This window comes from Talpa occidentalis, unplaced genomic scaffold (genome assembly GCF_014898055.3).
Source record: "Talpa occidentalis isolate TD23 unplaced genomic scaffold, MPIMG_talOcc4v2.1 talOcc4.10, whole genome shotgun sequence".
Classification (NCBI taxonomy): Eukaryota; Metazoa; Chordata; class Mammalia; order Eulipotyphla; family Talpidae; genus Talpa; species Talpa occidentalis.
Window position 1 is genome coordinate 106,050,546 of NW_023600993.1, and position 131,363 is coordinate 106,181,908.

At 70.1% G+C, this 131,363-nt stretch overlaps 7 protein-coding genes across 8 annotated transcripts; 3 read left to right on the forward strand and 4 right to left on the reverse strand.

Moving 5' to 3' along the window:
* The first annotated feature begins 5,323 nt into the window (after positions 1-5,323).
* On the forward strand, positions 5,324-26,136 carry OSBPL2 (oxysterol binding protein like 2). 2 transcript variants are annotated; one of them, XM_037501086.2, is made up of 14 exons: positions 5,325-5,343; positions 14,529-14,624; positions 14,854-14,998; positions 16,167-16,242; positions 17,341-17,475; positions 18,020-18,117; positions 19,917-20,099; positions 20,564-20,671; positions 20,850-20,939; positions 21,551-21,674; positions 22,353-22,481; positions 23,142-23,265; positions 23,600-23,690; positions 24,964-25,101. In XM_037501086.2, the coding sequence occupies exons 2-14, from the start codon at positions 14,588-14,590 to the stop codon at positions 25,064-25,066; spliced, it is 1,443 nt and encodes a 480-aa protein (XP_037356983.1). In that variant the 5' UTR covers positions 5,325-5,343; positions 14,529-14,587; the 3' UTR covers positions 25,067-25,101. The 2 variants fall into 2 exon arrangements, with proteins under 2 accessions (XP_054554557.1, XP_037356983.1); XM_054698582.1 differs by lacking the exon at positions 23,142-23,265 and having other exon boundaries at positions 5,324-5,343; positions 24,964-26,136.
* A 5,200-nt stretch (positions 26,137-31,336) lies between these two features.
* Positions 31,337-35,652, forward strand: ADRM1 (ADRM1 26S proteasome ubiquitin receptor). The gene is made up of 10 exons (XM_037501114.2): positions 31,337-31,398; positions 31,725-31,938; positions 32,357-32,473; positions 33,493-33,616; positions 33,818-33,904; positions 34,242-34,323; positions 34,506-34,738; positions 34,866-35,023; positions 35,101-35,203; positions 35,293-35,652. The coding sequence occupies exons 2-10, from the start codon at positions 31,726-31,728 to the stop codon at positions 35,394-35,396; spliced, it is 1,221 nt and encodes a 406-aa protein (XP_037357011.1). The 5' UTR covers positions 31,337-31,398; position 31,725; the 3' UTR covers positions 35,397-35,652.
* LAMA5 (laminin subunit alpha 5) lies at positions 35,513-71,393 on the reverse strand. Its single transcript, XM_037501658.1, is given in 81 exon segments — positions 35,513-35,842; positions 35,970-36,089; positions 36,196-36,289; positions 36,364-36,497; positions 36,580-36,739; positions 36,831-36,989; positions 37,059-37,251; positions 37,330-37,460; positions 37,544-37,679; positions 37,756-37,935; positions 38,009-38,139; positions 38,212-38,355; positions 38,455-38,587; positions 38,652-38,803; positions 38,886-39,008; positions 39,288-39,450; positions 39,524-39,657; positions 39,880-40,033; positions 40,109-40,245; positions 40,331-40,501; positions 40,576-40,724; positions 40,812-40,991; positions 41,613-41,723; positions 42,134-42,236; positions 42,314-42,455; positions 42,656-42,810; positions 42,925-43,041; positions 43,120-43,316; positions 43,466-43,636; positions 43,733-43,844; positions 43,987-44,097; positions 44,167-44,318; positions 44,636-44,785; positions 44,868-45,048; positions 45,152-45,252; positions 45,552-45,766; positions 45,849-45,929; positions 46,087-46,214; positions 46,374-46,487; positions 46,771-47,001; positions 47,507-47,590; positions 47,674-47,775; positions 47,876-48,037; positions 48,108-48,248; positions 48,339-48,483; positions 48,607-48,811; positions 49,067-49,278; positions 49,353-49,468; positions 49,993-50,132; positions 50,207-50,333; positions 50,475-50,676; positions 50,744-50,841; positions 51,663-51,771; positions 51,851-52,011; positions 52,358-52,511; positions 52,603-52,709; positions 52,782-52,924; positions 53,028-53,166; positions 53,275-53,431; positions 53,571-53,670; positions 53,943-54,048; positions 54,127-54,179; positions 54,261-54,366; positions 54,506-54,558; positions 54,695-54,832; positions 54,908-55,042; positions 55,113-55,247; positions 55,327-55,464; positions 55,536-55,676; positions 57,882-57,944; positions 58,054-58,188; positions 58,374-58,397; positions 58,400-58,463; positions 58,543-58,661; positions 58,940-59,055; positions 60,842-60,939; positions 61,012-61,182; positions 61,267-61,385; positions 61,821-61,938; positions 67,906-68,058; positions 71,127-71,393. Coding segments are annotated over 81 exon segments (10,968 nt in total). The 3' UTR covers positions 35,513-35,780.
* Positions 71,394-83,178: 11,785 nt separating this feature from the next.
* On the forward strand, positions 83,179-84,137 carry RPS21 (ribosomal protein S21). Its single transcript, XM_037501165.2, has 5 exons — positions 83,179-83,239; positions 83,367-83,427; positions 83,704-83,839; positions 83,919-83,974; positions 84,055-84,137. Exons 2-5 carry the CDS (start codon positions 83,378-83,380, stop codon positions 84,062-84,064), a joined length of 252 nt encoding a protein of 83 aa, XP_037357062.1. The 5' UTR covers positions 83,179-83,239; positions 83,367-83,377; the 3' UTR covers positions 84,065-84,137.
* A 16-nt stretch (positions 84,138-84,153) lies between these two features.
* Positions 84,154-92,009, reverse strand: CABLES2 (Cdk5 and Abl enzyme substrate 2). The gene is made up of 10 exons (XM_037501153.2): positions 91,624-92,009; positions 88,314-88,385; positions 88,154-88,246; positions 87,813-87,890; positions 87,309-87,417; positions 86,980-87,145; positions 86,475-86,575; positions 86,208-86,314; positions 85,736-85,940; positions 84,154-85,666 (listed from the first exon to the last, which is right to left on the reverse strand). The coding sequence occupies exons 1-10, from the start codon at positions 92,007-92,009 to the stop codon at positions 85,526-85,528; spliced, it is 1,458 nt and encodes a 485-aa protein (XP_037357050.1). The 3' UTR covers positions 84,154-85,525.
* A 1,620-nt stretch (positions 92,010-93,629) lies between these two features.
* On the reverse strand, positions 93,630-99,447 carry RBBP8NL (RBBP8 N-terminal like). Its single transcript, XM_037501659.1, is given in 13 exon segments — positions 93,630-93,760; positions 95,134-95,251; positions 95,336-95,388; positions 95,686-95,746; positions 95,967-96,618; positions 96,935-97,101; positions 97,199-97,281; positions 97,393-97,527; positions 97,717-97,809; positions 98,028-98,140; positions 98,342-98,437; positions 98,823-98,865; positions 99,387-99,447. Coding segments are annotated over 13 exon segments (1,806 nt in total).
* Positions 99,448-122,845: 23,398 nt separating this feature from the next.
* Positions 122,846-130,474, reverse strand: GATA5 (GATA binding protein 5). Its single transcript, XM_037521817.1, has 6 exons — positions 130,027-130,474; positions 128,521-128,696; positions 124,382-124,507; positions 123,734-123,821; positions 123,404-123,531; positions 122,846-123,136 (listed from the first exon to the last, which is right to left on the reverse strand). Exons 1-6 carry the CDS (start codon positions 130,472-130,474, stop codon positions 122,981-122,983), a joined length of 1,122 nt encoding a protein of 373 aa, XP_037377714.1. The 3' UTR covers positions 122,846-122,980.
* Between the last annotated feature and the right edge of the window lie 889 nt (positions 130,475-131,363).

Here is a 131,363-nt window from a genome sequence, read left to right on the forward strand (position 1 = left end):
GGGCGTGCGTCCGAGCGTGCGGAAGGCAGGTCTCCTTCGGCAGGGCAGCCTCTCCCCGGCGTGGCACCTCCTGTTGCCCGCATGGCTCACAGCCGGAGAGCCATGGGCCTCGTGCCCGGCCCCACCTGTCTGCCCCTTGGCGACGCCTCTGCTCCCAGGCCCGGGCGCGAGCTGCCAGGTGGGCCAGACACAGTGGGAGGCGCCGAGGTGGACGCAGGCCCAGCTGTGCCCCCGGCCCACCCCTCCCAGAGCCCGTCTTCGGTGCAGCTAAGGGAGCCCTGGGGGAGCAGAGGGCTGAAGGCCCCTCTGCCAAGTAACTGCGGGCCTGGACCCACAGGACCTGCTGCCGATCGGGGCGCTCACCAAGCCCCCTGGGCAGCTGGGGAGGTCAGGCCGGCTTTGCCTCCGGGGGGCCCTCGGGATGGCGTCCGGCACAAACCAGCCCGCGCCCCTGCTGCCTCCCGCGGCCGCCCCGTGGCCGCAGCCCCGGCCTGCCTGGCGGGCCCTGTGCTCTGCGCCCGGACAGCGCGGCTCCAGGCGGCCGCCCCACTTCCAGGTGCACTGCGGGGAGCGAGGCCTGGGGCCCGGGCTGGGCGCTCCAGGACAGCCCCCCGTGGCCGGGCGCCTGCAGACCCTCCGGGCCCAGCCCGGTGAACTTGTGAACCGTGCCCCCTCGCCCCCGCCTGGCGGCTCCCTGGCACCACAGGCCCCCAGGGCCTCGGCCGCCGCAGTCAGCTCCAGAAAGTTAAATTTATCCCAGCCTAAGCTGTCTTCCTCCCGCTCCTGCCTGGCCCACGCCGAGGCAGCACACGCCTCCCGCCCCCACGCGCCCCGCGGGGCTGAGGAGGGAGGGCCAAGCCCGCCTGCCCGGCCCCTGTGGCCCAGCGGCGCGAGGCTGCCCCTGCCCAGGCCAGGCCGACAACCTGGCGGGTCTGAGGGAAGAGGCGGCCTGGGCCGCGGGGCGTGGGGGGGACCGGAAGCTCCTCAGCATGGGGCGCCGGGACACGGGTGGGGCTGAGCCGGAGGCCCCCGCCGAGGACGCTGCCCCTCTGGCCTGGCCACTCCGGAGCCCACGCCTCGCGAGAGGCCTGTGTGTCTGGGCCTCCCCGGAGAGAGCTGGGGCCAGAGGCAGCCCTGGGCACGGGCTTTGGGGGGCCCGGGGGGTCTCCTCCGAGGCCAGCAGGCAGGTCCTAGGACCAGCGACCACACACGCCCCCCACCCACGCCTGTTCCGCTGTGCACGTGGCCTGCTGTGGCCCCCGGAGCGGGGCCTCTGGCCCAGGAGGCGTGCTGGAGCCCCTGGGGCGTCTTCAGGGGCGGCCTCAGAGGGGCCGACCGCCCCGGGCAGCTCCCTGCCCTCCCGCTCCCCTCTCCGCCCTCCTGATCCGAGACGCGCGTGACGGCTGGAGCCGCAGCAGCCGCCTTGAGCCCCCAAGTGCGGAGGCTGAGGCCCGAGCTGGCACCGGAGGGGGCCGCGTCCCCTGCTGCTGGGCCCACAGGGACCGCCTGGACTGCCGGCGCCCGGGGGAGCGCACGTGTCTCCTTGGCTGGAGCCTCTGTTATTTTGGGCTTCCTCGCAGACGCCGTGCTAGCGGGGCCTGAGGGCCAGACGGCCAGACGGCCAGACGGCCCACGTGTCCCCCGGCGCGCAGGTGGCGCTCCAGGCCCCCGCAGGTGCTCCAAGGACGGGGCAGCAGAAGTCCCAGGCTCTCGGTCTCCAGAGCCCCCCACCCCGGCACCCCCGGGGGCAGGGCTGTGAGCCGGCGCTGGAGAGGTGCCCGTCCCTGGCTCACACAGCTTTCCCAACCCCCCGGCCGGGACGCTTTCCTCCAGAGACGCCCAAGGGCAGCCTGAAAGGCCTGGGGGCTCCGTGGCACCTGGTTTGGGGACCCCTCGCGGAGCCACTTCTCTGGACTCGGGTCGGCTGGGGCCGGCACCCTAGGGCTGCCGCCGAAGCCAGGGGCCCCTGGGAGTGGGGAAGTGGGGGCCCCACCTCCAGGGCCCCTCATCGGTGCCTGCTCTGGGGCAGGGCCTCCGGCCCTCTCTGCCCTGTGCCCAGCACCCCCGCCCCCGCCCGCCCGGGCAGGGGCCGGAGGGTGGGGGCGGCTGGAGCACCCGGGAGGGGCGAGGCGGAGCTGCGGAGGGCGGCGCGGGTGAGCGTCCACGAGGAACCTGCTTTCTCGGGCGCCGAGCACTGCAGGCGGCTCAGGTCCCAGAGCCACCGGGGAAAAAAAGCAAAAGCCCTTTGCGCTGCTATTGATAACTTGTCTCTCTTCACGTGGTGGGTTCAAAACTAAAAATACTCTCCTCCGGGACGGGAAGGCGCTGTCACGTTGCACAGGAGACTCGAGAGTTGCATGGGGAGCTGGGCGTGGGCCACGTGAGGGCCGGCCTCTGTGGTCAGCCACCCTCCGGCGGCCAGACAGCGGGCGCCCGGCGCTGAGCAGGGGCGTGGGGGGCGCCCTCCCCGGGACCTGGGAGGGCGGGGGCCGGGCCCCGGGGCAGGGCTGGTCAGCCAGGCCGGGCGTCGCCTTCTCGCCAGCTGATGGGGCCGCGGCGCCGGTGCGGCCCAGATGAGGGACCAGTCCCAGCCAGAGCCCGTCAGGGCAGTGACCGTGAGGTCCGGGCAGGGGCAGCGCCCTGCACTCCGGGGGCTGGAGGCGAGCAGCCCTGTGCCTGAGCCTCGGTTTCCCCATCTGGAGGGGAGCAACAGCGTTCATTCTGCCCTCTCCAGATGAGGTGGAAGGAGGAGGACCAAGCAGGGAGTGTGCCAGCTGGGGACGAGGACGTGTGTCCCACAGGCCGGGGCCCCCAGCCCCCACGCGCCAGCCCAGGCACCCCCAGGCCAGCGGGCAGCCCAGGAGCGGCACGGCTGTCAGCGGGGCTCAGGCCGCCAGACCCACCGACTCTCCCGGGAGGGGCTGGGAGGGGGAGGCTGCAGTCATCCTGGTGGGGGTGGGCATGACCGTGGGGTTGGCGCGGCCTCAGAGCAGTTCAGGGGTCACACGTGCCCCCAAACTTACCCCTAGACAACACTTCTCACACTCGAGCGTGCACACGGGGATGGAGCGGGCGGGCCGCGTGCTCAGGGTGGGGGTGGCTGCTCCCTGACCCAGTCCAGGATCCCGCGCGCCCCCCCCAGCCAGGGGACACCAGGACAGCCCCACGGGCAGGTCATCGGTCAGCCCGAAAGCCCTACCCAGGGCCCAGGACCCCATTCAGGCACAGCCCAGCCGGGGAGCAGTCTCCTTCCTCACGAGCCCCAAGCCGGCCAGGCTGCAGTGTGGCTGGTCCCCAGCAGCCGCGGAGGCTCGGCCTGCCCCTCTGTGAAGTGGGGTGATGGCAGGACACCCACTGCACACGGGCGTCACTGTTCACTCCGTCGCATGTGACCCCCGGGCCTGGTCTTCGGTTCCTGCCTTCCGGCCTTTGCCCGGCCGCTCCACCGGGGAAGACCATGGAAGCTGCCCCCGAGTGGCCCGAGGCTCTGCCCGCCTGACCACCAGTCCGGCCCAGCGGCTCAGGAGGAGGAAGCAGCAGCGCCTGGAGCCCAGTGTACGGCACCTGCTGAGGAAGGTGGGCCCGCATACCGGGCCGTGCACCCGAGACCGGGGGGGAGGCCAAGCTCAGTCCTGGAGGGTCCGCTGGACACCGGCCTCTCCTAAGGCTCGAGCCCCTGATGCTGTAGGAGCCCGAGCCCGTGATGGGGGTGAGGTGCCCAGGGTCAGAGTCTCAGGGTCGTCAGTGTGGGGGGAGGGGGTGGTTTCCAGGACGGGCGCTGGACTCGGGTCAGACCCACGAGAAGCTTCAGAGCATCTCCATGGCAACCAGCCTTGTCCTTGTCCAGGCTTGGGGCCTGCACACCGCACCCTTCCCTCTCTCCAGCTGGAGTCTGTTTCTTGGGGGTAACCATGGCAACGCCTTTGTTTCTGAGCCCGGCCCGCCTCCCTCCGGTTTCCCTCTTCAGCAGAGGCTGGGAGAGCTCCTTCTCAGTCTCTGCACGTCTGGGCGCCAGCTGACAGCGGGCCCACCGCAAGCCGTGCCAGCCCGACTTGGGGGACGGCTGGTTTTCTGGGCCCCACACCTGCCACTGAAGGCTCATCCACTCCCCCCACTGGCATTCAAGGGGCACAGGCTTCGCAGGAGCCACAGTGGCCACCAAGGCCTGCCCCTTCCCCTGAGGCGGTCCCCTAGGATGACCTGTGTGCCAGTGTCCACTTAGCTGAAGGGTGGGCAGAGGCCCACCTGGGACAGGCGGCCAGAGATCCCTGGTGGTGCCAGTGCCTCTGGGGGTGCTGGAGGCCCCCCACTCCCTTGGTCCCACCTCAGTGGGGCCTGAGCAGAGGAGGCGATGCAGTGGTGTGTATCCTAGCGGGGCTCAGGGCCTGGCTGACTTGGGGGTCTGCTCCTGCTTTCCGGGGGCATTGTTCCCAGTCCCGCCCCCACCCCCCAGGCCCAAGATGCCCACCGGGAGGCCAGACTTTCACCTTTCATCACCTAGCACAGTTCTGGGGGCGTTTGTGGCAGAAGGGGCAGTGGTTGACCGTAGTCTCCCCTCTGGTCTGAGTTCTCAGACCCCAAAGTTCCAGGGAGGACCCTCAGTGACCAGGTCACCCGCCTGTCCTGGGGCAGCCCCGAGGCAGCTGAGTTGTCTCCCACTGCTCGCAGGGGAGGCGCGGGGAAGCCGGGGCTCGGAGGCGGACACCTGCCCCGGCACACGGCCCGCGGGACGCGAGGCGGCCCCTGGCGCCGGCTCCGGCTCCCCGAGCCCAGCGCTCGGCGGGGCCCGCGGCGGAGGCGAAGGGCGCCGGGCGCGGGGGATCAGCGAGCGCGGGCGAGGAGGGGCGACGGCGGGGAGCTGAGGCGGGTCTTGGGGGCACGCCCAGGCCGTCCCCGGGCGGGGGGGCGGTCACCTGGTCCGCGCGCCCCGCCCAGGCCACCTGACGCCTGTTTGTAAACGCGTCCCGGCAGCCACGCCCCTTCCTCCCGCCCGCCCGCCCCTTTCGGGTCTATATCTGCATAACCCCGCCCCTCGCCGCTGTGGTAGGCTGCCCGCGTCGTCACTCCTCCGTGTGGGCGGGGCTCCTGCGGGGCCGCGGGTGTAGTCGCTCCGGCGACGTTATTAGCATAGTCCCGCCTCCCGGTGCGCCCCTCGGGCCGGGCGCTGATTGGCCAGGCGGCGGGCGACGCGACGGCGCCGGGCGCAGCGAGTGGCGAACGCGGCCGTCAATCGGCAGAGCGGCCGGCTGCACTTCCGCCTCGGTGTCAGTGGGTCGCTGGCCTGCGGGGCGGGGGCGGAGCGGGCGGCGGGCGCGGCCGGTGCGGGAGGGACTCGCGGTCCAGGTGAGCGCGCGGCGCGGGGCGCGGGGAGCGGCGCCCGGCCTCGGGCTGGCGGGCGGGCCTGGCGGCGGGCGGCCGGGCCGGGCCGGGCCGGGCCGGCGGGAAGCGGAGCCCCGCGCCCCGTCCCCGCCGCGCGGCCGGGCCGGGGACACCTGGGGGCGCGGGGGCGCGCGAAGGGCCGGGCCGGGCCGGGCGCCGCGGGCCCGCGTCCCGGAGGCTGCGCCCGGGTCGGCGAGCCGCTGCCCGGCGGGCCCGGGTGGGCAGCCGCAGGGCCGGCGCGGGGGCTCGAGGGCTCGGCCGGCGCCCGCGGGGCTCAGGGCGCGGCTCCGCCTCCGAGGCGGCCCGGCCCAGGGGACGCGCTGCGCCCCGAAGCCCCGCCCGGGCCCCTGTGCGCGCCCGGCGGGGTCCGAGCGCTCGCCCGCCTGGCGCGGGGTGCCGGGCGCCGGGTGGCCTGGCGCGGGGTGCCGGGCGCCGGGTGTCCTGGCGCAGGGTGCCGGGAGCGGGGTGCTGGGTGGCCTGGCGCGGGGTGCCGGGCATGGGGTGCCGGGCGCGGAGTGGCCTGGCACAGGGTGCCGGATGCCAGGTGGCCTGGCGCTGGGTGGCCTGGCGCCGGGTGCCAGGCATGGGGTGCCGGGCGCGGAGTGGCCTGGCACTGGGTACCAGGCGCGGGGTGCTGGGTGCGGGGTGATAGCCCGGGTGGGAGGCGGCCCTGCCTCCCCTCAGCGTCCTTCCTGCGGCTGGAGTGAGACTGCAGAGTTTCCTGGGACCGGGGCGGCGTCTCCCAAGCGGCCCTGCCAGCACGAGGCCATGCCCGCCCGGGACTGCGGCTCTGGGACCAGCTCTGGAGCTAGCCCCACTCTCGCGTCCCGCGCTCCGTCCACCTGCGGTCCCAGCGGTGGTCAGTTGGGCTCCACAGCCCTTCTCAGGGCCTCCGTGCCAGACAGTGGGCCTCCCGCCCCGCCAGCCCTGGAGAGCCTCCGCCCGGGCCCAGGGAGCAGCAGGTGGAAGGAGAGGCTCCCCGGGGCTCCCCTGCCCTTGCTGCCGGCAGCCTCCTCGGTGGCGCTTCCACCCAAGCCAGCCCGGCTGGCGGTGTCAGCGCTGGAAGCTGACCCTGGCCAGGGCTTGCTTCTCCCTGTTCATAACCGCTCCTGCCCCAGGTGGCCGACTGGCACTGAGGCCGCGGGCCCCGGGAGCACCCTGCTCTCCCCGACCGTGCTGTCCTCCCAGCCGCCACACACAGTCCCAGCAAGTGGGGCGCCAGAGAAGCCCTGGACCTTGGTCTCGGGCACTTGGTGACATCATGGAGCTGGGGGTTAAGTCGCCACAGCATTGCAATGTCCGTGGCGTGTTTCTTTTAAAAAATATTTATTTTATTTATTTATGCAGTAACTGGGGTGTAGGCCAAGGTGCGGGGGTGAGAGGATTCCCCAGAGACAGAGTGGGGTGCAGTGGCAGATCCACTGGAATCCACTGCTGCGGGGGCAGCGGGAGGCAGGAGAGGACGGCCGCGCCCGCAGGGTCATTCCCTGGCCGGGGATGGCCGCAGGCCGCAGGGGCTGCAGATAGCCTCATAGTGCTGAGACTGACCCCCACGCCCCAGGGAGGCCCCCCTAAGCATGTTTCTTGAGAACACCCCAGTGTGCTGGCGGCTCCCCGGAGCGTGGGGAGCTGCAGGTTTTCCTTCTGAGTCCGAGTGTTTGTCTCTTCTCGTGCGCGTCGTCCCCAGGCGGCACCCAGGCCCCTGTGGTCCCGGCTGGCTCGGGCTTGGTCTCAGCAGGTGGCTGGGGCTGGCGGGGCGGGCACGGTCTGGAGGGCAGCTGCCGAGTCCGGGACTAGAAGTCAGCCCTTCAGAGCTGCCCCGGGCAGGCCGGCCCTGCCCGTCTCGAGGGGCAGCCTCCCGCGGGGCACTTTGCCCGAGTGGGGCTGCCGCAGCATCTGGTTTGTGCCCAGTTCTCTAACCCTGGGCACCCCTGGGAAATGCCCTGAGTTGGGACTTGCTCCTGCCACCCTCCCCCTTATAACTGTGCCGCCCGCCTCCCTATGACGGGGCTCCTCGCGGGGGTGAGCCGGTCCTGCGCTCTTCTGTCTTGGGCAGAGGTCTGCTGTCTCTTGCCTTCGCTTCCTCGGTGTCGGGGAGCCCAGGCCTTCCCTAGGGGTCTGGCCTGGCGCGGGGTGCTGCTGTCCCCCGCTCGAGAGTGCGGTTCTGGGGCTGCATGGGGCCCAGGCTGGGGCTCTTGGGCCTGCGTGGTCTGGCTCGGTGGGAGGAAAGCGCCCTGCGCCGGCGGGACTGTGCCCTCGGAGGGTCATCGGGAGGGCGTGTGTAGTGCAGGGAGAGAGGCCAGGCTTTGGCAGGGCCCAGAGGCCTCTGTCCCCACTGAGTGTGGCCGGGCTGGGCCGCTGACGCGCTGCCCGGGCCCAGCTGCCACTGGCAAAGCCCTGAGTTGCGCTCTTGGGGAGGCTGTGCCGGGGTCCCCGAACGGTGGGCCTGAGGCACAGGGGCGCCTCGGGCCTGCTCACACGCCCCGCCTGTCACACGCCTTCTGAGTTTCGCGCTGGTTGGCAAGGACGAGGCTCAGGCCCCAGACGTGCCGCACCTGAGGGCCGATTGCCGCCTTCCGTGGAAAAGGAAGTTGCCGCTGGAACAAGACCGACCCCTCGAGGCGGCAGCCTCGGGTCCTGCTCACGGCGGGCGCCCCACAGCCCATGCTGCAGCTCCTGCCTGTCCCGAGCCTGCTGCTGCGAGCCCCGGGGTAGCTGTCTCGGCCCCACCGCAGGCCGGCAGGGCCCAGCCCGGGGTGCTGAGCAGAGGCCCCCTGCAGCCCTCCTTCTAAATGGGGTCACACGGCCCCTCGGGTGTGTCGTGAGCTTGAGGCACCCCCTTCCTTCACAGGGTCAATTGTCAGGCGCCAAGGTGCATCGCCGGGTCCCTCTGGCCCCTGGGGCTCCGGGCCACGGACCCTCGAAGGGCCGTGGGGGAGCTGCCCGCACGTGCGGGGCGCCTGGCCGAGCCTGTGTGCTCCGTGTCGGGGAGACCCCGTGCAGCCTTGGCATGAGTGAGCCCGGCCTGGGGCTGCGGACGGCCGCTGGGAGCCACGCCGTCTTTTCAGGAGCGCCGGGCACGGGCGGCAGCGGGGACGAGGGTGCTTGCCGGGGGCAGACCCGCCTGCCCTCTGGGCTCAGGCCTTTACCAGCGTCCCCCGCTGGGCTTGGCAGCTCTCAGAGGCGGCTTGTCCCAGCCGGGGTGCATGGGGGTGCGGGTGTGAGAAGGGTCTTCTCAGGACCCCCTGCACTCTGCAGCCCCCTCCTGTGCTGTCAGACCCTGAGGTCCAGAGGAGGCTCAGCGGCCCCTGAGATTACAAAGTGGCTGTCGTGCCCCCCCACCTGGGACGCACCGTGGGGTCCTGGCCCGTTCTGGCTCGGGCCCCCCTGAGGTCCTGGTGAAGAGCCCGCGCCGCCTCTCTGGGGGACCGGGAGCCGGCGTGGGTCCTGCGGCTTTCCCTTTTCTCTTTCGGGGGAAGGTTTGGATATTGGTGGGTTTCCCACACCTGGGCGTGGGCGCCCACCCCGGGTTCATGCCAGCACACGGAGTCGGGCGGGCCAGTGCCCGGAGTGCCAGGGCAGGCCGGAGGGGCGGACGCCGGCGAGGGCGGCTGCGCGGGCTCTGGTGGAGGCGGGGTGGGCACGCAGGCGGGCGGGGGCCCCGGGGCTGCAGCCCACGCTCCAGGGTCTGTGTTGGGTTGATTAAAACACACTGCGGGGGGGCAGGGTTCGGCCGCCTCCTGCGGGCTGGGCCCGTCCAGGTCTGCTTTTGGTCACTCCCTGCAGAGTGACAAGCACATGAGGGAGTGGAGCGGGCGGCCTGGGGGCGAGAGTCCTGCGGGGGGCGGCCCCAGCAGGAGGTGCGGTTGGAGCTCTGACCTGGGGCTGCAGGCGCCTGGAGGGGTGGAGGGGTCTGCACAGCCTGACTGGACCCCGCTTTCCTGCGTCGAGTCTAGGGACTTTCTCTCGCATGGACTCACTCCGGGCCCAGTGCAGGCCCGTGTGACGTGGCCCTGCTCCTGCAGAGTTGGCATCTGCGGCTGCCAGGCTGGGAGCTTCAGGGCGCAGTGGCCGAGTGCCCCGCTGCAGACCTGCGGAGCTGGGGCAGGCCCGCTGGTGCCTCTTGGTGCCTCGTGGAGCCGCAAGTCCCCCCTGCCAGGACAGGACACCGCCCACGCAGAAGGGACCCATGTCCGGAGGCCGCTCTGATTCCTTCCCCTGGCCCCTGACACTTGGGGTGCTTGGATGAGCAACCAGCAGACCAGTGCCCTGGCACCACAGGCGGGGGCTGGAGCTACAGGCACACGCGGCCTTTGGAGAGGTCCCCGTGGCCCGAGAGGGGTTGCCCTGGGCTTCTGCTACGGGTCTTCCCAGTCACAGGGGAGTGGGGCTTCATCTTCCTTCAGGCTTGAAGGGCGCCTCTGGGGGAGGCCCCTTGCAGGACTTCATGTGGCCAGACGTGTGCCGGGTTGGGTCTGGACTCTCCTCTGCGAAGATGAGCCCGCCTGTGCGCTGGCACCGCGCTGCTCTCGTCAGTCGGGTCGCAGCTGGGAAGTGTGACGCCTGCAGCTGTTCCTCTTTTTCAAGTCAGTTCAGGCTCTCTGGGCCTCTTGTGCTCCATGTGCGTTTTAGGAAGAGTCTTCCTGTTGATGAGGAATGACCTTGGGGTTTGCCCAGGGGTTGCATTGCCTGTCAGCGCGTGGGCGGCGCTCACAGCTGGAGCGTGCGCTTCAGACCCCTCTATGGGGTGCTGCCGCCCTTGTCTCGATTGCTTTCTGTCATCCTGCAGAGTTTTCACTACAGAAGTCTTTCCTTTTTTTTTTTTTAAAAGATTTATGTTTATTTATGCATGTAAGAACTGGGGTACAGGCCAGAGGTGCGGGGGTGAGAGGACTCCCCAGAGATAGAGCGGGGAACAGAACAGGCCGATTGACCAAAGCGCACTGCTGAGGGGAGCAGCGGGGAGACAGGAGAGGTCTGCCGTGCCATGTGGGTCGCTCCCTGGCCGGGGATCGAACTGTTGCAGAGGCTGAGGACAGCTGCATCGTAACCCCTTGCGCCACCAGGGAGGCCCCCACAGAAGTCTTTCTCCCCTTATTAAGTTAACCCTTAAATCCTTTACTCCTTTTAACGCTATTGTAAATGGAATTGTTGCGATTTCCTTTTAGGTTGTTCATTGTCAGTGTTTGCAGGTGCTGAGGTTTGTGTGCTCACTCTGTGCAGCTACTTCACTGGCTTTTATCAGCTCTAACAGGTTTTTTTTAAATATGGAATCTTTACAATTTTCTACATATAAGGTGATGTCGTCTGCAATCAAAGAAAATTTCATTTATTTCCTCCTGGCTTGGGTACCTGTAGTTTATTTTTCTAACCTAATGCCTCTGGCCAGGCCGTCTAGCGTCATGCTGAATAGAATCAGCAAAAGCAGGGCCCCTGCCCCGGCCTGCGAGGAAGGCCTCAGTCTTCACCCCTGACCGTGGCCCTCCCCGAGGGCTCGGCACGTGTCGCCTTTGCGGCATCCAGGTATTTCATCGCTCTCGCGGGCTTGTTGCTGGCTTTCCCCGGGGATGTGAGTGGGGAATTTTTTCCCCTTTGCACTGTCGGAGGAGAAGCTTCCTCTGAATTGGAGCGGCTTGGGACCCTGGTGGAGGATCGTGAGAAAATGGCGAGTCCCCGCTTCCGCTCCTGTCTCAGTAACTTCATCATGAGAACGTACTGGATTTTGTCAGATTTTTCTCGAGATTGTCACTTTCTCCCCCTTCACTCGGTTACTGTGGCATGAATCACACCCAGCGACACCCTGGCCACCCACCCTTGCACTCCAGGAACAGGCCACACCTGGTCACGGCACGCGGCTTCCTCCTGTGCTGCCAAGTGTGTGGGATTTGCTGGCATTTTGTTGAGAATTTTGCTTCTGGCTTCAGAAGAGAGATTAGGGTCTCCCTGGGGGCGCAAGGGGTTGGGCACCGCACTACGCAGCTGTCCGCAGCCTCTGCAGCACGAGTTCGATCCCCGGCCAGGGAGCTGCCCACAGGGCGCAGCAGACCCCTCCTGTCTCCCCGCTGCTCCCCCCAGCAGTGCGTTTCACTGGCTCTGCCTGTTCTGCTCCCCACTCTGTCCCTGGGGAGTCCTCTCACCCCCCAACCCCACACCTCTGGCCTGTGCCCCAGTTCTTGTACGCATAAATAAATAAATCTTTAAAAAAAAAAAAAAACAGAAGAGAGATTACTCTGCCTTTTTTTGTTGTTGTTGTGTCTTTGGCTTTGGTATCAGGATCCTGCTGCCCTCACAGTATGAGTTAGAAGGTGTTCTTTCTTTTTCATTTTTTTGGGACAATCTGAAGAGAATTGGTGTAGTTTTTTTCTTTTAACTGTTTGGTAGAATTCACTGGGGAAGCCATCAGGTTCAGGGATTTTTCTTTTTCTTTCCTTTTCTTTTTTTTTAAAGAGTTTATTTATGCATACAAGAGCTGGGGCACAGGCCAGAGATGTGGGGTGGGCGTGTGTGTGAGAGGATCCCCCAGAGACAGAGTGGGGAGCAGAACAGGCAGACTGACTGGAAATACCCTGCTGAGGGGAGCAGCGGGTGAGTCAGGAGAGGTCTGCTGCGCCCTGCGGGTTTCTCCCTGGCCAGCCGGGGATCGAACCCGCGCGGCAGAGACAGCCGACAGGTTCACGGCCCGCCCTCAACCTGCTGCGCCACCGGGGAGGCCTAGGTTCAGGGATTTTTCCTTGATCAAGAGTAGTTTGATGAAAAATGATGTAAGAATTATATAAAATAAATTATTAAAAAAAAAAGAGTAGTTTGACCACTGATTTGATTTCTTGTCACTGGTCTATTCGCAGTCTCTTTTCTTCATGATTTAGTCTCGGTAGGTTTTGTCTCTAGGACGGTGTCCATGTCTCCTGGGTGATCCTGTGTTAGTGCTCACCTGTCCGTCGCACTCTCTGGCACCCCTTTCTACGTTTGTAGGGTTGCTAGTCATGTCCCCGCTTCGTTTCTGATTTCCGTCCATCTAGCTGAAGGTTGTCAATTTTGTTGATCTTTTCAAAGAACCAACTTTTGGTTTCACTGATTTTTCTCTATTTCCTATTTACTTCTGCTCTACCTTTATAATTTCCTTCTTTCTTCTAGCTTTGGTATTTGTTCTTTTTCTCTTTGTCCAGTTAGAGACCGAGGTGGTTGATTTGAGGGCGTTCTGGCTTTATTGTGAGTGTGGTAGATTTCCCTCCTGCTGCCTTCGCTGTGTTCCGTATGTTCGCGTGTGCTCTGCTTTCATAGTCACTCATTCTAAATGTTTTCTAATTTCCTTGTGATGTCTTTTTTGATTCATTCATTGTTTAAGAGAATGTTATTTAATTGGCACAATTTTGTGAGAGTTCCAGCTTGTGTTTCTGAGTTCTAAGTTCATCTTCTTATATTTAGTGGAGAAGATGCTTGTATCACCTCTATTTTAATCCGTGGAGACGTCACCTGTGGTCCCACCTGTAGTCCATCTTGGACACTGTCCTCTGTGCACAGGAGCCTGTGCTGGTGGTGGGGGGTGCTCTGTGCATGTCTGTCAGAACTGCTTGGTGTCTGGTGGCGCCAAGTCCTCTGCTTCCTAACTTCTGCCCAGCTGTTGCTTGCTAATGTGGCCTTATCTTATTAAATATAATTTATACTGTTTTGAACAATGAAGTTCACAAGTGATATTTAACTGCAGAAGTAGGTCATTCCTATGGTTTTGTGCTTTTTTTACTCTGTGCAGCTGTGTTCTAGGTTGTCACACCTGTTTTTACAGAGACGAGACATACCCGCCGCCCCGGGTGTTTTGAAGAAAGCTCAGACGTCTCATGAGTCCGTCCATGTGCTGTGCGGCTCAAACCTAAATGCTGTTATGGCACCGACACCTTTTTTTTGAAAGTGACTTTTTCGAGGCACAGTTGACATTCAATAAATGGCACATTCAGTGGCAGTGAGTTTCGAGGCGCGTCCACACGCGTCACACCACAGACCCGGCCGAGATGGGGAGGCCCCGCCTCTGCTTCTTTTCTGCACGTTATTTGAAGAAGCCGGGTCTGACCTGCGGGGCTCTGCCTCCCCGGGCTCTAGTCTGAGGCCCGTTAGGAAGCCCGCAAGCGCCATGACATGCGAGGCTCGCCCTTCCTGGTGCTGTCTTGCTGTCTGTCTCGGTGTCTGTCTGTCTCTGTCTTTCTGTCTCTCTGTGATGACTGGTGGCAGAGCTGGCTTTTGTCCTGCAGACCAGAGCCTGGCCGTGTCGCCCGTGTCCCTGGGCTGGTGTCGTGTGTCCTCTGTCTTCTGCTTTTGTGCCCCTGAGGTTGGCAGTTAAAGGCAGGGACTCTTAGTCGCAAGTCCTTGCGGCTGCTTCAGAGGCGGCCGTGTCCCTCCCCGAGGCACATGCTGGTTCGGGTGGCGGCAGGTCGTGGGCAGGGCTGGGCCGTGGCCAAGAGGCAGAGTCTCGTAGGACAGACGGTGCCCTGCTGGGCCTGTGGCTCTGTGGCTGCGGTGGGAGCCTCCGGGGCCCACCCCAGGGCCTTGCTGTGGCCGGCGGTGCTGTCTGCGGCCGTCCTGGACGCGCCTCTCTCCTCGGGCCGGGTCCTCGCAGCGCCGCGAGGGCACATGGCAGGCTGCGGGGGCCTGTGTCCAAGGGCGTTGGTGTGACCGTGGTGTCTCTGCTTGTCAGGCAGGCAGACCTCGCAGCTGTGTGTGAGGCTCATATGGATGTTTCCAGAAGCTTTACAGCGTCCAGTGTCCCTGGGCTGATGGGAGAATGGGGAAGACCAGGGGGAGGGAGCCTCAGACTGCCCCCCCGCTTTGTTCGTAGCTACCGGCTCTCCTCCAGGGACCACCCCCCAGGCAGAGGGCGTGCTGGCAGGGGCTCCGGACCCTCACGGGGGCGGGCCTTGGGGGCCAGCAGTTGTCTTCCTCTCACCCAGGTTGTGCCCGCGTGGCAGTGTGAGCTGAGGCCAAGCGGTTTGTGCCGCTCGGGGCACTGGGGCATGGGGCGTGCAGGGGCGGGGGGCCACGGGACGCTGCTCTCAAGGCTCCCCGCCCCCCTCGCGGGTCGCCCAGACGTTGTGGTTGGCGGGGTCCGTGCAGCCCCATCGCGGCTGCCGCCCCCTCAGGCGCCCTCTCCCCGGCTCCAGGCCAGGATCCAGCCCCCGCCCATGTGACGGCCGGGCCGGCGGCCGCGTGGGGCTGCAGCATGGACGGTGACGGCGAGTTCTTCGACGCCCTGACGGGTGAGTGCGGCCTGCGGGCTGGCGGATCACATGGGCGGGGGCTGGATCCTGGCCTGGAGCCGGGGAGAGGGCGCCTGAGGCCTGGGGGGACGCGCAGCCGCCACCACACGCGCAGCCCCACACACCTGCCCCGCCCCTGCCGGGGTGTCCCGCTGCCGGCCGTCGGGGGAGTCCGCGCACCCACCCCTGCAGGCCACCGCGGCTGCGGGAACACCCTCGTCTCCTGCAGGCCTTGCCTCCAGCCACTCTCCTGAGGGATTTTCAGAGGCGACGCCTAGAGTCCCCGGGGTGATCCACGTGGACCCCGGCAGAAGCAATGGGGTTGGAAAGGTTGGGGAGCGGACCCCTCAAGAGAACGGACTCCAGAAGCACAGGTATGTGGCCCCGGCTTGAGGGCCTCCCGGCGGTCTGCTGGCTGCGTGGTCAGTGGAGGCCCGGCCGCCCCACCTCTGCTCGTGAGCGCCCTCCTGGGCCCTCTGCTCTGCCCGAGCCCGGCTGGCCTCAGCAGGGAGCCTGCCCGGCACAGTGGTGGGCGGCGGTGTGAGATGCGCCGTGGGGTTCACCCCCCCGCCCGCCGCCCCAGAGGCACCCCAGCCTGCCTGCGCCTGGGGCCCTGTAGTCAGGGCTGGGAAGTGTGGGGCGCCCGCGTCCCTCTGGCCCGGGCAGGAGTGATCAGGTTGCCTCCTGAGTGGGCCTCTGCGGCCCCAGCGCCCCGCGGCACCCCCTGCTTCTCCGCAGTGCCCCCTGGGCACAGCCTCTGTCCCAGCCCGCGTGGTGGCTCACACATCCCTTTCCTGGGGGCGCGGTGGTGGGCCCTCCTCCTGGGGTGCGGCCAGCACCGGGCCACTTGCCCCGACCCCTCTGCCTGTTGTCCCTGGGCCAGCCGCGGGTCCCAAGGGGCTCCCGGCCTCTCCACGTCGGGCGTGTCTGCCGGGCCCCTCTCCCCCTGCGCCCTTCGGCTCCCACCCTCTGCCCTGTGGCCATGCGGGGTGCCGTGCCTTGGTCTGGACCTCCCAGAGCCCTGCTCCGGTCCTGGGGTGCCCTCGCAGTCTGGCCTGCTGGGGTGCCCTGGGGTGTTGGCCGCCAGGAGCCTGACACGCGGCACTCGGGATATCAGGCCTCTTGCTGCCCCCCCCCCCCCCCCCCCCCCCCAGGGCAGGGTCTGCTGGAGCGAGCCGCCGCCACTCTATGGGCTGGAGCCCGCGGGGCCGCGAACTCAGAACTGGCTACGCGGATGCCCCTGCCTGAGAGGCCCCCTGGCACTGCTGGCTGAAGAAGGGAGGTGCCCGGGATAGTCTCTGGAGAGGGCTTGGCCTCTGGCCTGGTCTTGTTGCCCTGGGCCGTGGCCGTGGCTGTCCCAGCGCTGTGCCATGTGGCTGGCTGTGGCGCACTATCCCCAGTGGGGCCCCCAAAATGTCCCTAGAAACCTCTTGGGTTTGGTGGCGCCTGGCTGCTGCGCCCTGAGCTGGGGGGTGCAGCTGCTCGTGTGCAGAGCAGCCGGCAGGCCTGGCCTGGCTCACCCCACCCGCCCACCTCCCGCAGGACGGCGCTGCCCGCCCCCATGTTCACCAGGAGCGACTTCAGCATGTGGAGCATCCTGAAGAAGTGCATCGGCCTGGTGCGTGCGCGGAGGGCCGCTGGCGCTCACCCCCTTCCTGCTGGGGAGTGCGGCGGCCCAGCGTGCTGAGGGGTGCCCCAGCTGCCCTCCAGGCCTTCCCGGGAGCCACAGCAGCTGTGCTGACCAATATCAAGCCTCCCCTCTCCTGAGTCTGCCTCCCCCACCCGCCAGCCCAGCCCCCACCCCAACACTGCCCAGCCCCCAACAGCCCAGCCCCCCCCCCCCACACAGCCCAGCAGCAGGGGTGGCTTGGGGGAGATCCACGGGACTGGCCGCTGGCTCTGTCCCTCCCACACTGCCCACTGAGGCCCAGTGCCTCTGCCGCCCTGTCCTCTGGGCTCGCGGCTCCTCTTGGGGGGGGCTGTGCCCCAGGAGCTGCTTTGTCCTCTTGATCCTTGATGTTTAGAGGTTGCTCTGAAAGTTCCTTTTGTCTTAAAAGTGCAAGTCCGAAGTCCTCTCGCTCCTCGGAGATCAGTTTGAGGACTCAGGTGCCTGCCCTGCCCCTGCCGCCCCGGTCCAGGCGGGGCTGAGGGCGCAGCGAGCGCTCTTCTTCCTCCTGCCGATCGCCCGCTGGCCCCTCACCCTACCTGCGGGCCTGGGGCACCCGGTTTCCTTGGGACAGTCGCTAAGCCTGTGCACCCAGGGGCCCCTGGGTGCTGTGTCTGCCGGGGTGCCTGGGGCCGGCTCCTGGCACCCATTGCCCCTCCCCCTGGGCCTCTGATCCCCACCCCAGGGTGCTCGTCCTGGGTCTCCCCGGCTGCTCTGCCGGCCTAGCTGAGGCAGGCACCTGGAGGGCCTGTGGGCAGAGCCGCATGGGGCCTGCTGTGGGGGTCTCCCAGCCATCTGGAGTGATGGGGCACTCATGATGGTGCTTCGGGATTTGGGGGACTCTGCCGTGGGACCCCAGCCCCGAGCAGCCTGAAGCACATGTGGGCGTGGGGGCTGCTGCAGGGGCTGTCTGGTGTGGACGTCCCACTGGGCTGCCCCGTGGGGGGCCTCCCCTCCATGCAAAGGCTCGCCGTGGGGTGCCCCCAGGAAGCTGCAGCCTGAGGGGTGGCTGGGGCTTGTTCCGGGCGTGACCTGGGCATCTGGCCGCAGGAGCTGTCCAAGATCACCATGCCTGTCGCCTTCAACGAGCCCTTGAGCTTCCTGCAGCGCATCACCGAGTACATGGAGCACGTGCACCTGCTGCACAGGGCCTCCCGCCAGGCGCAGCCCCTGGAGCGTATGCAGGTGGGCCCCCGTCCCCCTCCTGACCTCCCGGGCTGCACCCACCTGGGTTGGCGGGGCTGTGGGAGGAGCCTGCACCTGGGGCAGCCTCTGGCTTGGAGTCTTCTTGTGCACGCACCTGCCTGTGTGCTGCGAGCGTGCAGGGGCACACGCGTGTGCATGAGTGTGTGCATGTGAGCCGGACAGACCGAGGCTGCCAGAGGGCTGCAGGAGGGCCCAGACTGGTGCAGGTGTGGAGTGTGGGTGCAGGTGTGGAGTGCAGGTGCAGGTGTGGGGTGTGGGTGCAGGTGTGGGGTGTGGGTGCAGATATGGGGTACAGTTGGGGTGCGGGTACAGGTGTGGGGTGCGGGTGCAGGACGTGGGTGCGGGGGGGTGTGCAGAACAGCGGGTTCCTGCTCTGTGGCCTTGAGGAAGTGGCGGTGAGCGTGTTTTCCGGAAGCTCTGTAACCTCGATGTGTTACGAGGATGGTGGGAAGTCACCGGAGGGAGCAGCGGGCAGGAACTGACCCGCCCCGCCCGGCCCGCCGGCCCTGGCCTCTGCTTGCAGTCTGTGGCCGCCTTCGCCGTGTCGGCCGTGGCTTCCCAGTGGGAGAGGACCGGCAAGCCCTTCAATCCGCTGCTGGGAGAGACGTACGAGCTGATCAGGTACGGGCCGGGCCGCTGGCCATCCCGGGGTGGGAAGCTACTTGGTGCTGAGCCCGAGCGGGCACGAGCGCGTCCGGCCCTCCACCCCGTGCTGCCCCAGCGCCCCAGGCCCGGCTCCTGCGGCCCTGCTCACAGCACCCCAGCTGTCCACCAGCGGTCAGGTCGTGGCGTCCCCGCCTGGCCAGCGGGAGGGCACGGGGAGCCTCAAGGGCAAGAGCGCCTCCGCCTGTGGGTCCCGACCCTCAGGACATTTTCTTTAAGTCATGAGAGTGCGGTCATTGTAGACAATACGTGAGCACAGCAGAAGAAGGGGGGGGCTGCAGTGGGAGGCTCCCCCTGGCCGGCTTTCCAGTGTGGGGCAGGTGTGCAGCCCCCCCCCAGCCACCTGGTGGCCCCCCATGTGCAGTGTACCTGAGGGAAGCATCTCGTGGCCGTGGACACGCTGCAATGTGGGGCATCAGCTGCCAGGAGTCAGCTTGCAGCGCAAATAAGACAGTGGGGGGGGTGGCACCCCGGGACTCAGGGAGAGGGTCCCCAGCATTGTAGATCCCGGCTGCGGGGTGCGTTCTGGAGGATGGAGGGCTTTCCAGGGTGGACGATGGTATGGTGGGGCTTGGTGTGGTCAGCCCCCCAGGGGTGAGGGGCTTTGAGGGGGTCAGCGCTGGGTTCAGACCCCTTAGGACGGATGGTCCTCACTGGGAACTCAGGGTCTGGCCAGAAGCAGCATCCTCACCTGACCCCATCCCGAGAGGCCACCTCAGCCTGACCCCATCCCGGGCCCACCTCAGCCCTGTGTGGGGGCGAGTCCTGACGGGGCCCGTGCCCGTGCCCGGCAGCTGCTCCCGGGCGCGTGGCCTCTGAGGAAGAGAGCGGGGTGGCGCCCGCCACAGCCCGGAGCCGTGGAGGGAGGGCCCGGGGGCCATGGGCCTGAGCGCGAGGGGCGGCCCGTGCGTGTCAGCGCCAGGCTTTAGGTGGCCAAAGCGCTGGGAAGGCTCAGGGGGCTTTGTGGGCACCCAGACGCCGCAGGCCGGGGGAACTTAGTTCGGGGCTTGCCCTGAGGCCACACAGCCGGGGGTGGCGGGCGCCCCTCCCAGACCCTGGCCCGGCCCCCATGCCGCTCGCCCACAGACCCCGAGCAGCCAGGAATAACACGCCCCTCCCGAGACAAGTGATCATTTTGTAAATTACATGCCTCGGCAGGCAACCTTTTAAAATCTGATTTTTTTACTTGCTTCCTCTGGAACGATGGAAAATTCTGATTCCAGTTAAGTTAGTAATTATGTGGTTTAGCTTTTATAATTTTTAATGACTACAACTGGAGGTGTAGTCACAGTTCCGGAACAATTAAAAACTGACATTTTTATTGCAAAGGAGAGCGCGCTGCAGTCCCTGCTTCCTGGCGAGCAGCGCCTCGGGCACGCGCCGCGAAGCCGGGGCCTGGGGGCCGAGGGCCGGCGTGCTGTGGGCCTCCAGCCCCCTCGGAGGAGCTGCTGGGCTGCGGCCTGTGGGGCCTGGAGCAGGAGCGAGGCTGAGCCTGGCCGGGGGCTTGAGGGGCACGGGGGTGGGGTCTCCCCCAGCCCGCGTGCGGCCTGAGCCGCGCCCCAGAGGTGGCCCGTGGTGGGGTGGGCCGGCCTGCCCAGCGACACAGCCTCGTGGCGGTTTCGGCCTCATGCGGCAGCAGGGGGTCCCTCCCCGGCGAGGGGGACAGGCCACGTCTGGGGCCACCACATCCTCGAAAGGGAAGTTGAGCTCCCGCGTGGGGCTTTGCCGCAAAAGTGACTCTTTCTCCCGGCCCCCAGGGAGGACCTGGGGTTCAGGTTCATCTCGGAGCAGGTCAGCCACCACCCGCCCGTCAGCGCCTTCTACTCGGAGGGCCTCAACCAGGACTTCCTGCTGCATGGCTCCATCTACCCCAAGCTCAAGTTTTGGGGCAAGAGCGTGGAGGCCGAGCCCCGCGGCACCATCACGCTGGAGCTGCTCGAGTGAGTGCCGCCCCGCTCAGGCCGCAGAGGCCCGCCCAGGGTCAGGCGGGCGGGCCTGGGCCAGGACTGGCTGTGGCTGTCGAGCCCTCCCCGTGTGCTGTGGTCACTGCCGTGTCCTCCTGCCGCGGTGCCACGGCCCGCAGCAGCAGCTTGGGGCAGGGCCCGGCCCACTCCGGCTCCACTTCAGCCGGGCAGGGTGGGGCATGCTGTGGTGCCCGCGCCCCCCCTGCTGCCCCCGCGTTCCCTGCAGCCCAGCCTCCCGCCCGCTGGCTGGCCCTGGTGTCTCCGTGGAAAGCTCTGTCGCGCTACAGAGGGAGGGAATGGGGTTCAGGCACGCTGAGGAGATGCTCCGGGGCGCTCCCAGGCTGCCTACCCCCCTCCGGGAAGGTGCCCTGGGCATCCTGCCCGGGTCTGCGCACTCCCCCGCTGCCTTGTGTGGGCCTCAGACTGTTGTGTCCCCCCAGGCACGGGGAGGCCTACACCTGGAGTAACCCCACCTGCTGTGTCCACAACGTGCTGGTCGGGAAGCTGTGGATCGAGCAGTACGGCACGGTGGAGGTCGTGAACCACAGGTAGCGCCGCGGCGCGCTGTGCCCTGCCCTGCACAGTGCGTGGGGTTGCGGACCCCTCGCAGGCCCCCGCCCTCCCGGCCCCCGGGCCTGGGCTTGGACCCAGCAGGGTGGTTGCCCTCACCAGAGCTGAGCCGTGTGGCTCCGTTCTCAGCCGCCGTGACCTGCTGCTCTCCCGCAGGACGGGGGACAAGTGTGTGCTGCACTTCAGGCCGTGCGGCCTGTTCGGGAAGGAGCTGCACAAGGTGGACGGCCACATCCAGGACCGGAAGTGAGTCCTGCGGGCCGGGCCTCGGGACACTGTCCTCGGTCTGGGAGGGGCAGGGGCCGGTGCCTAGGAGTTTCTCCAGGGTGGCCCCGAGGGCGGAGGCGGGCCTGTCCCGGGAGGATAGGCGACTGCCCGCTGAGCGGCGGCTGCTCCGGGGCGGCTCCAGGGGGTGCTCAGCGGGAAGGCAGCGGTGTGGGAGGAGGGCGCTTCATGCACGTCTGGGAAAAGACTGATGGGCGCAGCCCACACGTGTGCAGCGTCGGGCGCAGCTCAGCCCTGGGTTTCCGAGTCACATGCACGTGTGCATGCACCCTCGGCCTCCCCCGACACCCCTGCACCCCCCTCGGCCCTGCCTACGCCCCTGTGCGGTACCCCCTGCCGTGGTGCTCCCCTGTGGCGGGCTCCCCCCGCCGTGGTGCTCCCCCACTGACAGTCCTACTGGCCATGAGCAGAGGCCTTGGGGTGCAAGTCTTCGGCTTGGTGTCCAGAGATGCCCTGAGGTGTGGACGGCGCCTGCTGCATATCTGTCCCCAGGGCTGAGGCGCTTCTGGTTTGGATTTTGGTGGTCTGGGATGTGGCTGTGCTGACTTGCTGTTGAACCCCGGTGACCCCAGCAGGAAGAAGCTCTTCGTGATCTATGGCAAGTGGACAGAGTGCCTGTGGGGCATTGACGCCGCTGCCTACGAGTCTTTCAGGCGGCAGGAGCGGCGGGGTGACCCCCCAAAGAAGGCGAAGCCGGTGAGGGCTGGGACGGCGCCTGGGGCCTGCGCTGGCCTAGGGCTCGGGCCGTGGAGGGCCGGGTTGTACCCACACTGGCGGCGGGAGGAACCTGGGGCTGCTCTCTTGGCCTCCAGCACCCGATGTGCCGCATTCTGGAAACTTCCGAGGCCAAATCCTCTCTCCCCGCCCTTTGTCTGCTTAGAGTCAGAGGCCGAGCGAGCACCCGCCACTCAGTTGTGAGCACTGTCACAGCCGCGGGCGCCACCTTGGGGTGCCCCTAGGGGTTCTCGCGCCACCAGCAGCAGCCGCCTCTGGGCGCTCGTCCACGCAGCTGACTTTGAAGGGGCCTTGTGCCCGGGTCCTCCTGTGCTCTGTGCGGGCCGCTGGCCCGTCTCACCGGCGGCTGTGAGCACCCCCATGTCCTGCATTCAGATGGGGCCCGCCGTGTTGGGCTGCAGATGCGGAGGCAGCACGCGGCCCCTGGCATGGCCCCGACCGCAAGCCCAGCACAGCGCACAGGGGGCCTGCTGCTGGCCAGCTGCCTGCTCTCGGGGCCACGCCGGAGAGCCCTCCACAGAGACTGCAGGGCCTGGAGGCAGGCGGCAGGCCCACCCGAGGGTGGAGCGGACTCCGGACGTGTGAGGCGCCGTTTTGGGCTGCCTGGTGGTGCCTGGTCTGAGGGCTCCTGCGTTTCAGGATGGCGGCTCCCACAAGACTGAGGGCGACGTGGTGGATGCCATGCCTGAGGCTCAGGAGACCGTGCAAGTCATTCCAGGCAGCAAGCTACTCTGGAGGGTCAACACCCGGCCCCCCAACTCTGCCCAGGTCTGTGCCCCCCACCCTGACACCCACCCCTCCCCAAGTCTGGGCCTATCCTGGAGCCAGGCCTCAGCTGACCAGCCCCACACTCCCTCCCACGTCAGGAAGTGCTCCCTGCCTGTTAGACCTGAGCCCTGTTGCCAGGAGCAGAGCTGGAGACCTGAGGGGGGGCCTTGGTGCCAGGGGTGGGAGGCCCTGGGGGTCTGAAGGGAGGGCAGGGGTCAGGCTGCAGGGCCACAGTGGCCTGTGTTGGAGAAGCCCTCAGCAGACTGGTGCAAGGGCCGCATGGCCCGGGGTGAGGGAAGGAGGGTGTAGGGCACGGAGGGGCGGGCTCCAAGGGCACTTCTGCACGGTGCACCTGGGCACCGTGGCTGGCAAGCAGTGGGGTGCCGGGGGGGCATCTGGGGGCAGGATCAGGTTGCGGGCGCTTCCTGCCCTGGGTTGCGGCCTCCAGAGGCTTGGTCGGGAGGCAGGCGCCCTGGGGACCCTGGGCCCAGGCTAGAGGCCCCAGCTCGAGTGGGGCAGCAGGCGCTCCCCGCCCTGGGTGACCGCGATAGGAAGCCTCTGTGGGCGACCCGGCTGCTGCCACCTGCGGGCTTGGGGGCGTCTATGGCTGTGCTGGGTGGCGGGCAGGACGCCCTGTGGACCCCTCCTGCCCGTCCCCAGATGTACAACTTCACCAGTTTCGCTGTCAGCCTCAATGAGCTGGAGACCAGCATGGAGAAGACCCTGGCCCCCACGGACTGCCGCCTGCGCCCCGACATCCGGGGCATGGAGAATGGCGACATGGGTAGGCACCCCCTGCTGGTGCCGTGGCATAGAGCGGCCGCCTGAGGGGACATGCGCCTGGCCTGCCGCTGCCTTGCAGCACCGGTGACGCGCTCCCCCCGGGCGGCGGCCTCGCCCGGCACAGGGAGGTCTCCCGGCCCCGCTCTGGCTCGGGTCCCGCTGCAGGCGCGGGCTGGGGCAGGCCGGAGCGTAGGGCCGACGCGCCCCCGCCCCGGTGCAGGCCACTCGCCACGTGGGGCTCTACCTGGGGGGGTCCACCCGGCACTGCTCAGTGCTCCCCTCTGCGGCCTCGACCTGCGCTTCCGCGGCCTCGTGACCTGTGTGCTCGCCCCCAGATCTGGCCAGCCAGGAGAAGGAGCGGCTGGAAGAGAAGCAGAGGGAAGCCCGGAGGGAGCGTGCCAAAGAGGATGCTGAGTGGCAGACAAGGTAGGCCCGGCAGCGAGGAGCTCGGCTGAGGAAGTGAAGCTCTCCAGGTGCCATGCTGCCGCCCCCCCCCACTCATCAGTCACATCACCCCCAAAATGAGGGTGCCCCTGCTGGCAGCGGCCTGTGCCAGCCTGGCCCAGGGACATGGCCCTGAGTGCACTCCTCGGCAGGGGCCACTGAGAGAGGCTGAGCCCGAGCAAGCGGGTGGGGGGGCATGGTGTGGTGGGTGGGCAGGAGGCATCTGAGAAGAGTGTGTGGTGCCATTGCTGTCAGCCTGCTCTGCCCCCCAGCCCAGGGCGCCCTGGTTGGTTCAGACCAGGGCAGGAGGGTCTGTGCTGAGAGCCGGGCCTTGCACGTGGACAAGACCTGCCAGGGCCGAGGCCTGTGTTCTTGCTGAAGTGGCCACGACTGACTGTGTTTTGCTTGTTGCTCAAGTGACCGTATTCCAGGAGCCTGATGGGAACTGGAATGCTGTGGAAGTCGAGCACATTTTTTTTTTAAAGATCTATTTATACATACAAGAGCTGGGGTACAGTCCAGAGGTGTGGGGGGTGAGAGGATTCACTGGAGACAGGGTGGGGAGCAGAACAGGCGGATCCACTGAGACACACTGCCGAGGGGAGCAGCGGGGAGGCAGGCGAGGTCTGCGGCGCCCTGTGGGCAGCTCCCGGGCCGGGGATCGCACTCAGCCGCAGTGGCTGCGGAAGCTTCGTAGTGCTGAGACTTAACCCTGTGCCCCCAGGGAGGCCCAGTTGAGCACAATTTATGTCAAGCTTTTAGCTTCCAGGACCATTGGGTGCTTTGGCTGTTGGTTGGGTTTCCCCACCCAGCTGCTCCGCAGCGCCCGTCCCCGAGGCCCAGTGACGCCCTTGAGCCGACCTGGTGCGGCCCCCGCTGTAGTACTAGGCTTCTGAGAGCTTGATGCTCACATCAGTTTTGTCCAGGGAACGGACAGCCTTTCTTTGCTGCGGATTTTTTAAGTAGCAAATTTTCAAAACACACTGCAGGTGGGACAGTGCTTGGGAGGGGCCGCCCCTGTCCTGAGCCCGCAGGCCACCCTTGCCACCACACACGCCCGCGGTGGCCCGCGGGGCCGGCCGTGTCACGTGGCTGGTTCTCGCCCGGCCAGTGGCGTGTGGGGTCCCCCAGGTGCTGGAAAGGGAGCGGGTGGCGGCCGGGTACTGGTTCTTGGTGGTGCGTGTCGGAGGCCGCGTCGGCGCGTGCCTGGCTGGACCCAGGGTGGGACGGCGCCCGACCCCTCTCTGTCCTGCAGGTGGTTCCGCCCCGGCAGCAACCCCTACACCGGGGCCCCCGACTGGCTGTACGCAGGGGGCTACTTTGAGCGGGACTTCTCGGGCTGCCCCGACATCTACTGAGGCCCCGGGCGGCCTGGGACCGGACGCCGAGAGGCCGGGCCTGTGCGGAGGCCACGCTGGGAGCAGCCCCTGACGACCCTGGGGCTGCCGCCTCCTGCCGAGGGCCTCGCTGGGACCGACCTTTGCCAAACGCTCCCTCTTGTTGCAGCCTCTTCATAAAGCTTCACTTGGGACCATCACGTTTTCGTAGTGGTTTGAAAAGAAAACAGTCTGCGAGCCCCTCCGAGCGGTGGGCGGCCTAGCCGAGGGCCCGCAGGCTGTCCCGCCCGAAGGACGCGCGGGGAAGGGCCGGGCCTCCCTGCAGCGCCGCGGCGAGGCTGTGCGCGGGGCTCTGCCCCTGAAAGCAGGGGCCTTGGAAATAATCCCGCTGTTTTCTCGGCATGAGGGGTCCCTTTGTGAGCTACAGGAGACGGCGAGATTGCAGAGCATCAGGTGGAATGAAGTGAGACGTTGTCAGATTCTGTATTTTTTACCAGTCTTCAATAATGTAAAGATTGCTTTTAAGATATTTAAGGTAGAACTACTTGAATAGTATTTTGCTGAAGAGCAGGATCTACTTTGCCCCCCAGCCGTATGCTATCCACATGAAGCCAGGAGCCCTGAGCGGCTGACGGAGGCCCCCGATGGCCCCTGGGGAAGCCCACCTCAGCCGCCTGTGCCCTCTGGTCTCCAGGGCTTCCCCGGCCCGCAGGCCAAGCCCACGTCCCAGCTGAGCTGCTTCACCCGTAGCGCAGCTCTGGGGCGTTGGTCCCCGCATGCATGTGTAAAACAAGCCGCCAAGTCCTGCACACGCCAGGGAGGGGCTCGGGGCACCTGCTGCTGCGGAGGCATCGAGGTGTTTGGCCAGAGTCGGCGCCCATCTCAGCCCGCATCTTTAGCAGTGACTGTTTTCTTTCTGTAGAAGCGTCAGCACCGCAGACAACCTGCTGTGCGCACAGGCTCTGCCCACGCCCGTGCGCACAGCTCTGTGGGTGGAGCGGTGGGTCCCCTGAGAGGTGCTGGCCCTGTGTGTCTGGGCTGCAAAGTCACATTTGTAATTAAAACACTCTGAAGGCAATCCTTGTTTTGAAAGCTTGATTTTGTCACTTTGGAAACTGGTAGCTGGGGTTGGGGTCAGATCCAAGGCCTGCAGTCAGCATCGGAGCAGAGGCATCCTCCGGAGAGCGGGTGGTGCCGACCGACCGTTTGGCCAGGACCTGTGCCCCAGGAAGGTGGCAGGCGGCAGCGTCGAACAGCCATGTTGTGCCAGGGCGGTCTTAGAACCGGAACCTTGCCTCAGCAGTGAGAGCCGGCAGTGGCCTCTCACCTGCCGCACCACCACAGGCCTGCTCTGGCTGTGGCTCCTCAGAACCCAGGAGCCTCCCTTTTATACCTAGTGCCTGGATCACAGAATGGACCAATCAGGTGCGAGCTATGAGCTGATTGGTGCTAAATGGTCCAAACAGCCATAGGATTCAAAATGGCCCAATCAGCTTGTGGGCGGGGCACCCTGAAAGAGGATGTGGGGTGGAGGGAGCCGAGGAGACTCCCTTCCTGGCCTCCAAGGAGAGCAAGGGGACCAACAGCCGACCTCACAGGAAGGAAGAAAAGCTGAAGACCTTGCTGAGACCGGGACGCGGGCCCTGGGCCTGGGGTCACCCAACAACTCACACAGAGCTGGGAACACTGGGTCTCTCTGGCCCCGCCTCCTGATGACCAGTGGTGACCGTCCCTGCTGGCCAGTGCCGGCCAGCCTGTTGGCAGGTGACTGGTGCTCTCCTTACATCTAAACACTGGACGCTCTCTGGGTGAGGCAGCCACCACTGCGGCCACAGTGAGCTCTTTATCTCCCCTGCTTGTAAGCTACATCCGTGGGGGTTGTTCCCGGAGCCTGGGGTCCCCGCAGCTGTGCACGGAGGAGACCCACAGACTGCCCTGCCCTCCACGGGGCACCGTCCTCGGGTGCTGTCGCTCCCCACTGCTGAGCCTCCACTGCAGCCTTTGTCTGGCCTTTGGGCTCTCAGCAGCCAGCCCCGTTTCACCCTCACAGCTCCATCTCGGTGCCTTGGGTAACGCGCCCGCCTGCCCCAAGGCCGGGGTCAGGGCTTGTCACCAAGCAGCGGCCACGCCTGCTCCAGAAGTCCCGGCGGACGACATGTCGCCTTTGCAAAGTCACTGATTGTGACTGACAACACTGAAACTTCTGGTCCTGCAGGGCCAACACTCAGAAGCCCCTGAGGCGGGCCCTCGGCGCTGTCCCTGCTGACTGGCCCTCAAAGGGAGCTTTTCATGACTGAGAAGTGGCCCACAGGGAGAGGACCGGGTGCCCGCTCACCACTCCTTCCGGCCAGGGTGGCTTTGGTTTAAGGACGGGGTGCCTTTTGAATGCTGCTGTCCGTGGGGATGGACTTTGGGGGCACAAAGGAAAGTGCTTGTGCCCCAGGCGTTGGCATTTGATTTTGCCCTGGGCATCGAGGCCTGCGGGTGTGCTAGAGCCATCTGGCCAGACAGGCATCTCAGCCCCGGCACCAAGTGAAGCAGGGCCGCCAGGCACACCGGCACTAGCAGATGGAGCAGCCGCAGGTGTCGGGCACTGCGCTGGCTGTGGCCCCGGTCACAAGGAAGCAGTGGAGAGGCAGGCCCTGGGCCCTTGTGGGCACCCCAGCACTTTCCCCGTGCAGGCTGCCCCCTAAACAGAACCCTCCAAAATACTGCATGTCTCTGAAAGGGATAAAGGACAGGACCAAAATGGGCCTTGCTGCTTTCCAGACGTGGGCTCCCAGCAAGGACCTCGCTCTGGAGGGGCCGCAGGCTGGGCCCCAGGTGGCCGACAGCAACGGCCCGGGATTGACCGCAGGAGCCGAGGACGCATCTTCCAGGGTGGCTCGACATCTGTCGCGGCAGCGCCCACTGTGGCCAGGACGCAGAGCAGGAAGATGTCCTTCAGCAGCTGGCCGCGGGGCAGTGAGCATGTTCAGTGCGAGGCGTGCCCCCCGCGACGGGACATGAAGGGATGGTGCTCGTGGCGGGGACAGGTGGGTGGGGAGGCTGCCCACGGAGGTCTCAGAACACCAGCCCCAGAGCAGCAGGACCGTGGAGACGGCAGGGCCGGGGTGCAGAGGTCTCTGGGAAGATGGCCGAGTAGAAGCACCAGGCCCTGGCCCGGCCTGCAGCGCTGCATGCTGGAGTCTGCCTGCTCTCACGGCCCTGGAGCTCTGGGGTCCCCAGAAGGCCTGCACCCCGAGCCAAGTCTTGGACCCTGGACTGTGGTCCCTTTCGGTCCATGTCCACTCTCAGCCCCGCCCCGCCCCTCGCCCCTGCAGGCGGCCTCACGCATGTCCCTGGGCCAGATGGGACGCAGCGCGGGAGGCGCGAGGAGCGAGGGGTCCTGTGCTCCCATGGCTGGTGGCCGCTCTGGTCACCGAGAGCAGACAAAGAGGTGGGTGGTCATCGTGGCCACACCTGGCCCATGGTTGACTGCCCCTCCCGCTCAGGTGAGGTGACTGCAGGGAATTTAACGGGCCAGTGCCCTCCCCCCCACCGCCCCCCATCACTTTTCTCTTTTCCCCTGTGGGAGTCAGACATTAAAGACCGTCACTCAAAAATAATTGTAGAAGGAAGATTAGAAAGCGACCACATATGCCCCAGGAAGGGCCTGGGAGGCCTCCCGAGAGGACTGAGCTTGCACCTCGGCAGTCTGGGCACAGGGGTGGCTGCAGCAGCAGGAAGCCCAACAACAAGGAGAAACCAACCTCTAGCAGCTTCCGGGGCGGGGGAGCATCTGATTTCCAGTCACCACATTATTAAATTTAAATACCATTGTTCAGTAAAATTCCACAAAGCCTACAAAGAAACGGGAATATTAAGAAAAAATTGAGAAACTCTCCGGAAAAGCCCTAATGGCACCTCCACCGGCCAGACTGAAATAACAAAGGGGCTCAGACAGCCACGGAGGGTGTGAGGGAAGTCAGGAAAAAACATCTACCAAGGGAAGTATCCATGAAGAGACACAAAACCTAAAAGGAAGTGAAAGAAAAATGTTGCCGCTAAAACATAGAATTGACTGGAATGAACAAACCTAACCCTAACCCTAAGCAGATCTGAGCGGCGCAGGAAGCTCGGAGACCTGGAAGGCGGGGCCGCGGAAGTGGTGTCTGCGCAGCAGAAAGAGAAAAAGACTGAAAAAAGCAAATGGAGTCAGGAAACTGCAGGGCACCCCCGACAGACCAGCTGCGCACCCCAGAGCCCCAAGGCAGAGCGCGAGGAGGGAACGGAGAGGCTATTTGGAAAAACGATCTCTGAAAACTCCCCAATGTGATGAAAGACATGAACATGCACATCTTAAGTCTCAGCCAACTCCAGCCAAGGGGTGCGCAGATCCACTCGGACCCACGCTGCCGTCAGGCTTTCGAAAGACGAAGACAGTGAACCCCGAACCCCGAACCCAGCAGGCGGAGACAAGGCACAGCCACGGGGGTGGCAGGGGCTCGGGCCGTGGCGGCCAGGTGGGCAGGTGGCCGCGCCCGTGGGAGCCAGCCCGCGGCCCAGAACACGTCTACCTGGCGACTCTTCCCTCCAACGGCGAAGGCCTTCCCTGACAAACGGCCGTGGGGGGGCTTGCGCCCGGCTCCGTGCCTGACACCCCGCAGGAACGAGAAGCCGCCTGGGGAAGTGAAGGCAGGCCTGAGGGCAGCGGCCCCCGCCCACGGGAAATCGGGGCAGGTACTCTCTGCTTGCCTCGCGATTTGAGACAGACTTAAAAGATTAGTCTTACAGATGGTGTTAGTAGCCACAGCCTTGGCTCCTGCGCCTGCTTTCTGCCTGGGGGAGGCCAGGGCGTGCTCAGGCCGTGTTCTGGGGTGACGACCAAGAGGACGCGGTTTTGTGGTCACAACAGGGATAGCTGTAAGGGGAGTTTTGTTATTGTGCTTGAGCTGCTATAAACGCAAATCAGACCCTCGCATCTTCGGGGAGCCAGAGGTCACAGCCGAGAGGCACCGACCGAGCACCAGAGGACAGGAGGCAGGCGTGACCCACCGGCCAGCCTCTGCGGTCAGAGCCGCGGGGAGGAGCCCGGCGGGGCACAGGCCCTGGAGGGAGCCAGCGGTGCAAGGGCGTTCAGCGCCCGCTCCGCGCCCGGGCGCGGCATCGAGAAGCAAACAGGGCCTCCCGGGCGCGCGGTTGGGGACAGCGCCAGCAAGCCCTCCACGGTGCCAGCCCCGCCAGGGGGCGACCCACACGGCACGGCAGACCCCTCCTGCCTCCGCTGCTCCCCTCAGCAGGGGGTTTCCGGCAGCGCCTGTCCTGCTCCCCACTGTCTCTGGTGCGTCTCTCACCCCCGCACCTCTGGCCTGCACCCCAGCTCTTCTACACGCACATAAATAAATCAGTCTTAAAAAGCTTTAAAAGAACCAAAGGCAAGCAGTGGCCCGTGAACGGGCGAAGAGCCGGCGGGGCTGTGGGGTCCGGGGGCGGCCCGGCCCCATCTGACCGCGGAAGGCGCAATCCGGGCGGTTTGCGGGGTACAGGGGTGCGGTGTCCTGAAGGATCCACGCGCAGGAGACGCAGGGCGCGGGCCCCCGCGCGTGGGAGCGGAGGCGCAGCTGGGGGGCCGGGGCGCGGCGGGGGGGGGGGGCGCGGCGCGGGGTGACGGCCCTGCAGCCCCCCGCTGGCGCCGAGGCCCAGGCCCGCCGGCGCCCGACGTCCACCGCGTCGGCCTGCAGTGAGGCGCTTCGGAGCGGTCAGGACGCGCGGAGCGGGCCCCGCTCGCCGACGTGGGCGACGCCCCCCGGGAACCAGCTCCGCGCTGGGGATCACGACCCAGCCGGGGGGCGGCGAGCCCCCGCCCCGCCCGCGAGCCCCCCGGGGTGCCGCCGGCCTCCCGGCCCCCGACTGCCCCACGCTGGGGCCGGCGTCTCGCCGCGGCCGTAAACCCGACCCCCTCGGGGACGGCCCAGCGAGCCTGCGCCCCTGCCGGGCGCTCCGAGGTGACCCCGCCTGGCGCTCGGGGGCGCCCGCCCCGCGCCCCGCAGGCGCGCCGGCCGCCATTCCCGGCGCCGCCGCCAGGGGCCGCCGCCGCGCCCCTATGACACAGCAACAATAGGGGCCGCTCTGGCCCGCGCTTCCGCCGGAAGGGAGCCGAGGCGCGGGGGCGGGAGGCGAGGGCTGATGGACGGGCGCCTCTGCCAATCGCTCGCGGGCCGGGGCCAGGGTCCTGCCTGATGGGGGCCAATCGGCAGCGAGAGCGGCGCGCGGGGCGGGGCAAGAGGCGGCTTCCGGCGGGGCCCGGCAGGCGCCGAGGAGGAAGAGCGAGTCCGAGCGGCGCCTCTCGGCCGAGTCTCGGCGCGGGCCAGGTGCGGGGGCGCCGGGGGGGGGGGGGGGGGGGGGGGGGGGCCCCGGGGGCGGGGGCGGCGGGGGCCGCGCTGGGCAGGCCGGGCCGCACCGTCCCGGGAGGCTCCGGCTCTCGCGGCCGCGGCCCGGGCGGCGCGGGGAGACTCTGCTGAGAAACCTGAGACGCGGCGGCCCCGGCCGGGCCCCAGGAGCGGACTCCGGCGGGCGGGCCCGGGGGGGCGGGGGGGCGCGGGGGGTTCCTGGTGGGAGCGGGGCTCCCCGGGGGGGCGGGGCTGGGGGGCGGGGGCCGGGCCCGCGGGCTGACGCGCTGCGCTGCCCCCGCTTTCAGGATGACGACGTCGGGCGCGCTGTTCCCCAGCCTGGTGCCGGGCTCCCGCGGCGCCTCCAACAAGTACCTGGTGGAGTTCCGGGCCGGGAAGATGTCGCTGAAGGGCACCACCGTCACCCCCGATAAGCGGAAAGGGCTGGTGTACATCCAGCAGACGGACGACTCCCTCATCCACTTCTGCTGGAAGGACAGGACGTCGGGGAACGTGGAAGATGTGAGTGTTGCCTGAGCCCCGGCTTGGGCCTCCGGCCCTCACCCCGGGGCCGGCCGGGGTGCGCGGTGCCGCTGCCCGCGCCGCTTCCCTGGGCTCTTGCTGGCCTGGAGGCCACATCGCCTCTCCTGGCAGGGTCCACCTGGACCCTTGAGGACTGGGTGCCCAGGATCGGGGGAGCGTGGGAGTCCCCTGCTTTGTCATGGGGCGTCACAGAGCGTGATCGTGGGATCAGGTTTGGGAGCCCGCCCAGTTGACACCTCCCCCCTGAGCGTTGCTCCCCAAATATCAAACGTTCTTTAAGAGCCGAGAAACCCCCTTCTTTGGGGCCCTGAGCCATTTCCACTACCCCCTTTGTGGGGTGCCCCTGTGGGGTGGGCGCGCGGCTCAGGCACAGCGCAGGCCCTGTGTGTCTCTGCAGGACCTGATCATCTTCCCCGACGACTGCGAGTTCAAGCGCGTGCCCCAGTGCCCCAGCGGGAGGGTCTACGTGCTCAAGTTCAAGGCGGGGTCCAAGCGCCTCTTCTTCTGGATGCAGGTAGGCGGGAGGCGCTGCTTGTGGCTTGTTTGCTTTTGCGTTACTGGAAATTTAGGTCAGAAACTGGTTTTCCTGACAGGGGAGTTTGCTCCACATACCAGGTGGTGGGTCCCGTCTGGTGTCCGGGCCCTTGTCAGCGCCCCAGCCAGCACGCGGCTCCCAGGACCACCCGAAGGTTGCAGGGTCCCTAGAGCAGCAGCAGGGGTGACCCCACGTGTCTCCCTGCATTTTTTTATGGAAAGGACGTCCTCCCCCAGCTTTTCTGAGACTTGCTGTTGCCCAGTGCTGTGTGGGGGTCTCGGGGGACAGTGCCATTCTGGCGTCAGCTGCTGGGGGTTGTCAGGCCTGACTCTGTAGTGTGCGGCACGGTGTGAAGAACGACCACGTGCAAATGTGTGAGAGGACGTGCGCGCTGACCTCCTGGGGTTGGAGGGATGCCTGTGCCTTGGCCTTGGTCCTGGTGACCCTGCCCCCCGCAGCCCCGCCCCCCCCCCCCCCCCCCCCCCCCCGCTCAAGAGCCGAGTGGGAGAGCGTGCCCTTTGGGGGCTGGCATGGCCTCTGCGGTGTTGGTGTGTGGACCGCGGAGGGCAGCCCCAGGCTCTGTCCTGTCCCAAGAAAACTTTATTTGCAAATTCAGTTGGGGCCCTTGGTCTGCGGCCTCAGTGTCGCCTGCCACTCTTGCCCTGTGGCCTGGCTGTGCCCTGCAGGCACCCGATGCATGGCAGTGAGTCTGGGAGGACTGAGTTGGGTGCTTTGCCTCATTGTTCTGGGTCTGATGAGCCGCCCCTAATCTCACCCCCACCGTCCACCGCCCCCGCCTGCCGTGCTCGCTGCTGTCCCCAGCCCCGTGGGCAGCCTGGGGCTGGCATCGCAGGACTCGGCTTGGGACGCGGCGTGTCCTGGACCATGGGGCCTCCTGTGCATGTTGAGGGCCCCATCGCGAGGGGCGCAGCCAGTGGGTGACCAGGTCGGTGCCGTGGGCTTCTCAGCTGTGGCTGTTGCCGTGTCCTCGCCCGCAGGAGCCCAAGACTGACCAGGACGAGGAGCACTGCCGCAAGGTCAACGAGTATCTCAACAACCCCCCGATGCCTGGTGCCCTGGGGGCCAGCGGCGGCGGCGGCCACGAGCTCTCAGCACTGGGTGGTAACGTGGCCCTCCTGTGGGTGCCGGGGGGTCGGAGCAGGTGCTGTGGGGCTCGGACCCCTGACGGAGCGGGGGTTAGGTTCCCAGTCAGGACCCCCGCCACTTGGTCTCCACTCGTGAGCCTCAGGCCGCAGCTGCCAGGCACCGTGGTGGGGGTCAGCTGGGCATGGTGGGAGCCGTGCGTGCACGCCTGTCTTCCAGGGGAGGGCGGTCTCCAGAGCCTGCTGGGGAACATGAGCCACAGCCAGCTCATGCAGCTCATCGGGCCCGCCGGCCTCGGAGGCCTAGGTAACGCGCTGGCCGCGCCAGCCTGCCCCTGCACTGTCCCCGCACCGCCCCCTTCCAGGGCTGGGCTCCCCCTGGGGATGCCAGCCTAGGGCCGCCTCCCCGGAGTGGGCGGGGTGTCACGTGCACGCCGAGAACGCTGTCTCGTCCTGGGCTGGGTTGGTGTCTTGCCGCGGACCGATGACCAGGGGGAGGGGAAGGGAAGGGACCTGACGTGGAGACTAAGCCAGTGGGCGTTGCAGTCCGAGCCACCCCCCCCCCCCCCGTGCGTATCTCCACCGGAAGGAGGGTCACCCTCCAGATGGCCTTGCCAGCTGAACCGTGGTCTCCTTGTTCCTAGGCGGGCTAGGGGCCTTGACTGGGCCGGGCCTGGCCAGCTTACTGGGCAGCGGGGGTCCTCCGGCGAGCAGCTCTTCGTCCAGGTGAGCCTGGACGCGTGGTGCCCCCTCTGGCATCCTCGCCTCCCCGGAGATGCGGCAGGACAGGTGGCTCCAGGGGTCCGGGCTCTTCCCTAGTGTCCGGCGAGGCCCTTTGGGGCAGGATGGGCGTGTCCCGGGCGCCTCTCTGGATGCCTGGCCGTTCTAGCGCCCCCTCACTCTTCCAGCTCTCGGAGCCAGTCGGCAGCGGTCACCCCGTCTTCCACTGCCTCTTCCGCGCGTGCCACCCCCGCCCCTTCTGCTCCAGCAGCTGCTTCTGCGACCAGCCCCAGCCCTGCGCCCAGCTCGGGCAGCGGAGCCAGCACGGCCGCCAGCCCCACCCAGCCCATCCAGCTGAGCGACCTGCAGAGCATCCTGGCCACCATGAACGTGCCAGCCGGGCCAGGCGGCGGCCAGCAAGGTAACGCCCCACAGCGCCTGGCTGGGGGTGCTCCTGCCCTGTGCCCCCCTCCCGGCCATGCCCAGCTTCGCCACCGGGATCTGGTGCTGCCTGCCCTCGAGGCCTGAGGCCTGCGCTTGCACCCTAGTGGACCTGGCCAGCGTGCTGACCCCCGAGATCATGGCGCCCATCCTCGCCAACGCGGACGTGCAGGAGCGCCTGCTGCCCTACCTGCCCTCGGGAGAGTCGCTGCCCCAGACGGCGGAGGAGATCCAGAACACGCTGACCTCGCCCCAGTTCCAGCAGGTAGGCCCCGCGCCCGCCCCGCGCCCGCCTGCCCAGGTGGGCCTCGCGTGGACTCGGTCTCTGGCTCTGCCTTGCAGGCCTTGGGCATGTTCAGTGCAGCCTTGGCCTCGGGGCAGCTGGGCCCCCTCATGTGCCAGTTCGGCTTGCCTGCGGAGGCTGTGGAGGCCGCCAACAAGGGCGGTAAGTACCCGCCGCGGGCCGCCCAGAGCTCGGGTCTGGCTCCTGCTGGCCGGCCCCGGGGGCCACCTCACTCTGGGCGTGCCTTGCAGATGTGGAAGCGTTTGCCAAAGCCATGCAGGACAGCGCCAGGCCCGAGCAGGAGGGCGGCGGGAAGGACAAGAAGGACGAGGAGGAGGACATGAGCCTGGACTAGGTCTGCGGCCCGCTGCCCTGCGTCCCCGCCGCCGCGCACCCCTAAATAAAGTCTTACCTGCCAGCTCTGGCTTCCCGCGTGCCCCCCTGGGCCCCCCCGCCTCCCTGTTCCTTCCGTCAGAGCCCGCGCTCGGGTGGACACAGGCCGCGCTTTCAGTTTAGTTTTAATTCAGTGACGCCGAAAGCGTAGGAGGGGAAAACTGGTCACAAAAGGCGGACTCTGAGCCGGCTCCAGACACAAGGTCCGTCTTCCTCGCTGGACGCGCGGCTGGGACGCGGGCTGGGGCAGCCGCGCTATGGGCCGGGCAGCCGCCGGTCCCCACGGCCCCCTGGATGCTCGTGGCGTGAGGCCAGGAGACGGGGGACCCGTTCACCACCAAGTTCCTCACGCAGCCGCGGAAGGGGGGAGGCCGAGGTGCGTCCAGGCCGGCGCGTCATCTGTGGGCTCTGGGGCGCAGGGGAAGAGGAGGGAGGTGGGTTGGAGCCGGGCCAGTGTCCCACGGGTGCCTCAGAGCCGGGCCTCAGGCCTGGTCCCCAAGGGGTGGCTCCCCCTGCAGGCTGAAGCCACACTCACCTGGCAGGCCCCCAAGGTGCAGAGGTGCCCGCGCGGGGGTGGAGGCCACGGGCAGGAGGCCCCGCGTGCCGTTGCGCTGCACGTCCACCTCCAGATGCAGCTCGCGTCCTTCTCTGGTCACTGTGGGCACAGGCTCCCGTGGCTGCCCCGCAAGGGCCCCTCCCTCTGCGCCCCGCACAGTCCCCTGCTCCGCGGAGGGCGGGCGTGGCCAGGGGACTCTGCTCACCTGCCAGCCGGTGCCACTGCCCGTCGCACAGCGCCGCGGGGCGTGTCACCCAGGTGGAGAGCGCGCCTTCGCCGTCGTCCACCCGCAGCAGGACCTGGGGGGGGGGTGGTCAGGAGGGCCTGCCAGCCGAGGCGGGAGGCTGGCTGCCCTGGGCTGCTCCGGGCTTACCTGCTTGTCCTGCAGCTGCAGCTGCAGGTAGGGGGGTGCCTGGGTCTGGCCCAGGTGCAGGAGGAGACCAGTGGCCATCTGGGGCCGAACCTCGAGCTCCAGGCCCACGGCAGGCAGCGTGACCCCAGGGAGGGCTGCGGGGAGGGGCCGTGAGGGGAGGACACTAGGCTGGGGCGCCGCCCCGCCCCCCCACCCGGCCCCCAGCACCAGACAGACCTAGACTGAGGACACCCCCGCTGCCTGTGAAGAACAGGCCCTTCTCCAGGGGGGCTGAGAAGCACGGAGTGACCCCTGCCATCCGCCTGGGGGCCCCCAGGGGCCGCCCATCCAATCTCAGCCTCTTCACACAGCCAGTGAACCCCGGGCCATGGGCCACCTGCAGGGTCAGACGGGCGGCGTGGGGTCAGGCCCGGGCGCCGAGGAGGGAGACTCCCGACCCGGGGCAGTGCTGGGGAGACGGTCCTCACCGGGAGTGGGGGGCGGCGGGCGGGCGCCCCTCCCACAAAGAGCGAGTGCGGGTGGGCTTCCTCTGCTCTTCGGGGCTGCTGGCCGGGCGCGGCCTGGGCCAGGACTTGGACCCCGTCCACTGCCAGCTGGAGCTGATTCTTCCCCCATCGCACGGACACCTGGGGCGGGGAGGGCGGTCAGGGCGGAGGCCGCGGGCCCACCTGGGTCCCCTCCCGGCCCTCACTCACCGTGTGCCACCGGCCGGCCCGCGCGCGCTGGCGGCTCTGGACGCGAGGCTGGGGCCCAGGGCCTTCCACCTGAGCCACGAAGTGTCTGTGGCTCAGGAAGAGAACTAGGGAGGGGGTGCCGGCTTTCTGGGGGGGCGGCGGGACCAGCAGCCCTCGAGGGGATCGAGGGCGGACAAGCAAGGAGAGGTGGGCCCTGGAAGCCAGCGGGATGTCAGTCTGGGCGGCCCCTGCCCCCACCCAGCCCGCCCTGCCCTACCCTACCCAGCCCTACCAGTGCCTGGGGACTGCGAACTCCAGGTGACTGGACGGGGCGCCGCCAAACTGGTAGGCTTCTGGGATGGCCCTGAGCGGCCCAGGCGAGGTGCAGGCCGGGTCTGTGGGCTGGCGGCTCCGGCGAGAGGCCTGGGGCGGTGGAAGGGACGCATGGGTGTGTGCGGGCCCTTCCTGCCCACCTCCTGCTGTGCCCCCACACCCCCCGGACCCACCTTCCGAGCTGCTGCGGCCCGAAGTCCTTGAGGGGGCGGCTCCAAGGCCCGAGCGCTGGGGGCGCAGCCAGAGCTCACGTTGACGCCGCTGCCCATGCTCTGCTGCAGGTCGAACACGCGCTGAGGCCCGTGGAGCCTGCGGGGCGGCAGCAGTCAGCAAGGGGTGCCCCCTCCCCGCTGCCGCCCCACCCACGCACCCCATCCCAGCTCACCGCTGCACAAAAACGTTGCTGATGCAGCCGCTGAAGTTGTGGACGTGGCGGGAGGTGCCGGACTCACCGAAGCCGCCCAGGAGCAGTCGAGGGGGCTCCTCCGGCTGGGGCTGGGGCCGGGGCGGCGGCCCCTGGTGGGGCTTCATTTGCTGAAGCTGGTCATCCACGTAGAGCCAGACCCTGAGGGGAAGCAGCCTTCTCCAGCCCTGCACCCACCACTGGCGCCCGCCCGCCCGCGCCGGGACCAGCTCACCCTGTGGCGTTGCTGTAGAAGGCCACGTAGTGGGGGGCACCGTCAGCAAAGCCCCCTCGAGTTTTCACCTCGGTCCTCAGGAGCCTGAGCGTCACCCGGCCCTGCTGCAGGGACACCTCACAGGGCCCGTCCTGGGGGGCACAGCCAGGTCAGCGGGTGCCGGCGCAGCCGCCCCTCCCGCCGGGCCGGCCGCGCGCACGCACCGGGGAGGCGCGGGAGTAGAGCTGGCCGCTGGCCTGCGCGCTGCGGAAGCCGAAGCCCGAGTACACGTGCGCCGAGAGCGGCGGCGCGTCGCGGAGCGGCAGGGGCAGGAGGCCGTGGCCGTGGAACGTCGCGGCGCGCTCCACCTGCGGGAGGGCGCGGGGGGCAGGTTTGGGCCGGGCGGCGGGGGGCGCGGCGGGCGGCGGGGGCGCGCGGCGGGGGCGCGGCGGGGGCGCGGGGCTCACCAGCAGGTCGGCGGTGCAGCCGAAGCTGATGCCCGTGGTGTTCAGCCTCTTGAGGTCCACGTATTTGCCCAGCGTCTTGATGCCCTTGACGCAGCCGCGCACCGAGCCGCCCGAGGGGAAGAGCCGCCGCAGGCTGCGGGGGTCAAGCGTCAGGGCCGCCTCCCCAGACCCCCGCCCCCCCGGCGGGCGCGGCTCACCTGGCGGGCAGCTGGTCGGGCGGCGCGCCCCCCAGGTAGTAGGCGTCGGCCAGCTCCAGCGAGTTGTCCTGCTCCACGCTGAACACCGTGGCCCGCTCCACGCGCACCAGCACGCGCTTGCGGCTGCCCCCCAGCAGCAGGAACACCTGGATCTGGGGCCGCACGGGGCTTCAGGGGGCGCCGTGCCCGCCCCCGCCCGGCCCGGCCCCCAGCTCCCCCGGCCCTGCGCCTCACCGCCTTGCTGGCCGCGGTCAGGGGCGGCGGCGGCTGCAAGGGGACGGCCTCCTGCGGGCCCGCGCCGAAGTCGTAGAGCAGCTGGAGCTGGCCCGCGCGCACCGCCAGGCACAGGTACTGGCCCTGCGTCAGGGCTGCAGGTGAGGGGGCGGGGCCGCGGGGCGGGGCGAGCTGGGCGGGCGGGGCCGCGGGGCGGGGCGAGCTGGGTGGGCGGGGCCGCGGGGGCGAGTGGGGTGGGCGGGGCCGGGGCTAGTGGGCGGGCGGGGCCGGGACTAGTGGAGCGGGCGGGGCGGCGACGCATGGGGTGGGCGGGGCCGGGGCCGCGGCGAGCGGGGGCGGGGGCGGGGCGAGCGGCCGCGCGGGGGGCGGGGCCGCGCGTGGGGCCGGGCCGCGGGCACGTGCCTGGTGCTGCAGGAAGAAGAGGATCCCGCGGGAGGACACCAGCCGCAGCTCCTGCTCAAAGCGCCTGGCGTTGCTCATCTGACTCTCCACGCTGATGCGGGCGAAGCCAGAGCCATCCAGGTACGACCCGTCTGTCAGCCAGGGGTCACCGGTGGACTTGGAGCTGCAGGGCGGCGGGCGGCGGTCAGCCGCGGGCGGCGGCGGGGAGCCGGGGGCGGCCGCAGGGCTGCACCTACCGCGCACAGGGCTTGTCCGCCGCCGTGTCGAGCTGGAAGGTCTCCTCGAAGTTGTAGAGGCTAATGACCTCCTCATTGAGCGTGCCCATCTCAATGCAGCCCCGGTAGCACGGCAAATCGAGGGGCTTGGGGGGCTGTGGGCACAGCTGGTCAGGGCAGCTCCCTCCCAGGACGAGCGGGGGTGGGGGGCGGGACTGCAGCTGGACACCAAGGCTCTGCTCCCTGGCGAGGGCACGGGGCTGCCCAGTGGGCGCCAAGGGCCGGCCAGGGGTCTGGCTCTGGGGATCAGGGCAGGGCAGGGCAGGGCAGGCGTGGTCAGAGTCTGGCAGGCATGCGCACCCGCTGGACCAGCTCACCGTGAAGTTCCTGGGGTAGCCCCCCACATAGAAGACGAAGTCATCCGGCCGCAGGCTGAGCAGCCCCTCATCCCCCGGGGCCACGGTGTCACCCTTGATCTCGTGGATGGTCTGCTTCTCCACCGTGACGGACATGTGGCCGAACTGCAGGGTCCTGAGGACGGAGGGCGGGTGAGGGGCGGCCGGGCCAGGGGGGCTGGCCGGCTGGCACCATGGGCTGGCCTCCCACCTGTCCATGCTGACAGTTGCGAACTGCTCTCCGATGTCCTCGTCGATGCTGAGGGTGGCCGGGCCCGCCCCGCCCAGGCGGTACACCCAGTGCACCCTCTGGTCCCGCAGAGCCACGCCCATGTAGTCCCCGGCTGCCTGCGTGCGGGCGTCTCATGGGTCAGCTGCCCCTCCACCGCGTGTGCTGCCACCTGCCCCCACTCCCGCCCAGCCCGCCCGGTACCTGGCGGCTCCCCAAGTACAGCACAAACTGGTCGCCAGCCGCCTGGCCAGGCGCTGGCTTTGGCCTCTGCAGATAGAACTTGAGGGCAGTGTAGGCAGCGAGGTCAGCCAGGTCCCGCGGGGCACGCAGCCGCACCCCTGAGGTCCCGTTGAACTTCATGGGCACCTTGACCTGCGTGGGGGGTGCACGGCTGGTCAGCCCCGCCCGGCCTCCCAGACACCCACCTCCACGACGCCTGTGCCCACCTTGCTGGCCGCCCCGCGGGCCTGGGCAATGAGCTCCCGCACACGGCTGATGCTGGCAGACAGTGCCTGGCTGGCATTGTGCGCCCCGCGGTGCTCCAGGACACTCAGCTTGGCCAGCAGCTGCGGCAGCGTCTTTTCCAGGCTGGACACTGAGGAGGGGAGTGGACAGCCCTGAGAGCCCAGCCACCCCCCCCACCCTGCCCGCCCGCCCTGGGGGCGTCAGGCCAGAGACTGACCTGAGCGGCCAGCGTCAAGCACCACCTGGCCCAGGTCCTGGCTCCGAAGACCCCCGTACTGGCCCTGCCACTGGTCCACCTGCTGCTGCATGTCCCGCAGCTGGCCCTGCACACGCGCGGCTGTTTCCTGGGCTTCAGTGGCCACGGCCTTGGCGTGGGCGATCTTCTTGCTCGTCTCGTCTGTGGTGACGGAAGGCCAGGTCAGCAGGGGTGGGACCGCTCTGGTCTCCCCTCCCAGGGTCTCGAGGCCTACCAGGTCCCCCTGCACACCCAGCCACAGGGACCTCAAGGCCCCGCGGAGCTCATGAGACCCCCAGAGCAGCTGCTTCACACTGGTCTCGGCCCGAAGCTGGGCCGCCTGACACCTCTGGGCCCTCTCCTGGGAGCCTGGCCCTCAGGCTGGACTTGCTGGAGTGTTCCAGGCTGCAGCTGGCCATGGGGAGCCCCAAGCCTGGTCAGATGAGGTCTGCTCCCTGCCCCAGAACCGCACCCTGGCCTCGGTCCCGCTAGCCTCCTTGCTCCCATGGTGCACACCAGACACCCCAGAAGTGCTCCCGAGAGCCAGCACCCTGGCTCTGAGGGTGGAGCCACCCCTGCAGCCTGGCCCTGCCCCTGCTTTGCTATCTCCACCTTCCAGGGCCTCCTGCCCCATGGGGCTACTTTGCTTGATATCTGTCCCCCAGATGGAGGGTGCCTAGCTGCTCTGGCCCAGGCCTGGACGGAGCAGAGCAGAGCCACCCTCACCACACTGGCTACGGTGACCCCCACACATGGCGGTGGCAGGCGGGGGGCCTGGCCTACCTGTGTCCATGGCCAGCATGGCCTGCGCCTCCTGGACTCGGACCGCCAGCTGCTCCTGCTTGGCACGTGCATCACGGAGCTGGGTCCCGGCATCCTGCAGGGCTGCCCATGCTGCGGGAGAGGCGGCCTCAGCTGAGGAGTCCCAGGCCCCCCTGCGGGCCCGTCGGCCTCCTGGCTGGGGTCAACCACAGCACACAGACAGGCTGACGAGTGCCCGTGGCTCAGAGGGAGGCACTGGAGCAACCCGAGTCTGGGCAGCCTCCAGGTCCCACAACAAATGTAGTTATCCTCGGGTCAGAGCCTGGCGCAGAGGCCGCCCGGCCGCCCCCACCCCACCGTGGCTCCCGGCCCAGGACAGTAACCCGTTGCTGGCTGGTCCGTGTCAGTCCCCAGCTCCAGCCCGGGGCCACCACGGGCCACAGCGAGCAGTGACCGGTGCCGGGCCCCAGGGCCATATGCAGAGCTGGACAGCAGCCTCGGCCCACCTGTGCCAGGCCCGAGGCCTGCGAAGCTGCACTCACCACGGCCCAGCCTCTGCTGCTCCCCAAGGACGGCCGCCTCTAGGGCACTGCTGTTGGCCAGCGTCTCCTGGGCTTGGGGCGCCAGGCCCCCCTGCACCACGGTCTGCAGAGGGGACAGGGCGGTTCACACCAGCTGTCGGGAGCAGGGGCTCCCACGGGGGTGGCGGGGCTTGGCCTCACCGTCCAGGCCTGTCTGGCCTGCTGCAGTGCCTGGCGTGCGGCGCCCTCAGCAGCCTGCACGGCCCGCAGGATGCTGCTGTAGGCGTCAGCGGCCTCGATGGCCCGCTGGATGAAGCGGTCCTGGTTGACTCCGCGGATGATGCTGCGGGGAAGCCGGGGAGGCTTGAGGGGTGCAGGTGGGGCCTGGGACGCAGCCCTCCCCCCACGGTGCTGGGACCAGGCCACCTGGGCCCCGGCCTCCCCACCCTTGTCCTGAGGCCCTCGGCTGGGCCGTCCCTGCTCTCCGGCGCATCTGGGCCCTCCGGCCTGGCCGCTCCCTCGGCCCCCTCCTGGGGTCCACACCTGGACAGGTTGAGCGCCAGCTGGTCCAGCCGCCTTGCGTGGGCCTCGGCAGCCTCCACCAGGTCCACTTTGCCGCTGGCCGGGGAAAAGGCCCGCATCCTCTCCAGCAGTGGCGTCCGGGCCCCGTCCAGGCTGGCGGCTAGGCGCTCGTACTCCTGGGGGCGGGCGGGCTTTGGTGGACTGTCCTGGGCCTCCGCCCCTGGTCTGGGTCCTCGGGGCACTCCGCCCGCCACTGGGCCTGACCCCCAGCCTCCTGGGCGTCCACTTACCTCCCTGGCCTGGTCCATGCCCAGCACGAGCTCAGAGAGCTGGGCCACTGTGTCGCTGGCGGCCTGCAGCGTGGCCCTCAGGGTGGCGTTGTCCCGGGCCAGCTCTTGCCTGCGTTGCTGGTGGGCGGGGGTGGGGCGGCTTAGGAGGAGCGGGTGGGGGGGGTCCCGGGGGCCGCGGGCGGGGTGGGGTCTCACCAGGGCCTCCTCCAGGCGCTCCTGGTTGCGGCTATTGAGCTCCTCGGCCTCCCGGGTAGTGGCCACCGCCCGGTTTAGGGCCTCCCGCAGGTCCATGAGGCCTGCCTCGTGCCGCGCCAGCTGCTCTTGGGTGCGTGCGGCCAGCGCCTGGTTTCCCTCCCAGCGACTGGTCAGCTGCTCCTGCACGCGGGCCAGGGCTGGCCGGAGGCGGTTGGGGAGGGTCACTCGGGCAGCGACCCCAGTGCCCGCCGGCCCCCAGCGCCTCCCCAGGGCTAGTGGCGCCGCTCTGTGCTGACCTCAGCCGGGACTCCAGCCGCCCCGCCGCCCCGCTGGACCCGCCACTCACATCTCTGGGCCTCGCCCAGCTCGGCCTCAGAGGCCGCCCGCGCGGCCCCCATGTCACGTGCCCGCATCTCCGCCAGCAGCCGCTCCACCTCCGCCAGCACACGCCGCAGCTGCTCGCCGGACGGGGCCGAGGCGTTGGCCGGGGCCAGCCGGTCTGTCTGAGACGCGAGCTCTGTGGGGGAGGGGCGTGAGGGCCCAGCCGGCTGCTGCCCGCCCGCCGCCCGGTGGTCTGAGCACCTTTCCGCGTGCTCCGCAGGCCAGCGCCCACCTGCCAGGGTGCGGTCCACAGCCTGGATGCCCGCCAGCAGCGTCTGCACCCGCCCCAGCGTGGCCTCGGTGCTGTCCAGCAGCCGCCCGGCCTGCGCTCTGGCCCCTGTGGCCTGTGGACGCAGCGCCTCATCAGCCCAGAGTCCCCCTGTGGGGGCTGGGGCCTGCGTCCAGGCAGGGGCAGCGGGGGTCCTGGGAGGGGCGACGGGGGAGGCGGGACGGGGAGGGGCCGGGGCGCCTGGGGCGGGGTCCTGCCTGGCCATCCAGCCGCTGTGCGTCCTGCCCGAGGCTCCCGCTCTGCTGCTCCAGCTCCTCCAGCTGCTGCTGGGTATGGCGGGGGGGCCCGGGGGGGCTGCGGAGCTGGCTCTGTGGGGAGGGGGCGGTAAGCAGGGGCCCGCCTGGGGCAGCGGGCAGGGCTTGCGGGAGGGGCTGTACCTGCAGGTCCGCCACGGAGGCCTCCAGCCGCTGCAGCCGGGCCCAGGCCACGGAGCTGGCGTTGACGCCGCGCAGCTGCTCGCGGATGGCGGGGAGGAGGGCGCCGGCGCGCTGCAGCTCGTCCAGCAGCAGCACCACGCAGTGGTCGCACACTGCAGGGGGCACGGTCAGCGTGGGGCCTTCAGACTGAGGCCAGCAGGGGGCCGGGGGTCAGAGCGAGGCTGGGGAGACCCAAGGGGCAGGGCTCGGGGAGCCCAGGGATCAGGAGTGGGAAGTGAAGTCGGCACGAGCCCTGGGGTCAGCGTGCAGACAGCGTGGGGCCCCTCGGGAGCGGAGGGAAAGGGGGGTCACGGGACTCTAAGAGCTCAAGGTCACGGAGGGATCCCCAGGCCAGCGTGGCTGGGACAAGCCCGCCAGGTGGAGGGAAGACTGGGGTGATGGGTGGGGTCACTCGGGGATGGGGGTGCACCTTCGCAGTGGACGCCGTGGCCCCCGGGCGCTCCCGGCACGGGCACCTGGTGCTGCTGGCTGCAGGCGTCACAGCGCTCCCCGCTGAGCCCGGGGGGGCACGTGCAGCGGCCCGTGTGCCGGTCACAGTGGCCCCCCTGGCACTGGCAGCCTGGCGAGGAGGAGCAGGCTGAGTGGCCAGCCAAGGGCGAGGGCTGCCTGCCCCGGGGCCCCACCCACCCGCCCGCACTCACGCTGGCAGCCCTGCTCGGGGAGCCCCCAGTGGCCGGGAGCACACTCGCGGCACTGGAGCCCCCCTGTGCCTGGCCGGCAGCGGCACTGCCCACTCTGGGGGTGGCACTCGGTGCTCTCAGCGGCTGGTCCACAGGCGCATGGCCGGCAGCCCCCGCAGCTCTCGAAGCCGAAGTGTCCTTCCTGCGGGGGGAGAGGGCCGTGTTCACAGGCTGCCTGGCCTGGGCCGCCAGGCCCCTCCCCACAACCAAGGCCCGCCTGCCCACGGGCACCCAGGCTGCCCCACCTGACAGCGGTCACAGTGCTGGCCCTTCACGCCGGCCTTGCACAGGCAGCGCCCAGTGTGGGGGTCACAGCCCTCCGACCCGCACAGCGAGCAGTCGCACCCTGCAACAGGGACGGTGGCGCTGACCCCGCCGGCCTCTTCTGCCCCCGGGTCCTACGTGCAGATCTCCATCCCGCCCCATTGGGCCCCCCGCACCCCACTTCCACCACCTCCCCCTCCATCCCAGCCCCCTGCCAGCCACACTGCTGCCGGCTCCCCTGCAGCCCAGGCTCAGCGGGCACCGTCTGCCAGCGCCCGGCTGGGGCAGCCTCAGCGGAAGCCAGAGTCCCCGTGTGTGCTGGGCTTGGCCGGGGTAGCGGGGGCTGCCGATGGGGGGCTGCCCCGACCCCTCCCCGCCTACGGGTGCAGTTGCCGGGCAGCAGGGCGTTGCCATGGAAGCCGGGGGCGCAGGTCTCGCAGCGGGGCCCGGTGGTGTGGCGCAGGCAGCCCCGGCAGGCTCCCGTCAGGGGGTCGCAGTCGCTGAAGAGCATGTTGGGGTCGCCGTTGCCGCTGCAGTCGCAGGGCTGGCACGAGCTGCCCAGCACCATCGGGTTCCCGAAGAAGCCGGGCGCACACCTGCGGGGGGTGGTGTCAGCGGCTCGTCTGACCCACGCCCCCACCCCGACGCCCCCATCCCCCACGCCCCACTCCGGCTCACCGTTCGCAGGAGGCCCCCGCGTAGCCGGGTTTGCAGAGACACTGCGTGCGGCCCCCTCGCAGGACGCAGCCCACGGCGAAGCTGTAAGGACGCGGCAGTCGTGAGCCCCCTGCGCCCCCACCTGTGGCACCTGCGTGCTCACGGGGCGGGGCCAGGAGCCGCGATGCCAGCGCACGGGCACCCTGCAGAGGCGAGCACTGACCCCCCCAGACAGCAGACGCGCGGTCGGGCAGCTTACTTGTTGGACGGCACCGAGAGGGGGCAGGGACAGCTGACGCAGGGGGCTGCGGGGTCCTCGGGCCCAGCGCGCACGAAGCCGGGCCCGCAGCGCTCACAGCGGTCGCCCTCCGTGTGGTGCTGGCAGCCCTGGGGCGGAGCGCGGCAGTCCGCAGGCGGTGAGCCCGGCCCCCGCGGGCCAGGCCCCGCCCCCAGCCCTTGCCAGCGGCCACATCCCACACCCGGGCCAGAGGCCCTGGTCTCCCCTGGCATCTGGCCAGCGCGACACCTCCCTGCCCGGCCGCTTACCACGCAGATGCCTGAGCCGGGGAGGCAGCGGTCTGAGTGGCCGTGGCACTGGCAGGGGACGCAGCGGCCCAGGAAGAGGCCCTTGATGTCCCGGTAATGGCCCGGGGCGCATTCCTAGGGGAATCAGTGGTCAGAAGGGGTGGGGGCACACCCCAGGGCCCGTGCCCAGCTGGCACCCGTCACTGCCTGAGGAGCTGCGCAAGCCTGACGCAGGCAGTCCATGGGGGTCCAGCCACAGGCCGCCTCCCCAGGGCTGGCGGCGGCCGGTTCCACGGCGGGGCGGGCGCGGGTGGTTAGCCACCATGACCAGGCGGGCTGGACAGGGCAGTGGGTGGACAGAGGGCAGGCCGCGCAGCTGGGAGGAGGGCGGGGATGCGGGGGGGGCCGCCCCCCTCACCTGGCAGGAGGCGCCGCGGTAGCTGGCGGGGCACATGCACAGCTCCACGTTGCTGGCCAGAGGCCCCCCGCCCACCTCGCCGGCCACCTCGAGCGCCACCCTGCGCAGGGAGACGGCCGAGGAGATCTGCGCGAAGAGGGCCCGGATGTGCAGCTGCTCCAGGCCGGCCAGCACCATCATGAGCTCCTCGCGGGACACGGGGCTGTGGCTCTCGGTGTGCCGGAAGTTGCCCTGCGGGCACAGGGCTGGCCTCAGCGGGGCCACACGCCGGGCAGGATGGACGTCCCGCGTGGACAGGCCCGGCTGATGGGGGCCCCTCTCCCCCCCCCAGACGCCAACTCCAGGCGTGTTGGCGCTGAAAGCAAAAGGCTTCCGCTTTCAGGAACAGCCGCTCCGGGCGTCGGAGCCGAGCGTTTGCTTAACCTGGACTCGGAACGCTGACCGCCAGGGCGCGGCCGAGCGCGTGGCCCACCTGGAGGGGCTCGGGAGGGCAGCAAAGACGGGGGCCGCGAGCAGGCAGGGGAGCGGCTGCTCCCGGATCTGATGTGGGTGACAGCGGAGGAAAGCGGGGCGCCCCCCAAGTGGCAAGAAAATGACCTTGGGCCAAGGAGAAATGGGCGACGCCGCACCCGGGAGCCTGCAGCCCCAGAGCTCACATCCCCCACCCCCGCTGGGATCCCCTTTCTGTGCTGGGTCGCGCCGGGCGGGGCCGGGCAGCAGGGCCGGCTCTCATCACCTCCACCAGCTGCAGCTGCCCGTGGTGGGCCCGGCCGGGCGTGGGGTACTCGGGCTCCAGGAAGGTGATGCTCATCTGGTTGCCCTGGGGAGGCAGCAGGCGGTGAGGGGCCTGCCACACACGCACGCCCGCCCGCCCGCCAGCCCGCCCGCCGGCCCCGCTGGCACCTGCAGCACCACGTCGGGCCTGCTCTCCGTGGGGATGAAGACGTCTCCCCGCTGGGTCTCGGAGTGTAACTCGTAGCGGAGCATCCCGCCGTAGGAGGACACCTGCGGGCGGGACAGAGAGGCGACAGCCGCCCGGTCCACGCCGCCCGCCACCCCGGGCGCCCGCCACCCCGCCCCGTGGGCGTCCCGCCGCCCCACTCACCCGGTCGCCCAGGTAGGAGGGCGGGGCCTGCCAGTACAGCTCGGGGGAGGCCTCGGGCAGGCGCCGCAGGTCCGCGTACAGCAGCTCCGCCTCCACCCGCAGCTCGTGCGGCACCCGCTGCCGGTCACCGCTCAGCAGCGTCCAGCCCTCCATGTCCACGAACTGCGGGCACAGGGGGCTGCTCACACAGGGCCGCAGGAAGCGCGGGCCCCTCCTCCGGGCAGGCGCTCACCTCCCGGCGGGTGTGGTCAGCGCTGCGGCAGCGCTCTGTGGCCCCGAAGCAGAAGCAGCGGGTACAGCCTCGGGGGTTGGCGGCGTCCAGGGAGAAGGTTCCGAGGCGGCACTGGTCGCACCGCAGGCCCTGCACGTTCTCCTGGGGCAGCAGGGCGGGCGGGTCAGTCCCGGCCAGTGGCCCAGAGCTCGCGCGGGGAGCATGGGCCTCGGCCGAGGAGGCGGCCCTCACCTTGCAGCGGCACTGGCCCGTCAGGGGGTCGCACACGCCAGGCAAGGAGCCGGGCTCGTGGCAGTCACAGGGCCGGCAGGTGGGGAAGCCGTGGAAGCCAGGGGCGCAGGTGTCACAGCGGCGGCCGGCCACGTGGGGTCTGCACCTGCCAGCCAGGGTTAGGGGCCGCGGGCTACCCTCCCCTCCCTTCCCCTCGTGCTGAAGGAGAGCGCCCCACTGGCCCCGGGGCACCAAAGGGCTCCACCCCCGGCCACCCCGCTCCTCTCACTTGCACTGGCCGCTGTCCACGTCACAGGTAGGGTCCGTGAGCTCCTGGACGCCGGGCCCTGAGCAGTTGCACTCCTCACAGCCGACCAGGGGGTGGCAGCCGAAGGTGAGAGGCCGGCAGACAAGGCAGTCAGGGGGCAGGGTGCGCGGCGGGCAGATGCACAGGCCCGAGGTCTCGTCGCACAGGCGGCCGCCACAGTCGCAGGCTGTGGGCAGCAAGCATGGGCTGAGTCCTCCACGGCAGGGGCCCTTCCCGCAGCCCTGGAGGTGCGGCCCTCAGCCTGGTCCAGGCCCACCCAGCTCCCCCAACATGGGCATGGCCCACAGGACCCCCAGAAGGTCCACGGTCGCTCCACGCCCCGCAGTCAGCGGCTGGCGGGCAGCTTCTCCTGACCACTGCCCTGGGCTCCCCGGAGGGCCACCCACCAACCCAGCCTCGCGGATACGGGCGAGGGGCTCACGTCTGCAGCTGGGGAAGCCCCAGTAGCCAGTGGCGCAGCGTGAGCAGTCTCGGCCAATGACGTGGGCGCGACAGGGACACTGGCCCCCGAAGGGCTCGCAAGTGGGTGCCATGGCACCGGCTTCGTGGCAGCCGCAGGGCCGGGCCCCGTTGTTGTAGAACAGGGAGAGCGAAGCGGCGGCCTCACGGCAGAACGCAGACGCGCTGCTGGGGCTGGGGACGCGGGCAGGTGGTGAGGCCAGCTCCTGGCCTGGACCCCCGCCCAGCCTGTCCGGAGCCCGGCCTACCTGATGTGGTAGCTGTGGGCAGCGCAATGGCTGATGAAGTCGTAGGACTTGTCCAGGGGCACTTCCCGCAGGTAGCTGGGGCTGTAGGCGTCCTCGGGGACCACGAGCACGTACTCCTGGGGCACCAGGACCTGGTCACCTCGTGGGCCCAGCGGAGGCCTGAGGCCAGAGCCTGACCGCAGGACATCATCCCCAGGGGCTTCTGCCACGGGTCCAGCTGGGCAGCTAGGACAGTGGTGGCGGCATCACCTGGGCCTGAGTTGGGTGAGGCTGGCAGGCGCTGACCCCACCCGGGCTGCCCAGAGGGTGGCCAGGCTCTGCATCTAAACGGATGCTGGAGAGTGGGGAGGTGATGCCCGGCCTCCTGGGCCCTGTCCCTGCTCGACGCGCCTTTGCAGGCCTTCTCCGTGCTGCCAGGCCCCGCCTCCTCCAGGAAGGCCACCCTGACCAGCAGGGGCCCCGGGGACAGGCAGTCACATCTGGGCCTGACCACCCTCTGGAGCTCCACGTGGGGGGCCAGGGCGGCAGAAACATGGTGCCTGGCATGGACTGGGCACACTCTGGCCGAGTGGCGATGTACGGAGGCCAGCAGCGTGAGGGATGCGGGGCATCCAGGGTGTCCACATAGACACGAACTCACCAGCCAGAGCCACCGGCCCTCAGGCACGCGCACTGTCACAGTCAGCTCGCTGTCCGTCACGTCCAGGACCGTCTGGCCCTCGCAGACCACCAGGGTACGACAGCCGTAGCCATGTGGGCAGAAGCTGGCATTGGCGTGGCCTGGGGAGGAGGCGGGCAGGGTCAGGCCCACGGCCACGCCCGGCCCCACAGCCTGGCCAGGCTCCCACACTCACCCTGCCAGATGCGGCCCCCGTTGACCAAAACCTCCACGGTGAAGGTGGGGTGCGCTGGCTGGTAGCCATGCAGCAGGACGGCGTAGCGGCCCAGGGCGGGCACCTGTGCGGTGAAGACCACCGTGCCCTGCGGGAGAGGCGTCCATGAGCCGCTGGCTGGGGCCAGAGCACCCAGCCTCCCTGGGCCAGACCGTCCGACAAGCAGACAGCTGGAGGAGGCCCCCGGCCTGGCCCCGCCCCGCCCGCCCCGCCCGCCCTGGGCCCGCACCTGGGGGTGGCGCAGCAGGGTGGGCTCCACATCGGGATCCACAGCGGTGGGGGGCCGGGGCTGGGGCCCAGAGGGGGCTTCGCCGGGTGTGAGTTGCTGGGAGTGGGTCAGCGGGAGGCCGGGCGGCAGGGGCAGCACCTGGCAGTCCCTGAGCAGGATGGGCCGGGGCGGCTTCGGGAAGCGGGAGGGCAGGCAGCCGGCACTGGGGGGAGCACGGGGTGAGTCCTGCGTCCCGGCCAGGCGCCCCTCCGGCCCCCCACACCCACTACCTGCTGGGGCCGAAGGTGCCATGTCTGCTGATGCAGCGGACCCGCGGTTCCAGGAACTCGGAGCTGAAGGCCTCCAGGGGGACCAGGGTGACGCCGTGCTGCGGGGGGTGGGGGCGTGAGGGCCGCGGTGCAGCCTCCTCAGGCCAGAGGCGGCCACGGGGCAGGCCGGGTGTGGCCGGCTGGACGGCGCAGGGCCGCGGGCCCTTCCCCGGGGCAGCTCTGTGGGGTCTGAGCCCTGCGCAGCGCGGGCCGGGCCGGGCCTGGCGAGGGGGCAGCCGGGCAGCCGGCCAGAGACAACACCGTGCCGCTTGTGGCGAATGGAAGGCACTTGAGGGGATTATGTGAAGCAAAAATGAAAGGAAAATATTTTCACCTCCACGTGCGAAGGAGCAAAACGGGTGAACAGACGAACCAGCACCAGGCGCCCCAGGGCGGCCGAGCTCACTCACCCTCCTCTCTTTCAAAATGTGAAAAAAACCAGACCGCCCCGGGGGGCGCCCGAGGGAGGGGGAGGCTCCGGGGGAGGCGCGGTAGCAGTCCCCCGAGGATGCACCGCCAGAGCCCGCTCCGTCATGGCGCCGAGGTGGTGACCACGGCAGCGGGCGCCTGGCTCTGGCGCTCCCGCTGGGAGGAGCAAGTGGAGGCCGACCCCCCACACCCACCCCACCGAGGAGCCGCAGCTCCGCCCCCGCCAGACCCTCCTGCTGCCCAGGATGTCCCAGAGGCCCCTGGCCAAGGCCGCAGCTCTGCCCCTCCAGCACCCAGGGCAGCCGCCCCAGGAACGGCACGGTTCCTCATCACGTGTGCCCACGGGGGGAGCCCCAGGATGGGCCTGTGCCCCATCTCACCCTCCCGCTTTGAGTCTCTCCCCAGAGCCACCCCGCGGTCCTGGATGAAGGGGGGTGGCCCAGCGCCTCACCAGGAAAAAGCGCGCCTGCTCGGCTGTGAGCCGGACACTGGCCTCTGTGTCCAGGTGGAAGGACATCAGGTGGTGCTGGGCGTCCAGGGCAGTGCCCCGGCACAGGGTGCTGGAGGGAACGTGTGGTCAGTGGGGAGCAGCAGAGCTCCCCTCACCCCAGCCCACCCTGCCCGAGTCTCCCCAGGCACCTATAGGGGCAGGGATGGAGGATGAGTGTCCCCTGCTGGGGGGCCTTCTGGGGCACATGCACAGCCATGTCCACCTCCTGGCGGGCATCCTCATTGGCATACTCCACCACCAGGGCATAGTGGCCTGGCCGTGGCACCACCACCTGCAGCTGGACATCCACCTGGGGAGCAGGGCAATCAGGGGCCCACCCCCACAGCCCCACCTGCTCCCCGGGGCCTCCCGGACCCCCGCCCCAGGCCTGAATATGGCCACCTCTGCTGCGCAGGGCGCCCTCCCCGCCCCTCCCGCAGCCACAGGGCCTCCCACCCCCGTTCACGGCCAGCCCTCCCCGCCCACCACCGCCTGCCGCCTCCACGCCAGCTGGCTGGGCACGAGGACGCGGCCCCAGGCATCTGAGCCCGAGGCCAAGCCCAGGAAGGCAGCGGCACTCAGCGGCCCCCGCACAGCCCCACTGCCGCGAGTCCTGCCTGCGACATGCACCCGCCCCCCGGGGATTGGACACGCACGTCACTGCCGAGGCACGCGGCCAGAGGCGGGTGTTCCGGGCTGAGCCGCTCCGTGGAGCAGGGCTGAGGGAGGCTGTTGTCCCAGCGACACGAGGCCTCCAGCCCAGAGGCTGAGGGGAAGCCGTCCAGGGGCAGGTGGGTATAGAGGAGGCAGCTGGGCGGGGGACAGAGGCTGGGGTCAGCGAGGGGTGGGGGGGGCCAGAGGGCTGCCCCCACCCCCACCCACCAGCCAGGCCAGCCCTCACTTCTCCCCGGGGCGCTGGGCGGTGGGCCGGTAGGTGCAGGCCTCCGTCACGGGCAGCTGCAACAGGGCAGCCTCGTAGTAGGCGCTGGGCAGCAGGACCACGTAGTCCTAGGGAAGCCAGGAGGTGAGTGCCGCAGCCAGCAGCCCAGGCCCCGCCCCCCACCAGGTGGCCCCACTCACCAAGAGCACCCCCTCGGCCTCCACGAGCAAGACCCAGGCCCCTGGGTTCAGCACGAAGGGCTCCCCGAAGCCTCTCTGGGGCACGGTGACGAAAGCAGGGTCCGCGCTGGGCGGGAAGGTCATGGGCTGGCTCTGCTCTGTGCCTGCGCGAGACACAGACAGTGGCCCATGCTGGCCGGCCGGGGCCGCACCTGCCGGGGGAGAGCAGGTGGGGCGCGCTCGGGGACGGCCCGCCGGGTGACTCACAGTTGGTGCAGGTGGCAAACGCGCCGTCCTCCCGCACGGAGACCCAGCCGCTCACGCTGGTGGGCCCGCGGTTGGCGAAGCGGAAGACCAGCCGGAACAGGTCGGGGGCGGTGATGTTCAGCCTGGCCACGATCCTGGGCTGTACAGCGGAGCAATCAGACCCCCTCCCGCCCCTGCTGGCCCTGCGCCCCGCCGGCCCCCCCCACCTAGACAGGGGTCATCTGCGCGTAGCCCTGCCCTGCCCCACCTGGATGGGGGTCATCTGCGCGTAGCCCCGCCAGCTGAAGTTCTCAAACTCCAGGGGGTTGAAGCCGAAGCGCACGGGGTGGCCCTGGGGTGTAGCAGTCTCCTCCAGCTCCAGGCGCAGGTGGTGCAGGTCAGGCAGGTAGTGGTCCCGCGCCGGCCTGGCGGTGGCAGGGGTCAGGAGCAGCCTGCCTCCCCTCTGGACCAGCCAGGGCCGGCCCTGAACCGCCCGCCCACCAGAGTTCCGGGGAGCAGCCAGTGGACAGCCCCGCCCACAGCCCCTCGGAGGGGGACACCCACTCGCTGCAGGTGGGGCCCTGGGTGTTGGGGCGGCAGCGGCAGGCGCCCGTCCGTGGCTCGCAGCCCTGACCCAGTGCACCGCCGACGTCACACCTGCAGCCTGCGGGGGTGGGGGGGGAGGGGGCGGGTGTCAGACACTGCCCACAGCTCAGGGCCCTCTCTGGCCTCACAGCCTCCTGGGGCTCTGACGGGGCTGAGTCCAGGCTGGGGGTGAGGGCACTGGGGGGGTCTGAGAAATGCTGCCCACATGCAGGATGAGGGCAGAGCTGCCCACCACCGCCCGCAAGGGTTGGCCAGGCAGCCCAAATTGCTCCACGAGAGCCGCGCCCTGGCCTCCAACACCCACCCCGCGGGCCTGAGCTGGGCACTCACTGCGGCAGCCAAAGTAGTCGGCCTGGTCCAGCCCGAAAAAACTGTCCTTGCAGGCCGCGCAGGTCCGGCCACACACGTGGGGCTTGCAGAAGCACTGGCCGCTGGCCTGGGTGGAAGGAAGAGGTGGGACTAGGCAGGGGAGCCCGAGGGCTGCCCAGCTCCCAACACCCAGCCCTGGACTCACCGGCTGGCAATGGGCAGCTCCACCCAGCGTGCCCCTGGGGTCACAGCTGCAGCCTGGGGGCGGGCGCAGAGTGGGCCTGAGGGTCTGGGCCCAGGGCACCCCCCCCCCCGCCTGCCCCGCGAAGACACACTTACGTGAGCAGCCCTCAGGGTTGCTGGAGCTCAGGCCCCAGAAGCCCGGCTTACAGCGGTCACAGCTGGGCCCGTGCACGTGAGCCCGGCACACGCAGGGGGCCTGCGCCTGCAGGGGGGCTGCGGTCAGAGAGGGCCCGGCCCAAATTCCCTGCCCCAGAGTGGGGACGGGGCTGGGGACACCGCCGTGATGGCCAGGACACGGGCGGCAGGGAAAGCCAGGGCCCCCGTGCGCAATCTGGGCTCACCTCGGGCAGGGCAGGGTCGGTGGGAGCCAGGCCAGCGGGGTGGCAGGAGCCAGCTGTGGGGAAACACCCAAGCCACGTCACTCCTCGTGAGTGTCCCCAGCTGCCACGTCCCTCAGGCTCAGCGGGCACACGCCCGCGCCCGCCCACCCACCCGGCCCCGGGACGCTCGCACAGCAGCGCCCGCCTCACCCTCGCAGGTCGGGAAGTCGTAGGCGCCCGGCACGCATGCGTCGCACCGCAGCCCGGTCACACGCGGCCGGCAGCTGCACTGGCCGCTGCGGGGGTCACAGGCCGTGTGCAGGGAGCCCTCGGGGGAGCAGCGGCAGGCTGTGGGGAGGGCGGGTGTGGGCTCGGGCGGGGCGTCTGCTCGGGCGCACCCCCCTCCCGCCGGGCGGCACTCACGGGCACAGTCAGGGAAGCCGTGGTGGTCGGGGCTGCACTCCTGGCAGGCGGGGCCCGCGAAGCCGGGGCGGCAGCGACACACCCCACCCGCGCCGCAGAGCTGGTCCAGCGCGCCCCGGGGGTCACAGGCGCAGGCTGCAGGGACACGGGGTCAGGCCGGCCCCGCGGCCCGCTCCCCCCACACCCCCCGCCGGCCTCTGCTCACCGTGGCAGTCGGGGTAGCCGTGGTGGCCGGGCCGGCAGCGGTCGCAGCGGGAGCCTTGGAACTCGGGCCGGCAGTGGCAGCGGCCCGCCTCGTCGCAGCCCTCGGGCAGGGTCCCGGTGGGGCTGCACCCACACACTGCGGGGCAGGGGTAGGCGGGGCCTGAGCTGGGCAGGTGGCCGCCCCCTCGCCCGTGCCCACGGGGAGCCCCACTCACGCTGGCAGAGAGGGAAGTGGAAGTAGCCGGGCGCGCAGCGGTCACACGCGGCTCCTTCGAAGCCCGCCCGGCAGGTGCACTGACCCGAGTCGGGGTCGCAGGCGCCGTCCGCCACACCGGGGCTGGAGCACTGGCAAGCTGCGGGAGGGGCCACACGGTGAGGGGCAGGCCCCGGGGTCAGCGCGGGCGGGCGGCGGGGCTGGACTCACGCTGGCAGCCGGGGCCGTAGAAGCCAGGGGCGCAGAGCTCGCAGTGGGCGCCCTGGAAGTTGGGTTTGCACACGCAGCGCCCCACCCGCGGGTCCTTGCGGCAGGCGTTGCCCTGGGTCCCCGCGGCACTGCAGTCACAGCCTGGGGGTGGCGGGAGGGGACATCTGAGAGGCCAGCAGACCCAGCCCTCCCGGGAAAACCGCCCTCTGCAGACACACGCCCGCTCCCGGGACAGCACACTCGCACCAATCTGAAAGATAAAATGCGGGCCTCCCTGCTGGCTTAAGGGCTTAAGCACCGCGCTATGAAGCTGTCCGCAGCCTCTGCAGCACGAGTTGGATCCCCGGCCAGGGAGCTGCCCACATGGCGCGCAGACCTCTCCTGCCGCCCGCTGCTCCCCTCAGCAGCGGATTTCGTCAGTCTGCCTGTTCTGCTCCCCACTCTGTCTCTGGTGAAGCCTCTCACCCCCAGCATTTCTGGCCTGTACCCCGGCTCTTGTGTGCATAAATAAATAAATCTTTTAAAAAAATAAATAAATAAAAGGTAAAAAGTGCCCAAGAAGGAAACACAGGGGCTCCAGAAAACCGGGCCACAGTGAGATGCAGGCGCTTTACGTCCCAGGAGAACGCGGCCTGCAGCTTCACGCCAAAGCGTGTAAAACCCAAAGTAAGTCAAAAATTTGCTGAGAAAATATAAACCACCACCACCGGGGCAAGCTGAGATGAAAACCGACAGGCGCCGCCACCGCAGGCCCGGGGAGGCGCCCTCCACGCCGGACGCCTCTCGACAGCGGCCACGAGGACGCGGTGATGTTCCTAAGTTCGTTCTAGGAAACTGCCAAGGAACGAGAGGCTTCCCGGGACTTTCAAATTGATCCGGAGCGCAAGGAAGGAAGGCTCCTTCCCCGGGTACTTCACCAGGCGGGCGACAAAACCGAAACAAGACGGTGCCCCCCAGAAGGGCTCCAGCCGGCGCCACCACGCGGGCAGGGGCCCCAGGACCTGACACCAGGGCCCAGCAGACGCCCGTCCCGGCTCCTCCGCCTGTTTGTAAAGTCTTCGTGGGGCACGGCCAGGCGGTCATCGACACCCGGCCCCGGCCGCCCGAGCTACAGTGGAGCCGCCGGGGCTGGCTGGCCCTCAGGTCCAGGACACCTGCCATCTGGCCGTTTCAGGAAAGGTTGCCGACCCCTGGTTTACGGCACCCATGAAAAGGTAAACGTGCCAGAGCCAAAAAGGAAGCTGTCGGGGAGCCAGCGGACGGGGTAGCTGGGTTTCGGGACTGTTCCCCAGGGCAGCAGGTGACCAAGGCCCGCATAAGGGGCCTCCCGGGGGCACAAGGGCTTAAGCATTGGCACCATGAAGTGTCCACAGCCACTGCAGCACGAGTTCCATCCCCGGCCAGGGAGTGACCCACACAGTGCAGCAGACCCCTCTGGTCTGCAACCCCAGCAGTGTGTCTCAGTGGATCCACCTGTCCTGCTCCCCACTCTGTCTCTGGGGAGTCCTCTCACCCCCCTACTTCTGGCCTGCACCCCAGTTCTTGCGTGCATAAATAGTCTTTCAAAAAACAAACGCCGGCCCAAGAAGAGCCCCAGGCACAGAGCACAGTCGCGGGGAGCCCAGGGGAGCAGGCAGATGCCCGCAACCACACGGGAGGCGTGGGCCAGGAGGGAGCAAAGCCCCGTGGGCTGGTGAGGACCCAGAGACGCAGCCCAGGACACGGGAGTGCAGCCACCTGACCGCCACCCCCGGCCACTCCCACCTGCAGTGCGGGGCAGCGCGCCCCCAGCCCGGACACTGGGAAGGGCCTGCGGGGCAGGGCTCAGCCCTGACAGTGGCCACCTGGCCAGCCATGTCCACGCTGCTTGTGGCTCATGATGGCCACCCACTTTCTATCCCGGGGGCGACTGGCAGCCCAAGGCCAAAATGTCCCTCAACGCGGAGATCAGCACCCTGGAACCGCGGCGAGAGGGGGGCCGCGGTGGGGCGGTCGTTGTAATGGTCTCTCCGCGCTGCGGGAGGCCTGGACGCCAGCAGTGGGGTGGGCGGGACAAGAGCGGCGTCCGTCAGGACTGGGCACGACGACGGTTCACGCGCACCAGGTGACCACACAGCCCACACGTGCGCCCACCGAGGGCCGCGCACCCAGCGGCCAGGCGGCGGGAAGGGGCGTCTGGCCACTCCTCTCTGCGGCCTTACGCCTGCCTGCCACCCATGCCTTTGAAGGTTTGCTGTGGCTGTTACTTGCAGGGAAGAACCCAAATCGAGGCGACCAAAGAACCCTCCCAGGGGGTCCTCATGCCCTGCCCCACCGCCCGCAGGGTCGGGGCCTGGAGATACTCACTCACGATCTGTCCTGCAGGCAGCACCTGCTCGCCGGTGTCGTCGGGGGAGACCGAGGACACCGCTGTGGGGGAAGCAGGAGTCAGTCTGGGGCTCCGCTAGGGGCCCCGCCCCAGACCCCGCCCTGGCCCCCCCCCCCCGCCCCAGACCCGACCCCGCCCTGCCCCGCTCACGGAGGCAGTGGGGGAAGCCGGCGAAGCCCTCGGCACACGCGTCGCACCGCTCCCCCGTGAAGTTGGGGCGGCAGTAGCAGCGTCCGGTCAGGTCCTCACACGTCCCGTCTGTGAAGTTGGACTCACAGCTGCAGCCTGGGCAGAGGGTGGGAGGTCAGGGGACCCCCAAGCCCAGAGCCACGGGGCCCCAGGGGAGGGCAACGCGCTGAGAGCCAGGCCACCCGGGAGAGGCGAGGGCCCGGCCCCACACCCCCTGAGCAGGAGACCCCTGGGGCAGGCCCTGCCCCCGCGACACCCTGCTGAGGGCGCCCCCCACTCACGGCGGCAGGCGTGGGGTGAGTGCAGGGGTGGTCCGGGTCCCGGTAGAAGCCGGGCAGGCAGCGCTCACAGTTGACGCCAGTGGTGTGGTGCTGGGGGTGCAGGGCTGCTGAGTCCGGGCCCCCCAGCCCCCCACAGCCGCCCACCACACGCCGGGCCGGGCCCGCCTACCTGGCAATCGATGCACACGCCGCCGCCCCTGAAGACGTGGTCACGGTTGCGGCTGGTGCCCTGGCGGGCCACCTCGGGGTCGTAGTAGCAGTCGTGCGCGTGGCCGTGGCAGTTGCAGGCTGCGGGGGCTCAGCTGTCAGGAGCCCCTCCAGGCCCCCCCACAAACCACTGGGACCCCAGGTGAGGCCTGCCCTGGGAGGGAGGCGCTGCCCGCATGTGCACACGTGTACGTGTGTGTGAACACGTGCCCCTGTGTGCACCGTGGGTAAGCATGTTTGTGTGCACGCGCATGTGCCCGTATGCACGGAAGCGGACCAGCATGCAACGTGCAGGTGTGTGCGGGGAGTGGGTGAGCATGCACAGTGTGTGCGCAGGGACGCGCGTGGCGGGCACTCACGCTGGCACTCGTTGGCACTGTCGGCGGTGGCCGGCCGCCAGGGCTGCTGGTTGAAGCCGGGGCAGCACCGGTCGCAGGAGCCCCCGCACGTGTTGTGCTGGCAGGCGCACTGCAGCCTGCGGGCAGAGTGGGCTCAGACCCACGGGGTGCCGGGCATAGGGGGCTGGCCCAGAGCCCCAGGGCCTCAGGGTGGCCAGCATGCAGGCCAAGCCCCACTCCCAGCCTACCCCGAGGCCGGGCTCGCCCAGCACACGGCCCTGAGCCCAGCCAGATACCCTGTGTGTCCAGGGTGCTTCCCAAGGGGCAAGAGGCCAAGACCATTTCCTCCTCCTGCCAGGGGTGGACACCGTGGAGGCTGGCGCCCCGCCTGCTGTCCTGGACAGCAGCTCCCGTTGGCTCGGCGGGCAGGGGGACAGCTGGCACCAGTGAAGGCTGAGGCGCAGCCACCACCGCTCAGAACACCTGCCAGGGCCCCGCCCCCGCTCCGGCCTAGGGGGGGGGCGGGGGTCACAGCGCAGCCCAGCGGGGCCCTCCGTCCCGGGCCAGTGCCCGGCTGCCGCACCAGGAGCCATGTCGCCCGGCTGCCAGCCACCAGGCCGTCCCCTCAGACCCCGGGCGGCTGGAGGGCCCCCGTGGAGAGCGGACTGGACGACCGGCCATGACAGGCCTCCCGTCCCCTGCTCTGGGCCGCAAATGTCTGACAACCCCACACCGAGGAGCCAGCACAGCGTGCAGGTGACTGGGCGCGGCCAGCGCGGCCATCCAGGGCTCAGTGCCGACAGCCTAAGACACCGACGGGACACCGGCAGAGACGAGGCGGCCCACAAGCCCGGGAAGGGGCTTGGCCGAGCCGGACGAGAGAGAGCACGCAGGGATGGCAGGGGCTGGCCGGCCGGGCGCTGGGGGCCCGCGGGGCCGGGCAGCAGAGGTGTAGGCAGTGGGCTCAGGAAACATGGGGCCGCTGCCTGGGGACACGCTGTATGGCGGCTTTGGTTCTGGGGAGGCGCTGGGACGCCCCAAGGGGTGAGCCTGTCAGTCCACGCCCAGGCGCAGGGAGCCAGGTGAGGGCCCGGTCACACATGCCTGGGCGCGCCAGCCTCTCCCCAAGGCCAACCCGGCCGCTGGCGGGCACCCCGCCCAGCGCCACACACTCCCTCTTGGCACTTGATTTCCCAGAGCAGTTCGCGGTTCCTGAGCCGGCGGGAGCCGTGCGCGCAGCGAGGGTTGGGCACGCTCTGGGCTGGCGGGGGCTGGGCCCCGGGGCGCTGTGGCGCGGACCCCTCCTCTCTTCAGACCGTGTCCCCATCTGGAGAGGTCTGGGGTTCCCTCCCAGGGCGGCTTTGATGATGAGGGGGAAGAGCCGCCTCCGCCCCGCCACAATCAGTGCGGACGTGGACCTCACACGCAGCAGAAGGGGCACCACGAGGCCAGGGAAGGGTGCCCGGCAGTGGGGGTTCAGAACCCTCACTGGCCCCGGGGCCCTTGGGGGCTCAGGCCCTGACCCACGCTGGGCACAGGCTCACAGCGGGCACCAGCAGCTGGGCCAGCCAACCTGGGTGCCCAGCGGCGAACTGGCTGGGCCTGGGAGCTCGCTGCCCCGGTGTGAGCACAGGCCACATCAGACAGGGTCTTGGGCGAAAGCGGGGGGCAGGGGGCCCGCAGTGTCACTGTGTCCTGGAGGGCTGCACCTGCCCCCGGGGGCCGACGGCCCCTCTCCTTGGCTTCCCTCCCAGGAACCCCCACGGGGGCGGGATAAGACCCCGCCCGGGCAGGCAGCACAGTGCCTGAGCCAGACACAGGGCGCCCCGGGAGGCTGCCTGTGGCACTGCCCCTCCACCTCACTGTGCACGCGGGGGAAACTGAGGCACGGGGCGGAGACAGGGCCCAGAGTGGCAGGCTCACCGGAAGGGGTCTGCGGGGTCCTTGGCGTCACAGACATCCGCGTGGCCGTGGCAGACGCAGCGGCCGCCGATGCTGATGTCCTTGATGCTGTAATAGTACTGCAGGGGGGGTCAGCGTGGCCGCCCGCCCCGCCCCCCGCGCCCCGGCCCCGGCCCCGCCCGCGCACTCACCCTGCGGGTGACCGTGGGGTCCCGCAGCGCCTTGCCCATGAGGTGGCCCAGCAGCGTGTTGGTGCGCAGGAAGCGCAGGCGGATGTTGGTGGCCTTGGTGAAGTCGCGCAGCAGCGGCGAGTAGGAGAAGTTCGCGGCCCCCGGGCGCCCGTTGACCAGGGACACCACGATCTGGCAGATGGGCACCGTCAGGCCAGCCGAGGGCCCAGCCAGGCGCCCCCGGCCCCCAGGCCCCGCCCGCCCGCCGCAGCGCACCTCCCCGTTCTCCAGGGGCACGATGCGCGAGTACTCGGTGCTGCAGATGACGTCGTCGTCCCTCGCGATGCGCGCCATCGTGCGCGGCCCGAAGCGCTCGAGGCAGTCCCTCCTGGAGGCTGCGGGGCGCCGGGCGTCAGGGCGCAGGCGGCAGACGCTTCTCGGCCCAGCCCCGGCCCGAGGGCGATCTCGGCTCCCCAGGCCAGGGGTCGGGGGTCCGCCTCCGCCCGGCAGTCTGCTCGGCAGCACCGCTCCCCCCGGCCCCCCCGCCCACGGAGCTGGACGGCATGTGTCCAGGGCCTGCCCATCTGAGCGCCCCCCGCACGGCTGGTTGGGGGCATGGCCACGCCGGCCGGCCAGTGTGGGCGCCAAAGGGGCTGCCGGACCCTCCGCGGCCACCAGCCCAGAGAAGCCAGGGCACGGGCGACCCCAGGCCTGCGGGGACGCGCTCCCGTTTCTGGCCCCAGAGGCCCGGGGGGCAGGCCCGCAGCAGAGCCAGGCGGGAATGTGGCGGCCACCATGGCCAAGCCCGCCAGGACGGCTCCGGGACTCACAGGCGAAGAACTGCCAGGGCTGGTAGGTGTGGCCGAAGTCCGTGGAGCGTTCCAGCACCCAGAGGTCTGGCCGGGGGGAGTTGGCGAACTTGATGAGCACGTAGGCCACGTGGAACACCTGGGGGCAGAACGCGTGAGTCCTCCCTGGCTGCCCGCAGGCTCCCCGCTCCGCAGCTGCTTCTCCCCAGTGCCCACTGGGGCTTTGCCTGCGAGGCTGCTAAGGCCCATGGGGCTCCCCTCCTGGGCCTGGGGGGCCTGGGGCTCAGGGCCCAGAACTGTCCCCTCCCCTGCTCAGAGCCATGCTGTCTTGCGCTGAGCTGCAGACTGGCCCAGGGGGGCAGGAGCCCGGAGGCGCAGGCAGCGGCAAAGACAGGCCCCAGAGCCGCGGGGCCTGTGCAGGTGGCCGAGCTGCCCACAGCTCCCACGAGCCTGGTTGCCGGGTGCTGGGAACCCCTCCTGGGCAGGGCCCTTGTCCCAGCTCACCCCGGTCACTCCCATCATTCTCAGCCAACCCAGGGCCCATCCCTTTCGCCTGCTGGCCAGTCCATGGCCCTGGCGCCCCCGGGAGGGCGCCGCAGAGCCACTGCAGCCCAGCCTCACCCGCAACCAGAGGCCTCAAGGAGAGCCCAGCTTCCGGGGAGACCCCAGCTCAGAAGCTGCACTGGGGTCCCCCGGGGCTGCATCGGGGAGGCTGCCCCTAAAGTGAGTGGTTTTCTCCCCCCACCAGGCCCATCTCCCCAGCTCCCGCCTGGGTCTTGGCCTCGCTCCCGAGGAGATGCCCGTCCCTCCCGCCTGATTCCCTGGCCAGAGGTCAGCATGCTGGGCGTCCCTGTGCCCTGCACCCCTGGGCTCACCGACGGAGCCCCACCTGACACAGCCCCCACAGCACCTCAGACACCTCCTCAGGGAAGTCCCCCCAGCTGCACCGCCCATACCAGCCTCAGCCAGAGCTCACGGCACCAGCCCCCCAGTAGCAGCTGCCGGGGAGACTGGAAGGGCCGTGCAGCTGTGCCTTGGGGGCCAAACGTGCCCCTCTCCAGCTTGTGGGGTGGTGCACGAGGAGAGGCCCCAGAGCCAGGGCCCCCAGGAGAGGGCTCTGGAGCTGCCAGGGACGCGTGGCTTGGGCAGAGCACCTGCCAGCTGGGGACTCCTAAGGACAAGGTGGGGCTCCAGAGCCCCAGAGGGGGACCCTCAAGCAGTCTCCATACCCCACAGGCACACACACCTGCGGGGCAGCCAAACAGACAGTGGGGGCGCTGTGGACACTCCACATGGGCACTGGGGAGGGGTCTGCGGCACCCCCAGCTGGACCTGCACCTGCCCACGCCCTTGCGGGTCCCAGCACACCCTGGCCACTGGCTCCCGGCCCCGCCCCTGCCCGCCGGGGGCGCAGGTCAGCCATCTGTTGCTTGGCCCCCACTGGGCCAGCCGGCCTGTCCACCCCAGAGCCTAGGGGCTCCTGGGGCACAGCGGGGGTCCCCAGGACGGCCAGAGTCCAGTCACCCTGACCCTCCTGGAGACCACCATGGACCCTGGGCCCCCGGAGGTGCCGGCTGCTAAGAAGGGTGGGGGGAAGGTCTGAGAGCCCCAAGACACGCCCGCTCTGCGTCCTGCCCTTCCTGACGGCCAGCACGCGGAAGCAGGCCCACGTGGGACGCGCTGCCTCTCCGAGAGCGGGGGAGCAGGCCTATGTGCGGCTGCCAGGCTCTGAGGTCATCCTCCGCTCCGTCCCACCCACGGGGGAGAGGTCCGAGCCTCTGGGGGACCAGCCCCGCACCCAGAGCGGCCTGCTGCCAGCCCTGAGCGTTCCAGGAGCCCCCCGGGGACCCCGGCCCTGCGTGGGGGTTGGGGGGGGCTGGGCACGGGAGACAGGACTGAACTGCTGGGGGGTCTGCTCCAGGGGCGGGCAGCAGGACCCCATAGAAGGCCCCGGAGGTTACAGTGCCCAGCCCTCTGGGCCGCCCCCGCATTTCCCTGAGGGGGAGCTGTGCCCCCGCACCCCCCGGAGGCAGCACAGACACTGACACCGAGCGGAGGACGTGGCGGGGACCCTGCCCCTGCCCGGGCCTGCCCAAAAGGCCAGCCCGCCTGGCTTTGCCCCGCGCCCCGGGTCTGGCGGCGGCTCTGGAGCCACAGCGCTGCCGGCCAGCAGTGGACGTGCCAACGCCGCTGACCTTTCCCGCGGCCGCGCGGCTCCGGGCAGAAGAAAAAAACGTCTTTTAAAGCAAAAGCCAAACAAAAGCCTCCTGAGTTATTTTTAAAAATCTGGCTATTTCGGGGCAGGCACGTCTCCAGGACAGCAGCGCCCCACCCCCGCCCGCCCGCAGGGCCAGGGCTCCCGCGGGGGTCTGCTGGGGCCACAGCCGGGCACGGCGTGGGGGTGGTGAGCGCGGCCCCTGGTGGCCTCGGCCCTCGCGGGGGCCAGGCGGCGGGAGGACCCTCGGGGAGCAGGCCGTGGCCACCTGCAGGGACACACATCGTCCAGGGCAGAGGTGCGGGCGGCGGGTCGGGGCTGTGGTCTGGGTGGCACAGGAGGGTCAGAGAGAGAACACGGCACTGTGAACCCCAGGGGTCCCCCAGCCCTGGGCAAAGAGGGACTGGGCGCTGCCAGTGGCCGGTGGCCACCTGGACTTGGCAGCACGTCACCCAGGGGAGGCTGCGGCTGGACCGCAGGGCCAGGGTCAGGCCGCCCCCACCTCCGGGGCGTTGCCATGGCAGTCGGTGACTCAGCCAGGCCCTACAGGAAGCCAGGCCCGGTGCCAGTTCCCCAGGACAGACCGGGTCCCCGCCGGGGCCGAGGCAGGAAGCCCTTCCTGCACCAGCTTCCAGGCCAGCGCCTGACCCATCCCCTCGGAGCTGGCACTGGGGCGCCCGACCTCCCGGATCCCCGCCCCTAGCTCCTGGGCTGGCCTCTGGGCCCTGAGTGCCGAAGCCACCTGCCCTCCCGCGCCGTGCCCCCCAGCACCGACATCTGACAGCCTCGCCGGGGCTCCCCGCGGGGACTGCAGAGGCCAGAGCAGGGAGGGGGGCAGGGCCCTAGCCGGAGGCTCCAAGCCCCGCAGGGGCACTGGGTGGGGGAGTCAGAGACTACCCCAAGGGCCGTCCTGGGCCCCCGCCTGGCCAGGTCAGCCAGATGGTCAGCCACAGGAAGTGGAGTTTACCCCAGGGACCCGGAGACCCAAACAATTTAGTCTCCAGTGCGCAGCGTGCTGGGGGCCGGTGCTGGGGGTTTGTGTACAAACAGATGCAAACAGGAGCATCTGGGGGCAACCCGCAGCCGGGCCCAGTGCGAGGCGGTGGGGCGTGTCTGCGCGGAGCCAGCGAGGAGGGGAGGCGTCCGGCAGCCACCGCTGCGACGTGGGCCCCATCCTGGGGGAGAGGGGCCTGGTGGGGGAGGGCGTGCCGGCTGCAGGGCCACCAGGACCCCCTCGGCCCAGAGCCCCCAAGAGGGCCACGTCCGGCCCCACCCCTGCACCTGTCCCTCGCTCCGTAACCAGAGCCGGCCAGCCCTGCCACACTTCCTGCTGCTTCCCTCCGACGACCGCTGACCCTCCTGGGGCGCCGGCCACATGGCCGAGTGCCCGGCCCGGCTTGAGAGCGGCCAGCGGGCACGCAGGACCAGGCGGCTGCCAGGGAGGCCAGCAGGCCAGCCCAAGGACTGGCCTGGGTGGGGTCCTGACCGTGCACACCCTGTGTCGGGCCCCTCGCCCTTATGGGGGGGTGATGGCCCCAGAGGCCCAGGGGCCCGCCCGTGCCGCCTCCACCCAGCCAGGCAGGCGTGCGTGTGGCTGGGGAGAGCCCCTCGCTCACAGCCGGGCACAGGGGGTACGCCCAGCCCATCCCAAGGCCACAGGGCAGGATGGGTGCAACACGGGCTGCGCCCCTTTAACAACCAGGCCAGGGGGTGAGGGCAGAGGGACCCAGGGGCACCCGCCCTCACCAGCCACGGAGCCTTCCCGCCCTGGGGAGGGCCACAGCGGCCGGCACCCGGCGAGGTTCAACCCCGCCGCGGGGCCTGTGGACGCAGGGCCGGAGCCGAGGCCGCCCATGCCCTCCAGCCAGGCCGCGCTGCTGGGCCCGCGCTTCCTCCCCTACAAGACAAGAGACGAGACGAGGGCCCATGGCCCGCCCTGGGTGGGGAGACAGCAGCCTGAGGCACCCCTCAGAGAGAAGGTGCAGGACCCCCACAGGCAGTTGCTCCCGGGCAGGATGGCCTCCCGTGCCAGCACCCCCACCCAGCCCTGGGCATCCGCCCCAGATCCCAGAACAAAAGCCCGGGGAGTGCCCAGGCCCCGCCCCCACCGCCCGCTCCTGCTTCCTGCCCAAGGCCCGGGCCCCAGCTGGGACTGTCCAGCCCCAAAGCGGAGAGACCCCTCAGGGCTGGCCCAGAGCCGTGCTGACTTGGTGCTGACCGCCGGGCACTCCCACACACCTGCCCTCCAGGGAGCTGCTGGCAGCTCTGCAGGGCCGCGGCTCAGCCTGCTCCCTCACCAGACCTGGGGGGCCTGTGGGCACAGGCCCCGGAGTCACAGCAAAGGCCAGACACAGCCCAGGTGACCCTCCAGGCCACCGCCCGGGCCAGGTCTGTCCACCTCCCCTCCGCAGAGCTGCCCTCCGACCCAGGCGAGGCCCCTCTTGGCCTGGTCGGGCATCTCTGGCAGGTTCATCCCCGACCCCAGCCAGCAGGCCCCAGGCCCGCCTCCGCTCGCTCGGGGCTTAGCGGGAAGGGCCAACGTGGGAAAGTCCAGCGGCTCGAGAAATACCCCCACCCGTGTCTGCCCACCCCACCCGGCCCCAACACCCTGCCGGGCAGGCTCCGCACACCCCCGCTCCCCAGGAGCCTCGGTGGGTTCATCTGCAGGCCACGAAGGGGGGCATCGTAGATGGGCAGGCGGTGGCTAAGGGTGGGGGAGAGAGACAGGAAAGGCAGGGAGGGAGGTGAATGGCGGGGGGGGGGTCAGTCTGTCCCAGTCATTCTGGAACTGGGGAAACTGAGGCCGGACAAGCCGGACGGGCGGCACCCCGCCGGAAACAGCCATGGAGCAGGCGCGCTGCCTGCCTCCCGGTCCAGCCCGGCTCAGGGGCCACAGAGCTCGGGGGGCAGAGCATCCCCAGGCCCCTCCTGTGCCCACTGGGCACAGGGCAGGCAGCATGCCCACCACTCTGCTGCCCCTCTGAGGTTGCCGTGGAGACCAGGCCATTGTGTGCTGGCTAGGGCCCTCGCCCCTCCCCCAGGCGGACCAGGCCTGCCTGACAGGCGGGTGCTGGGGGTGGGGGCGGGGCACTGCTGCCTCGGAGGAAGCCCTGCTGCTACACCTGTCCTCCCAAGGCCACCATGCTGGCCCCAGACAGAGGGGCTCCGGGGTCCCAAGGGCTGCTGGGGATGGGGCGCTCAGGTGGCTTCTCCCTGACAGCTCATCCACTGCCCCCTCGAAATTCCAGCCCCAGCCAGGAGTCAAGCCCTCTCCACATCCCTGGCCACTACCACTGGACCCGCCTGCAGTCTCCGGGCGGGCGGGAGGGTGGACCCTGGACGCCGTGGGGCCAGGATCTGGGGATGCCCACCCACCTCTCCCGCGCCCGGGCCATGAGCGGGGGTGGAGGCTCCCAGACAGGCCAAGGCTGCTGCTGGGCTCCCTGCCTGCCCAGGCCAGGCCCAGGAGGAGGGTCGCGGCCCACCTCATCGGCCAAAGGGCCAAGGCCAACGCCACCGGCATGCACGGGAGCGAAAGGGGCTAGAGGAGGACGGGCCCACCCTGGCCAGCCCTGACCCGGAAGGCCTGCCGGGCTGGGTGGCGCACCTGAGCCTGGCCCGCAGCACAGGTATCCCAGGAATGTCCACTCGCCAGGCCTCCTCCACATTCCAGGCCCCTCCCGCAGGCCCCCGCAGAGGAATTCCTCAGGGTAAACACCAGGACTCCCCCCAGCCCCCCCAACCCCCCCCCAGGAGAAGCAGAAGGTCCCCAGCTGCCGTGCCCCCACCCCCCCACCCCACCCCCTCCGCTGCGCCAGCCCCCAGCCTGCAACTGGTTGGAGCGGCCCTCAGCCCAGGACCCAGAGCCGGACGGGGCACGCGGGGACGTACCTGGCCCAGGTCCAGGGTGACGTTGACCTCATTGTACTCCAGGCCGCGGGACAGCGGGGGGCTCTGCCACCAGCGCTCCGTGCCGTCCACCGCATTGCTCACCGGGTGGGCCCGGGTGCCACTCGCGGCCGTGCAGATGTCGCAGTACTGGCCCTGTGGGGGAGGGGCGGTCAGTGCCACGCCACGGCCGGGTCCCAAGGCCCCCGCCGCCCTCCCGCTCCACCCGCAGACTCCGTCCTCTCAACAGACATGGAGTGCGCCCCAATGCAGTCCCCGCTCGGCCGTGGCCCCAGCGGTGGAGGAAGCGGAAGCTCCTGGGGGAGCGATCGGGAGGGCGCTCTGAGGAGGGGGCGCCCGGGGCCTGCCCTGCAAGGGCGTGCAGGCAGAGGCCGCCTGTGCAAGGCGACAGGAGCCAAGGGGAAGGCAGCTGGGCTCACGTGGCCGGGCTCAGGGGACAAGGGGCCCGTGGATGGCAAGTGGGGGGCTTTGGGAGGGCTGGGGGGCTCAGCCAGAGGGGACCAGGACAGCCGGCCCCTGCCCCCCAGCCCACCCCCCGCAGCCCCGCCCCCCAGGCTGTCACAAGTTAGAGGCTCCAGAGGCAGACTCAGGCCCAGGACCAGCCCGGAGTGGAGGCCGGGGGCGCTGGCAGGTGAGGTCCAGGCCTCCCGGCTCTGCCGCTCCCGAGCCCTGGGATCAGGCCAAGTCACGGCGGCTGCTGAGCCTCAGGCCGCCTCAGCGTCCCCACGCTAGGAGCAGGGACACGGGCACCTGCCTGGGCCGAGCGGGATTAGCGGGTCTCATGTGGGACCGGGCAGCTGCCTCTGCCCTGGTCCAGCCACCTGCCTGGGGCCGGCCCCTTGGGGGACAGAGGCATGGCTGGCTGCCCCGCGGGGGAGGAGCAGGTGCTGGCAGCCTGGGGTGGGGGGAGCAGAGCTGGGCCTGGCCGCTGGCCGAGCAGCGCACCCTTTCCCACCCCGAGAAGGCGAGGCTGCGGCCCACAGAGGCACCCTGGGGTCCTGGAGAGGCCTCTGGGAAAGTTGGCCCCGCCCCGCCCTGCCCCAAGCTGGAGTGTGAGGGAGCCCCTGCCCCCCACCTGGCCACATCACCTTCCTTGTGTGCTGGAGGGAAGGGCCAGAGGCGGCGGAGCCGGAGCCGAGCTGAGCTGACCTGCCCTCACGCTCGGGTGGTGTCCCCTCCCCAGCAGGCCCCGTGGGCTGGCCCGAGAGGCAGAGCTGGCCCCGTGTGGGTCCCGGGAGACCTGAGCTGTCTTGTCTGGCCACTGGTGATTCTCCAGGCGGCCTCCAGGGGCCAGAGCCGCATGGAGGGCCCTACCTGTCTGACCGCGTCCGGGGCAGCCATGCCGGGGGTTGGAGCAAGAGCCACCCAGACAAGTGACCTGTCAGGCGGTACCGCCCAGCTCAGGGGCGATCTCAAATGAAGCGGGGCTCCCCCAACCTGCAGGCGCCCAGAGGGTCCCGAGCACCAAGGCGCACGCGCGCGGGGAGCACCGTCAGGCCCGGGGGCCCGGTGCCGGTGGGCCCTCCAGAGAGGCCGCTGTGGTCAGGCCCCTCCCAGGACCGAGCAGCACAGGGCTGGTCCAAGGGGCCCAGGGAAGCCTCTGCTCAGGTCCCCCAACTCAGGGAGAGGCAACACAGAGGAGCCCCCGGGCAGAGGGTGTCCCCCCCATGCCTCTGTCCTCTCTGGCTCACGGGGATGGGCTGGGGGAGCAGGCGCCAAGGCTGCCTGGGGGCCACGGGCAGAGGAGGGTGGGGGCATGATGAGCACTTCCCTCCCATGAGTCACGGGTGGCAGCTGAGCCCCCCACTTCCCCTGCAGCCCGCCAGCGCCCGCCAGCCCGGAATTCCTCCTGTGTTGCCCAGTGGACGGGATGGGCTGGCTTCTGTCCCCCCTCGCCCTCGTGCCCGTGTCTCACGGCCCCCCCATGCGGGCACTGGGCTCTTGCGACAGAGACGTTGGGGCCCACCTCCCCCCCACCCCGGGCAGCTCCTATGCCAGCGCCACGGGTGCAGGGACCCCACGAGTCATGCGCTGTTCTGCTGTGTCGGCTGGCCAGCCGGTCTCTCCGCTGCCCACGGCCTCAGAAGTGGGGTGCTAACGGCTGAGTGTACCCACTTCTGCTCTTGAGCGACCCCGGCGGGCGGCTGGGCCTCACTCAGGGCCGCTGCCTCGGGGGCAAGGCCACGGGCTGCGCTGGCCCGAGGTCGCACCTCAGGAGGGCAGGCCCTCACGTGCCCATCCACAGGACGGAGCTGGGGCTCAGCCCAGCGAAGGGGCGGCAGAAGAGGGGGCTGCACCCCAGGCCACGGGCTCCCAGGGGCCGCCTTCAGGCTCTGGGAGGGGGCGGAACTGGCCGCAGCTCCCCAGGGGCCAGGCCAAGAGGTGGCCGTGAGGAGGGCGGGGCTCCGGGGTGCCCTCGGCGCCCCTCTGCGCCCCGGGTGGGGCCGGCTGAGCAGTGCGGCAGGGAGGGGGGCCTCCTCCAGGTGCTCCGGGACGGCTCTGGAGAACCCCCAAGCTGCTCCTCCAGAATCTACCAGGGCCCCCAAACACTTGCGGGGTGCCCTGGCTGCCGGGCTTGGGCAGGTGCGGGCACCTTCCTGGGCCGGTCCCCAGCGGAGGGGGCAGCGCCGGCGGGAGCGGGGTGCGGCGGGGAGTCCAGGCCCCCCGCCCGCGGCCCCTCCCCCGCCCGCGGCCCCGGCCCCCCGCCCCTCCCCCCGCCTCCGCCCAGGAAGGTGCCGGCGAGTCCCCGGAGGCGGCGGCTCAGGTTACAGCGGCCTCGCACCGCCCGGGGCTGCCGCGGGCGCTCGCGGGACCGAAACCGAGTCCGGGGCTCGCGGAGCCGCTGCCCCGGCCCGCCCGGCCCGCCGGCGCCGGCGGGGTCCCCGCGCGGACTTCCCCGGGGGGCCCCGCGCGCCGCCGGCGCCCCAGACCCGGGAGGAGCCTCCAGCCTCGCCGGCCGCTGCGAGCCCCGGGGCGGCCCGGCCCGGCCGGCCCCGGCCCCGCCCCGCCCGGCCCGGCCCGGCCCGGCCCGGCCGCCGCCGGCAGGTTCCCGCCCGTCCCGAGGCGGCGCGGCCGGCGGGGCCGGGGCCGCCAGGGCCGGGCCGGGCCGGGCCGGGCCGCGCCCCCCCCAGCCCCCCCCGGCCCGCGGGCGCCGGGCGCGGGGAGGGGGCGCCGAGGGCCGCGCGCGCACCTGCCCGGCGCACCTGGATGGTCTGGTTGGGGTCGCCGCCGGCCGCGGGCCCGCCCACCAGCTTGCAGTACAGGTCCTCGGTGGGGCGCGGGGGGCCGCGCGCCGGGGCCTCCTCGCCGCAGGTGGCCGAGGCGCGGACGCGCGCGCCCTCCGCCAGGTTGAAGTAGGGCGGGTGCAGGCTCCGGTCGCCGCCCGCCCGCGCCGCGCCCAGCAGCGCCAGCCCGGCCAGCAGCAGCCGCGCGCCCCCCGCGCGGGGGAACCGCGCCCGCGCCCGCGCCATCTCGCCGGCCAGGGCGCCGCGCCGGGAGCCCGGAGCCTCGGCGCCGGTCGCTCCGCCCGCGGAGCCAGGCCCCGCCCCGCCGCCCGGGCCCGCGCCCCGCGCCCCGAGGGGGCGGGAGCGGCGGGCGGGCGGGCGGGGGCGGGGCGCCCTTAACCCTTCGGGCCCCGCCGCGCGCCGGGAGGGACACCCGCGGGCCCCGGGCCGGGCGCGCCCCGCCGCCCTCTGTCCCCCAGCTGCGGGCACCCCTGGCGGCCCTTGGGCGCCCGCCCGCCCGCCCGGCCCCACACCCCAACCCGCGCTGCGACCTGGGGACCACCTCCCCTCCGGGAGTCGGCCCGGGCTCGAGGGGTGACCCCTGAGAACGGGCGCCCGCCCCACCCCCGCCCACCCCGGCCGGTGCCGGCCCCTCCCTCCCGCGGCCCCTCGCTGGCCGGCGGCCGTGAATGCGGCGGAGAGGGGGCGCGGGAACCCCCTGCAGAGGGACAGCGAGACCCCAGTGGAACCCCAGGTTCCCCCCAGGGCAACCAGACAGGCCCGGACCGGCTGGGCTCCTGCCTGCCCGGGTTTGCCTCAAACATATTTTAAAACAGGGACGTGGGGGGGCGGGGGGCGGGGGGGGGGCAGGGCCAGGGCGGCTTCCAGGGAGCTGGAGGCGCACCTGCCCGTGCCGGCCCGTCGGGGCCTGCCTCATTCCTGGGGTGCCTGTGCTTCCCCGCACTGCGGCTCCCTCTGACTCCCTGCGCTGGGCGGGCGCCGGGTGATGGGGAAATGGGCCCTCGAGGCCGAGCCCGAGCCGGGCGGGGCTGGTCCCAGCTGTTCTGCGTTTGGGCGGCCGCAGCCTGCGTCCGCCCGGCCGGCCGCGAGGGATCCGCCTCAAGGGAAGCCAGAGGGCCGGGGCTGCGCAGCTGCCCGCCGGCAGGTCTCCCCCAGTCTCAGAGCCCCGCCTCTGCCAGCCGGACCCCTGGACAGTCCCAGGGCAGGGAGTGGGGGGGCAGCGCTCCCAGCTCCCTCCCTCCCACATCACCCCCTCCATGCAGAGTCCCGGGCCTGCGGCCCCTGTCCCTGTTCTCGCCCTCTCCCTCTCCCCCCCCACCCCCCCAAGCAGGCGGTGGGACAACCGGCCTCCTCTCCACTCTCCCTCCCCTCCTCATTGCTTCTGTGGCGCTGCATACAGGGAGGCAGCGAGATGCCCTTAGCCCGAGGTGGGGTGTCCACCTGCCAGCTTAGGGGACAAACAGAAAGTGGTCTCCGGGCAGCAGCCCCCCATCAGGCAGATCACAGCAATGGCCTCTGGCCCCTGAGCCCCCTTGTCTGGGGGCGACCTAAGTGCTGAGGGCTGGGGACCCCCAGGGCTGCTCCCCATCGTCAGGGGGGATCAGCGGGCAGCGTGAGGGGAGCCACTCAGGAGTGAGCGAGTGAGCCGCGCTGCCCAAGAATGCGCTGAGCCAGCGAGCCCCGGGCCAGCGGGTTAGCCAGGCTTCTGCAGCCAGCTGCCCGGGCAACCGGTAGCCTGGGGGGGCGGGCGGAGAGGGTGGAAAGTGGCCTAGTGAGGTGCCCACCCTGCGCCCTGCCTGTGCCCTGCCATCTCTGGTGCCCTGTTGGAGGACCCCAGACTCGGGACCCTCCTTGCCAGCCCCAGGGTCACAGGGGGCCAGACAGGTTTCCTGAGGGCCAGCAGGTTCCCAGGCCTTGGCCAGGCGCACCTGCCCTCGGACAGCCCCCTCACCTGGGACCTGCCCCACACAGCAGCGCCCCAGGATCCCAGCCGGGCCTGGTAGCCGACAGCTGTGGGGACCAGCCGGCCAGGCCGGAGGCGCCTGACTCAGCGCCCGTCACAGGGGCCTCCCTGGGAAGCAGCTGCCGCCGCCCACCCCCTACACTCAGGCCACGTCACCGTCAGCGTCGTCACGGCGGCCCACAGCTGGCTGTGCGGGGCCTCCGGTAGCCCCGCTCCCCACCGTGCCTGACCAGGCAGCTGCCGAGACCCTCGCGCCACCCAGGGCAGGGGCCCTGGGCACCAGCAGGCCGGCGCAGCCAGGCCTTGGGAGGAGGCGGGCACGCCTGCGCTCTGTGGGCCTCAGCTGGGCAGAGCCCCCGGGCCCCGGCCGAGTCCAGAGTGGCAGCTGGGGGAGGGCTGCTGGGGCTCACGGGGGACAGGGAATGGGGACCAGGACCGAGCTCTGGCAGGAGGTGCAGAGCAGCGCCCCACCCCGGCAGGAGAACCCCTTCCCTGCTGGGCTGGCCCATGGGCTGTGCCCTCCACCGCGGGGCCAGGTGGCTTGGCCTGAGGAGGATGGAGGTGACCCGGCCGCGGAGGGAGAGGTGCCTTTGCGGCCAGCAGTGGCCCCAGCAGTCCTGGGCTCCCGGCCTCCGGGCTTGGGGTTCCAGGGCGACACTGGTCTGCTTGACCCAGATCAGGGACTGCGGGTTTGGGCCCAAGAGCTGCCTGGCCAACGACCCCCACCTGCAGCTTCTGACTTGGGAGCTGCAGGGGCACCTGCCTGCTGTGGTCCGACCCCAAGCCCAGCCCCCCACACCCACACAGCCCGGCCCCCCGCAGCCTGCGTGGGTGAGAGGGACACCGTGTGTGGGTGTCAGGCGAGGAGGCTGGGTAGCCCCAAGTCCAGGACTCCCCCCACAAAGGGCCCCCTCTCAGCTCACTTCTCAGCTGCTCCTGGACAGGCAGGCCCAGCCCTGTAACAGCCCCGTAACAGCCCCGCAAACCCGCGGCTCGGAACACGGGGCTCAGGGCTCTCCGTGGGCCACATGCTGGTGCAGGGAGCCTGGGCAGCGGCCCAGCATCCGGGTCCTCCTGGGATGCCCCTTCCACGGCCTCGGCACCTCCACCCTCGAGGGCAGGAGGACCTGCTGCCCCGCCGACCCCCCTGGGGCCTCCAGACTCCTGATGCCCACCTGAGCTGGAAGGGGCCGGCCCTTCTCCTGGCGGGCTGGGGCAGGCCGGCGGGACAGCCACTGGCCGGGGCGCCCCTGGGGCCTCCTGTCACCACCCTCCCGGCCACCCGGCCACCAAGGCGGCTGCTGATGCCAGGCCCCCTTGAGCCCACCACTCAGCGGGTCAGGTGGGTGCCCTCCAAGTCCGGGCCCAGCGGGCATCTGGCCACGTTATCTCCCAGCAGGCTCCCGCCTTCGAGGGGCCCCGGTGGTGCCTTCGCTCCCAGGCCTCAGCACCAGGCGCTCAGGGGCCCTGCGGCGGAGGGAAGGCCTCTGCGGCCCACCCTGGCCCAGCCTGGCGCAGGGCACGGGCGTCGAGCACGTAGAGAAAGCCTCGGCGTCCAGGCAGCATCCCTCGTCCTGGTCCTGTGCCCAGATGCCCAGCCCTGCAGAGAGGGGATCCCCTGAGAAGCAGCCCCTGTGGGGATACAGGAAGAAGCGGCCCTGCTGGGGAAGGGGGCGGGGAGGAGGGGACCCCGGGGAAGTGGCTCCTTGGGGGGGAGTGGCCGGCAGGAGGGACCAGTGACTGGTCCTCCCCAGGCCTGGCCCAAACCCAGCCTTTCAGAGGCCCCGCCGGCCCCGGCACCCGCCCGAGGGAGAAGGCTGCCCTGGGCGCAGCGAGAGGAGCCCGAGCCCTCAGGGTGGGACCCTCAACTGTCTCCCGCCTGGAAAGGGTGTGCGGGCCCCCAGCTCCTGCTGGGGTGTGAGGCGGAGGGATTCGGTCTCCTGGCCCCAGACCTGCGGGGAGCACATTGGGTGACCCCAGAAGGAGACACCTGGCCGGCCTGGGGGCAGCGTCCACACCGGCCATTTCTGCAGATCATTTCCCAGCCTTGCTGACCCTTGGCCCGAGCGCCCCCCCAACCCTCGCCTGTCCTCCACACTCCAGACTGGGCAGCCTGGGGGCGCGGGGCAGGGGTCCCCAGCACAGAGGCAGGGCAGGTGACTCAAGGGACCCTAGTCCCAGCCCCGGGGGCCTGGCCTGCCCCCTCCTCCCTTTCCACAGAGGCCTGGGCCAGCAGCCCGTCCCCCCTCTGTCCTAGGGGGCCTGGCCAAGCTCTGGCTCCCATGGGGCAGGGGGAGGGAGGCTCAGAAGGTGCCCACACCCATCCTTATATGGCCTGGAGGCCCGCAGCCCAGTCTGGAGGAATCTGATCCCCGAGGGTAGGGCCTGGGAGGGTGCCCTGGGCGAGTCCTCAGCTTCCCGAGCTTCCAGCACTCCCAAGACCCCAGCCCCTGGGCACACACCCCTCAAAGCCAGGCTAGCCAGACCCCTTGTCAGCCGGGGGACATCTGGTCAGGGCCCTGTGGGGGGGTCACAGCGGGCAGAGGTGGGCCCCTGCTGGGATGGGCAGCTCACCCCCTGGTGCCCCGGGTCCCCACCCTCCCCGCCCACCAGGCCTGGCCTCGGCCCTTCCCTCCAGGCGGCACTGGCCTGGCCAGGCCCGGGCACTCTGCCCCCACTCCTGTGGGGTGGCCGGGACCCTCCCCACCACGGCCCTGACCACTTCGCCTCCCTCTGCCTTCCCCTTGCCGGGTTTCCAACCACGCTGCTCCCTCCCCGGCCTTCTCTCCTCTCCCCCTCCACAGCCCCAGACCAGCCAGGCTCAGCCCCAGGGCAGCCCCCAGAGCGCCCCCAAGCTGGGGCAGCCAAGATCCTGAGGGGGCAGCGGCAGGGTTGTGGCCTCTGGCCAGGTGAAGGGGCAGCCTGGCAGGGACCTTGGCACTGGAGGAGCTGGCGGGACCGCCCTGGGCCTGTCCTGTCTGCCTGCCTGACCCCTCAGGCCGCTCTTCCAAGGCCGGTGTCTGTGGCATCTGCTGGGCCCCCAGGCTCTCCCCTCTGTCCCAAAGCTCAAGCCTCCCCAAGCCTCCAGACCCCAAGGCCCAGCCTCCTGGCCCTGCGTGCCCCTCCCTGGCCTCCTCACTGAGCACTAAGTGCCCAGCAACACCCAGGCCCTTGCAGGAGCCACGCCTGCTCCGGCCCCCCCCGCCGTGCCAGCACCCCCCGCCCCCCCCCCGCAACAGCCCCTGTGGCCCTCCAGACCCCGCCGTCCTCCACCCACTTAACAACACTGTCCTGGTTTTACTTATTCTGCCCACTTTTATTTTTTATTTTTATCTGTTTATTTTTTTTTTTTTTTTTTTTTTTTATAGAGGCATGCTTTATTTATTTGTTTGCTGGTTTGTTTGTTTGTTTTGTTTATACATGCACTGGGTACAGTCAGAAGTGCGGGAGGGCGAGAGAATTCACCAGAGCCAGAGCGGGGAGCAGAGCAGGCAGAAGGACCGAAGTGCACTGCTGAGGGGAGCAGCGGGCGGCAGGAGGGGTCTGCGCGCCATGTGGGACCCTCCTCTGGTGGCCGGGGAGCAGCCGGGGATCGAACCGGCGCCGCAGAGGCCGCGGGCAGCTTCGCAACCCAGCGCTCAACCGCTGCGCCACCGGGGAGGCCCCTGTTTATTTTTTAAAGATGTATTTATTTATGCACACAAGAGCTGGGGTACAGCCCAGAGGTGTGGGGAGTGAGAGGACCCACCAGAGACAGAGCAGGGAGCAGAACAGGCGGATCCACTAGAATCCACTGCCGAGGGGAGCAGCGGGGAGACGGGAGGGGTCTGCTGCGCCGTGTGGGCAGCTTGTGCTGCAGAGGCTGCGGACAGCTCCACAGTGCAGTGCTTGGTGCTTAACCCCTTGCGCCACCAGGGAGGCCCTTCTACCCTTTTTTAAAAAAAGATTTATTTTGGGCCTCCCCGGTGGCGCAGCGGTTGAGCGCTGGGCTGTGAGGCTGCCCGCAGCCTCTGCAGCGCTGGTTCAATTCCTGGCCGCCGGCGAGGGTCCACCAAAAAAAAAAAAAAAGATTTGTTTTATTTATTTATGCATACAAGAACTGGGGTGCAGGCCAGAAGTGCGGGGGTGGTGGTGAGAGGACTCCCCAGAGACAGAGCGGGGAGCAGAACAGGAGGATCTACTGGAATCCACTGCTGAGGGAGCAGCGGGGAGTCAGGAGAGGCCTGCAGCGCCCTGCGGGTCACTCCCTGGCCGGGGATGGGCTCAGGCTGCTGCGGTGACAGCCTGAGGGTCGACCCTGAGGCCCCCGGGGAGGCCCCTGTTCTGCTCTGTTTGACTTTCCTGTTCCAAGCCTTGTGCCGAGCAGGTGCTGGGCCCAGTGCCCCCTCGGCCTTCCCACTGGCCTGGAGGCCCCAGGTGGATGAAGCTCAGTGGGGCGAAGGCTTGGAACCCAGACTGGGGGCCCCTCCTGCTGCCCGAGGCCCTCCTAGCGGCCACTGTGTCCCAGCTGCCCTGCAGATGGCCTGGTCTCCTCAGCCGGCGCCGCAGCCAAGCCCAGAGGATGGTGGGCGCTGCCCTGGGGTGAGGTGGCACCAGCACCGGGCGGGGCGGGCGGGGCCACGCGGCCCAGACACGTGCCCGCTGCTCGCCCCAGAGGCGTGGGCTGGCGTTTAGGGCCAGGAACCCAGGATGCGCCCCAGGGGGCCATCCGCCAGGCTGAGTCATGGCCTCCCACCCGTCCCGCCTGGCCCCTGTGCGTCCCGGCCGCAGGCGGTGCCTTGCAGGGCCCATAGGTGGGGCTTCCCTTGGGGTCACCAGTGCTTCCAAGGCGAGTAGCCCGCCACCCCCGCCATCTACTGTGACCCCGATTTCATGAAGAGCCCTGGGCTCGGGCTGGCCCTGGGGCGGGGGGGCTGAGCCGGGCGAGCAGGAGCGGGAGGAGGCCCCTGCCGACCCCAGGCCTTCCGAGCCCCAGGGGAGGCGGGTGGTGGGTGGACGCGGCTCCAGGCCTGTTTGCCTCCAGTTTCGACATCTAGGAAACGTGCGTCCTGTGGCTCCTCTGGGGAAACTTCCTGCGGGAATGTAAACAGCCCCCCCCCCCGGGGGGCCTCTCCCGGGAGTCAGCTCCCGCCCAGAGCTGCCTCCGCTGCCTGCGCCCTCCCCGCCAGAGGCCCCGGCTCCGTGGGCCTGCGGCCGCTCCTCACGCTGTGCCTCCCCTGGGGGGGCTGTCACTGCTAGAGCCTGGGGCTGGCGCCGCCCCCTCACCTGCGAGGTGCTCCCCACCTGGGAAGGCCTGTGGCTGGGGCGCCCATGCGCTTCCCACCAGGCCAGCAGAGCCCGGACACCTCGGCTAGACCCCTGGGCCCCAGAGCCGGAGCCGGCAGAGCCATCTGGGCCCCCGGGAGGTGGGGGCGGACCCCCCAGAGCTGCATCTCTGCCAGGACAGCGCCGAGCCCCAGGCCTGCCCACCCAGGGCGAGGAATGTGCAGGAGCCGCAGGGAGAGGGCGGCCGGCTCCTGGAATTCCCCAGCCCTGGCACCAGCCCACCTGCCTGGCCCTGCCCCACCTGTGCTGCCAGGGACCCGGTGCGGGGTGGCGCCACCAGGGCCGGTCACTCCATGACCAGTCCCTCCTCAGAGAGGCCCTCACTGGCTGGCCCCGGTGGCGCACCCCCCTCAGGAAGGCTAGGCCCCCAGAAGCTGAGGCCAGGCAGTTGCGGCCTCCCCGGGAGCCCCCGCTCCTGGCAGGGCCCAGGTCCTGGGGCGCCATGGGGGGCCCACTGCCGAGACCCTCCCTCCCAGGCCCAGCGCTCACTCCCTGGGTCGGGCACCCCGGGGCCCAGGGCGCCCCAGCCTACCGCTTGGTGCAGGGACAGCAGCACCCGGCCGGCCCTGCCCCTCGGGCTGCTCCTCAGAGTGGCCAGACATGCTGGGCCTCAGGGCCCCGGCGGGCAAGTGGGAAGTTGCCCAGAGCAGACCGGGACAAGCCCAGGCCAGGACCCCCGCTGGGCGGCACCTTTCAAAGCAGACCTTCGCCTGGGGGGCCCCCTGTGGCAGCACTGACCGCCCAGCCCCCCCAACCCCTGGGCCTTTCGGGACTGGAAATGAGGGACAGGAAGGGACTTTCCAGCCTCTACCCTGCACGTGGCTCCGCTGGAGCCCCACGAGCGCCCCGGGAACTGGGTATAGGGTGGGGCTGGGGGTGCCCTCTCCTCCCCCCAGCGGCCCAGGGCCTGGGGGCCCACGTCTTACCTGCCACTCCCAGCCTGAGGCCAGGTCCTCGGCCCCAGCTCCTGACTCGGTGACCTGAGGAGCGACTCCCCCGGCCTCGGCTTCCTGCTCCCAAGGTGTGTCGGGGGGGGCCGGCCAAGGGCCCACTGGCTGCTTGGGGCCTGCCCAGGGGCTGGACCGCGGGACCTGGGGTGCACCCCACCGCCTCCCTGGCAGGAGTGCGCAGCTCCCGAGCACACCGCGCAGCCCCCCCAGGTGAGGGAGGGCCCAGCCGCGCCGCCTCCCCCGCGCAGGGCAGCTGCCGGCAGCAGCGGCTCACTCCAGGCGTGGCTGTGTGGCCGTGGCGTGGCTCACCCTCCAGGGCCCGGCGGCCCCCGCCTGCCCCTCACCCGCCCCCCAAGTGGAGGAGAAAGGCTTCAGCTTCCCCAGGGCGGAACTGAGGCGCAGCGGGCCGCCTTCTCCTCGGAGCCTGAACTCCGGCCGGCTCGGCCGCGGCGCCCTGGCCTCCAGCCCACGTGGCCGCTGTGTCCATGGCACGAGCCAGCCGGGCGCCCGGCACGCCAGGTCGCAAGTTCCTCCCTCCGGGTCACTTGGCTGAGGCCCGCTGCGGCCCCGCGGCAGGAGATGGGCGCCGGGCGTGCCTGCCCTCGAGGCTCCGCTCGTCCCGCTCAGGCCCTGCCAGGCCCCAAGCATGCGCGGCCTCTGGACACGGGTGGGGAGGGGCCGGCCACGCGCGGGGCAGACGGAGGGCGGCAGGGGGCAGACCTGGGGCTCGTGCCCCGGCCGCGTGCGGGTTCTGGGGTTCCCGCGGAATGAGAAAGTCCGATGAAGCCGAAAGAAAGCCCGACAGAACGCTGTAAACAGCGCGCCGAGTGGTGGAAGGGCCCGGCCGGCCGCAGCTGGGCCTGAGGTGAGCCCCACGGCGGGGGGTGGCGGGGAGGCCTCCACCGCCGGGCCGGGCAGGGCTCTGGTGCTCTCTCTCTCTCTCTCTCTCTCTCTCTCTCTCTCTCTCTCTCTCTCTCTCTCTCTCTCTCTCTCTCTCTCTCTCTCTCTCGGAGGCAGAGGCCAGGCGCGGGGACCGAAGGACATCCTGGTCCTCACGGTTCCCGCCCCGCACTGGGTCTGCCTGAGCCGCTCCTGACCCAGAAGCAGCTTCCCCAGGAGGGGAGGGGCTCCCCCGGAAGGGTGCGGGGCCTCAGCCCACCTGGCTGCGAGGCGGGCCTGAGGGCCGTCGGGAGTGCAGAGGGCTCTGCACGCAGGTGCAGTCACCGGCCCGGGCAGCCCTACAGGGGCCGCACGCGCCTGGCGGGGGACAGTGAGCTTCCGGGGCCCCCAGCGCAGGGCCAGTGAGACAGCAGAGAGGGTGCCGTGGAGTGGGGTGGCGATGGGGGCGACGGGGTGAGGACCGAGGGGCCCACACCTGTCTCGCGCTCTGCAAACCGCGCAGTGCTGACGTGCAGGGTGCCGGCTGCTCCCGGCCCTCCCTCTCCCCGCCCGGCCTCTGGCGCTTTCCTAACCTAGAGACCCCCCAGGAAGCTCAGCAAGAAGGGACAGGGGCTGTCCAGGGAGCCTGCGGGCCAGCGGGTCCTCCCCTGCAGCGCCAGGCCCAGCTCTTGGCCGCCCCCCCGGGGTCGCTGGGAAAAGTGCAGGTGGCGCGCGGGGAAGCAGCGGCGGTTCTGAAAGAGGAGCTGATTCCACCCGGCCAGGGTGGGGTCCCAGGGCTCCCCGCGCCCCACCCTAAGGCGGGCATGTGCGTCCTGAAGCCCTTGAAACTATTTTTATTGTGGTAAAATACACATAGAAAAGATACCATTCGGGGCCTCCCCAGGGCGCAGCGGGTTGAGCGCAGTGCCGTGGAGCTGTCCGCAGCCTCCGCAGCGCGGGTTTGATCCCGGCGGGCCAGGCGGACTCTCACGCGGTGCCACCTCTCCCGTCTCCCCCCGCTCCCCCAGCCGTGTGTCTCAGTGGGTCCGCCTGCTCTGCTCCCCACTCTGTCTCTGAGGAGCCCGCGCACTCCTGCACCTCTGGCCTGCACCCCAGCTCTACGCAAAAATAAAACTAAAAAAAAATCTGAACTCTAACCCTAACCCTGCTGCTGCCCAGTCTTGGGGCCCTCGAGAGTGGAATTGGGGCGTCCGCCTTCCTGGGCCTGACGCATGGCCTGTGGCCAGCTCCCTGGGGGCGTCTTCAGGACAGGCCTGGCGGGTGTGGGGACGGTCCCCAGCGGGACACCAGGCCTCAAGGCTGGCCGGGCCGAGCCACAGGGTGGCTGCTTCAGGCTGCCTCTGCAGGGTCCTCCGCAGTCGGTTCATGGCCCTCGAGAGCTTCACTCCGCCGCTGGGGCCTTGGCCTCGTATCAGGGAATCACTGCTGAGCCTGGCGGCCTCAGCGTGAGCCCTGCGTTTTCTCCGGGTTGTCAGGTTTAGGGCTCCCCTGGGTCCGCGGCCCATTCTGAGCTAGTTCTGGGGTAAGGGCCGGCGAGGGTCTGCTGCCGCAAGAAAGCGGCCCCTCCCCGGGCGCTGGCCGGCCCGCCCTGGGCCCACACCCGCACTTGGCGCGGGGCCCTGCGGCCCTGCAGTGGGGCTGCGGGTTGGGGCCTGTCCCCCGGGTCGCCTGGCTCCGAAGTGCTCTGGCTGCTCGGCCGAGAGCCGGCGCAGGCTGTTACTGTCAAAGTGAAACTCCCGTCACGCGCTCCCCGGAGGACTGTCTCAGCCCGGCTCGGAGGACCGAGTCTCCGGCGTCCGAATGGGCTCCCGGCTGATCCCACGCGGGAGGCGCAGCGCGCGCCCTCAGCGACCCGCGCCCCCGCGGGCGCCCACGCCGGCCTCAGGCTGCCCCGCGCGGCTTCTCCCGCCGCCGACGGGCTCTTGTCGGGGCGGCAGCACCACCGGGACGCGGAGCCGGCGCCGGGCTGCCGCGGCCCGAGCTCGCCCTGCGGCCGGGACCCCAGGCCCCGAGCCCCGCGCGTTCCGGGATGGGCTTTTGTCTTGACCAGAAACGTCGCGGGGGTTGGGTGTCCCCGACTCTGGGTTGCTCGAGGGGGGGGCTGGGGCCCGAACAGGGGGGGAGGCCCCCCCCCCCCCCCCGCCGCTCTCTCTGGCGCGGTGCAGGGAACCGGGACTGCGGCGGCGCCGGGAAGGGCGCAGGGTCCCCGCAGGGCGAGGGGCTGCGCGCACTCCCCACGCGCGGCCGGCCGCGGGCCGACCCTGCCCACCCCGGCTTCCTCAGACGCCCGGCCCGCCCGCCCGCCCCGGCCCGCCCCGCGGGCGTCGGGGTCCTCGGCCCCCAAGGCGCGGGGGCAGCGGCTCGGGGCGGCGCGGCTCCCTTCGGGCGAGGCCCCGCGCGCAGCGGACACGCTCCCGGGGTCGGGCGGGGTGACTCGCGGGGACGCGCCGGGGGCCGCCGGCCCCGCCCCCCGGGGCCCCCGGGCCCGGCCCGCGCCCCGTCCCCGGCCGCGGGCACGTCCCGACCGCGCTCTGCGGCCGCGCCCGCCCCACGCGCGGCGTCCCGGGGCTGCGGCACCGCGGGGGCCGTCCGGGAAGCGCCGGCTGCGGCGCGGGGCGGCCGTCGCTGACGCCCTCGGTCCCGGGGGCCGCGGCTCGGGCCCCTCGCGGGCAGCGCGCGCGCACGGCCGGCCGGGCCGGGCCGGACAGACGCGCCCCGCCCCCGCCCGACGGAGAGGCGGGGCCGGCGCGGGGGCGGGGCCGGCGCGGGGGCGGGGCGGGGCCGGCGCGGGGCGGAAGCGCGTCACTCCCGGGCGGGGCGCGCAGGCGCCGCGACCCGGAAGCGCTCGCCCGGACCCCGCCCCGCGCGCCCACACCGCGGCCCCGGCGCTCCGCGCTTCCTCTCTGCGCTCGCGCTCGACGAGGAGGCACCAGGTGGCGGCGCGGGCCGGGCGGCGGACCGCGGGCGGGGGGCGGCGGGCTGGCGCGGGCGGGCGGCGGGCGGCGGGCTGGCGCGGGCGGGCGGGGCGGCCGGTCCTCACGCGCGCGCGGGGCTCCGCAGACGCCCTCACCATGCAGAACGACGCCGGCGAGTTCGTGGACCTCTACGTGCCGCGGAAATGGTGAGCGCCCGCCGCCCGCGCCCCCGGCCCCCGCGCCCCCCCGGCCCCCCCCGCCCCGCGCCCCGGCCCCCACGGCCCCCGCGCCCCGGCCCCCACGGCCCCCCCGCCCCGCGCCCCGGCCCCCACGGCCCCCCCGCCCCGGCCCCCCACGGCCCCCCCGCCCCGCGCCCCACGGCCCCGCCGCCCCGCGCCCCGGCCCCCACGGCCCCCCCGCCCCGCCCCGCGCCCCACGCCCCACGGCCCCGCCGCCGCCCCGCTCACCGCGCGCCCCCGCAGCTCCGCCAGCAACCGCATTATCGGCGCCAAGGACCACGCGTCCATCCAGATGAACGTGGCCGAGGTGGACAAGGTGACGGGCAGGTTCAACGGCCAGTTCAAGACCTACGCCATCTGCGGGGCCATCCGCCGCATGGTGAGTGCCCGTCCGGCTCGCGGGGCGGGGGCGCGGGCGCCCGAGGGGACCCCGGCCTGACCGCCACGCGCTTCTCCAGGGCGAGTCCGACGACTCCATTCTCCGGCTGGCCAAGGGGGACGGCATCGTGTCCAAGTAAGGGGGCGGCGGGCGGGCGCGGAGGGGCGCGCGCTCCCGCGTGGACGAGGCTCTAACCCGGCTCTTTTTCTTCCCAGGAACTTTTGACTGATGAGGCATTGTCATAAATAAACAATAAAAAGCTTGTCCGAGCCTCGGCGCCTGGTCTGCAGGGTTGGGGCACGTGTGTGTGTGTGTGTGTGGGGGGGGTCAGCTGGAAAGGGATGGGGCACATGGGGGGTCAGCTGCAAAGACACAACCTACGAACTTGCAAAAACCAAGTTTTACTTTCAAGCACAAATACAGTAACACCATTTGGAACAGATTGTGGCACAGCTCACGCCCCACCCTGGCGCCAGGTGCTGAGGGGGCGGCCCCACCTCAGGGTCTGGGTTGTGCTGGAGTAGGAAGGGTGGGTTGAAATTTGGCTTCAGTGATGACCCCCCAGGGTAGCTCTTGAGGGCCTACAGAGGAGATGGGGGAGGGGCTTCAAACCAAAAAGGTAGCCCCAGTTTGGCAAATAACAAAACCTTCCTACATAAATAAACTTAAATTAGCACATCTATCAAGCTCTAAAGCAGGTGAGCTCCCAGGGGGCACCTTGTCCTTGGGCTAAGCTGTAAACCAGAACACCCTGCTGCAAGCAGGGATGGCATCCATCCTGTCCCTGCGCTGGGTTAGAGGGACCACGTGGGAGAGGATGGGCTCTGTGATAATGGGCAGAGTGAGCAGCAGGGCCTGCACCCCTGGGGGCTCGGGCCGGGGTGATGGTGGTCAGGCGCCCTGGTGGGTAGCAGCAGCCTCTGCTGAAGCACCACCCACGTGGTTGGCATGCAGGGCCTTGCCCTGGGTCTCTGGTCACCGCAGCAGGGGTGCAGCGTGGTCCCTTCAGAGGTCACGACCCATGAAAAGTCCAGGTTCTCTGTCCAGTGACGCTGATGGTTGGCAGGCTGGAGCCCTGGGCATGGGATCCACACGAGCAGGCCTGCGGACACGCTTGGCCAAGACCTGTGTGTGGGGGGCGCAGGGTGCCGGGCCAGCCAGAACAGACCCCTGCTTGGGCGGGGTGGGGTGGGCCCACAGCCTCCCTATTGGGGTCTGTGGTTTCAAGTCACTTTCCAGGCTTCCGCGCAGAACCAAACCCCAACCTACACTAAATACGTGGTTTTTCTTGGTCAGCATATTGCTTGGCATGGAGCCGGGAGCCCCATGACTGTCCTGAGGTGCAGCCTGTGGTCCAGAGAGAGGCGGGGGCAGCCCTGGAAATGCCAAAGGCGGCGCAGGAGCAGGACTCACAGTGGCACTGGGAGGAACAGATCTGAGTGCCCCGGGGCCAGGCACCAGGCTTCCCCACACCGACTCTGCAACTCAGCACTGTGGCCGCCCAGACAGCCCTGGGCCAGTGGGGCAGGCTGGGGAGTTCAGGCTCCAGGCCTGCCCCAGGCTTATGCCATACTGAGGTGCCAGCGGCCCTGACCCCAAAACCGCACTTATTCACGTGGAACCCGGCTCTCGCGGCGCCCCGGCGCGCTAGGCTGGAAGCAGCATCCTCCGGAGGCGCAGGGCACGCTAGGACTGCTGCGTGAGGCGCCGGTAGTGCGGTAGCACCTGGCTCTCGGGCAGATACAGCGCGAGCTCCAGGGCCACCAGCACCGTGAACTCGAAGCCAATCAGGTCCCGCCGGTTGAATCGGAATCGCTCCTCCAGCTTCTGCAGGAGAGAGGGGTCAGCGGGCGCGGGGGCGGTGGCCTGGCCCAGGGGGTGGCGGCTCCTACTCACATCGATGAGCTGCTTCACCTCGCTCTTGCGGAGGTCGCCGCTGATCTTGGCGCCCAGCAGCACACAGGCGCCCGCGCATAGCTTGCGGTTCTGCTTGTTGAGCTTGCCCTGCAGGACCAGCTTCTCGAAGTAGACGTAGGCCAGGGACACGGCCGCGGGCTCCAGGCTGCACTCCTCTGACAGGTTGCGCATCTCCCGCTTCAGGCTGCGGGTTCACGGGAAGCCAGAGCTGGGGCTGGGCCCGCCTCCAGCACACGCAGGGTGGGGCCAGGAGGGCGGCAGCAGAGGGGTCGGGCCTCACCTGCCCCTCGCTGGGCCTCTGCACCCCCAGCAGGCCTCAGACCCCGCTCCAGTGATGGGGCCGCGGGGGAGGCAGCGCTGCTGCTACTGACCTGTGCAGAATGGGCTGGGAGGGGCCACGCGGGCACCGGGTCCAGGGCCTGTGGCGGAGGGGTGGCTCACCCTTCCTTACCTCCTGATCTTGCTCAGCGTCAGCTTGATGTGCGGGAACTTCTCGCGGAAGGTCTCGTTCATGTCCTTCTTGAGGTCCGAGGGCTTCACGTACTCAATGACCGTGGTCTGCAAGAGAAGGGTGCAGGGTGGGCGCGGCAGCCTGGGGCCGTGCATGCCGTGGGAGCGGTGCGCGGGCCTCAGGGGTGGCCGGCGCTGCTCTTGGTGACTGGCCGCTGGCTCCGGAGCCCGGGCCGCTGTGGGAGGGCGTCTGGCGGGCGCTCCCTACCATGTAGGACGCGAAGATGAGCACCCTCTTGTGCTTGCCGCAGGGCCACTGCGGGTCGTCCAGGAGGTTGGGGTTGTACTCCAGGGTGTCCCCGTCGCTCCCTGCAAGCAGACAGCAGTGCTGCTCCGCCAGCCCCGGTCGACTGGCTCTGCCCGCCCAGGCCCACCCGCGCTCTATGGTGCCCGGGGAGCAGCAGGGGCCGAGGGCAGGGTGTAGAACACAGGCCTGGGGCTCCCGGTCCAAGGGCCCTGGCCCTGCAGCCCCTCCCCGCTGAGGATGGGAGGAGGCCCCTTCCCTGGAGCCACCTGTGGCTGGCTTCCCCGCTGCTTTCAGGGAGTCCCCCCTCCACACCGCAACCCCCCAGGCCCAGGCTGTCTGCCCTCAGACTCAAGTGGGGCTCCTCAGTGGAGGCCACTCAGTGTCCCTGGCCAGGCCAGAGTGGTCACCGGCCCAGCTAGGGCCTAAGGGCCCACCCGGTCCCGTGCCCGGCAGGGTGTGGGGCTACCTAGTTCTGAGCTCGCTGGCACCGGCTTGGCGGAGGCAGGCTTGTGTCTGGAGCCCGGCAGGGTGCGGGTGGCGCTGGGCCGGGGCGGGGCGGGCGGGCCGTGGCCGTCGGGCTTGTGCACCACCAGGGCATTGGTTGGGTACAGGAACCTGGCGTAGGACACCACCTGCGAGGCAGCCGCGCCCGCCGCTGGTTGGTGGTCCTGCCCGCGCCCTCTCCCCCCACCCCGCCCTGCTGGGCCATCCAGCTGATGTGCTCAGGATGAGCAGCTCCGGGCCGTCCACCCCCGCCCTCGGGTGCGCCCCGTACCCCGGGCGGAGCGCCATTACCTTCCCGTCGGCCCCCAGCTCCACGCCTTCCAGCTCGAAGACCATCTCGGAGGGCACAGCGACGCCCCCGGACGGGTGCCTCTGCTTCTGGCTGTCCACCCTGAGGTCACTGCGGGCGCAGGACGGGGGAGGGGTCTCCTCTTGCTTCCTGCCCAGCCCAGGGGCGGTGGCCGCTGACCCGTGCCCCGCGGTCCCCCCAGCCCGCGCCCTCTGCCCTGTCACACTCGACCGGCTGGGTGCAGGCCCCGCCAGCGGGCGTCCCCACAGCTGGCCGCAGCCACAGGCTTCCCCACCGGTGGCCGCCTCCTCGCCAGAGTCCCGCCGAGACTGCCCGTGCGGGCCCCGGGCGCGCCCCACTGCATTCAGGCAGCTCAGCAAAGGCAGGGCTAAGCCTGCCCTCCCAAGAACCAGGCCCTGGGGGCATCGGGCCCAGAAGCTTCCACAGGAGCCTCCGCTGAGTGGACAGGAGGCGCCCCTGTCGGGCCCCCCGACGCCCGAGCTCACCTGACCCGCAGGCCGTCGCCGTAGGGCAGGACCGAGAAGGCCGCGCACAGCGAGCGCTTCGCGCAGATCAGCACGATCCTGGGGGCACATGGGCCAGGGCGGGGGGCACGCGTGAGATCAGGGCACGACAGTGGTCTGGCCACCCCAGCTCCTGCTCTTTTCTGGCCGGGCAGGGCACTGCCATGGGGGGTGCGGAGAGGCGCCCGGGAAGACCAGGAGGTTGGGGTTGTACTCCAGGGTGTCCAGGAGGTTGGGGACTCGGGAAGACGCGGAGCCACGGGTGGTGGGGGAGGGCCTGGGGTCCTTTGGAGGGGCAGCCACGGGAGCGGGGGGATGCCCACCGGCTGCTCCTCGTGTCGTACTGCCGCATGTTCTTGATGAAGTGGGTCTTCTTCAGGCCCTTGTGCCGAGGGGACCCAGAGATGGGTTTGGTCCTGCAAGGACAAGGGCGTCACTCCTGTCCTGCCCCGGGCGCGCGGGCCAGGGCTGGGCCTGACTCACCTTTGGACAGAGGCGCAGCCCACAGGGTCTTCCAGGAGCTCCAGGGAGCAGCGCTGGGAGGCGACGCGTCTTCTGTGAAGGACATGGGAGAGTTGGGGTGCGCTCCCAAGGGGACCCTTGTCCCAGAGCTTCCTCGAGCCCTGGCCCAGCAGGGCTGTCCCAAGACCAGAACATTCTCATTCAGTTCTTCCTCCCTGTGCTGCGCCCACTGCCTCCCGGGCCGTGTTCCCAGCGGAGGAGCGCGTCCTCCCCCATGGCCCATGGGCCCCGGCCTCCGCCAATATTCCGGGGAGCCCGCCATAGCGGGGACCCAGCGGCTCCAGCACGGCCCGGCGCAGGGGGGTGTGGACAGCAGGTCCCCACAGGAGCCAGCCTGCGGTGCTGCGGGCAGGCCCCGTGTCCTCACTCAGCATGGCCCACCCCCAAGCCGTACACGCCATCTCCGCAGGGAGTGTGCTGGCCCGGGGCAGCCATAGAGGGCTTCGGGGCTGGTCTTCCAGGGCACTCCCCTGACTCGGCTGCACCCACACCCTCCCACCGGGCCTCTGGAACTTTCCAGGCCTCACAAGCACAGCCTGCAGGCAGACGCCAGACTCAGTGGACCTCTGAAGATGCCGTTGAGCAGGCTGGGCCCGCTGTGGGCGGGCCTGGGCCAGAGGCTTCTGGGAGTGGGGCCTCAGCCTGGCCGCACAGCAGCCATACCCCGGGAGCGCCTGGGTTTGTGGCCTGGGGCGCACGGCGCAGCTGCCCCTGCACACGCCGCAATGCTGCCTGTAGGAAGGCCTCAGAGTGGGCGTCCAGGAGACAGTGACGTCTGGAGAGGTGACGGGGCTCAGTAGACCTGTCTTATAAAAAGGGGTGCGCATAGGCACGCTGCGTGCAGCACGCCTGCAGGGAGGCCACAGGGGAAGCCCAGCCCTGGCCCTCGGGCTTCCGGCTGCTGCTGGTCAAGCCCTGGCCCGCCACGCTCTGGCCCGGCAGCCCCGCTGGCCATGCGCCTGGAGGAGGTACAAAGAGCCCCTGGACCGTGCTGCCCAGGCCCTGCCTGCAGGGTGTAGCCCCACACTGCGCCCGTGCTGGTAGCAGAGAGGCCCGGCAGCTGCCCGGAACACAGCCGGGGGCGGGAGTTCTGAGACTATCCTTGACCTGAGTCCTTTCCTGCTCGCTCAGTGAGTTCTCCACACGACAAAGGAAACTGGAGCTTGGGGCCTCCCCGGTGCCGCAAGGGGTTAAGACACAACCTATGAAGCTGTCCGCAGCCGCTGCAGTGCCGGTTCAATCCCCGGCCAGGGAGATGCCCACATGGCGTGCAGACCCCTCCTGTCCGCCCGCTGCTCCCCTCCGCAGTGGGCTTCGGTCAGTCTGCCTGTTCTGCTCCCCGCTGTCTCCGGTGAGTCCTCTCACCCCCGCACCTCTGGCCTGCACCCCGGCTCTTGTATGCATAAATAAATCAATCTTAAAAAAAAAAGAAACAGGAGCTGTGGAAGCAACTAGAATTGTTTCTTTTTTTTTTGTTTTCTGTTTGAAGTGAGCAAAGCCAGGCCGGCCAGAGGGGGTCGGCTGGGGCGAGGGGTCGGGCAGGGTGAACAGAGAGTGGGGACGTCCCGGAGCCCAAGGAAGGCGGCTCTGGCGCCAGCGCAGCCTCGGTGGGGACGGGCAGAGGGAGTCCAGCTCTGCCCGGAGCTGCCCGGCTCTCAGGCTTATTTCCTCGGGTAATTGCCCAGGCGACGCCTGAGGCTCCCCGGAGCACCTGCATGAGGGGACCTCACGCTGGAGGCCCTGCAGTGCCAGCACCCCACTCCCCAGAGCCCACCTGGTCCTCGCGGCCTGGCACTGGCCTCTGCCGGCTCCCGACTCTGCCTCCTGGCTCTGTCAGACTTCCCCAAGCCCGTCCCGAGCGCAGCAGAGGTAACCCGCTCTCCAGCCACCCCATGTTAAGTGGGGCGGAGGCTACCCCGGTCTCTGCACCCAGTGCGAGTCCGCTCTCGGCGCTGCACACGGCAGGGCCACGCTGACAGGCGCTGGTGGGAAGGGGAGTCCGCGGGAGACACGGCTGCCGATGCGGTGCCAGCTTCCTCTGCTTTGTAAGGGGAGCCGGGAGCCCCAAGTGCCCTCTGTGGCCCCCCTGCAGGCATCTAGAGCTCCGCAGCCAGGGGGTGCAAGTGGGGGCCTGGCCTGACCCCATCGGCCGAGTCCCGGCCTGGCAAAGCAGAAACACCCGCGTCCCATGGGTGGCCCAACGTGGGCCGGGGCTGGCTCCGAGGCCTCTGGGGTCACCACCTCCAGACTCCAACCTGGGTGCTTGAGCTGGAGCAGGAGGCCCAAGCGCAGCCCAGGGAGCTGGTGCCCCGTCCTGCTGCGCCTTCTCCCGCTCAGGCCCGCAGGGGGTCGGGCTGGGCCGTGGGACTGCATTTGGTGCCAACAGAGCCCTGTGCCCCATTGGCTGAGGGGCCGGGCCGTGCGGTGTGCGCAGAGGGCGGGCCTCGGCGGGGCAGCCCACAGAGCTGGTGGGATGGCTGGACTCGGGGTGCACCCTGGAGGGCTTGACAAGGCGCCTTGCTTTGGACCCCAGCCAACACCCAGCACCTCAGCCTGCCCAGGCTGGGGGCATGGTAGGCCTTGGGCAGTGTGGCCTGGATGCCCTCCAGGCAAGACCCGTCCCCTCTGGAACCCGGGGATCCCATGGGACTCCCGCTCAGAGCCCCTGCACCCCCCCCCTGCAGGGTAGGCCTCAGGCGGTGGGTGGCCAGGCGCTGGGTGGCCAGGCGCTGTGGCCTTGAGGGGGGACCATGAGGTGCTGTCCATCCTGGCTCGGAGCCCAAATCACCCCAGGCCGAGGCGGCAGGCGGGTGGAGGCGCCCCAGGTCATGGAAGGGCCCAGGAGGCAAGGTGACCCTGGCCAGTGCTCTGGGGTGGGGGCAACAGACTGGGGGGCAGAGCTTGGGGCGCCTGGAAGTGGAATGAGGCAGGGCTGCTGGGCGCCAAGGGGACAGGGGCGGGCCTGGAGATAAGGGGAGCAAGACCGGGAGTCCAGGTGGGTGGGCCGGGGCCTGAGGCCAGGGCGCGGGGCGGCCCTGGCCACAGAAGCCCCTCGGGGAAGTGCGGGTGGTGAGGGCGGTGAGGGTGGTGAGGGCTGCCTGAGCCCAGTGCCTGGCCTGGAAAGCGCTGGGCAGGGGGTGTGTCCAGGGCCGGGGCGGCGCCGACCGAGGGGCCGGCACCCCGGCCTCGGGGGCGGGCAGAGCGCGAGGGGCCCCGCGCCCAGGGGCGCCCGGGTGGGGGCCCCGCCCCCCCGCCGCCCGCGCCCACTCACCTCTGGCGCTGCCCGTCCAGGCCGAGCCCGAGGCCGAGCCCGAGGCCGGCGGGCGCGGGGCTGAGCAGGCCCTGGGGCGGCGCGGCGCGGGCGGGCGGGCCGGCGGGCGCGGGCGGCGCGGGCGGCGCGGGGGGCGGGCGGGCGGGCGGCGCGGGCGGCGCGCGGGCCTCGGCGGGCGGCGGCGGCGGGGGCTTCTCGCCGCCGGGGCCGGCGCTCGGGGGCCGCCCGTCCAGCGAGATGTTGCTGAGGAAGAAGAGCGCGGCCTGGCGGCGCCGCGAGTCCCCGCGCCTCCGGGCGGGCGGCGGGGCGCGGGCGGGCGCGGGGCCGGGGCCGGGGCCGGGGCCGGGGGCAGGGCCCGGGGCTCCGCCCGCCGCGGCCGCGGCCATCCTCGACTGAGCGCGCCGGCCGCCCGCCGCCGCCGCCGCCCGCCGCGCGCACGCGCCCGCGCCCGCCGCTCATTGGCCGCGGCGCGCCCGCATGCAAATGCCGGGCCGGCGCGCGCGCCCATTGGCCGGCTCCGGGGGCGCGCGGGCCCCGCGGCCGTTCCGGCGCGCCCGAGGGAGCGAGCGGGCCCCGGGGCCGGGCCCGGCCTGCGCGCGGGTTCGCGTCCCCGCGCGGGAGCCGGGGCGCCCGCGCCTGGCCTGCCGCATCGGCGAGGGCGAGACGGGCCCCGCGCTCCCTCCCTGCCCGCAGGGCCGCTCCGGTCCTCGTGTCCCGCCCCGGAGCCGGCCGCCTCTGCGTCTCGGGGCGGGTCGCGCCCCCGCGTGCCGCCTTCGGGGCTGCCTTGGGCCCGCGGCCTCAGGGGTGCGGGATGGGCTGCGGTCGGGCCGGGGGCGCGTGGGGAGCCCACCCGGGGCGGCGCTGGTGTCCCCCAGGCCCTCCGCGGGTCCCGGGCGGGGGGGGGCGCGGAGGGAGGACCGGGCGTGAACGCATGAAGGCAGCTGGCGGCCCTCGGGGTCCCCGAGTGACCCGCACCCCTGTGGGCCGTCACCCCTCGCCCTCGTGCCCCCTCAGGCGCACCCCGCGCCCAGGCCCCGCCTTTCCCTCTGCCCTTCCAAATTGGCCCCGCAGGCCGCACGGTATCCCGCGCCAGCCCTGGCCTGGACCGGGTGTGAACGGGATTCGGGTTTTATTTGATTTGATTTCAGAAAAAGCCGCTTTTCCCGACAGGGAGACCTGGCCGCGCGCCCCCCGGGCTTCCCTCCGGGCTCTCAGCCCCGCCTCCCGCCCCCGACCGGGGAGCGGCTTCCAGGCCTCCTGGCCCCGGGAGCGGCTTCGAGCTCGGCCCCCGCCTGTCCCCAAGGCCCTGCGGCGTGGGTGCGGGACGCCCCTCCTGGGAGGCGCTGAGACCCCCCAGAGTGTCAGCGCCCTGGGGAGCAGAGCGCCCCGTGCTGAGGCGGAGGCCTGGCTGTCCAGTGGGCAGTGGTGAAGCAGGACCTGGGACTCGGTGGTGGGGAGGGCGGCCCTGGGCGGGGGCTCGTCTCTGATCTTGCCCCCCAGTGTCCCACGCCAGCCCCCAGGGAGCGACCTCCGGCTCCGGATGCAGTCGGGAGCCCCTGAAGTCATGTGTCCCACGGGCGCGGGCAGGCTGACCGGCGCTGCCAGTCGCACATGCCAACCTTCCTTACACCTTCGTTCTCCTGCGCCGGGGTCCCCGCTGAGGGCCCACCGCAGCCTCCTTGAGCCCTCACCGACCTGCACCAGTTTGTGGATCCACGAGGGGGCGCCCGAGACCGCCGCCCGGCCTCTGCACCTGTCAGGGAAGGAAGCGGGCCCAGGAGCTGGGCCGCCAGGGGCCGAGGGCGCTGCCTGTGCACGGCGGGTACCCCGCCTTCCGGACCCCCAGTCCGCAACAGGAAGCAGGTGCTGGGGTGAGGGGGCGGCTGGGCAGCGGCCACTGCAGAGATACATGGAGTGGGAGGGTCCGGAGGCCATCGGAGGCCCCCTCGGCCTTCCTGACCCCACTGAGGCTGCTGCTGGCTTGGACGTGGGGTCCCACTGGCCCGCTAGGCCTCCTCGCAGCTGCTGCTGTCCAGTGAGTGGCTGCCGTCCACAGGCTCCCTTGGGCTCCTGGGCCCCCGGTCCCCTGCTGGGGGCTCCCTGGGGTTCCTCCTCCCGGGGCGCGGCTTCTCAGAGGCTGCGGGAAGCATGCCGGGGTCGGTCAGGGGGCGGCGCAGAGCCGGGCAGCGTGTCCTCACCCAGGCCTGGTGGGCCCGCCTGGTGGGGTCAGCTTTCTCCGGACAGCGGTGGACACCGGAGCAGGTGGCCCAAGTGCAGGGTGAGCGTGGGGAGTTGGTGGAAGGGCGGGCCCTCTGCCAGCCGCGGGCCCCAGGACGCCTGTCCCATCCTGCTCTCTGCCTGGCAGCAGGCCGGGCATTCATGACAGCCTGGGCTTGGGGGAGACCCTCTCAGAGGCCTGAGACGCTGGTGGTACCTCCACGGGTGCCCGGGGCTGGGCCTCTGGGGAGGGCGTCTGACCCTGGGACGCTGGCAGGAAACGACTGTGAGGGGCCCCAGGACCAGCTCTGCTTCCGGTTGGAATCCTGACCCCTGTACCGGCAGGAATCGCGGGCAAGGTACCTCTCCCGTCTGCGACTCAGTTTCCCCACCCAGGAAACACCGAATGCCGCCTCTCAGGGCACCAGATACAGGGTGGACGGTGTCCTGGCACGTGGCAGGCTGGCCGCTGGCCCCTGACTACCGTGCGCGCACACCTGCTGGGGAGCCCTGCCCTGCCAGGGGGCTGAGGGGCTGGGCTCGGTGACGGGAAGGGAGGCAACCTGCCCCCAGCTGACCACATTCCCAGGATAGCTTCTCAGGCCACCCAGGAGGAAGTGGCACCTAGGACAGGTGTGCCCACCCCTCGTGGCTCCCGAGCTAACAAGGGGGTGCCTCCTGGCCACTGGGCAGTGTGGGGGCCCCTGCCCACCGTGCCCTGGGCCACATCAGGTGGCACCCACTGTCAGCTCGGGGAGCAGAGGTTCCCAGGCACCTGCGGGCCTGGCCTGAGCTGCGGGAGCAGCTGGGCAGCGTCAGGCTGAGGGGCCCGCCCACACCCTGGTGTCCGCGGCTGGAAGTGGGGAGGCACCATCTCCCGCCCGGGTTCGCTGCTCCTGTGGGACCAGGGATGCTGTCCCAGGTCAAGCTTTGCACAGCTGGGAGCTTCCCTTAGATCCCCCAGCAGGGAGGGGGCACGCCACACCTCCGTTGCTGCACCTTCCTGGGTGGGACCGGGAGAGAGGTGGGGGTGGCACGCAGGGCGCAGGGCTGCTGTGGCCAGGACGCCCCTCCCAGGTGATGGAGAGGCCCCAGCTTCATGCCGTGAAGCTCAGGTGTCTGGGCCTGGCCCTCTTGGGGGTGTGCAGGTGCAAAACCGGGCTTAGGTCGATGGGCCTGACGAGGTTACCCCGGCTCCCTTTGGGACCTGGTTTCTGGGTTCCAGTCCTCAAGCGGGCAGAAAGGCGGGGTGGGGCCTGGGTGCTGCACCGACCTCTCCCTCCCCCCCAGTACCTGCAGTCCAGGGCTCTGAGGCCCACTTCCTCTTCCGCTGCTGGCCCGGCCCACGCTCCTGGCCACAGAAGCACCTGGGCTCCTCCCCTAGCAGGCTCCGCGGGGGGCTCAGGCCCACCTGGGCAGAAGGCAATGGGGTCAGAGTGAGGTTCCCCCCACCCCCCGCCTCGGCACCTGGCAGCGTGGCCTGCCCGGGACCCACCTCACTGTCCGAAGTGTAGGAGTCCAGCCACTGGCCATCAGCTTCACAGGGCTCTGCAGAACACGGTGTGGGGGGGGGAGGCAGGTCAGGCCAGGCTGGTGGTCAGAGTCCAGCAAGCCCGGCAGGAGGGGAGACTGCGGGGCCTGCAGCGCCCCCGCTGCCTCTGGCTGTGCTCAGCTCGGAAGCGCCTCCTGGCCCCAGCCCACCCCGCATCTGCAAGAGGCGGCCCGCCTCCCCAGGGCCACCTCCCCCACTGGGGTGCCCTTCCTGGGGCCTGTCCTCACCTGGGGGGCCATCAGCCTCGGGGCCCTGGGGGTGGGGGGACGGCCTTGGCCTCCTTCTGGTCTCACCTCCAGGCCCACCTGGGGAAGGCAGGCTGGGGCGGGGCGCCGGGAGGGCATATGTGGGGTCCTGGGAGGAGCAAGTAAGCGGCTGAGTGCGCCTTGGAGGCCTGCCCCCCTCAACCCCGCCTGCCCCGCCGGGGCCACCGCCCAGCAGTCTCCTCTGGCTGGCCCCAGCCCCTCCCTCCTGAGCCCCGGCCTGTGGGCAGAGGGCAGAGCGCCCAGCTGGCTGCTGGCCTGTGTGGGGCTGGTGGGCTGGGGCGGGGCCCATGACCTGGGCTGGCCCTCACCTTGGCAGCGGGCGGCTCCTCCGGCTCCGGCGCCCTGGCTCCCTGGGCGCCACCGCTGAGTGCCCAGGGGCTGCGCGTCAGGGCGGGTGGCTCGCCTCCCAGGAGGGGCTTGGGGCTGGGAGCATGAGCTGCGGGGGTGCGCGACCCCGGCCTGACAGTCGGCTTGGGGGCATCCCGGCCCCGGCCCCACTCCGAGAGGTCCAGGGGCTTGTCTGGGATATAGTCCCCTGTGGCCTCCTCTCCCCTGGGGCTGCGCAGGCCTATCCTGGCCCCCTGCCCCTTGGGGCCCTCTGAGTCGGAGCCAGTGGGCGGGGAGGGCGGCGTCCCTCCTGGTGTGGGCGGGCCCCTCAGCCTGGCGCTGCCCAGCTGCTCCCGCAGCTGCTGGGCCAGGAGCAGGTGCAGCGGCCCCTCTAGCCGTGGGTCTCGCCTGTCCACCTGGGGGCCTGTGGGCTCCTCCCAGGCCTCCGTCTCCCTGGCCTTCAGGCCCAGGCCCCGGGGACCCCTGGGGGCTGAGGCTGGGGCCCCAGGGCTGCTGTGGGGGCTCCGAAGCTTCAGGGACAGGTGGCAATTCAAGAGGCAGAGGTGGTTGGCCTGGACGGAGCGCTTCAGGGATTCGGAGGCCCCAGCGGGGGACTGGGAGGCCCGCAGGAAGCTGTGGGGGGAAGCTCTTGTCACCCACTTCCCAGGGAAGCACCCAGGCCTAGGGAGCTAAGGTGTCGAGGGCAGGCAGGCCCCCCACTCTGCAGGCCAAGCCCTGAGGGCAGCCGGCACCCAGACCCTCGCAGGCAAGCATCTCCCTCCGCCCCAGGGGCCACCCTCTGGCTGCCCGGGGACTGTGCGGGAAGGTCCCAGGGTGGGACCCAGGGGCTGGGGGGCTCCTGGGGGGACTGGCCCTTCCCGCAAGCCTGGCCAGTGGAGGCCAGCCAGACCTGAAGCACTGAGGCTGCCCGAGGCGTGTGCGGCCCCACCTGTCCAGGGGGAGGCTGTGCTCGAGGCGGGGCGAAGAGGGGGTGCTCCTGGCGGGCGGCAGTGGGGGCGTCCCATCGCTGGAGCCCCGGTCGGCGGGGCAGGCCCAGGAGCCGGGCCGGACCAGGGCAACGGTCCCGTGCAGCTGGTTGGAGATGCGCTGGGGGCTCTGTGGGGACACGGGTCAGCGGCGCCCCCCACGCCCGCACCGGCGGCTGCCCCTGCCCCGCCCGCCCGCGCTCCTCCAGGCTCTCCGCCGCCCTCACCGCATCCGCAGCCCGAGGCTCAGGCAGGCCCGCGCTGGGGGAGGTCCTGGCCGTGGGAGACGCCCCGGGCAGCGCCGACTCTTCTGCGGGAGGAGAGGCAGGGGTGTGGGAGGCGCTTGTGGGGGGCTCAGCCCGGAGGGGCTCCTCAGACCCCAGGCCTCTCCTGGCCCCGTCGCCCCCCCAAGGGCCTGCACCTGGGGGGTGGTCCTGAGCCTCCTCCTGGCCTCCCGGCAGCTTCTCGGTGACGCCCTTCCAGGCGCCCGGGGAGGGGAGCAGCAGGGGCGAGGGGGGGTTCGGGACACGCTCCCTACCCGGGGGGTTGGGCCTGTCTCGGAGAGATGGAGGCAAAAACGGGGTGAGGGTGGCAGTGCTGGGGTCCCCGGCTGCTCCCTGGGGCTCCTGAGCTCTCGGCCACGAGGTCTGCTGTGGAGATGCCCACAACCCCCCCGCCCCGGTGCCTGCCCCCTAGTGCAGGTGTCTGTGGCGGCGACTGCTCACCCCACACCCCGACCACTCACCCCATACCCCGACCGCTCACCCCGCGCCCCGAAGTCGCTTCACCTCCTCCTTCAAGGCCCCGTTCTCCTCCTGCAGCCGGTTCATCTCGTTGGCTGCGAAGGGGCTCTGGTTAGCGGCCCCCTGGCCCCTGGGCCTGCCCCCACCGGCCCCCCAGCACCCGCCGCACAGCTGGAAGGGTGAGAAGTGACGGGCCCCAGTGTGACGCTTCCCTGGGCCCGGGGCTGTCCCCCCTCGCAGAACCCTTGTGACTGAGTGACCGGCCGTGGGGTGTCCCACTGGTCCCCCTGTGCCCCGCCGGGGCCCAGCTCACTGAGGACAAAGAGGTGCCGCAGGCTCTGGAGGAGCGAGGTCTCGAACTCCTGCTGCTTCTTCCTGGCCAGCTCCTGGGTGACCAGGCAGCGGTCGCACAGGCCGGCCCGCAGCCTGGGGGGGTGTGTGCTGAGCGGGCTGCGCCCTCGTGCCCCCCAGCTGCACCCCGCGCCCCGCCCGTGCCCACAGTTTGGGAGGGCCCTGGGGGGCGCCGCTGCCCCTGCTCCGGGAGCCCCGTCTGGGGACCGGTGTGCCCCAGGCTCTACCTGTGAGCCCTGTGGGTGCCCCCGGGTGGGGCGGGCGGCCAGGCCTCACCTGTTTTCCAGCACACGCAGGTTCTCCTTCAGCACCTTCTGCTGCTCCCTGAGCTGCTGGTTCTTGGCGCAGAGCTCACCCACCCTCTGGGCGTCCCTGCGGGCACAGCCGGGTGGGCCCTGCGCTCCCGGGCCGTGGCCCGCCCCCCGCGCCCACCAGCAGGGCCCTGAGGGTGGTAGTTGTGCCTGCTTGACCCCGTACCCCAAATGGGAGTTGCCCCTGACCCCTGGGGACTGTCCACCGCCTGTGCCTGGGATCCCAGAGTCCCCTCTCTGTGCGGGGAGCAGGGAGCACCCCCAGCCCCAGCCCTCCCAAGCAGTGTTCCCATTGCCAGTTCCGGGGGCGCCCGGGCGGGCTGGGGTCACGCCCCGCGCTGCCGGTTCCTCCAGGCGCGACAGCAGGCTGGACCCACGCCACCCCCGAGCCCGGCTTCCCTTCCACGTCCCGCACGCTGGGCCGCGGGCAGGCGGCCCCGACTCACCGGCACCTCTCTGAGTTCAGCTCCAGGAGCTTGTTCTGCAGGCCTGGGGGCCGGGAAGGGGCGGTCAGCCCAGCCCGCCGCCCCCCGCAGCAGGGAGCCTGCACCCCTGTGCCCCCTTCCAGCCCGGCTCCCCTCACTGCATCCAGAGGCCGCCCCGGCCTGGTCCGTCCTGGCCGCCTGGGGCCCCGGCTGGACTGCGTCGCTCTCCCGGGCCCGGTTCTGATGTTAGCCTGGAGGGCCCCCCGCACGTGTCCCAGGAGGGGCTGACGGGGGGCCCGGTGCTGCAGTAAAGCGGGCTCTTGGGGGACCCGGCAGGCGTCCTCGCCCTCTGCGTCTGGCCTGGGCCCTCTGGGTCCCCAGGAAGCCTCGGGCCTTTGGGCGCTCGGGCGGACGGGGCAGCGAGGCCAGAGTGGGAGCATGGGCAGCAGAGGGCGCTGCTCCTGGTCGGGAGGGGGGGCTGGGGGGGGGTGCGGGTGGGCGTCTAGAGGGGCCGGGCCGGGTCAGGGCGCCTGTCAGAGGGATGTGGAGGAGACATCGGGGGCCGGCTGGAGGGGGGTTGCTCACCCAGCACCTCGGCCTCGTGCGTGTCCTTTAGCCTGTTGAGCGCCTCCAGGAAGCTGTCCATGGCCGGCGGCCCCTCTACGGCCCCGCTGCTGCCTGCCTGCCGCAGGAGGGAGGCCTGTCGGCGAGGGGGCTGGGGTGTCCAGGCGCTGGGGCAGGCTCGGGGCTCAGAGCTCCACCCTCTGCGGCCTAGGGCCGGGCGGTCCTGGGGACGCCACCCGGGGTCCCGCCCGCCCCAGCTCCTGGGCGGTGACAGGAGCTGCTCCCACACCCCTGTTCCCAGCCGCCTGCAGCAGGCGGCTCCCGGGCAGTCCGAGGGCAGATGGGCCAGGCCCCAGCAGCCTGTAGCCCAAAGCCCCCTGGGGGATTTTGGGGTGCCGGGGCTGTCTCCCCAGGAGCCAGGCGGAAACACCCAGCTGCCCTGCAGCTGGCCCTCATCCCACTGGGTCTCGCTGCCCCCAGCTGGGAGGCAGCGCCAGGCACACCGGGCACCGCTGGGCACTTCCCGGCCCCAAGTGCCCCTGCTCCCGGCCACCCCCCAGGACCCTTAGTTCCTGCAGCGCGCCCTCCCCTGCAGCCTGCCCTTCACAGCCCTCGGTCTCCCCCCGCTGCGCCCCCAGGGCCGCCTTCCTGGGCCCCGGCCCCCTGCATAGCTGAGGCGGGAGCCTGCCAGGGCTGAGGCCAGGGCACAGCCTCAGGTCAGTGGCGGGGCCTGAAGATGCCCCGGCGGCTCCTGCACTGGAGCCGAGCCTGCGCGGGTCCCCGCCCACGGGAGGGAGGCAGCCGGGGACAGGTCTCTCCTGCAGGGCGGCACTCAGGGCGCAGCTGCCTCGGGTGCTGGCGAGGCGCACGCGGGGCCAGCTGGGGCGTGGTGTGGGGAGCCCTAAACTCGTTTTGCAGACCTGCCTGGACTCCAGGCCGCCTGGGGCGCTGGTCGGGTGGGTGCCCGCTTGGTGGCGGTTCTGGGGAGAGGGGCTCTTCGGGGTGGCCTCCCCTTGGTGGGGTCCATGTGGGCGAAGAGACAAAGTCGACGCCAACCCCCCAGGTGGGGCCCGGGGAGCTGGGCGTGACCCTGGGTGGCCGCTGCTAGGGGTGGTTGCGCGACCAGCGGGTGCCCGTGTGGCCGGGCACTCCCAGCCACCGTGCCGGCTCTGACCCCCTTATCTGGTCAGACTAGGAGCTGGGGCCTGGGTGGGCTCAGGCCCGGCCAGCGGGGCCCTGAGGAGCCAGCCCAAGCCTGAAATTCCACCCAGACCCGCCTGACGGCAGATTCCTGGGCCACCGCCCTTCCAGTGGTCACCACGGCTGCCCGGCGGGCCCTGGGCCTGCGCTGGCTCTGGCCCAAGCAGGCAGGTGCGGTCTGGACCAATCCCTGAGGCACGATGGAGTGTGGGCTGCAGACCGGGGTGCCCTCTGCCGGCCTGTCCCTCCAGCCCCTGCACCCAGGGTCCTCTGTGCCCAGCCTCTTTGGGCCCGACAGACAGGAGGACACGCCCCATGCCCTGCCTGGAGGCTGCATGGGAGCCCCCTGCGGGGCTCCTCATTTCCCAGAGGGGTGCCCGGCAGCTGGCCCGGGCGGGGGGTGGGACGGCACATGACAAGATGGGTTTGGTTGAGGCCAGGTGGCCAGAGGCAGCGTCCCTGGAGGCTCCGCAGCCTGCACCCCTGGAGACCGGAGGGTGGGGAGGAGGGGTGGGCGGGGAATGCACTGGGTTGTAAATGCTCCCCAGGGGACCTGCTCTGTGTTTGCCAGGAGCGCCAGGGGAGCTGGGCACGGGCTGGGGCGAGGTGGCTGGGGGCCAAGAGCTACGCGCTGCTCTGTGGACCCTGGACGCCTGGGGTGGCCTGGCCAAGGGATGCAGGGGAGGCCTCTGCCGGGCGGAGGTCACACTGAGGGCCCCACCCCGCGCTCTCCGTGGGGAGCGGTCAGGGTGGGCAGAGGCTGGAGATGTCATGGCCCTGGGCCTGACCCGAGACCCGCCTGCACCCCTGCGAGGCCTTGGGCCAGCCGCCGGCCTCCCGGAGCCCCGTCCCTCCATCTGGGGTAATGCCACCCCCCACATGATGTCCTTTGAGGCTCCATTCAAGTAACACCTGTCAGGTGACGTGTGTCCAAGTGACCTGTGTCTGAATGACACCTCTGGTGAGGCCGTCCAGGTCAGCCTCCTTCAGCGTGGGGCTGGCGGGGGTGCTGTTGGCCGCAGCACGCAATGACGCCCTTGGCCTACAGCCCCTCGCGCCCCCCTCATGGGCCCTGGTGGGCCACGCGCTCCTCTGGACAAGGCCGCAGGGCCCCTCTGCAGTAGGATGTGCCCGCGTCCAGGGCAGACCTGAGTCCCAACGGGGCGGCACACGCCTGCTCGCGCCGTGGCCACTGAGCCCGCCCTGCCTCGGCGGCCATGTCCAGGGTGGCCCATTGGCAGGCACAGGTTGTCCCCGGTGCCTAGGGCTGAGCGGCACCATCCGGTACCCTGAACTCAGGGCAGCCCCTGCCCCCGAGGATCCAGATGGGGGAGCAGGTACGGGACGAGTGCCCCAGGGTGGCTGCCCACTCCTGCTGCCCCCAGGCCGCTGCAGGCATCGAAGTTGCAGTGGCGCCAGTCTTGGGCCATAGCTGCCGCCTGGCGCTGCCCTTCCCCTTCGGTGGGGCCACGCTTGCTCCAGCCGACCCTCAGCCCGACCCACGACCTCTCTGATGTCTGTCCAGCTGTCCACCTACCACCGAATGACCGTGTTTCAGGCGCCTTCTCTGCACCCGTGCCCCGTATGGGGCAGCCGCCATGGGCGCCACAGACAGCCAGGTCTCCTGTCCCAGGGCCTGCCTCCTGCCGGCCGTGCGGCCAGGCTGACCACCAGAGCCCTGGATGCTTCTGCGTGCACGCAGGCGCCGCAGGCGGGATGAGCATAGGCGAACGGGCCCTTTCTAGGCTCCAACTCAGACCTCGAAGCTGAGGGTCTCCACCTGCCCGGGGGCCTCTGCGGCACTGGGCTAAGCCTCTCCCAGGCAGCCGTGGCTGAGTCCTGGCCGGCCTCAGCATCCCCATCACAGGACATATGGAGGGGGCACGACAAGGCCACCCGGCAGAGTCCGCCCTGGGCTATGGGGGCTCCTGGCCTGTGGGGGGCCGGCAGGGTTGGGGCCAGCCTGGGAGTCATCATGGGCCTGGCTGTGGCCAGCAGCCCATGGCCCAGCAGCCTCTTGCTGACCATGGGGGGCGAGGTCGCCCGGTGAGAAACGAGGAAGCTGAGGTTGGAGTAGCTGCCAGTCAGGGCGCCCGTGTCCCCAGCACAGAGGGGCCACGCCGGCCTCGGCTGCCTCCTGGTTCAGTCTGGCTGAGCTGCATTCAGGGAGGGCTGCTGCTGGCCGGTTCTAACATCTGCTGGACACGCGGCCGCGGCACGGGTGGATATGCATGGAGTCCACCCCCAACAGGGCACGGCTTCCTGACAGCACCCAAGACATGGGTGTGCACCTGAGACACATGTGTGCACCCCACACACAGCCGCGTGGCCCTGCCCCCACATGCCCCAGGGCCCCGAGAGGGTACATGGACATGCACACGCCAGCACGCAGCAGGACACACGTGCACAAGCAGATGCGGGTGCACACACACATGCACATGTGCGCCCTGCACACACATGCCCGCCCCTGCATGTGCACACGTGCACAGGTAACAGGCAGGCTCCCTCCCGCGCTGGGGTGACTGGCGCTCAGGTAACAGCGGGCCCTGCAACCCGACTCCAGCGGAGGGGCCGGCCTGGGCCAGCCTCCCAGAGGCCTGAGGCCCGGTGGGGGAGGCCGAGCCCACGGGCCACCAGGAGCCGTTGTCATTGCCCCCGCACACTAGCCGAGGGCACGGGGTGTCCCCCGAGCCCGGGGCTGAGCTGGGGTGGCTGCACTGTGCGGTACCCTGACCCCAGGGCAGCCCCTGCCCCTGAGGATCCAGGTGGGGGAGCAGGTCCAGGACGAGCGCCCCAGGGTGGCTGTCCACTCCCGCTGCCCCAGACCCTCACCCGATGATGGCTTCCTGGTGTGCCGCGCCAGCTTCCACCTGGCCTCTCCTCTCCAGCCTCTGCACCAGGACGCCCACTGAGCCCCTCTTCCTTGGCCCTGGTCCCATGCCCCAGAGAGGGGCTGTGCCCCCCACGCCAGCCCTGCCGCCCGCCCCCCGCTGCCAGGCGCTGGACCCCGCTTGGTGCCAGGCCCTGTGCAGTGCCCGCGCCCTCCCGGGGCAGCAGCCCGGCCCCGTACTCACATGGCCCTCGGCGCCCACGTCGACCTCAGCCTCCGGGAGCCGCGCGCTCGGTGGAAGCAGGAGTGTGCGACTTGCACGGGCAGCAAGCTGGGATCTTGGTCGGACCGGCCTGACAGGTTTCCCGGCCTCCTGGCCAGGCGCAGAGAGGAGGCAGAGACGGCCCAGGGCCGCCCACCCGGTTCTGCCAGCCTGCAGAAGTGGCAGAACGGGTCGGGTCTGAGCCCACATAGACGACGGATTGTTTCTCCATAATTATCAGCGGCCTGCGCCTGTGGCCAGCCCGGCCAGTTAACAAGGAAAACCCAGGCCTCAGACACAGGGCAGAGCTGGGGGCCTGGCGCCAGGAGTGGGGCGCGGGGAGGGGAGGGAGTGGGACCCAGGCAGGGGCAGGACGCCCCGGGGGCCCCTCCTGCTCGCCAGCACGCAGGGCGCCATGCAGGGCAGGTGCAGGGCCCTCTGGCCCAGGGCTCCTCTTGTGTAAATTTGGGGCAAAGAGCACTGGCCTGGACCTGCTGAGCCCGCAGCAGGGGTCTGGGCTGTGCCGGAGTAGCCTGCTGGGCCTGGGACCAGAGCTGCAGGCCGGTGGGGGGCCAGGTAGGGCACTGTGGGCTGTGCTGGACCCAGGCGCCGACGAGCGACGAGCGACCTAGTTTGCCGTGTTGGTCCTGCAACGACCGACCGTGGCTGCACCCGCACCCGCGCAGGAGAGGAGAGCCACCTGGGGAGGGCGCCTCCAGCTGCCGCCCCCAGACCCTGCCCCCTGCGCCCCCCCCCCCCCCCCCCCCCCGTCCATCACCCAGTCCTGCACCCCGGCCCTGCATCCCTGGCCCCTGCTCCTCCTGCTTCCCCCAGCTGGTCTTCATTCTGTGCAGGAGCATGGAGGGTCTGAGACTCGGCCCCCCAAGGGCACCGAGTAAACCCAGGGGCTCCAACATGGAGCAGGAGGCTGGGGCTCCAAGTCAGCTGCCCAAGGGGATCCCCAGAGGCACTCCTGGCCCCGCTCGCACCCGCTGGCTGGCCCTTGGGGAGGTGCTGTGCTCCGCTGGGTGTGTGTCTGTGGGTGTCTGGGGTGCACAGGAGGGAGGGACGCAGGGGAGGCAGGCCTGACACGCTGTGTCCACGCGTGGACCCACCCACCAGCCACAGCACCATGTGCACATATGCGGGGCGCTCCTGCATGTGGCTGGGCCCCCTGACAGGCGGGAGGGGTGGCTGGCAGTGTGTGCCCTGCTGGGGGGCCCCTCAGGCTGAGGGTCACCCACCTCACTCCAGATGCCGGTCAGACCTGTAGGTAGGCTCTGGGGGTCCGGCTGGGGCCGGGGGTCAGGCTCACTGCCTGTGGGCAGTGTGGGGCTCCCGGCCATCCAGCGCCACCAGCCCCAGGCTTAGGCCTCCCTCTGGCACCCGCACCTCTTGCGGGCGCGGCCATTCAGCATCCAGGCCAGCCTCCCCGGGGCGGTGCAGAGGGGACCCGGGGTTCACCAAGGATTGCCCCTCCGCCCCAGACGCCATGACGGACGCTCTGTGCGCTCAAGGCTGTGCCCGAGGTCCGGGGACCACAGGCCGCCCCCAAGCGCATAGCCCCACTGTGAGGTGGAGAAGCAGCCGCCTGTGCCCTGTGTGCTCAGCGGGCATCTCCCTTGGTAGCTGGATGGGTGTGGGGAGCCCTGGCCATGAGTTCAGCTACCCCTGCTCTCTGGGGGACCTGGTTCGGGCCTCAGTTTCCCCCATCACCCGCCAAGGACATGCCCAGGAGGACCGATCAGCTCAGCTAGCCTGAAAGTCCAATCCAGCTGCAGGCATGTGGGATGGCACAGCTGAGCCAGGGCCCCCCAGATGTCTGGAGGTGCCCCTCCCTGTGTGCCTGGATGGGGGGCGATTAGAGAGCTGAGGCTGCCGGGGCTGGAGGCAGGTCCCTGTGTGGGTGGTGCCCTTGGCCACTGGCCCTCCCCTGGCCAGCCAGCAGTGTCAGGGGGCTCTGCAAAGGCCTCAGAGCTGTGGGAGAGGGTGGGAGGGCAGGGGACAGGGGAGGACAGGGAGGGCGGGGTGCCCGTCAGAGCTCGGCTGTCCACCCAGCTAGCTGTCCACTCATTTGTTCGCCCTGTCGGTGCGGCTGTCCAAGGGACACTTCCCGGCACCCATGCAGCCCTGACCCGGGTGCACTGGCCCTGGGTGAGCGCTGGCGCTGGCTCTGGCAGGGCAGTGCCCCTTCAGTGCGCTCCCCACAGACACACGCAAAGGCCCCTGCTCTGCAGGACGTGGGGGTCCTCCGCCTTGCACACATTCGTCCACTCATCGATGCCTCCGTCCAACTCCTTGATCCACCCACCACCACCCCGCGCTGCTGGAGGCCCAGGCTGGCGGCTCGCGGGGGCGTGTCCAGCACAGAGCTGTGGTCCAGCAGCCGTAGAGCAGAGGCAGTGGGGAGCCTGGTCTCCGAAGGCTGAGCCGGGCAGCGGAAACCCCCCTGCCGCAGTCCTCAGCCAGGCAGCCCCCCACACCCGTGAGGTGGGGACGGCAGCCCCAGCGCCTGCTGCCAGGGCAGAACCGGCCCCCCGGCTGAGGCCCTCTCCTGGGCTTTTAGCGCTGAGCTGGGAGGGGTGGAGATAAGGCTTCAAAGGCCCCTGGCTTGCGGAATGCTGTTTGTGTTACTGGATTGATAGTTTTGGGGGGGCAAGGGTGGAGCGACTGGGCGGCCCTGCAGCCCAGGCCCGCAGATAAATGGGTCACCTATTAATGCGGCCCTGCAGAGGCGGGGCGCAGGGGTGAGGCTGCCTTGGTGGTGAATGGGCCCCTGCCCTGCCCTCCCTGCATGCAGGCTGGGGGCTTCCTGATGGCAGAGGGCTGCGCGGCCTGGCAGGTGGGCCAGGGGTGTAGCGAGTGTGGCCCGACCTGGCAGGCAGGAGGGCCTGCGCCCCAACCCCTCCGCGTGGCCCCAGCTGGCACCCGCTTTCTAAAATGGCGTTTTGATAACACGAGGATGGCCCGCCTTGCGCAGTATCCGGCACCCCACGCAGGCCAAAGTCCCCGTTTATGGTCCCCTTGCGCCCCCCCAGGGACCTCTGCTTGGGCATCGGCTCCGCCAGGCTTTTCTCTGAGCAGCACCAACTGGGCTTCTGAACCATCTCTGGCTGCAGGCCAGCGGCGTCTGGCACAGCTCCGGGTCTGTGTGGCATCTCTGCTACTTTCCCTGCGTCTTCATGGCCCCTGTAGGAAACCCCATAAGCACAAGCTGTTGCCCCCAGCCCCCGGCCGCAACTGAGGGCCTCCCGCCTCTGGAGCTGCCGGCCCAGCGCTTCTGGGAGCGAGGCTGGAGTCATCTGCACCCGGCCCACTCGCTGGTGGGATGTCCCAAGGCCCCAGCCCCGCATGGGCAGCTGCCTCAGCTGGGGCAGGCCAGGTGGTAGAGGGTACAGGCAGTCGGCCGGCCGGTGTGGGCAGGAGGGAAGGGCGGGCGGATGCGGAGAGAGAGAAATGCACCTACAGGTGGGCAGGTGGTTGGACAGACAGGTGGGGGTAGACTGGTCCTCTCCAGGCCCCGCCTGGTATCTGGGGGTCAGCAGAGGGGAGCCTGGCTGCTGCTGGGGGCTCAGGCAGCTTTCACCATCCGTTGGTCGTGAAGCCGATCACTGCCCCTGCCCCCCGCGCCTCCTCTCAGAGCCGAGGTGTCTGGTCACGCTGGCCGGGCCTCGATGCCGCAGTGGGAGCCTCAGCAGCCAGCTCTGCCCACTCACCTGCTGGCTCTGGGCACCTTCCCCCGCAGCGCCTCCCCTCACAGGCTCTGGGGTCCAGGTTGCCCCCAGACCTGCCACCTGGGATGGGGTGTGCCCCACAAACAGCTCCTAGAGGGGTGCATGGATGGGAGGACCCATGGAGTCACCCCGCAGGCACCATCCCCCCTTGAAGTGACATAAGGAAATCCCCCAGGGAAGGACGCGGGTGTCCGCAGGGAAAGGGGTGGCCGGGACTCACACCATGGGGCTCTGTTTCTGAGCAACTGGAACCAAGTCCTGCTTCACCGCGGCGCAGGAGTCCAGCACCTTCTGGACATGACTTGTTCATGTTGTGATGAGGACTTCTGTGTCCATGCCCTAAGAGACACGGGCCTGCGGTTTTCCCGCCCCAAGTTCTGGGGGTCGGGCCTCGCGGCCGCGCCGACAAGTGGGGGTGCTCCCGTTCCCTCCGCTCCTCCCTCCCAGGGGGCTGGAGAGAATGGACGTGAGTCACTCGTGCTGCCCGGCGGGGTCCCCGTGAGCCTTCCAAGCCGTGCTCCCTGCTTCGGAGAGTCACCGGTCACCTCGCGGCGGACTGGCCAGCGCAGAGCGTGCCCAGCGGGGTGGCAGGCGGCGTCTCTCAGGCTCTGAGCACCTGCAGGCCGTGGGCTGAGGGCGGCTGTTCACGGCCCCTGCGGTTTCACGCCCGGGCTGCGGCAACACCTGCTCTTTCATTCCCGACACCGGTGGCCTGTGCCCTCTCCCCGCTGCCCGGAGGCCTGGCGATCTCGCCAGCCCTTCCTGCGAGCCGATTTTTGGTTCCATCGATTTTCCCTGTCGATTCCTGGTTTCCGGGGTCCCCTCGTGCGGACGGCAGCTTCGTGTCTCACGCTGACGTGGGATCGCACCGGCTCCGTCCGTTTCCAGAGCGGCCCTCGCGCCGCGCCCGAGGTGCTTCTGCCCTTCCGGTGTGGCGCTCCCGCCGGCCGGCCGAGACTGCTTTCTTTCGCTAAGTTGCGTCACTATCATTTAGTTCAAAATATCTTCAAACTCCTCTCGCGGTTTCTCCTCTGACCCGCGATCTCGAGGCGCGTGGGGTTCACGCTGCTCGCTCGGGGGCTCCGCCGCCTCCCAGCTGTGATTTCCGGTTCAGCCCGCTGTTGCCTGGGCGCGCGTGGTTTCCAGCCTCTGTGGGGTGCGAGGCGCGTCCTCCGGCCCAGCACGGGGGCTCCGTGGCGGGTGTCCGGGCGCGCGGGGCCTGGGCGTGCGGGGGGGTCAGGGCGTCTGTCTCCCCTGGCGGGTCGTCCGTCTTTGCCTCAGTCTGTTTTCAGCCACGTGAACGCGAACACGGAGTGATCCGGAGCGCAGGGTGGGGGCGACAGGCTGGGAGAGTCAAACCTTCGTCTCCAACAGGCTGCTCAGTTGTTTTGTCTTAACCAGAAATCGTCAGATATTTAGCGATTCCAGGTGAAAGCCAAGACTCCGGGGACAGCTGGGAGAGCCACCTCTGGGTGGGGGCGCCCTGGGGCTCGGCGGGGTGGGCGCCCTAGAACGTTCTCCTCCAAACTGGGGGTGCGCTGACCTTGCGCAGACAGCTAACTCAGGGAGCAGGAGGCCGGTGCGGAAGAGCCTGGGCCTGGGATTTCCTGCAGCCGCGTCCTGGCCTGACTCTGGCCTCGGGGGCCCACAGATGGGTTCTGGGGGAGCGGCGGGAACTGGGGCAGACATGGCAGATACCCCGGGGGCTCCCACTCTGTGGCCTCGGCTCCCTTCTCTGGCGGGGCTGCGGGCAGGTCTGTGCCCTGGAGGTGGGGTCCGGAGGGGGCAGGTGGGGCCCTGGGGCCCCGGGGGCCCAGGGCTCCATGTGCACTCCAGAGGCTGCTCTCATGTTGCCACTTGGAGGGCCTTGGCCCAGCTACCTGCAGGCCCGGCAGGACGGGGCTTAGGAGGGGGCTGCGACAGAGCCACTGGCCCCTGGCCACATGGATGCCAGGAGGCCGCCGGGAGTCCGCCAGCCCCGCCACCCGCTGGCCTGACCGCAGGAGGCTGGCACTTGCTGCTGGCCGGGGGCAGGGCCCTTGGGGACTGGTGTGGAGACTACAGGTGGGAGGGGGTGTCCATGACAAGGACCCCCGGGCTGGCTGCTTGCTGACCCCAGAGGACACCACGGCCTGCCGGCTCCTGTGTCAGGTGGGGCTGGCAAGGGCCCCAGGGGAGGCTGGTGGGGAGCCCCCACCAGGCACCAGGTCCCGCACATGCCATAACGATAGGACCATGTGCTCTGGCTTTAGAAATGCCAGCGCGGTGTTTATGAGAAACAAGAGGGAAATTTAACAAGTCAGAATTTTATGACCTAAAAAATGTTAAATGAGGGCCTCCCCTGGTGGCGCAGCGGTTGAGCACTCGGCTGCGAAGTTGCCCGCAGCCTCTGCAGCGCCAGTTCTATCCCCGGCCGCTGGCGAGGGTCCCCCATGACACAGACCTCTCCTGCCGCCCGCTGCTCCCCTCAGCAGTGCTCCCCTCAGCTTCTGCTCCCCTCAGAAGGACTTCGGTCCTTCTGCCTGCTCTGCTCCCCGCTCTGGCTCTGGTGAATTCGCTCACCCTCCCGCGCTTCTGACTGTACCCAGTGCTTGTGTAAATAAATAAATAAATAAATAAATAAATCTATCTTTAAAAAAAAAAGTTAAATGATGAGAACTCGGGGCGTCTGGGACCGCTGCCTCAGCGTCCCGGGGGCTGGGCGGAGGGGGCGTCTCTGCACCTTGGGGCCAACAGGAGCCGCCTCCCTGGGGAGGGTTTGGAAAGCGTGGCCGCAGCATGGGACACTGGGGCTGCCTGACGGCCGCAGGTCCAGGGGGGTTCCCAGCCCGCGTTGGAGGCGGGGGCGCTCCAGTAAGTCCTGGCACCGGGCACGGCTGGGACGCTCGGGGACGCGCTTTCCCCGGCTCCGCCCCGAGGGAAGTTCTTTGGCCACCGCAGGCTCCTGGTCAGGGGGGAGGCACACGGGCGGGCACCGGGGACCAGTGGGTGCAGGCGAGCTGACGCCTGACTGGTAAGCAGTGGGGAAGCTGGGTTAATTGGGGGGCCTTTCGGTCCCCCCAGCTGGCTCCCCACCCCCTGGTCTGAGCTCACACCCCACGGCCTCAGCTCTGCTGTAGAACAGAGACCCAGGGCCAGTTCCCGAGAAAGGCCCATCGTGGGATGACCGCTGGCAGCTGGGAGACAGCTGGGCCAGCGCCCACCTCAAGGGGCCGGCGAGAGAGGCCCCCCCCCGAGCTTCAGCAAAGCTCCCTGCGGAGGCGGGTCCCCCTTCGGCCTTTGATTTAGAGGCTTTTTTTCCTTGTGTAGAAGAACTGGGGTGCAGGCCAGGGGTGTGGGGGTGAGAGGACTAGCCAGAGACGGAGTGGGGATGAGAGCAGGCGGATCCTCTGAGACACACTGCGGGGGCCGTGGGGAGACAGGAGGGGTCTGCTGCGCCATGTGGGTCACTGCCTGGCCGGGATGGACACAGGCCACAGTAGTGACAGCCTGACACTGACCCCAGGCTCCCCGGGAGGCCTCGGCCTTTGTCATAAGGTGAGGTGGGTGAAGGTCCTCAGGAGGGGAGGCAGGGGCAGGTGAGCCGTGGGGCCGCCCCCGGGCGGGGGCCGTGGGCACCGGGGGTGGAGCCTGGGTGGGGCCTGTGTGGTCCGCGCGCAGTTACATAAACGCTGATAACACTTCATAAACATTTTTCTAACATGCCGCATGTCTGACACGGCTCCCAGCTATTTTAGAACAGATAAACAATTGTCAGTGTCAGGACCGACCCGCTGCGGGGGCCCAGCTCTCGGTGGGGATCAAAGCCCCGCCGCGGGCCGTCCTGGAGGAGCGGCCTGCCGGCGTCCTGGCCCAGGGACGGGGCCTCCCGAGCGCAGCGGCAGAGGGCGGGTGGGGACCGCGAGCTCAGTGGCAGGCATGGGGGCCCCTCAGGACCACGCCCGCCCCGTGAGGCCGTCGGGAGCTCCTGCCATGGCCGCAGAGGCGCGCCAGTGAGCTGCTGGGCGCCCGGCCAGCTGCCCGGCCTCAGAGCCCGCGACTGCCCGGCTGGCGCCAGAGAACCGTCCCGGAGGCCAAGGCTGCCCCGCCTGCGGCTCTGGCTGTGCTGGGCGCTGCGGCCGGGCCGATGCGTCCCCTCGCCAGCAGCCCTCCGCCTGGGCCCTCCGCCTCCGTGTCCCCTGGTGTCACCGGCAGGCGCTGCGGGACTGCGAGCTGGAGGGGTCCCATGCCCAGGGGGCTTCGGGCCCACCCAGGTCCCCACGGGCCAGCTGCAGCCGGGGGCTTAGAGCCCAGGAGTCAGGGCTGAGGGAGGCGCGGGGGTCACTCAGAAACACCGAGGCCCGAGCACGGCCACGGCGCCACACGGCGCCACTCTGCTTCTCTGGGAGGCTCGTGGACTCCTCGCCGGCGAGGCTGTCGGCCCAGGGCCCGGCTGGGTTCAGCCCCCGCTTCGGCCCAGGGACGCACCCTCTCCTGGGACCCATGCCCGTCGCTCCATGGGGGCCTGAGTCTGCTGGGGCCGCAGCTGGCAAGGCTGGGCGGGCGGCTCTGGGCTGGGACACCTGTGCCCTGGCTTTGTCCCAGCATCCTGGCAATCTGTTCTGGGTCCCCAGGAGGCAGAGCTGGTGAGGTGCCTTCTGTGCAGAGCGCCCTGGGAGGGTCCCCCAGAGAGGGTGTGTCCCAGGTGCCTGTGCTGGGTCCCTCCAGTCCATCACAGGTGGGGCTGCCCCTGGTGGGGCCCTGTCCCCCAGGCCCCCACGGCGAGGTAGGTGCCGGCCCAGCGGATCAGGGCCATTCTCTGGACAGGGGAGTCCCACTGGTGGAGCTTGGATCAGTCTACAGGGCCCCAGCCAAGCTGGCCAAGGCCCACCCTCCACCCCATCCCAGCACACACACTCTGGCCCACCAGGGAGGTGGGAGTGAAGGGGCCAGGGCTTGGAGCTCTTTCCCGGCACTGACCAGTGCCCCAGTCCTGGTTGGTCTCACTCCCACCCCTGGCTCTCTACACCTTCCTGAGCACCTTCGGGGGGGTCTCTGCGGCCCCCCTTGAATTCAAGCAGCCTGCCTGGCAGCTCTGCTGGCTTGCAGGGCTGGGATGTGGCCCCCGAGCTCTGCTCCCATCCCTCGGGGGCCACCGGGGCTAGACCCGCAGATGGTGGGCGGCGGCTGTGAGCAGGCCTGGCCAGCAGCTGGACAAAGGCCGGGTGAGCGCGCGTCTGAGTCACTCCAGATAGGCCGGGCTTGAGGCCTTCGCGGTTCCCATCTCTGCTTTATCCCTCTGCCGGCGCTGCGCCGTCCTCTGGTCGCTGCACCGCACCCCGCCTCAGGCCTCATGCGTCCTCACGTCCGCAGGCCTTGTGAGTGCCCAGTGCTGTCCAGTGTCCCCAGTGAATGTCCACCTGTGTCCTCGTCATAATGATTTGTGGCGGCGAGTCCTCTTCCCAGCAGGCCCCGCCTGCCCCTCCACCCGCGTGGCTGCAGTGTCTCTGCGCCCGAGCCTGGCCGCCTGCGTCGAGCTTGCAGTAGGGCCGCCCCAAAGCTCTCAGCTCTCCAGAAACCCACAGGGGCCACGAAGGCTCAGCCCCTGGCCCGGGTGGCCCCGGAGACCCTCGTCCTGGAGCGCCTGCTCCCCCCACCCCTGGGCGCCGGCTGAAGCCTGAACCCCCCTCTGGGGGCGGCGCCTTGGGTTATGGCTGTTTTTCCTCTTCTGGGACCTTTGCCCTGGGATCCCCATGCACCCGGAATGTGGCAGGTGCTCTGGGCCATTGACCTGGCTGCCCCACCCAGGGTGCTGGGACGCAGCCGCCCCCCTGACACCCGCTGCTCTGGACCGTCCCGCCCTGTGCTCACCGCAGCCTGGTCTCGGGGCCAAAGGCCACGCGTGGTGACTCAGCCCGTGCAGATGACACCAGAGGGAGCGGCCACTGCCTGGGGGCAGACCCGCTGGGCGCTGGGCTGTAGCGGTCCCCTGATTTGGGGGGCTGGGCCCGCGTGGCTGGACCAGCAGCCCCACTCCTGGCCAGACAGCTGGGGCAACCCAAGCTGGCGGGAGGCTCTGAGTCCCTGAGACCACTACGCGGCTCCCTGCCCCCCTGGGACTGAGGGGTTTGACTGCGCAGGCGCCAGTGTGCAGGGTGGACACAGAGGCTGCAGGAGCCTTGGGGTTCCCAGGAAGGGCGGCCGCCTACTGACACCCCCTCTCGTCCCAGGGTGCCCTGGGGCCTGACCCCAGAGTCCGGAGGTCTCCATCCCGGGACAGCGGCCCATCCCCCTCCCGGGGGGGCCTACAGGAGCTGGACACTGCCGTCAGCAGCTCCTTGCCGGTCTCCTTCCAGCCCAGAGCAACAGGGAGCCCACCAGGCCTGGGCCGGGACAGGGGCCCTCGCAGGGCCCTGAAGCTCTGCCCGCACCACCTGGGCACAGAGCACTGGGGCCAGGAGTGGGGTGTGCGAGGCCCACGGGACCCCACTGGCCAGTGCCGCCCTGTGCTGACTGCAGGCAGGCAGGTACGGGCTGGGGATCTGCTGGTGGGATTGGAGTGGGCGTGTCCAGCTTGGGGGGTCAGCCCAGGTGCTCTCCCCCAGGTGGAAGGGGCCATGGCTCACCCCAGGCTCCCCAAAGCCCTCCCAGCCTCACCAAGGGAAGCGACAGGGCCCCAGCCTCCCTATGCTGCAGAGGAGGCTCTGGGGTCTCACGGGGACGGTGGCCTTCTTGTGCTATGACCCCGCGATTCTGGGACAGGCAGAGGCGGGGCTAGGAGGAGCGAGAGACCCCGGCTTTTCCAGGTGGAGCAGAGGCACAGACGGACCGTGTGCGCCCGCGCCACTGAATCGGGAGGGTCCCAGCCCAAGATTCCAGGCCCCGGGTATTTCCTGGGGCTCAGAAATCCCGGAGCCTCTCCCCACGGCGAAGCCCAGCACAGCCCAGCCCCTCCTGGGCATCACCCGGCTGGTGCCTGCGGGAGTTAACCTGCTAGGCCGCTGCTTTTCAAAGAGGAAACCGCTCCGAGAGGCCCGTGACCTGCCAGAGGCCACACAGCATTCACTGCGGAGCAGGACGTGGTCTCCCCGGGACGGTCTCTCTCAAGCTGCCCACCGTGTCCTGGAGCCGGGCCCTGGGGTGGCCCCTGTGGCAGCGGCCCCTGGGAGAGGTGGGGAGCCTGGGGCCAAGTCGGGGATCCTCCGAGTCACAGAGTCAGGGGGAACCTGACGGCCGCTCCAGTGCAAGGAGGAGGGCACGGAGGCCCTGGGCAGACCTGGGACAGCGGGGCTGCGACAGCGGGGTCCAAGCCCCCCCAGGAGAGCCCCTGCTTTTCTCATTGTTCCTTTTTTTGCCTGTCGCTGGATTTAACTGTAAAGAGCAATAAATTATGAATCTGGAAAAACATCCCTTGTCCCCACAGAGGACGTGGCTGTCCCCAGATGACTAACGACTCTGAATTAACATCACTTAGTATTTATAACTTCCGGGACAGAGCTTGCAGGCGCTCCTGGGAAACCCTGCCTCCTGGGTATTTTTAGAGCCCATTGTCTGACCCCACCAGCTCCTCCAGGCAGAGGGAGGGTCCTGGGCCCAGCCCCCTCTCCGAAGCACTGGGCGCAGGTCCCCGGGAGGTGGCAGCCCCACCCGCCCATCAGCACCCCCAGCGGCTCCCTGGGCCCGTGTGGTGGGCGCGCCTTGGAGGGCCCGGGAAGGCGGCCAGGGGCTGGCGGGCCGTGCAGAGTGGGTACATGGTGGGCAGCCAGGGCGTGGGGCCGGCAGGTGGCCGGGATGGCTAGTAGGCACACTGCCGGACCCCGAGGCCTGCACCTCCCTTGCAGGGCTCGCAGAGAGGGGCTGGGAGGGGCTGCCAGCCAGACGGTGGGGTGCCCCTGGCAGCCTCTGGTGGGTGACAGGGCTGGGCAGCAGGTGTGAGCTGGGCCTGCGTTTGCTCTGGGGGCAGAAATGCTGAGGGTCCCTGTGAAACCTTCAAGGACGCAGAGAGGCGGAGGGGAAGGCGGCCTCACAGCCAGCAGTCTCGGGCACCCAGCACCCCACCCGCGCCGGCCGCCCCAATCCCACGCGAGCATCCCCGGCTCCACCAGGAGCCAGATGCTGGCCCTTCTGACCTCCGCCCGGCGAGCGTTTGGGGGTGCAGGAGAGTGGGCGGCCCCTGCGGCCCTGTGCGGGGCGCAGAGCACTGCAAGGACCGCGATCCCGGCGGCCCCTAAGTGTCTCTTGGCCCTGAGCGCAGGGATGTGCTCACTTGAGTATATGATTTCCCCTCTCATTCATAAAATAAACAAGGGAGGTTTATCTGGAAGTGGCTGTGAGCTCCTGCAGGCGCTCGGCGTGCGGCGGCAGGAAACCGAGGGAACTGACCACCGCGCTGGCCCCGCTTTCCAGACCCAGGGAAAACAGCGGGAGGCTGGGGGCTGGCGGGCCTGGGTGCCCGGAGAGCGGGCAGGTGGGGCAGGTGGGGCCTCCCGGCCGCCCTGGGCATCCCAGGGAAGGAGCTGCTGGGAACTAAGGATTTTCTGTGTTTGGTTTAAAAACTTCAGAAAACCCATGGCACTGCCCGGACCGCCGGGTGGCAGGCACGGACACAGGCCCTGGACGCAGGCCCCGGGCTGCTCTGAGGGGCTCAGAGAGGCTTGTGAGGGGCCGCTGCTCCTTACCTGGACCCTTCTGGAAGGAGGCAGCGGTCAGCGGGGACCCCGCAGCAGCCCATCCCAGTCAGACCTACCCTCCCCTGTGTGGGCACTCGTGGGCACTGTCATGCTGCAGGTCTGACTCACAGGCCCTCGGCCGCCCCTGGGGCCGGGCCAGTGGACGCCAGGCTGGAGCTGAGGAGTGTACCCCACTCCTGGCCCTCCCACACCCTCCAAGCCCTGGGGCCAGGCAGCACTTGGGCCCTGGGGGCTGGAGGGCACGTTTTGCTGGCCTCAAGCTAGCCAGTGCCCTTGGGTGACCTCTGAGCTCTCGCTGGGGTCACGGGTCAGAGATGAGGGCATAGACTCCCCTGGGGGAGGTTGGAGGGCTCTCCGCTGGCGGCCCCAATGGTGTGGGGGCCCTCGCCCATAGCACACACATGAGCTCCCCTACCCACCAGCGTGAGGGGCCCGGTTGGGCCCCACTGGTGTCCATTCCTCACCCGCTGGCTCAGAGGGTCGCACTGACCCTCAGCAACCCTGGAGAAGCTGCCCTGGCCAGGGCCACGTGCCCGGCTACCTCGCCTCGGTCGTGGACAGGGAGGCCAGGCCTTGCCCAGGGGGCATCGAGGGCGGGAGGACGCCTGTTCCAGACAAGCCCCGGGCAAGGGGACGCGGGCCCCATGGTAACCTGGCGAGGGGCGGAGGCCGTGCGCCTCCAGGTCCCTCCCAGGCCTGCGGTGCTGGAGCTGCCCTGGCCGCGCACCCGTCCGAGGCCAGGACCAGGGCCGCCCCCAGCCACGCTCGGAGCTTCTCCACAGACGAGACCACAGAGACACCAGGGCCTCCTCGAGAGGGGCGAGACCCCGAAGAGTTCCTGCTGAACGGCTCGGCCTGGCCTACGCACGAGAGGACCAGGAGCCCGGCGTGGGCCAGAGGTGCAGCTCCGGGCCGTGGCCCCGTCCCTGCCCGCCCCGTCCCTGCCCACGTCATTTCCAAATTCCTGGGAGCTGAATCCAGCAGCCCCAGCCCCGCCAGCGTCCTCGACCTTCCAGTGAGGCCCTTGCGCCTGCCCCGTCCTGCTCCCCAGGGCCGCTCCCCCCAGCCTGCCCCCTGCCTGGCAGGACAGGGCTGGGGGCAGTGTGTGAACTGGCGCTGGCTTCTCCGGAGGCCGGCTGCTGGGCAGGCCCCTGGGCAGACGGCCCTTGACCGGGGCCCTGCCGTGGCCTCCCTGTACACACAGTCGCCTCGCGCGAGGGGCCCAGTGTCCATGACGCGGGCCTGGACGAGCCCTGAGCGGCCCTGAGGCTCTGGCCCCCTGGGCTTGCAGCTGGGAGCTCACAGGCTGCCTCCTCTCCCGGGCTCCATGGATCACCCCGCACACCCTCCCCAGGAGGCACTCCTGGGGACCCACCTCACCAGGACCCGAGAATGCCCTCACACCAGCCCCAGAGAGCCCAGCTTGCCCAGGGGTGCCCCCTCCGCTCCTGTCCTCGGAACTGGGGCCCCCGGAGTGACCTGGACGGACGGGCTTCAGGGGTCAGGCAGCCCAGAGGACGCCCAGCAGGGCCCCATCCATGCTGACTCCCCACCGCCAAGGGCCCGGCCCAGGCCCCCTGTAAGGAGGTGCTGCGGCTCCCAGCGCCCCGCGGGTCCCTGCCTGTCCGGGAGCTCCAGCCCCCATGCCGCCTCCTCCCTGGGGCCCATGGTGTGCGGGGCAGTGACGCGGCGTGGGGGCCCCATGACCCGGGCAGCTTCACATCTGCCTTCTGGGTAGGCAGTGGGATCAGGGAGGTCCAGGCACTGTGGCAGAGCAGGGCTGCGGGCCCTGGGGGGCACCTGGGCTGCTCCACTGTGCCTGGACAGCCCCGTGGTGGCCCCACCGGGTGGATGCTGCGGGCTTTGACCTCGAGCTGCCCAGGGCCTTGCCTGTGCGCCCGGCCAGGGAGAGGCATGCCAGGGAAGAGAGCGCACGGAGGCCCAGAGCCTGATGGGCCTGGATGCTGGCCAGGCCCCGTCCCTGAGCGTGGACACAGGCACCAGGAGAGGGGAGCCCTGGGCAGCGTGGGGGCACTGTGGCCATGGGCGCGGAGTGTTTAGAAGCCAGGAGCAGGCCCCGATTTGCATCATGGAAAGTCCGTGCTCTGGCCAAGCAGCGGCAGGGGGGCGAGGGAGGGTGTGCTCCAGCAGCAGTGGGGTGGGGAGGAGGCTCCCAGGGGTGGGGGAGCAGAGTCTGGCAGAAAGGGGGTGCAGGTCGCCGGCGGGAGGCCGTGGGTGCTCCTGGTGCTGGCCTCCAGCTCCGCAGCAGAGAGGAAGGCGGTTGGGGGAAGGAAGCGTCCAGATTCCTCCGTGTCTGCCCTGGAGTCCAGCCTGGAGGCCCGGCCTCCCGTCCCCCGCCTCCCGCGGCCAGATGCTGTCCTGCTTGGGGCTGAGAGCCCCTTATCAGATAATAAATAAGGCGGCTGGAGCCACCCGTGCCGACAGCTTGGCGGCCGCGCGGGCCTGGGGCTGCCCAAGAGGCGCCTGGCCCCTGCACCCCCGGGTTGCGGCCGAACCAGTCTCCTCCTCTTCGGAGCCGAGGTGCACGTGGGGCAAAGGACAGGGCACTCCGGGGTCTGCCTGTGACATCGCACCCAGGGGCACCCCTCTGGCCTCTCTCATGGGTCAGTGGAGGTGCCCATGGGGGCCAGGACCCTCCTCTGAGAGCACCGACTACACGCCTGGTCAGGCCAAGTGAAAGCGGAGCCCGGAGCCTACTGTGGGGGTCCCACCTGGCAGGCAGGTGGGCACTGTTGAGGGGCATGAGGGGGCGAGGGTACCATGTGAGAGAGAGCCTCCCTGTGGCATGCTGGGCTGGCCCTACGGGGAGCACCTGGATCTCACCTACCTCCACTCTGGGAGGGGCAGAGGTGGACCCCAGAGTCGAGAGCCCTGAAATGGATGCCCCTCCAGAAGTAGGGAGCTGAGGGAGGGTCCACCCCACTGGGAGAGGCTGGCAGGGGCTACCACTGGCCCCTTCCTCCATCGGACCCCCATGCCTTGCCCCTGCACCCCCTCCAGGCCAGGGCAACCCACACCTTGGGACCCGCAGCCCCTGAGCCGTCACCAAGTGTCCGGCGTGTGGCAGAGGAGACACAGGGGCTGTCACAACGGCTCCCTGCCTGGCAGCCGGGGTGCTGGTGGCGGGGGTAAGGGGCCCCGCTCCTCTCCAGAGAGGCCCTTATTTGGTCAAATAAAAGCTGGTGCCCTGTTGGTCCCCCAGAGAGCAACTTCCCTCTTCACTAGCACTTTGCTTTTCAGTGAGACCCCAGACCGCACCCCGGCCCCGGCCCGTACCCCGGCCCCCACGGTGGCTCTGTCCTCTGTGCAGCTCAAGGGGAGGCCCGAGCCCAGCCAGTTCTTGTGCTGGACGCGGCGGCAGCTCTGGGGGTAACCTGGGCAGGGCAGCGCCAGGTGATGCCCCCAAGGGGCCCAGGGGGGTAAACGCGCACCTGGCCTGGGCAGCAGCAATGCCCCTGACCGGAGAAACAGGACGGCTGGGCCCCTGGGTCTGAGCTCACCCCTAGCCACCGCGCGCCTGGCCGGGGGAGAGGGTCTCTGACTGTGCGGGTCCCACCCGTGGGCCTGGGCGCTCAGGTTTTCCACGTCCTGGCCAGGGCCCTCTCCCTTCCGGGGGGACACTTGCAGCAGGGAGGGGACCACCCAGGGCCAGGGCTGCGCCTCGCCCTCTCAGCCCCGGCATCCACTCGGGCTCAGAGCTTGAGCCTGTCCCGCTGCCTGTCTGGCGGCCTTGGGCTCAGGGGTTGCTCGTGACCAGTTGGGCGGAGTGGGGGGTGGGCTGGCCGGAGGAGGAGGGGCAGGAAGGGGGTGCCGGCGGCTATATTAAGGCTTGGGTCCTGACAGCTTCCGGCGCCGCAGAGGCCATCAGGGAGAAAGGCTTAAATTTAGCGCCCGGCCCCTGCCGAGCCGGCCGCCGCTCCCGCATCCTGGCCGTCCCGACGACAAAGCGAGGGCGGAAGTCTGCCCTCCCTCTCTGCTGATTCCCGCTTCTGGGTGGCCCCTCTAGGGACGGGCGTCCGTACCGCTTCCTCTCCATCTCGGGGGACGCTGTCTGCCCTGTCCACCCCTGGACGCCTCCAGGAAGCCCCTGTGGTTGGCGCCTCCATGTCCTGGGGACGTGCAGGCCCGGGCTGCCCCCGAGGCCTGAGGGGCCCGCCACTCCAGGTGGGGACAGCGGGTGGGGGCGGGGCTCCGAGGTAGACTGCCCTGCCCTGGCCACCCCAGCCCGCCACCACCTTCTGGCTGGCCGGTCTCCTCTGAGAAGGGACTGGGTGGCCTTCGAGAGGCCCCTGGCAGGTGGAGCCACCCTTGTCCTAGGTGGGTCAGGCTCGGGAAGGCCTGGTGGTCACTGCCTCTCAACTCGGGGCCTCCCGGGTCTGGGACTGGACAAGGAGGAAGGGGGCACTGCCCTCCCCAGCTAGGCAAGCTTTTACCCCACCTATGGGCTTGGAGGGTGGCCACCCACGGGCGCTGCTCTGGGCCCGTCTCCCCTGCCCGTCCACGTGCTCAAAGTGCTGGCCACGTCGCACTGGCCAGCCTGGACCCACAGGGTGTCCTCCGCTGTCTGGCCCAGCCACGTGCAGCCCAGCGTGCTTGCGCAGGGCCCGGCGCTGGTGAGCCCACGGGTTCCCCGCCTAGCCCGGTCGCTGACTGCCCGCAGGCCCTGGGGCTCCGCATTCAACTGGCCCTTGGGGTCATGAAGATCTGGGCGTCTATGCCGTGGGCACTTGGGAGCCCCCTTCCCAGGTGGGGACCGTGGCATGGAGCTGATGACTCCTGTGGACCCAGCTGGTGAGAGGCAGTGCCCCACCCCGGGGGCCGGCTAGGGCCTTGTGCCCCCTGCCCCCAACCAGAGGCCTAAGACCGCCTGGGGACACAGGCCCGGCCATCACCCCAGTCCCAGCTCCCCCGTGCGGTCAGAGTGTCCAGGAGCCTCCTCCAGTCCTGCTGACGCCTGAGGGCCCCGGGCAGCTCGGCAGTAGCCTCGCCTCCAGGGACGTGTTTCAGGAGAGCCTCGCCCCAAGGGCCGTCCTCTGCACCAGCGGTCACCTGGCGGGCAGCCCGGGTCCAGGGAACCCCAAGACACCGGGAGAGGACAGAACACTCAAGGCCTTGGTCATGCAGATTTTCTGTAAGCCTGTCTTATTTCCATGCCATTTGTTTTAAAAGAAAAAAGGAGGGCCTCCCGGGTGGCGCAGCGGTTGAGCGCTGGGTTGCGAAGCTGCCCGCGGCCTCTGCGGCGCCGGTTCGATCCCCGGCTGCTCCCCGGCCACCGGAGGAGGGTCCCGCATGGCGCGCAGACCTCTCCTGCCGCCCGCTGCTCCCCTCAGCAGTGTCCTTCGGTCCTTCTGCCTGCTCTGCTCCCTGCTCTGGCTCTGGGGAATCCTCTCTCCCTCCCGCGCTTCTGACTGTGCCCAGTGCTTGTATGCATGTATGTATAAATCAATCAATCAATCAATAGATAAATCTTTTAAAAAAAAAGAAAAAAGAAAAAAGGAGGCCTCCCTGGTGGCGCAAGGGGTTAAGACACAACCTATGAAGCTGTCCGCAGCCGCTGCAGCACGAGTTTGATCCCCAGCCAGGGAACAACCCTCAGGGCGCTGCAGACCTCTCCTGTCTCCCCGCTGCCCCCTCAGCAGTGTGTCTCAGTGGATCTGCCTGTTCTGCTCCCCACTCTGTCTCTGGGGAGTCCTCCCACCCCACACATCCGGCCTGCACCCCAGTTCTCGTGTGCATAAATAAAACAAATCTTTATAAAAGAAAAAAAGACAACGCCCTGTGGGAAGTGAGCCGGGGGAGCCGAGGAGCGACTTCCTCCGGGCACGGCTGCTCTCAGATGCCCAAGGGAAGCTTCAGACAGGGTGCTTGGTCCCAGCTTTTTTATTTGGCTCACAATGTTGAAAAGATTTTTTAATCAAATAGGGAGCCACGAGAAAGGAACTTTCAATTGGGAAACGTCACATGAAAAAATAAATCCAATTTCTGTTTTTTCTGGAAAAATCAGCGGCCGCGGGACCTGGGGCGGGCAGGGGTGCATGGGTGGCCCCGCCCGGCTCCTGGGGTCTCCTGCGCGGCCACCTGCACTCCTGGGCCAGCCCCGCCGGTGAGCTGCCACCTGGCTTGTTTCCCTCCAGGAGGCGCAGGAGGCGCAGCCCACTCAGTGCCAGGATTGTGGCGAAAGGGGGCAATTGACAGAGGTGAGAGTGGCTCTTTCTTTGCAGGATGTGCCCCACTCCCCTCCACTCCCTATTGCCTCCCGCCAGCTGGCAGAACCAACTGTGAAGGGTTGGCTTTTGCGAGTGAAAGGGGGTGTCGTTAGTGATCCTGCCGGGACAACAACTAAACCAGGACTGTCCCGGGCAAGCCAGGACATGCGGCCGCCTCTCCGTGAGCCTCCATGTGGGGCAGAAGCGGGCCCGGAGGCCTTGCTCTGTGGGTCAGAAATGTTCACGACACACAGATCCCGTCAGGCCCAGGTCCTGTACTGCCCCTGGGGAAACAGTCCAAATAAATACACAGGTTGGGCAGCGCTCCGGCTGCAGGTGGGGGGAGCACGCACCTGCTCCTCTCAGCCCAGGCCGCGGCCACAGCACAGCCCACCGGGGCACGGCCTGAGGGCGCCGCAGACTGGGCACTGAGCCGGGGCAGGACTGGAGCGGGCCACCCGGGCAGCAGCGGCCAGGCGTGTTGGGGCCTGGCACAGCACTGGGGGCCCTGGCCACTCGGGGGTGGAGCCCTCCCTCGGGCCTGCCGCCCACCCTGGACCCGCCTGCCGCCGTGCTGAGCGACACCTGGTGCCTCAAGGTCCTGCGGGCTCCAGTGTCTCTGGCGGGGGTGCCTGGAGATCTCTGTGCTGGAGCAAAGCGGGCAGTGAAGTGGGTCCTGTGGGTGCCAGGGGCCTAAGCCAAGGCCAGCGCACACCAGGCTTCCTGGCACAGGGCCCTTCCGAGGCCAGCCTGGGGGCTCAGGACCGTGGAGGGGAAGGCAAAGTCCTCAGGCTCAAATTTGAACTCCAAGTGGCCGGGGGCCAGGGGGTCGTCCAGCTGCCCAGAGGCCTGCGGGGGGACAGAGAAGCATGAGGATGCTGGCCTCCCTGGGGGGCCTCCCTCAGGATGGGGAGCCTGCAGGAGAGGAAGACTGCCCTGGGGGGACCTTTCGGATGGGATGGGGTCCCCTCATGAGGATGGACGTGGTCACCAGGACTCTCCCGGCATCGGCCACAGTCCCGCTCTCCCTACCCACGCGTGCGCAGCGCTGGGCAGAGGCAGCTCCGAGGGGCGCCTGGCTGAGTGCCCCCAGCCCTGCGTGCCCTGCCTCCTTACCTGGGAGGCGACACTGGACCCTGAGCAGGAAGGTGAGGCCATGCAGGGCTCAGGCTTCAACGTGGTCCCCGAGCTCTCGGGGTCGGGGCCAGGGGCTGGCGTGGAGGCCGCGGTGCCACCCATGGGCCCTGGAGGGGATGCGCGTTAGGGGCCGTGCGGCTCCCTCCCTGGGCCAGCACCTGCCACCCGCCCTCCCCCAAGCAGAGCCACCACCACACGCCTGCCCAGCATGGCGCTCTCTGATGGTGGGATCTGAGACACTGCGCTGACTCCATGGGGGACCCTGGGCCCCACAGGGGGGCCCAGGGTGGGGGCTGGGCCCCCACGCACCTGAGGGGCCCTTGGTGCTGCTCACGCTCTTTGGCTTCCGCTTCCTTGTCTGGATGCTCTCCTTCTTCATGGTCAGCGGCCGCGGGACCTGCGGCGGGCAGGGGTGCGTGGGTGGCCCTGCCCGGCTCCCGGGGTCTCCTGCGTGGCCACCTGCACTCCTGGGCCAGCCCCGCCGGTGAGCTGCCACCTGGCTTGTTTCTCCCTCCAGGAGGCGCGGGAGGCGCAGCCCACTCAGTGCCAGGAGCCCGAGGCCTCCGCCAGGACAGGGGCCGAGGGGACGCAGCTGTGCGGGAGGACCCCATGTGTCCCGCAGGACCGTGTGTCCCACTGGACTGCGCGCCCAGCAGGACTGTGCGTCCAGCAGTGACAGCGCAGGGCACTCATCGGGGCCATGTGGGGAGCACGCGTGCCCGGGGCAGCCCTGTTCTCCCGCCCCAGCCCATGTGGCATCGTGGTTGGCCACGTGGCATCTAAGAGGACAGCCAGCCCGACCCTGCCCTGGCCAGCCCTGACCCCCATCAGTGCACCCCGCCAGCCTCTGCCCCACGAGCCCCGCCATGCCCCGAGCCCCGCCCCTCCCCATCGCCCCACCCAGGCTTTGTCCCCCACCAGGCCCGGCCTGGCCCGGCCCACCCCGCCCCAGCTCACCCCGTGCAGCTTCATGTAGAGGCCGCAGGCGTTGCACACCGGCTCGCCGTCCGCGCTGCGCCGCCAGAGCGTGGTGTTGGTCGTGTGGCAGTTGGTGCAGCAGAGGCCGGCGCGGCGGGAGGAGGACTGTGGACGGAGGCCGGGGTGAGCCCGGGCTGGGCCTCGCTGGGCTCTGCACAGCCGTGGCCGAGAAGGGGCCACTCGGGACTGGACACAGCCGGGGCAGCACTGGGGCTGGCCCAGTGGGGCTGGGGCCCGTGGCGGGAGGTCGGCTCCGGGGACTCTGGACGCTTCCTCTCGCAGCCTCTGGGCCCTGGGCCAGGCCTCGGGGCCTCAGCTTCCCCATCAGTAAAAGGGGGTGACAGTGGCTGCACCCCAGGTGAAGAGCCCAGCAGGGAGGCAGCTGTTTTCCTGTGGCCTCTGTGGAGCTGCCACACTGGGCCTTCCCCGGCCCCACCCCAGGTGCCATGGGGCTGAGGACTCAGAGGTCTGTTGGCCCCAGAGTGGGGCTCAGGCAGGTGCTCAGCTTGGCCACTCTCCACAGCCCACTGCCCGCATCTCCCCTTTGCTGTTCACTGCGCCCCACATCAGAGTAACTGGACACATCTAGAACCCTCCAGAAGCCTACCTCCTCCCCGGGCCTCCCAGCAGGGCTGGCCCCCAGCCGGGCATGCCCACATCTGACCAGCGGCCCCAAACCGTGCTCCGCTTGCGGGCCTGTGAGGCCCCGGGCAGCTCTAAGTCCAGGAGCCCGGGGACGGCACGTCAGAGGCTCCGGAGTCCGGACCTGGCAGGCCTGGGAGGCTGCATGACTGGCCGGTCGGGGAGTGCCCGGGGTCCCCACAGCTCAGGCGTGGGTTCTGCCCGCCACAGCCTGGGTGCCCCAGGTGCTCTGTGCGGCCCGAGTCCCATGGCCACCTGCTGCCAGCACCCTCCTGGGCCGCCCGCCCCCAGGCCTGTCCCTCCATGCCTCAGCGCTCTCTCTCCAGCGCCCCTGGCCGCCTGCCCTGTCCTGCTTTTGCACAGCTCCACCTGGGCCGAGTCCCTGGCCCCTCACTCGGCCACAGGGACACAGGTCCTAGCTGGCCCCCGGCACCGGGACACTCCGGGTCAGTGTGTGCCGCGGGCACCCCAGGAGCTCACCAGGACCCCACATTCAAAGTCGTCCCCAGACGAGTGTGCCCTTCGCAGCTGACGCCCGGCTGAGGGCCCGGGAAGGCAGCCATGCCAGCCACCACAGACGGTCCTGGAGTGGGGGTGAGCAGACAGCGGTGGCCTCGGCGCCCCACCTGCCAGCAGGCTCCATCCCTTCCAGCGACAGTCACCCTGATGGCCAGCCTTGCCGCCCCCCTGGGCAGTGGGCAGCTGGCCGGGCACAGCCCCGCCCCCGTGAATGGCCCGAGAGCATGGGGGCTGTCTGGGTGCTCCCTGCTCTCCCCAGCTCTCCCCAACCTTCCCAGCGGGCCCACCGACCCCTCCCTGGGCCGCAGGCTCCAGAGAATGTCTCCTACCCCCTGCTGTCTCCCCGCTGCCCCCTCAAGGTTGGATTTCAGTCAGTCCTCCTGTTCTGCTCCCCACTCTGTCCCTGGGGAGTCTCTCACCCCTGCACCTCTGGTCTGCACCCCAGCTCTTCTACGCAAAGATAAATCTAAAAAAATTGCCCAGCCTTAGGCTGGGCCCCAGGACTCTGCCCGGGCTCCAGGACAGAAGGGCCAAAGACAAGGGGGGACAGGCCGGGGGAGTGGGGGTGCAGGGAGTGTGCGCTCAGGCCCACAGCCTCCCGCCAGCCCCTCAGAGATGTCCAGGGGTCTCCCTGGAGCAGCCCGGGGGGCGTTCACAGCAGGAGTGAGCCGGTGGCACCCAGCACGGTGGGGGGAGGTGGCGGCAGCAGTCGGGGCAACCCCTGGTCCCCAAGTCAGCTAGGCCCCCTGAGGCCTCCCGAGGTGACTGTGCCCACCCCCCGCCCTTTTCCAGAGGCAGCTGCTTTTACTGGACTTGACTCGAGGCTCCCCTGCCCCCTCCCTTCCAATTGCCTTCTGGGTGCCCCCCCCCCGCAGTTCTGTCCAGCCCTGCCCCCATCGGGGCCCGGGGGCCTCGCAGCCCTGCAGCCCACCCCTTCCTGAAGCCCCTGGGAGAGCCAGGTGCCTGCTGCAGGCGCCCCTGGAGCTCACACCCCACCCCATGCCCGGGATCCTCTGCTCAGGCCGCCCGCGGGCCTCACCCCAGCACCCAGGCTGCCAGCCCTCGGGCAGGACAGCACCAGCAGGCCGGAGCCCAGTGAGCACAGACCTCATGGGGAGGGCACAGCACGCGCCTGAAGTAGGGCTCCGCGATGCTGCTTCAGCCAGAAAGGAAACAACAGATCGGAAATTAAATAAAAATTAAGAAATTGGGGGGCACAGTGGGGCACCCTCCTGGCTGCTGCCTGCCCCGAGTAGGCAGGGCCGGGGCGGGGAGGAGAGGCTGGGGGTCAGCGCTCGGCAGCCAGCGCAGCCGACGTCGGCTGGTCCACCCAGCTCTGGAAGGTGCCGTGGACATGGGCTCGTCCACCCCCGTCCTGCGGCCCCAGGTCAGGGCGGGCTGTGCCAGGTATGGGGCGGGCAGACGAGCCGGCACGTGGGGACCCGGGGAGCCCTTCAAGTACCCGGCTTGCTGTCTACACTGGCAGGAGGCCAGGGTGGAGGGGCAGCACCTGAGCCTGACATGGTGGGGTACAGCTGCTGGGGCTGCCGTCCCCTAACAGGGCTGCACGATCTCCTCCAGGGCCCCGGCCCTTGTGGGGTGCTGGTTCTGGCCACACATTCAAGAGAATGAGGCCAGGGGGCCAGCTGGGGGTCCTTCCCCGAGCCCCCCAGGCCTGGAGCCAGGTGGACCCCACTCTGGTCTCAGGAGTTTCTGAGAATCTTGGGATTTAGTTCCACAGCGAGGCGAGGGGTGCGGGGGTGGGGGGCCTCGAGGGCAGGGGCAGACGTCCACAGCGGCTGAGCCTGACAGCCTGCTGGGAGCCCCGGCCACCCTGACGCCAGCCTGGGCCTGGGGAGACGAGCGGGCCCGTGGCGGCCGGGCGGGTCCCAGCGTGAGTGGGGGCTCAGGGTTCTGAGCCTGGGGTCTGCGCTCAGAGCGGGGGTGCTGCAGTCTGACCCGCTGCCAGCGCTGAGGGGAGGCGCTCACAGTGGTGCCCCTGCTGGGGTGAGCCCTGCGGGGGTGGGGCAGGGCGAGGAGGGCACCAGTTGCTCTTCGTCCACCAGTTTGGGGCCTGCCAGACCGGCCTGCCTGAGGGGCGCACCAGGAGGCCCAGCTACTACCCGAAGTGGGAGGGCTGGGAGGCGGCCCCGGGACCCCTCCCCTCGTGGCCTGTGTCCCCATCAGCGAGGGTGACACCAGGCACCGGGCAGGTACAGCCTCCCAGGAGGGGGTGCGTCCCGGCAGAGGCGCGGCTGAAGGGACATGTGGACTCTGAGGGTCCCTTCCTCTGACAGGCGGGGCCTGGATGGAGCGCAGAGGCCAGGGGCCTGGCTGAGCCCCAACTCCAGGTCAGATCAAAGCAAGGGAAGCAGCCTGACTCCCGCGGCCGGCTGGGGCCTCCCAGGGCGGGCCCAGGAGCTGCCGGCCGTGGCTCGGCGCCCCCGTCAGCTGTAGGCCAGGCTGCTCCCGCCCCGCGTCCTGCTCAGAGCCACCGCCGGCCCCGCTGTGGTCAGGCGGGCTCAGGCAGGGCCCCGCAGCCCAGAGAGGCAGCCCTGCCCGGCCCTGGCCCGGCACGTCCAGCCTCATTCACGAATCAACGAGACGCGAGGTCTGCCGGAGCCCCGCGCAGAACAAAGAGCCAGGGCGCCGCCAGGGACTCTGCCCTCTGCAGAGCGGGCTCCGGCCCGGCCCCGCGCGAGAGGAACCCAAAGGGAAAACGAGGCCGTGCCAGCCCCGCACAGGGCCTCCGCCATGCCCTGGCCCCCGCCGCCGGGCCAGGCCAGTCCCGGCGCCCCCCGCCAGCCAGGTCCCGGCCTCCTGCCCCCGCAGATGCAGCGGACTCCAAGCTGGGCGCTGCGCGGCCTGTCCTTGTCCCTTCCTGCCCGGGACCAGAGCAGGCGGGAGCTGTCCCCACCGGCCAGTCCTGGGCGCCTGTCCCCCGCCCGCCCACTCACCAGGCGCTTCTGTGGCCGCACCAGGGGCCGGTTGACCCCGTTCATCTTGTGGTAGAGGCCGCAGGCGTTGCACAGGTAGTGGCCGGTGCCGTCCCGGCGCCACAGCGGTGTGGACAGGGCCCCGCAGTTGACGCACTCGCGGCCCTCGCCGGGGAGCTCCTCCAGAAAGCCGGACACTGCGGGCGAGGCAGCGCGTGGGCCGGGCCGCCCCCCCCGGCCCCCCACCCACACCCCTGCTCTGCAAGCCGCTTATGGGAGCTCATCTCGTCTTTATTTTCGGTTTCTACACAGTAGGCCGGGCTGGTGGGGGAGACTCCTAGGCAGCCCTCACAGGGGACCCCGCGGCAGGCAGTGGGACCCACCCCTCTGCTGGGCCCGGCTCTCGCTCACTCTTCTGGCCAGGGGAGCGAGCGAGCCAGGGGACACGGTCCAGCGCTGTCCACCCACCCCACCCTGCCGGCCCCGTCCTCTGCCAGGCAGGGGGTGGGGGTGGGGTGGCAGGCTGACCTCGGGCCAGCACCTTTGGGGACTTGGGGTCCCTCCTACTGTGTCGCCACCACCATCCTCCCGGCCAGCCTTCGCGGCTGGGCCTGTGCTGCCCACTCGGGTGGCGCACCTGGGGTGCAGGGGCCCCCCAACCCTCTCGGGTCTGGCCAGGCACCAGCAGCAACCCGCAGGCAGCAGAGGCGCCAGTGGGGGTGGGGCTGGACTCGGTCATCGCTCCGGCCTGGTGGGCGCCGAGCGGAGGGAGCTGCCCCCGTGGACCGGCCAGGACCCGCTTCCTGCGTCCAGGGGCTGCAGGGCCCAGACCACGCGCTCCCAGGGAGGGCCGGCTTGGGGGCAGGGGCCGGGGCGGCAAACACAAAAGCAGGGCCTTGGCTTTCTGCTGGGTGCGGGGTGAGAATGGGGTCCCCGAGGCCCCAACTACTCAGGAAGCGGGGAGCAGTCCCTCCGGGGCCTGGAGTCCCATCAGCCAAGCTCAGACCCCAGGGGAGTTGAAACCAGGCCTCGGAGCAGGTGACCCTCCCCACAGCGGCAGCGCGGCGGCGTCTTGAACTTTATAAAAATAATTTCCAGAACTTTTCATGCAGCTGACGACGCGGCTCGGAGCTGCGGATCCGGGTGGGGTTGTGCGAAGGAACCGCCCCCCCTGCTTACCAGGCGGGAAAACAAAGAACCGGCCGGAGGGGCTGCGGTGGGACAGCCCTGCGGGGTATCCCCACGGGGGTCTGGGCCGCCGCGCCCCGCACCCACCCAGCGCCCCGCACCCACCCAGCGCCCCGCACTCACCCAGCGCCCCGCACCCACCCAGCGCCCCGCACCCACCCAGCGCCCCGCACCCACCCAGCGCCCCGCACCCACCCAGCGCCCCGCACCCACCCGGCGCCCCGCACCCACCCGGCGCCCCGCACCCACCCAGCGCCCCGCACCCACCCAGCGCCCCGCACCCACCCAGCGCCCCGCACCCACCCGGCGCCCCGCACCCACCCAGCGCCCCGCACTCACCCAGCGAGGCTCCGCGGCGGGGCGGGCCGGCGGGGCCGGCGCCCTGGAGGCCGTGCGGGACGCTGCCCTCGAAGGCGCCCGCGGCCCAGCACGGGGCCGCCTCGGCGCTCACGTAGGCGGGGCGGGCGGCGGGGTACGGGGCGCCCGCGGGCCGCCCGAGCGCGGCGGGGAGCGGGTCCGGGGCGAGCAGCGCGCCGGGGAAGGCGGGGGCGCCCGGCGGGGCGGCGGGGGGGTGCGGGCTGCCGGGGCCGAAGGCGGGCGCCCAGCCGGGGGGCGCCGCGAGCGCGGCGGGGCGCGGGCCGGGGCCCCGCGCGGGCAGGTAGGGCCGCCCCGGGGGCGCGCGCGCGGGGAGCACCGCGGGGCCCGCGGCCGGCGCGTGCAGCAGGGCGCCCGGGTCGGCGTAGGCGGCCTGGCCGGGGCCGGGCGCCGGGGCCAGGCTCGGGTACATCTTCCCGGGCGCGGCCGTGACCTGCGGGGAGGGACAGACCTGGAAGTGCCCGCGGGCGTCGCGCCGGGCGGGCGGGTGCTGCCTCCGGGCCGCGCTCCGGTGCCCGCGCCGGCTGCGTCCTGGGGCCGCAAGCGCGCGGACAAGCGGGGTGCAGGCGCCCCAAGGCGGCCGCTGGGGCGCGGGGTGTGCGGGCTGAGCCCAGTCCCGGCCGCGAGGGGACGACGGGCGCGGGTTCCCGGACGGGGTGGGGAGGGGGCGCGGGCCGGGGCGGGGCGGGCACTCCCCGGGGCTCCGGGTCCGGGGCGCGGCGGGCGCGAGGCTCGCGGCCGGCTGGAGGCTGGGGCGGCCGGGCGCGGGCAGGGAATCCCGGCTGGCGCGTCCCGCCCGGCCGCCCCGCCCCGCCCCGGCCGCCCGGCCCCCTCCCTCCCCCCCTCCCCCCCCCCCCCCCCCGCGGGTCGGCGCGGGGCTGCGCCCGCCACGTGATCCCCGGGGCTCCCGCCGCGGGAAGGAGGCGCCCTGCGCGGACGCCCGCGGGGACCGGCGCGCCCCAAGACCGCCAGCCCCGCGCGGAAAGTTCTTTAAGTGGGTTGGGGGTGCAGCGAACCCCTCCCAGCCCCAGCTGCGGCCAAGGCTCCCTGTGGCTGAGACCCGAGGCCCTCACAGACTCCCGGTTGGGGGGCCGGGACGCACTCCAAGGGGGATGGGGCTCCCAGAAGCCTGGGCCGGGCCCGGGGCCTCAGAGGCCCACAACGTCCCCCCTTCCACCAAGCGGGAGCCTCAGGGCCACCTCCTTACCCCTGGGCCTCCTGCTCCCTGTTTGGGGGGTCGGGAAGGGGGCCCTCCAAACTCCAGGAAGGCGGGAAAGTGGGGTGGGAGGCCACTGGGTGGG

Excerpts from the sequence above, each read along its gene's own strand:
- RPS21 (XM_037501165.2), top strand. The coding sequence starts at position 83,378 with ATGCAGAACGACGCCGGCGAGTTCGTGGACCTCTACGTGCCGCGGAAA. Across the intron at positions 83,428-83,703 it reads CTCTACGTGCCGCGGAAATG|CTCCGCCAGCAACCGCATTA; the intron begins GTGAGCGCCCGC and ends GCGCCCCCGCAG. Across the intron at positions 83,840-83,918 it reads GCGGGGCCATCCGCCGCATG|GGCGAGTCCGACGACTCCAT; the intron begins GTGAGTGCCCGT and ends GCGCTTCTCCAG.
- CABLES2 (XM_037501153.2), bottom strand. The coding sequence starts at position 92,009 with ATGGCCGCGGCCGCGGCGGGCGGAGCCCCGGGCCCTGCCCCCGGCCCC. Across the intron at positions 86,315-86,474 it reads TCATCTTCGCGTCCTACATG|ACCACGGTCATTGAGTACGT; the intron begins GTAGGGAGCGCC and ends CTTCTCTTGCAG. Across the intron at positions 85,667-85,735 it reads AGGTGAAGCAGCTCATCGAT|AAGCTGGAGGAGCGATTCCG; the intron begins GTGAGTAGGAGC and ends TCTCTCCTGCAG.
- GATA5 (XM_037521817.1), bottom strand. The coding sequence starts at position 130,474 with ATGTACCCGAGCCTGGCCCCGGCGCCCGGCCCCGGCCAGGCCGCCTAC. Across the intron at positions 124,508-128,520 it reads TGCGGCCACAGAAGCGCCTG|TCCTCCTCCCGCCGCGCCGG; the intron begins GTGAGTGGGCGG and ends CTCCGTCCACAG. Across the intron at positions 123,822-124,381 it reads TCTACATGAAGCTGCACGGG|GTCCCGCGGCCGCTGACCAT; the intron begins GTGAGCTGGGGC and ends TGCCCGCCGCAG.
- OSBPL2 (XM_037501086.2), top strand. The coding sequence starts at position 14,588 with ATGGACGGTGACGGCGAGTTCTTCGACGCCCTGACGG. Across the intron at positions 21,675-22,352 it reads CCCCAAAGAAGGCGAAGCCG|GATGGCGGCTCCCACAAGAC; the intron begins GTGAGGGCTGGG and ends CCTGCGTTTCAG. Across the intron at positions 22,482-23,141 it reads GGCCCCCCAACTCTGCCCAG|ATGTACAACTTCACCAGTTT; the intron begins GTCTGTGCCCCC and ends GCCCGTCCCCAG.
- ADRM1 (XM_037501114.2), top strand. The coding sequence starts at position 31,726 with ATGACGACGTCGGGCGCGCTGTTCCCCAGCCTGGTGCCGGGCTCCCGC. Across the intron at positions 35,024-35,100 it reads CCTCGCCCCAGTTCCAGCAG|GCCTTGGGCATGTTCAGTGC; the intron begins GTAGGCCCCGCG and ends TCTGCCTTGCAG. Across the intron at positions 35,204-35,292 it reads GGAGGCCGCCAACAAGGGCG|ATGTGGAAGCGTTTGCCAAA; the intron begins GTAAGTACCCGC and ends CGTGCCTTGCAG.